At 43.6% G+C, this 144,179-nt stretch overlaps 1 protein-coding gene and 1 long non-coding RNA gene across 2 annotated transcripts; one reads left to right on the forward strand and one right to left on the reverse strand.

The window, feature by feature from the left end:
• Positions 1-5,459: 5,459 nt before the first annotated feature.
• On the forward strand, positions 5,460-103,430 carry LOC121555945 (2-oxoisovalerate dehydrogenase subunit beta, mitochondrial). The gene is made up of 11 exons (XM_041869788.2): positions 5,460-5,682; positions 14,871-14,948; positions 15,096-15,164; positions 17,809-17,942; positions 24,957-25,112; positions 28,026-28,134; positions 34,815-34,912; positions 36,530-36,640; positions 92,451-92,537; positions 102,023-102,184; positions 102,949-103,430. The coding sequence occupies exons 1-10, from the start codon at positions 5,487-5,489 to the stop codon at positions 102,161-102,163; spliced, it is 1,179 nt and encodes a 392-aa protein (XP_041725722.1). The 5' UTR covers positions 5,460-5,486; the 3' UTR covers positions 102,164-102,184; positions 102,949-103,430.
• LOC121555947 lies at positions 74,052-76,393 on the reverse strand. Its single transcript, XR_005998032.1, has 3 exons — positions 76,025-76,393; positions 74,890-75,038; positions 74,052-74,763 (listed from the first exon to the last, which is right to left on the reverse strand). It is a non-coding gene; the product is annotated as an uncharacterized LOC121555947 (long non-coding RNA).
• Positions 103,431-144,179: the final 40,749 nt, after the last annotated feature.

The following is a 144,179-nucleotide window of genomic DNA, read 5'->3' on the forward strand; positions in this document are numbered from 1 at the left end:
TCCTTCCTCTCCGGCAACTGAGTTAGGAACGATGACTGTATCTTTGCAGTAACTGGGTGTATTGATACACCATCCAAAGTGTAATTAATAACTTCACAATGCTGAAAGGGATACTCAATGTCTGCTTTTTTATTCCTACCCATTTTACCAATAGGTGCCCTTCTTTGCGAGGCATTGGAAAACCTCCCTGGTCTTTGAGGTTAAATCTGTGTTTGAAATTCACTGCTCGACTGAGGGACCTTACAGATAATTGTATGTGTGGAGTGCAGTGACTATTATTGCACACAGTGAGTCCATGGAACTTATTATGTGACTTGTTAAGCACATTTTTACTCCTGAACTTATTGAGGCTTGCCATTACAAAGGGGTTGAATAATTATTGACTCAAGACATTTCAGCTTTTTTATGTTTTAGTTTTTTCATAAAACTTTCATAAAACATATTTCCACTTTAACATTATGGGGTATTGTGTGTATGCCAGTGACACAAAATCTCAATTTAATCCATTTTAAATTCAGGCTGTAACACAACAAAATGTGAAAAAAGACAATGGGTGTGAATACTTTCTGAAGGCACTTTCTGAAGTCACTTTTTGGCACTCTTTCATTTCCCTGCCTCTGTGTCAATTCCAAGCTGTGTTGTTAATCAGATTCTTTATATACAATAAAAAACAATTGATCATATTCTCACCCATCAGACTATTGTCAAATTAATATTGTATTTAGGCTAACTCTATTATTATATATTTTTTAATTCGTTTTGGTGTAGTTTAGGTGTATCATCAGCTGTGATGGGCCATCATCAGCTGCACAGGCCTGACAGGCATGGGGGAAAGAATGACATGTCCCCTTAAAACTGCTTATAACACAAATTATGTTTGTGATATGAAGATTCTAACAATGATAGTGTGTTAGACTTATTTAGGAAAGGCCAAGGACGGGGGGAAATAACTTTAAAATGGCAGAGTAATTTAAAAAGTAAATTAGCTTTGAATCAATATAAAGCTCTCCTATTGTTAAATGGTTACATTTGTGGCCCCTGAGCCAGTGAGAGGTTACCAATCTCATTGTGATTATTACTGTTTTACCAGGGCACTATGTTCTAGTCTCAGTCTATTAATTATAGGCCTATGGTCAGGGTGTGAATTATGGGGGCATTAATGAGACATTAGTTCCTCTAAATAATGATAATTCTCCTATTTGTTTAAAATGCAGTGGTAGGGCGGCAGGTAGCTTAGTGGGTAAGAGCGTTGTGCCGGTAACCGAAAGGTCGCTGGTTGTAATCCCCGAGCCGACTAGGTGAAAAATCTGTTGATGTGCCCTTAAGCAAGGCACTTGACCCTAATTGCTCCTGTAAGTCGCTCTGGCGTCTGCTAAATGACTAAAATGTAAATATACATTACCATGGTAAATATGAAAATAAACGCTTCCAAATGAAACGAACACCCCCACCTCTCTGTCATGCTTTAACCATTTATTTCTACATGGCTACATGAACTCTACCTGTCCATGAATGTTACTGTAGAATTCTATAGCTGGTTAGACAGCAGCACTGTCCACTCACTTGTGCTGAATTTCAGCCTCAGCTGAGCTTCTTTAAATGCATAGATTTTCCTTTGTACTTCCTCATTTTCGTAATTTGTTCGCCATGCATCCTTGATAGAAAAGAACCTTTATTCCAATGCATTAGATTTATCCGTTGATTTATCATGGTTTGCTTTTGTCAGTCAGCTGTTTAGAGCACTCATTGCTTTGTTTTTCAGGTGCATGTGGGTATTGGTTCTCCACAGGGGCGCAACTTTGGTTTTAGAAGTGGGGGGACATACATTATTATTATTATTATTATTATTATTATTTATTTTTATCCAGTCAGATAAACACTCCAAACAGCCTACCCGACGGCTCTGAGGTGACTGCATGATCCTAAAGTACGACAAAAATGCAATTTCAGAATGTGGTCATCCGTGACCAGAAGAAGTAGACCATTTATTTAGCTTTATTTTTTTCTATCAATATTTCTTTTCTTTCCTGGATCAGATGATGATGGTCGACAATATCACTAGACAACTAGCCTACAGCTAGACACCAATGCACATCCAATCCATCCAACAAGTATACTTTAATGACAGTAGGCCTATAGTTGACTCTTTCGGTTAGAAGCATTTGATTTTCCAATGGCATAGGCCTACATTATATGGGATTTGTGTGCCCATGAGAACTGTTTTCACAGCGAAACACAATGAAATGTTACATAGGCATAGTTAAACTTACAGTGCACTTTCTGAGATCTCCAAGATCCAGGATTCATACAGGGTTTAAGTTCAATTTACTAATTAAAACGCAGCTTACCCACATTTTTCAGAAAAATGCATTGAAAGTATAGGGAGCATAACTTTTTCACCGTGACCGGCAATCATAGCTTACCCACCAATTTTTTTTAACCACTATATCACTGGCTTCGTGTAGGGCTATTTGAAGTTCATGGTAATACACATTGTAGCCTAGTCTATTAAATTGACCATGTGTGTTAGGGTGACCATCCCGTTTTCCCCAGGACAATTTCAGCCCCATTTCAGATGTCCTGACTTTTCAGGCTACAACAAAGGTCAATTTGTCAGCAAGAAGCGTCAATTAATGTAGGCCTAATTAATGGCAATCACAGAATGTCATTAGGCACACTTTTTGGTGTTTTGTAAACAAATGTCTATTTCCATTCATCAAATGGTGCGAGTGTACATACAGTGCATTTTTTGGATGCTGGAATTATTTTGGAGTGGATGAACATGCACAGGTAGCCTACTTTTTGAAGAGATTTGTTTGACAATCAAATGAAAACTTCACGACTGGTTGTGTTCATGCTACATTAAAAGGTAATTAGTTTTTACCTTTAAATTAAGTATTTATTATTAGGCCCTGCCTATAGTTTATTATGTGTAGGTCTATGTGAGTAGCATGTTAAATGCAAGAGTCATGGATTTACATAGGACTACAAGACTATTTGGTCTATAATGCGAAATCACGTTAGATGGTTTGTTGTTTGTGATCGATTATAGTAGGGTATATGCAGTGGCGGCTCCTGAAAAAATTCTCAGGGGGGGGCAATTTTTCTGATTTGTACAAATGAACATGAACAGATTTTTATTTTATTTTTTTACTTTAAAAAAAATGAAAAATAACTATTTTAAACAACATCAACTGTGAACTGATTTGGGTGTGTGTGTGTTAAAGAGACAGACAGGGAGGGACAAAGAGAGAGAGAGGCTACATTACTTGTACTGAAACTGTTCTAGCTTGCTGCATGATCAAATTCAGCTGATGCGCATAGCAATGCACGTAATGGTCATTCTTGAAATGCTCACGCACCTTTTGCTGCACACCAGCCTTCTCTCCCCTCATCACACTGGCTCCATCGTAAGCTTGCGCAATGAGTTTGACTTTCTCGTCGTCGGCAAAAGACCGTTCAGTCTCTCCAAAAGCACACTGGCGATTGAGACTGAGGTTGATTCCGAGATGGGAAGGAACTCAAAAAAGCGCTCCTGCACTTTGTGGTTGCTATCTATGTACCTTAGCACAAGCACCAGCTGTGTCTGTGTAGAAACGTCCGTGGTCTCGTCAGCTTGGATAGCTACGAAGTTCGCCGACTTCACCTCCTCCACAATATGTTCCCTCATGACCGCTAGCATACACTGAAGTAGCTCGTTTTGAATGGTATTTGATGTGCCCTTGAAAACTTTAGCATTTTTAAGATGGTCATCAAACACCTCATCTAATTGTGCCACAAAGTCCAAGAAAAATACCAGGGTTGGTGGAGCCCTCAGTTTCATCTTTGCCTCGCAAAGCTAGCCATCTTGACAGTTGTACGTGAATTGATTGACGCTGCTACCCGCTCTTTTCTTAGTTATGTTCATGGTTACTTATGTTACGTATGACGAAAGCGCGTAAGTGCAAGCCCTCCCGGAACCCATAGAGATTGTATTGAAAGCTCTGATATTTGTAAAAAAATATATTTTACATGATAGTCTATGAGAGACTCCTGGGCGATTTTCAACCTGACTGAAATCGCCCCAAAAGGGGCGGGGCCATTTGAAGAACGACTTTAGCCTGATTGGACATTTAGTGGCAGATCAGACGTCTAGATTAGAACACTGATAACTACTGTTGCCGTGATATAATTGATTAGAAAAAAAATCCCTTCCTTTTCCCGTTTGGCAGTGCGTCGCCCATATCGCCCTAATGAACACACCGCCCCTGGGTATATGGTAGGCTTTTATGAGAATTTAATGATGATTTGAGAGGCCAAATTTTGGCCCAACTAACTTTTTGCTGGACCTGCCGGCCGACAATGGATTTCTGCCTATGCCACTGGTTTAAAATTAAATTTTAAGTACATCAATTGTAGAAATGGGCGCGATTTATGACTTTGTGGCTGTGGTAACTAGTAAAGACCCAGTTTCATCATCCCACAATAAAAAGTCATTAGTTTTTTCATGTTTAGCACAACCAGAAAGAGGAAGAGAGAGGCCCGACTCGATGGAAAAGCTTTGAGATTGTTATGCATATTCATTAAATGAGGCGTCTCTCTCCATTGAATACAGGCGGTTGACGTCAACAACCCTCATCAAATATTCAATAAAAAGATTACAATAATGAGATGTATTCACCAATCCAAAGAAAGGGTGCTAGACAGCCCGCCGTGCCGCTTTGTGGACAACGATTCCCAGTGTTAGGGCGAAGAGACTATCTTGTTAGTATATCCATAATCTTTGACACAACTTCATTACCTGAGTCAAAGGCTGTGTTCGAGAGAATCAAAACCGTGACGTATCATGGGTCAATTGTGACTGACTGACTGATCAACAAATAATATTGAGTAGTTATTTAGGATGCAAGGTGATTTGTAGATCAGTCAGTCTCGACTCGCTTTTAATGTCGGCTCGCTGTCGAACATGTCAAGGAGGGAGTTCGATTAATCTCTCTCGGGCGCCCGTGTAGGCGTGTTTTGCACCGGCTGAAAGTTGATCGCATTCGATTTGCAACCGGGCTGCCTCCCGGGCTTGAGTCGGCTCAAAATAAAAGTGATGTAATAAGCACGTGTAGTAATGAGTTGGATTCTGGGTTTTCCCATGCAAAAGTGATTGATTTAGATAAAAACGCTTTATCTGCCTTCCCAATAAAAAAATTATAAAAAAATTATTTTATGGAAAATATATTTTGTATGTTTCTGGACGATGCCATGCTGCCTTGATTACTGTTCGATTTGAGAAGGGCGCTCCTCCCTACCCGCTTTCGCCAGATGACGTGACGGACATGTCAACGCGGGCCAGCGTAAAATAACTCCCTCAAGTATTCAGGGTCGATGGAGGGCGATTGGACAAGAGGCTGAAACCACCGACACCACCCACTGTTCCAACCAATCACAGCCCCTTTCGTCTAAAAAGGGACTATGTCATCTTTCTCTGCTTCCTGTTCAGTCCACTCACAACAGTAATGGCGGCTGCTGCACGGTTTCTGCTCAGAGGTGCAGGCTCGAAAGCCTCCATCGCGAATGTAAATAGCGGTGCTCAGAGCTCGTTTGGGATCACTCTGCTGAGGTTATCCCCGAATTGCTCATCCCAAACAAAGACACAAAGAAGGAATGCAGCGCACTTCACCTACCACCCTGACCCTGTCCCCACAGAGTATGGTAAGTGAAATGCCCTTGCATTCTCAAATAATTTGTCATACAGATAACTATCTTTGCTGAAAAGGTCTAATTTTTTTCTAAATGAGTTAGCTAACTAACATGCTAACATTAGCTAGCTAGTTAACGTTATTCTTTTTCTGTTGGCAAGTTGGCTGTGTTGCATGCCCGGACTTTTGTTTGGCAGATGTAGACGGCCGTCACATGGGTCTTTCTATTAACTAGGGTACCAGTGAGCATTTCGTTTTTTTCATGTGAATACATTAAGATATAATGTACATATTGTGCCACTAGAGATCCTGGTTCGAATCCAGGCTCTGTCGTAGCCGGCCGCGACCGGGAGACCCATGGGGCGGCGCACAATTGGCCCAGCGTTCTCCAGGGTAGGGGAGGGAATGGCCGGCAAGGATGTAGCTCAGTTGGTAGAGCATGGCGTTTGCAACGCCAGGGTTGTGCGTTCGATTCCCACGGGGGGCCAGTATGAAAAATGGGGGTCAATTATGGACTGTCGTTTCTCTTTGCTTATTTGAGGTGTTCTTGCCATAATATGGACTTGGTATTTTACCAAATAGGGCTATCTTCTGTATACCACCTCTTACTTGTCACAACACAACTGATATGCTCAAACTCATTAAGAAGGAAAGACTTTCCACAAATTAACAAGGCACACCTGTTAATTGAAATGCATTCCAGGTGACTACCTCATGAAGCTGGTTGAGAGAATGCCAAGAGTGTGCAAAGCTGTCAAGGCAAAGGGTGGCTACTTTGAAGAATGTCAAATATAAAATGTATTTTGATTTATTTAACACTTTCTTTGGTTACTACATGATTCCATATGTGTTATTTCATAGTTTTGATGTCTTCACTAATATTCTACAATGTAGAAAATGGTAAAAATAAATGAATGAATGAGTAGGTGTGTCCAAATTTTTCACTGGTACTGTACATCACAGAAGACAGAATTATAACAAAACTGTTTGACATAGAAACACCAGCTTTTCTGTGTAAAAAATTTAATAAAAATAATGAAAAATATTAACATTCCACCCATGAGGCCACTAGGTAATTTCACAGTAGGAAAGGGCTACAAACGGCCTTCTTCAAAGGGGCGACGCTTCACGCTGAGGAGTGAGTTTCACAAAATCCCCATCTGCTGCAAGTCTTCAAGATCCAGCAAGGTTACTCATCAAAAGAATGTGCTTTGGTGACCCATGCTAATGTGATGAGAACCTTGCCTGAGACCTGAAGACGTGTTAGTTTGACATGTTAAGGTGTCCGCATGCTTCCCATTCGAAACAGTTGGATGAGTTTGTGCATATAATGTATTATGACGACATTCTGTGTGGTTTTTGTTCGTTTTGGACTTCGGTGAGGGGTTTTTCGGCTGTTTGGGGGACACATTTTTTTTCTAGAGGCAAGCCGAAGTTCGGAGCTGAAGTCTACACCCCTTCATCGGTGATTGGTCAACAGTAGGGATTCTTCAATAAAGTCTTTGTTGTCATTCAACGAGGGACAACTTGTTTTCATGCAATTTTTTCATTGAGAAATACTGCACCAAACATCTTAGTTGTATGTAAAATTGTGCGACTAAGATCTAATTTGCAAAAACATAAAAATGAATGACAGATTTATTGGGTTAATTAATTTTTGACCATGTTGAGGACTGGCTACGGCATCTCAAAATGGACAAACGGTACTATTGCGCTTTTTTTCTCATTTTTTCAAGCAAATGTTTTTTTGTATTGTATTTTAAAATAAAATATTATCCTTTAAAAATATATATATTTCCCTTTATTACTTTCCAACCCCACCATCCCCTCCCTAATTGGAGTAAACTAGTGAACAACAATGCTTAGGCCTCTACTTCATGCCCATACATACTATATACATTTTATGGACACAGTCACTAATTATATTTTGTTTGTTGTTTCATGATGTCCATCTGGTATGCTTCTATATGCCATATCTTTCCAACTGTGCTCTTTCACAAAAGCTCACAATATATAACCTATATTATTATGGACACAGCATGTCTTACACTAGTTATCTTGTTGTTATTAGTTGTTGGAATTAGTCCCATCCTTCAGCTCCATTCAACACCTCCCATCTATCTCCCAACACCATCCACACTGGATTTCTACTTGCCACATATTTCTCAACTGTACTGTGATGTTTTACAAAAGCTCTGAACCTTTCTATTCTCATTGTTTCTACAGAATTGAAAATAAACATCTTTGCTAAAAGTATTATTATATTATTGAACAATTGACTATGACTTTTCAGATCACCCAGTAGTGCTATCTGCAGGGTCAGCTCCATGCAAATATTGCAATCCTTAGCCATTCCTGGACCTGTGTCCAGAAACAAGCTACAAATGGACAGTACCAAAACAAATGATCTAATGATTCTATCTCTTCACAGCCAAATCTGCAGAGCTGGGAAGATTGTATCCCCCATACAAATAACATTCTATTGGTAGCAAGAATTTTATATAATAATTAAAATTGAAAAATTCTAAGTTTTGAATCCGGCGTCATTTTGCGTATCAGTTCATAAACACTATGCCATGGAATCGGTACGTCAAAAATCTCTTCCCAACTATTTTGCAATCCATATGGGACGGCTGTCAATCTTTTGGTCCTTAAATGAAACTGGTATACTTTTTAAATATCACAATTTTCTTTAACCAATTATGTTATTTAATGCAAGGCCGACAGACAAGTTCCTTACTTTTTCCTTCTTCCACTTTCCTTTTCCATTTTTGCGGTAATGCTGCAATTATTTGGTTGTAATTTTGGGTAGAGCAGACATTTCCATATGTTTTTGTTAGCTGCGTGTGCGACAACTCCACCATTCCTACCGATAATATCATTTACGAAGATTATACTATTTCTTTTTTTTTTTTCTAAAAAAATAACGGTTTTTTATCAATTAGTATATTTGAGTTTAACCACAATATTTGTTGCAATATTTGTTCTGTCATTTTTTGGAGGATTAAATTGAAATTGCAACCAACTTTCTATGGCTTGTTTTAGAAATAGTGATATTTGGGAGATGATTTCCTTTTCAAATAACTGAAAGTGAGGGGTTGTAATCTGAATAAAGGGAAAAAGTCCCTTCTTGAACATTGGGTGAGACAATCTTACTAGTTTGCTAGAGAACCAGTTCGGATTTAAGTATAATTTTTGAATGATTGAAGCTTTTAGTGATGGGTCTAATGCTTTAATATTTAATAATTGCTGTCTTCCTAATTCATATTCATTATATAAATAGGCCCGTTTAATTTTGTCTGGCTTGCCGTTCCAAATAAAATGGAATATTTTTTTTCTCATATAATTTAAAAAACTGTTCGCTAGGCGTAGGCAAGACCATAAGCAAATAGGTAAACTGGGATAATACTAAAGAGTTAATCAATGTGATTTTTCCACAAATTGACAGGTATTTACCTTTCCATGGTGGCAAGATCTTATCTATTTTTGCTAACTTTCTATTACATTTTTTTGGAGTGAGATCATTTATTTCATTTGGGATATGTATTTTGAGTATATCCACATCACCATCAGACCATGTTATTGGTAAACTACATGGTAATGTAAAAATTGTATTTTTTAGTGATCCAATACGTAATATAAGTACATTTATAATAATTTGGTTGTAATCCAGAGAGGTTAGAAAATGTATCTAGATCCTCTGAGGCTGTGGAGGGATTCAAGTTGTGGATTTAAAAGAAAATATGAATCATCAGCGTACAATGACACCTTTTGTTTTTAAGCCCTGGATTTCTAATCCCTTGATATTATTGTTGGATCTGATTTTAATAGCTAACATCTCGATGGCAATAATAAATAGATATGCCGATAGTGGACAACCTTGTTTCACTCCTCTGGACAGTTTAAAACTTTCTGAGAAATAGCCATTATTTACTATTTTACACCTAGGGTTACTATACATGATTTGAACCCAATTTATAAGAGATTGTCCAAAATTTTAATGCTCCAGGCATTTATATATAAACCCCAGTCGTACTTTATCAAATGCTTTTTCGAAGTCTGCTATGAATAGTAGGCCTGGCTTCCCAGATTTTTCATAGTGTTCTATTGTTTCCAGTACTTGCCTTATATTATCTCCAATGTATCGCCCATGTAAAAAAACCTGTCTGATTAGAATGAATAATGTCCGACAATACCTTTTTTAATTCTATGCGCTATGCATTTTGCTAGAATTTTTGCATCACAACACTGAAGTGTAAGGGGGCTCCAATTTTTTTAATGGACTGGATCTTTATATTTTCCACTTGTATCCTGTTTCAGTAATAATGAAATCAGGCCTTCTTCTTGAGTGTCTGATAATCTACCATTTACATAGGAGTGGTATTGGTAGTTAGTCTTGTCTCTTCGCTGCAACGCCCCTACGGACTCGGGAGAGGCAAAGGTCGAGAGCCATGCGTCCTCCAAAACACGACCCTGCCAAGCATCACTGCTTCTTGACACACTGCTTGCTTAACCCAGAAGCCAGCTTCACCAATGTGTCGGAGGAAACACCGTCCAACTGACGACCGAAGTCCGCTAGCAGGCGCCCGGCCCATCACAAGGAGTCGCTAGAGCACGATGAGACAAGGAAATCCTGGCCGGCCAAACCTTCCCCTAACCTGGACGACACTGGGCCAATTGTGCGCCGCCTCATGGGTCTCCCGGTCGCGGCCGGCTGTGACACAGCCTGGGATCGAACCCAAGGCTGTAGTGACGCCTCAGCACTGCGATGCAGTGACTTAGACCGCTGCGCCACTCGGGAGTATGCGAGCACACTCGTTCGGTTTGGCTAGCCGCCAGCCGAACTGAAGCATGCTGACGTCTTTACTTTCAGGTCTCTGGCAAGGGTACTTATTATAAGGGTAATGTGAAGGACTGGGTTAAGACTTTGTTAGCCTGCGGAGCTAAGGCCTAGACATTGGTTCTGTGACTTGGGTGGGTCTCTTGAGGAGGTCAAAGGGGGGTGAAGTGTGTAACAGGTGGTTCGGGGACCACGCTTGCAGGATGAGTAACTTGTTAGAGACCTGTTACATTGTGTGGTGCACAGGAGACCTGGGTTAGAACCCCATCAGTCAAACTAACACGTCTTCAGGTCTCGGACAATAATGTTGCTCATCACATGCTTGGATCACCAAACCACCTCTGTTGCAGTCTCATTGGGGTCCACAGATCTTTCTGCTTCTGTTTGCCACAGGTTCTCAATGGGGTTCAAGTCTGGAGGCTAAATGTTGATTTTTGTGGCCAATTAACAATTTCGTTGTGGAATTTGGGTGGCTTGGGTTTATTATCTTGCTGGAAGATCCACCTCCGGCCAAGTTTCAGCCTCCTGACAGAGGCAACCAGGTTTTTGGCAAATATATCAGGGTACTGGGTAAAGTTCATGATGCCGTTGGGCTTAATAAGGGCCCCAGGACCAGTGGAAGCAAAATGGCCCCATAAAATCAAAGATCCACCCACCATACTTTACAGTAGGTATTGGGTTATTTTCTGGTTATGCATCCTTATTTTCATGCCAAACCGACCACTAGTGTGCGTGGCCAAAAAGCTAGATTTTCATGTCATCCAACAAATGTAAACGCCTAGAGTTTGCTAAACGGCATTGGCACTTGGATTGGAATCCGTGATATGGTCAGGCGACATGAAGAATTGTTATGGGGGCCAAATAGCATTTCTTGTCACACTCCCTTATAACGTGTCCTGCCCGTCCTGTGAGCATAGTAGCTTATAGCCCAAACGGTTCAAACGCTAGAGTCAAATTCATAGGAAGAAAATAAATTCAACATATTGATTTGATTTATTAGGATCCACATTAGCCGACGCCAATGGCAACAGCTAGTCTTACTGGTGTTCGACACATAACGAAAAATACATTACAGACAAAAGGTTTTACAATTTACATACATTTTAAAACATTAACGTGTGTGTGTGTGCGCATCTATCTGTTACACATACATGTCAGTACATACAGTGAGGGGAAAAAAGTATTTGATCCCCTGCTGATTTTGTACATTTGCCCACTGACAAAGACACGATCAGTCTATAATTTTAATGGTAGGTTTATTTGAACAGTGAGAGACAGAAAAACAACAAAATGTTCCAGAAAAACGCATGTCAAAAATGTTATAAATTGATTTGCATTTTAATGAGGGAAATAAGTATTTGACCCCTCTGCAAAACATGACTTAGTACTTGGTGGCAAAACCCTTGTTGGCAATCACTGAGGTCAGACGTTTCTTGTAGTTGGCCACCAGGTTTGCACACATCTCAGGAGGGATTTTGTCCCACTCCTCTTTGCAGATCTTCTCCAAGTCATTAAGGTTTTGAGGCTGACGTTTGGCAACGCGAACCTTCAGCTCCCTCCACAGATTTTCTATGGGATTAAGGTTTGGAGACTGGCTAGGCCACTCCAGGACCTTAATGTGCTTCTTCTTGAGCCACTCCTTTGTTGCCTTGGCTGTTTGTTTTGGGTCATTGTCATGCTGGAATACCCATCCATGACCCATTTTCAATGCCCTCCCTTTGATTCGGTGAAGTTGTTCTGTCCCCTTAGCAGAAAAACACCCCCAAAGCATAATTTTTCCACCTCCATGTTTGACGGTGGGGATGGTGTTCTTGGGGTCATAGGCAGCATTCCTCCTCCTCCTAACACGGCGAGTTGAGTTGATGCCAAAGAGCTCGATTTTGGTCTCATCTGACCACAACACTTTCACCCAGTTCTCCTCTGAATCATTCAGATGTTCAATGGCAAATTTCAGACGGGCCTGTATATGTGCTTTCTTGAGCAGGGGGACCTTACAGGCGCTGCAGGATTTCAGTCCTTCACGGCGTAGTGCGTTACCAATTGTTTTCTTGGTGACTATGGTCCCAGCTGCCTTGAGATCATTGACAAGATCCTCCCGTGTAGTTCTGGGATGATTCCTCATCGTTCTCATGATCATTGCAACTCCACGAGGTGAGATCTTGCATGGAGCCCCAGGCTGAGGGAGATTGACAGTTATTTTGTGTTTCTTCCATTTGCAAGTAATTGCACCAACTGTTGTCACCTTCTCACCAAGCTGCTTGGTGATGGTCTTGTACAAGCTGATGGTCTTGTAGCCCATTCCAGCCTTGTGTAGGTCTACAATCTTGTCCCTGACATCCTTGGAGAGCTCTTTGGTCTTGGCCATGGTGGAGAGTTTGGAATCTGATTGATTGCTTCTGTGGACAGGTGTCTTTTATACAGGTAACAAGCTGAGATTAGGAGCACTCCCTTTAAGAGTGTGCTCCTAATCTCAGCTCGTTACCTGTATAAAAGACACCTGGGAGCCAGAAATCTTTCTGATTGAGAGGGGGTCAAATACTTATTTCCGTCATTAAAATGCAAATCAATTTATAACATTTTTGACATGTGTTTTTCTGGATTTTTGTTGTTGTTGTTCTGTCTCTCACTGTTCAAATAAACCTACCATTAAAATTATAGACGGATCATTTCTTTGTCAGTGGGCAAACGTACAAAATCAGCAGGGGATCAAATACTTTTTTCCCTCACTGTACACATAACAAGTAGGTCACATGGGGAGCGGCGTTGTGCCGTGAGGTGTTGCTTTATTTGTTTTTTAAAACCAGGTTTGTGCTTCACTAAGATGGAATGGAGCTGGGGTTACTGATGCGTATATGGTTGAATCAGCAGCATACATGGACACACATGCTTTGTTTAATGCCAGTGGCAGGTCATTGGTAAAAATATAAAAGAGTAGAGGGCCTCGAGCACTGCTCTGCGGTACACCACACTTTACATGTTTGATATTAGAGAAGCTTCCATTAAAGAAAACCCTCTAAATTCTATTAGATTGCCATAACATGTATTCAGAGCTGAGGTTGAAAAGCCATAACACATACTTTTTCATAACAGGTTATTGTCAATCATATCAAAGGCTGCAATGAAGTCTAACTACAGCTCCCACAACCTCTTTATTGTTTATTTATTTCAACCAATCATCAGTCATTTGTCAGTGCAGCACATCTTCTCTATAAGCATGCTGAAAGTCTGTTGGTCATTTGTTTACAGAGAAATTGCATTGTATTTGGTCAAACTAAATGTTTTCCAACAGTTTGCTAAGAGCTGGTAGCAAGCTGATAGGTCTGCTGTTAGAACCAGTAAAGGCCGCTTTACCACTCTTGGGTAGCGGAATGACTTTGGCTTCCCTCCAGGCCTGAGGACAAAGACTTTCATCTAGGCTCAGATTAAAGATATGACAGATAGGATTGGCTGTAGAATGAGCTACCATCCTTAGCAGCTTTCCATCAAAGTTGTCAATGCCAGGAGATTTGTCATTATTGAACGATAACAATATTTTTCCACCTCTCCCACACTAACTTAACAAAATTCAAACTTACATTGCTTTTCTTTCAATATATGAGTATGATGGCTCACTGTTTGTTGTTGGCGTTTCCTGCCTAAGTTTGTCCACTTTGCCAATTTAAGTAATCATTAAAATAATTGGCAACATTGGCTTCAGAAACTACCAGAAACCTGTTTAACACAGAGCGTTTGATTCTATCTGTTCTCTTCTACCATTCCTTGCTGGCAAAGGACCAGGATGTTGTCTCTGCTTTTGAATATGAATTTAGAGAACTGAATTTGCAAACTGAATCTGAATGCTACGGTGTGACCGTTTTACTCGCATACGTGCCAAATATTTTGCTGTGCGACCTGAAGTTCAAATTTAGGGAGCAGCAGTTCGCGTAGAAAAATGAAGGATTCCATCTTTATTACCTCATATTTTTCATTGTTCTCCTAAATGCCTTTGTGTGCCTACATTTTTCAGCTTAGAACCCTGGAATGCATCTAAGAAGTTGAATATATATATATATAACTTTGGTAAAACTACAAATGATAGTTTGTAAACTTGATACACATACAATGAATGCGATTTTTACCATATTGAAACTGAATATATAAATATAGAATTTGAATATTAACTTACATTTAATTTATAGTCTGAATGCAATATTTACATTTACATTTACGTCATTTAGCAGACGCTCTTATCAAATTATGAAATACAAGTTAAATTGATGAATTAAATGATTCCATCTGTGCATTACAAATTCAATATCTATATACAAATAGTTTCTGTTGGCACTTTAATCGCTCCATAGAATTCTCCCAACTTCTTGTAGGCCCCACTACAAAGATGAACTTATTTCAGTCTGTGACCAGTGCCTTGGACAACACTCTCGCCAGCGACCCCACCGCAGGTAATAAAACTGGTCTGGATTGTCATTTTATGTGTTCATGTATTCATCCATATCTTAAAAGATGTAATGTGTAAATAAGATATGCAATTTAGAAATATTAGGCCTATGTATTAGTGTCAATCAATATGAGATGTATCTGTCCTTCAGTCATCTTTGGGGAAGACGTTGCCTTTGGTGGAGTATTTCGTTGCACCGTGGGTCTCCGAGACAAATATGGTAAGAGGCTGAATCCTTTCCCCTTACTATTTTAGTCAAATATATCAGTACGTTTGTGCTGACTAATGTCTGCACAAACATACTGTCCCACTGATGTCCTGGTTAATGACATTGTGAGACCACCAGATGGCAGCAGAGAACCATTTTCGTGCCCTTGTTGGTAAAAACTCAGTGTGTGTATTGGTCAAAACTGCAAAATTGTGTGTGTCAGTTTGCACGTGTGTGTGATAGTCCTAACATAGCTGTGCTTGCTTACAAAGGTTGATTGCAAGGATACAAATGTCTATAGAAACTTGATTCAAAAATAATCACATTGTTTTTTGTCAGCTATGCCCATGCGTACTGTTAGGCTATTCATTGTACAGTTGAATTCCTCTTATTATCCTAATATGAAATTATTTTTAGAGTGGATTAACTAGTGCGGGTGTACTGCTGCTACAAATGTGCAGGTTTTGAAATGGCCATTATATATTTTGTGTGCTGCCTCCTGATAATGTAGAATACTTTACCCTCATCTCCATAATGTGGACACCAGTCGTGATTCACCCCTGGCTAGGTGGAAATATATGATTAGGTTTTGGAAAAAACTATGCAAATCTCCCTCTTTGTGCTATCTTTTGTTGTCATTGACGTCAGAGATGTTGACCTTCTGCTAGGGATCATTATTTTTAATCTCATCTAGGTAGATTGATGGCAGAGAGGGATTATCTTTTTATATATCCCTCTCTCTTTACCATTATACTACATGCAGGTTTATGGGCAGTATGCTAATCGCTATTTGTGTGGCTGACGCATTCACCCCAGTGATGCATTACTCCGCCACTGAGTAGTGTGCGCACAGGCAGTGTCTCCTGTGCCGTTCACCTGGAAATGACTAGCCACTTCGACCTCAGTCTTTCTATTTCTCCTAAATGAAAATGAGTCAATCATGAATGACTAGCCCATAGATGCCTCAAACATGTGAAAGTGCAGGGCATATTCATCTAATGTGAGCTCCAAACGTATTGGGACAGTGACACAATATTTATGGTACCAAAAGGGATAAATTCACTTGTGTATTAAAGTAGTTGTATCTGGTACCATATTCCTAGCACGCAATGATTACATCAAGCTTGTGACTCTACAAACTTGTTGGATGCATTTGCTGTTTGTTTTGGTTGTGTTTCAGATTAGTTTGTGCCCAATCGAAATGAATGGTAAATAATGTATTGTGCCATTTTGGAGTCATGTTTCTAAACACTTCCACATTACCACCCATACACAAAAATGTATGCACGCATGACTGTAAGTCGCTTTGGATAAAAGCGTCTGCTAAATGCCACATTATTATTGAGTGAGAATCTTAGAGGCAAAAATATCATACCCCCCCAAAAATGCTAACCTCCCCTGTGATTGTAATGGTGAAAGGTTAGCATGTGTTGGTGGTTTGATATTTTGTGTCTTAACATTCTCACTCATCATTATTCACAATTCATTCAGGACTATCTGTAATCATGGTAGCATCCACATTAATGTAGAAGTGACTCCAAAATGACACACTACGTAGTCTGTAACAACCAAAAACAACCAGAAAATGCATCCAACAAGTTTGTAGAGTCACAAGCTTGATGTAATCATTGCGTGCTAGGAATATAGGATCAAATACGAAACTTTTGACTACTACTTTAATACACATATAAGTAAATTTGTGGTCCCCTAAAATAGGGGAACTGTAAAAAGTGCTGTAATTTCTAAATGGTTCACATGATATGGATGAAGATGCCCTCATATTAAAGCTAACAGTCTGCACTTTAACATCATAGTCATTGTATCATTTCAAATCCAAAGTTCTGGAGTACAGAGCCAAAACAACAACAACATGTGTCACTGTCCTAATAAGTTTGGAGCTCACTGTGTGTCACTCATTGACCACCAGATGTATTTGTTGTTTACTCTGGCTGTGTTTTACAAGTACACAGGATTCTGATTGGACTGTGACGGGTTGGCCTAATTATACATTTCTGAGGGCTTGTGGTGCTCTAATGGTGTCCGGTCTGTGGTGAGAGGAGGGCACTTGAGGTCAGGTCTCCCTGGACGGGACAGAAACGAGGTTTGGAGGGATCAAAGAAAGAAAATACTTGCTTCTTGGCAATTAAACAAAGCAAGAGAACCAAAATAACATTCCTCCCCAAATGTAGAGTCCCCAGTCCTGCGGCTCGCTGTCAAGATAATAGAGTGGCGGATGGAAAAATAGTTTTTGTGTTTATTATTCAGACTTGGGCTTTTTAGTGCATCACAGCCTACTTTGCTCCAGTTAAGGAGGAGTCCTCTCTCTCCGAATGTCACTTAACTTATTTTAAGTCCGGATGGTATTTTAAGGAGACACTGCAATGATTATGAAGCAAGTGTTGGGTAGGGAGGGGGGGGCGACTGACAAACCCTGTCATCCATCATGTGCCCTGGCCCTATTACACTGTATTTTGCTTGGATTTCATCCCTAATTGAAAATGAATGAGTGGATGTTTTTGAAGTCATTAGTCAGCAATGCACTGCATAAACTCTCTCCTTTTGGTTGAAATGGGTGTGCTCTTATTTGTCGTCATCAGCCCCCTTGGTAGATGATAACTGAGTAACCCTCTCCCATCCTCTCTCTCTCGCTCTCCAGGTAAAGACCGTGTCTTCAACACTCCTCTGTGTGAGCAAGGCATTGTGGGATTTGGAATCGGTGCGGCGGTTGCCGGTGCCACGGCCATCGCTGAGATCCAGTTTGCCGACTACATTTACCCTGCCTTCGACCAGGTGAGCCAGTCTGTCTGCGCTCTGTGCATAAAGAATTATGGCTATTTCTATAAACTGTGTAATTTCTCTGTCACTTGTTTGCCTGTTTGATTACGCAGATGGTTTTATTTGTTGTCATCATAGCCCAGCCTCTCATGTGACGGGAACAGATTTGATCAGGGACTACTGGGATCCATTTCCCATTTCTGCTTCACTCATGCATATATGTTTTAAACCACCAACAAACACCTGCCTCATTTGCATCAATGTCAATCTTGTGTAATTAGTGTAAATATAATATTTTCCCCAGTGAGTTCTCTGCTCATAAGTGATTAGGCTTCCACACAATCAAGTTGTAATTAAACGCTGTCAAAAAAAGTAAAACATTATAATTGAGGTGCAATTTGGCCAGATGCCAACCAGACACTAGCTTTTAACGCTATCTGCTGACGCTTTTCTGCTCTAAATAGCACGGGTGTTGTTTGAAAGACTGGAAATCTGCCCAAACTATGCCTCCCTCACTGTAAAAATTGGCTCAAAGAAAACACTAGCGTAGCGAGTCTACTTCAGAAGATAGCAATGGGGCTTTAATGTACTGACCTGGAAAGTGAGCGGCTTCGCTATCCGGCCTTGTCTGTTATGTTGGCACTCGTTTCCCGGCAGCATGTCCGCACCCTAAAGACGAATGAGTTTCCCTCCCATGTCAAGGCAACCGAAAACAGCTAAATGTTGATAATGGGGAAATATTTCAGACTGCTGCCATATTGCTACAGAGCACAATGGCATTGACATAGCCTGGCGCGTTGAGTCACTCTCTCACACACACACTCCTCTCCTCTCTCTCTCTGTACTCTCAATTAAAACGAGTCCAAAATGGCCCCCAGAGATGCTTAAAACCAGGAAAGAATTGTCTACCTGAATATTGGAGGAAATAGAGCCTTGGACACCACCAGTGGAAGGGTCAGGTTCTGTCAACCGTGAATACGTAGGGGGAAAATAGTTCTAAAATCAGGTTCCTAGGGACTTGGAGTTTTTCACCTGTTTTTATGATAGTCGGAATGTATTGGCAAGTATGAAGTATGCTTGAATATAGTAACCACAGACCTAAAAAAATACTCAAGCTGTGGTCTTTAATAGTTTTTCGTGGTGGGTAAGGTCAGTTGTAGTGTGGTAATATTTGATATAAGTATTTACAGTGCATTCCAGAGCTTGAGAGGATCTGATGAGAAGAATGGGAGAAACTCCCCAAATACAGGTGTGCCAAGCTTGAAGCGTCATACCCAAGAAGACTTGAGGCTGTAATCACTGCCAAAGGTGCTTCAACAAAGTACTGAGTAAAGGGTCTGAATACTTACGTAAATGTGGTATTTCATATATAATTTTTAAAAAAAATACATTTGCACTAAAAAACTTTAATTATGCGGTATTGTGTGTCAAATGGCCACCCGGACTATTGACATTGACACATTTACATTTAAGTCATTTAGCAGACGCTCTTATCCAGAGCGACTTACAAATTGGTGCATTCACCTTATGATAGCCAGTGGGACAACCACTTTACACATTTTTTTTTTTGGGGGGGGTGGGGTAAGGGGGGGTAGAAGGATTACTTTATCCTATCCCAGGTATTCCTTAAAGAGGTGGGGTTTCAAGTGTCTCCGGAAGGTGGTGAGTGACTCCGCTGTGCTGGCGTCGTGAGGGAGCTTGTTCCACCATTGGGGTGCCATGGCAGCGAACAGTTTTGACTGGGCTGAGCGGGAACTGTGCTTCCGCAGAGGTAGGGGAGCCAGCAGGCCAGAGGTGGATGAACGCAATGCCCTCGTTTGGGTGTAGGGACTGATCAGAACCTGAAGATACGGAGGTGCCATTCCCCTCACAGCTCCGTAGGCAAGCACCATGGTCTTGTAGCAGATGCGAGCTTCAACTGGAAGCCAGTGGAGTGTGCGGAGGAGCGGGGTGACGTGAGAGAACTTGGGAAGGTTGAACACCAGACGGACTGCAGCGTTCTGGATGAGTTGTAGGGGTTTAATGGCACAGGCAGGGAGCCCAGCCAACAGCGAGTTGCAGTAATCCAGACGGGAGATGACAAGTGCCTGGATTAGGACCTGTGCCACTTCCTGTGTAAGGCAGGGTCGTACTCTGCGAATGTTGTAGAGCATGAACGTACAGGATCGGGTCACCGCCTTGATGTTAGCGGAGAACGACAGGGTGTTGTCCAGGGTCACACCAAGGCTCTTTGCACTCTGGGAGGAGGACACAACAGAGTTGTCAACCGTGATGGCGAGATCATGGAACGGGCAGTCCTTCCCCGGGAGGAAGAGCAGCTCCGTCTTGCCGAGGTTCAGCTTGAGGTGGTGATCCGTCATCCACACTGATATGTATGCCAGACATGCAGAGATGCGATTCGCTACCTGGTTATCAGAAGGGGGAAAGGAGAAGATCAATTGTGTGTCGTCTGCGTAGCAATGATAGGAGAGGCCATGTGAGGATATGACAGAGCCAAGTGACTTGGTGTATAGCAAGAATAGGAGAGGGCCTAGAACTGAGCCCTGGGGGACACCAGTGGTGAGAGCACGTGGTGCGGAGACAGATTCTCGCCACGCCACCTGGTAGGAGCGACCTGTCAGGTAGGACGCAATCCAAGAGTGAGCCACGCCGGAGATGCCCAACTCGGAGAGGGTGGAGAGGAGGATCTGATGGTTCACAGTATCAAAGGCAGCAGATAGGTCTAGAAGGACGAGAGCAGAGGAGAGAGAGTTAACTTTAGCAGTGCGGAGAGCCTCCATGACACAGAGAAGAGCAGACTCAGTTGAATGACCAGTCTTGAAACCTGACTGGTTTGGATCAAGAAGGTCATTCTGAAAGAGATAGCAAGAGAGTTGGCTAAAGACGGCACGCTCAAGAGTTTTGGAGAGAAAAGAAAGAAGGGATACTGGTCTGTAGTTGTTGACATCGGAGGGATCGAGTGTAGGTTTTTTGAGAAGGGGTGCAACTCTCGCTCTCTTGAAGACGGAAGGGACATAGCCAGCGGTCAAGGATGAGTTGATGAGCGAGGTGAGGTAAGGGAGAAGGTCTCCGGAAATGGTCTGGAGAAGAGAGGAGGGGATAGGGTCAAGCGGGCAGGTTGTTGGTCGGCCGGCCGTCACAAGTCGCAAGATTTCATCTGGAGAGAGAGGGGAGAAAGAAGTCAAAGCATAGGGTAGGGCAGTGTGAGCAGGACCAGCGGTGTCATTTGACTTAACAAACGAGGATCGGATGTCGTCAACCTTCTTTTCAAAATGGTTGACGAAGTCATCCACAGAGAGGGAGGAGGGGGGAGGATTCAACAGGGAGGAGAAGGTGGCAAAGAGCTTCCTAGGGTTAGAGGCAGATGCTTGGAATTTAGAGTTGTAGAAAGTGGCTTTAGCAGCAGAAACGGAGGAAGAAAATGTAGAGAGGAGGGAGTGAAAAGTTGCCAGGTCCGCAGGGAGTCTAGTTTTCCTCCATTTCCGCTCGGCTGCCCGGAGCTCTGTTCTGTGAGCTCGCAATGAGTCGTCAAGCCACGGAGCAGGAGGGGAGGACCGAGCCGGCCGGGAGGATAGGGGACAACCCCACCCTTTGTTTTTTACACTGCTGCTAGTCGCTGTTTATTATCTATGCATAGTCACTTTACCCCTTCCCACATGCACAAATTACCTCAACTAACCTGTACCCTCGCACATTGACTCAGTACCGGTTCCCTCTGTATATAGCCTCATTATTGTTATTTTATTGTTTCTTTCTATTTTTTACTTTTGTTTATTTAGTAAATATTTTCTTAACTCTATTTCTTGAACTGCATTGTTGGTAAAGGGCTTGTAGGTAAACATTTCACAGTAAGGTCTACACCTGTTTGTATTCCGCGCATGTGACAAATAAAATGTGGTTTGAGATCGATGAGGGGAAAAAAACGAATGAATCAATTTTAGAATAATGCTGTAGCGTAACAAAATGTGGAGAAAGTCAAGGGGTCTGAATACATTCAGAATGCATTGTGTATATTCTCTGAGTGTACAAAACATTAAGAATACCTTCCTAATATTGAGTTGCTTCCCACAGTTGTCAAGTTGGCTGGATGACCTTTGGGTGGTGGACCATTCTTGATACACATGGGAAGCTGTTGAGCATGAAAAACCCAACAGTGTTGCAGTTCTTGACACAAACCAATGCACCTGGCAATTACTACCATACCCCGTTCAGAGGTACTTAAATATTTTGTCTTGCCCATTCACCCTCTGAATGGCACACATAAACAATCCATGTCTCAAGGCTTAAGAATCATTTAAAGGTGTCAATCATAGCTTTCACCTGGATTCACTTCGTCAGTCTGTCATGGAAAGAGCAGGTGTTATCAATATTTTGTACACTCAGTGTATATACCTCAACTGCGATCCGTAATAAGACTATGCAATTGGCCTATTAAAATGTTTATCTGACTCCATTTAACATTATAGTAAAACCAAGTGAAATCAAGTATTATGTGTTTAGCTGACTAAGATCAAGGAATGGTAATGAGAAGCAAACATCAAAGCAAGTATTATTTAATAACTTTGAAATGAATGGATTCACATACAATGCATAAAGCTTAAGTTACAAGGCAATACTGACATTAACAAAGCATAATTCTAGGCATATACACTACTGGTCAAAAGTTTTAGAACACCTACTCATTCAAGGGTTTTTCTTTATTTTTACTATTTTCTACATTGTAGAATAATAGTGAAGACATCACAACTATGAAATAACACATATGGAATCATGTAGTAACCAAAAAAGTGTTTAACAAATCAAAATATATTTGAGATTCTTCAAATAGCCAACCTTTGCCTTGATGACAGCTTTGCACACTCTTGGCATTCTCTCAACCAGCTTCATGAGGTAGTCACCTGGAACGCATTTCAATTAGGGGTCGGCAGGTAGCTTAGTGGGTAAGAGCGTTGTGCCAGTAACCGAAAGGTCGCTGGTTCTAATCCCGAGCCGACTAGGTGAAAAATCTGTCGATGTGCCCTTAAGCAAGGCACTTAACCCTAATTGCTCCTGTAAGTCGCTCTGGATAAGAGCGTCTGCTAAATGACTAAAATGTAAAATGTAAATGTAATTAAAAGGTGTGCCTTATTAATAGTTAATTTGTGGAATTTCTTTCCTTCTTAATGCGTTTGAGCCAATCAGTTGTGTTGTCACAAGGTATACAGAAGATGGCCCTATTTGGTAAAAGACCAAGTCCATATTATGGCAAGAACAGCTCAAATAAGAAAAGAGCAACGACAGTCATTACTTTAAGACATGAAGGTCAGTCAATGCGGAACATTTCAAGAACTTTGAACGTTTCTTCAAGTACAGTCGCAAAAACCATCAAGCGCTATGATGAAACTGGCTCTCATGAGGACCGCCACAGGAAAGGAAGATCCAGAGTTACCACTGCTGCAGAGGATAGGTTCATTAGAGTTACGAGCCTCAGAAATTGCAGCCCAAATAAATGCTTCAGCGTTCAAGTAACAGACACAACATCAACTGTTCAGAGGGGACTGTGTGAATCAGGCCTTCATGGTGGAATTGCTTCAAAGAAACCACTACTAAAGGACACCAATAAGAAGAAGAGACTTGCTTGGGCCAAGAAACACGAGCAATGGACATTAGACCGGTGGAAATTTGTCCTTTGGTCTGGAGTCGAAATTGGAGATTTTTGGTTCCAACCGCCATGTCTTTGTGAGACGCGGTTTGGGTGAACGGATGATCTCCGCATGTGTATTTCCCACCATAAAGCACTTAACCAGCATGGCTACCACAGCATTCTGCATCGATACGCCATCCCATCTGGTTTGGGCTTAGTCCCACTAGCATTTGTTTTTCAACAGGACAATGACCCCACACCTCCAGGCTGTGTAAGGGCTATTTGATTAAGAAGGAGAGTGATGGATTGCTGCATCAGATGACCTGGCCTCCACAATCCCCCGACCTCAACCAAATTGAGATGGTTTGGGATGAGTTGGACCGCAGAGTGAAGGTAAAGCGGCCAACAAATGCTAAGCATATGTGGGAACTCCTTCAAGACTGTTGGAAAAGCATTCCAGGTGAAGCTGGTTGAGAGAATGCCAAGAGTGTGCAAAGCTGTCATCAAGGCGAAGGGTGGCTATTTGAAGGATCTCAAATATAAAATATATTTTGATTTGTTTAACACTATTTTGGTTACTACATGATTCCATATGTGTTTTTTCATAGTTTTGATGTCTTCACTATTATTCTACAATGTAGAAAATAGTAAAAGTTAAGAAAAACCCTTGACTGAGTAGGTGTTCTAAAACATTTGACCAATAGTGTACATCCTAAGGTTAACTAACTTACAAGACAAAGCATGAACTAATCAGACCTACTCAGGGCATAGGCCTGGGTAGCTCACAAAAATAAAAATGTCCATACAACCTTATTCCATGGGCAGGATACAGGAGAAGAGCGAGAACAACAGACCTTCATCCCATTTTATACCAGATCTATTCAAAAATATATTGTTGACCAATCCACAGACTAAACCAAACGTAGTAAAACTAAGAAATCAGGTCAAACCAGCCATCATCCTCTAGGAAGCGGGTCACATCTACATGTGATGACCTGAGGGGGTGGGCTGGGTAGGACAATTTCATACAGTGTCGACAGAGTTCACTCTGAACAACTACAAGTAACCATGGAGATCATACATCCATTCTTCTGAGTTCTATTCAGAAGACACGTTTTTTTATATAGAATAACACTATTGCAGCCATTGTTGGTATCTAACACATATTTCTGTAGTCAATTCTCTGGTTTCTGTTGGAGAGGGATACAGTTTGGCCCCCTCGGAGGGGGGTAGGGTGTACTGGTCCTTGACAGAGAGCACGTAAATTAGGGCTGAGCCCACACAATCATGTGAGGTCGTAGTCTTTCTGTTGTGGGAGACAAAGGTATTGTTATGAATGTCTAGCTGTGACTGACCAACTTGATGAGTGGTGACGTTATTATTTATGTGTCCCTGTCTGTCCTCAGATTGTAAACGAAGCTGCCAAGTACCGCTATCGCTCCGGCAACCTGTTTGACTGCGGGAACCTCACCATCAGGGCGCCGTGGGGCTGCGTGGGCCACGGCTCTCTCTACCACTCCCAGAGTCCAGAGGCCTTCTTCGCCCACTGCCCAGGCATCAAGGTTTGACTCTCATCCCTATCGCCTTCCCCCTCTCCCTCCATCCCATCCTCCATTCACTTCTCCACCTCACCTGTACTCGGTACTCTTAAAGCACCTTATAACCTATTTACTTCTGCACTGCCCCTTCCTTAATGAGCCTGTCTTTATGGTGTAAGGCACACATATCTGTCTCCCTGTATCAGTTAGCCAACCTCTCTTCACTTCACTGCACTTATTACACATATTTTGGTATAGTCGATCTCAAAGTTTATGCACCTTGCTAAGTCTCCCGAGTGGCGCAGTGGTCTAAGGCACTGCATCGCAGTGCTAGCTGTGCCACTAGAGATTCTGGTTCGAATCCAGGCTCTGTCGTAGCCAGCCGCGACCGGGAGACCCTTGGGGCGGCGCACAATTGGCCCAGCGTCGTCCAAGGTAGGGGAGGGAATGGCCGGCAGGGATGTAGCTCAGTTGGTAGAGCATGGCATTTGCAACGCCAGGGTTGTGGGTTCAATTCCCACGGGGGGCCAGTATGAAAATAAAATTAAAATAAATAATGTATGCACTCAATAACTGTAAGTCGCTCTGGATAAGAGCGTCTGCTAAATGACTAAAATGTAAATGTAAAATTTAAAACACCTACTGGACTGTTTGGATTGATTTGATGGGTGTAGAAAGGTAGAAAAAGATCTACCTCAAATTGCTGTTGACCTATTCATGCACCCACTTCCTTCATTTCCAAACCCTGCTGGCTGCTGCATATTGCTTTACATCTATAGAAATGAAAGGGAAATTAAGCACACAGACTCTCAAATAAATACCTGACTCACTGTACTGTGGTCATCTGGGGTTCAACTGGCTGATCTGTGAGCGTGTGTGATTAAGCTGGCATTTAATGAACGTACGCTTGGAGGGAAAAGAGTGTGTGCTAAAAATGTCAAATATGATTCACCCCCCCCCCATCATGATAGGAATAAAAGTCTAAAGTTATCCTACGCAGCCAAGCACCACAGCACCAGTTAGCGCTTTACAGCCATAGTCAATACAGTAAACATCCTCTGTTGTCTTTTTCAAAGGTCAAGGTAATAAACACTGTATATTTGCTACGCCATGACCGATAACTACAGACAGAGCCAGGGGGTTAGAGAAGGCTCAAATGTCTAGCTGAGCTTTTCCAGATTTTGGATTGAAAAATAAAAATCCTCAGCAATCTATACACAATACCCCATAATGACATAGCAAAAACTGTTTTTTAGACGTTTTTGCAAATGTATTAAAAACAGAAATACCTTATTTACGTAAGTATTCAGACCCTTTGCTATGAGACTCGAAATTGAGCTCAGGTGCATCCTGTTTCCATTGATCATCCTTGAGATGTTTCTACAACTTGATTGGAGTCCACCTGTGGTCAATTCAATTGATTGGACATGATTTGGAAAGGCACACACCTGTCTATAGAAGGTCCCACAGTTGACAGTGCATGTCAGAGCAAAAACCAAGCCATGAGGTCGAAGGAATTGTCCGTAGAGCTCCAAGACTGGATTGTGTCGAGGCACAGATCTGGGGAAGGGTACCAAAATATTTCAGCAGCATTGAAGGTTCCCAAGAACACAGTGGCCTCCATCATTCTTAAATGGAAGAAGTTTGGAACCACCAAAACTCTTCCTAAAGCTGGCCGCCCAGCCAAACAGAGCAATCAGGGGAGAAGGGCCTTGGTCAGGGAGGTGACCAAGAACCCGATGGTCACTCTAAAAGAGCTGCAGAGTTCCTCTGTGGAGATGGGAGAACCTCCCAGAAGGTCAACCATCTCTGCAGCACTCCACCAATCAGGCCTTTATGGTAGAGTGGCCAGACGGAAGCCACTCCTCAGTAAAAGGTACATGACAGCCGGCTTGGAGACTCTCAGACCATGGGAAACAAGATTGTCTGGTCTGATGAGACCAATATTGAACTCTTTGGCCTGAATGCCAAGCGTCATGTCTTGAGGAAACCTGGACCATCCGTACGGTGAAGCATGGTGTTGGCAGCATCATGCTGTGGGGATGTTTTTCAGTGGCAGGGACTGGGAGACTAGCCAGGATCGAGGGAAAGATGAACGGAGCAAAGTACAGAGAGATCCTTGATGAAAACCTGCTCCAGAGCGCTCAGGACCTCACACTGGGGCGACGGTTCACCTTCCAACAGGACAACCACCCTAAGCACACAGCCAAGACAACGCAGGAGTGGCTTCGGGACAAGTCTCTGAATGTCCTTGAGTGGCCCAGCCAGAGCCCGGACTTGAACCCAAGCGAACATCTCTGGAGAGACCTGAAAATAGCTGTGCAGTGACACTCCCCATCCAACCTGACAGAGCTTGAGAGGATCTGCAGAGAAGAATGGGAGAAACTCCCCAAATACAGGTGTGCCAAACTTGTAGCGTCATACCCAAGAAGACCCAAGGCTGTAATCGCTGCCAAAGGTGCTTCAACAAAGTACTGAGTAAAGGGTCTGAATACTTATGTAAATGTAATATTTCCGTTTTTTTATTTAAGAAATTAGCAAAAATGTCTAAAGACCTGTTTTTGCTTAATCATTATGGGGTATTGTGTGTAGATTGACGAGGAAAAAATACTATTTAATACTTTCCGAAAGCACTGTAGAGGATGCCGGCGTCTGCTTTCCACCCAATTGCACATTGTTTGGATCTGGGTTGTTTGTGTGCGTACCAGTTGAATATTATGGTCTGTGTTGGTGCAGATACACCCTATTTGCACTACTAAGTCAAGGCAAGCTGTACTGTTGTCCTGGGTACACTGCCTTAATAGTTGCTGGAACCGTGCTGAAAAAGGACAACGTTATAAGAAAATGTCAGAGCAAGTACGGTTTAGGTTGGCACAATAGTGTGAATGGGTAATATTGTACTATCTATGCATTTACGATTTATTTATTTCACTCCAGGTTGTAATACCCAGAGGTCCGGTCCAGTGTAAGGGACTGCTGCTGTCGTGCATCGCAGATCAGAACCCCTGCATATTCTTCGAGCCCAAGATCCTCTACAGAGCAGCGGGTGAGTGATAGAGCCGATCTGACCCAGGTGATGTGATGTGTGTTTGTAGGCAAGGTGTGTGGTGGTGAAGTGTGTTTACAACAACAAGTCCATGCTCAGTTTCCTCAAGCATTCTCAATGGCCTTCTGTCAGCCTTTTCGTCTCCTTGGTGACAGATGGCAAACAAACTATGCCCTGGCCACTTGGCTCTGTACTGAGTGTGAATGAGTTCACCAGATTCAATCGCAAGTGTGAATCAGCTGGTCCAAATGGGCTGTAAACTGCTGACAGCCTCTGGCCTGCCCTGTGTCCTGTCGTCTGGCTGGCGGTCCTCTCTGGCCCTGGCAGGACTGGCTGCATGCTGCCTCGGGCACCTGCCTCAGGCCTACATCGTTTTTTAGGCCTTTAGAGCAGGGATAGACAGCCTTCACAACTGGACGGCCTCTTATTATCCCTCTCAACAAAGCCTATAATTTCCACACATTGCTAGCTTTGGGTGATGAGTCAAATAAATGAAGTTGTGAGATACTCAAGCTGACCATTGAGACTGTTTTGATTAAGGCATTAGAAAGTGATCGTGCCCAGAACATTATTTTTCTTCTCAGGTATTAAATCCACTCGGTCCAAACAAGTCTTTCCCTCCGTCTCTTCTGGGACTGCGTTAAACTGTGTTTAATCAAATCTCCCCTTACCATACAGGGCTCGACAAACAGGGCTGCCCGCTGGCCCGGGAAGGTTTTGGAGACCGTCCGGGCCAGTCAATCATCTATTGTAGTAATGCTATTTTCAATCTATATAATTGATGAAAAAAACAGACAAATTCCCGAAGCTGTTAGTTAATTATGTAGATTATTAATGAGACACACGCACACACAGCCTAGGGGAATAATCTGTCGGGTAGTAAGAGCATGCAGCTCTCAACTGGTAGACGCGTGGAGCAGCTCACAGAATTTAATACGGCAGGACAGCCTGTGTAACTGACACTTTTCTCCATCATGGCATGCGCCACAGACAGACAGACAGACAGACAGACAGACAGACAGACAGACAGACAGACAGACAGACAGACAGACAGACAGACAGACAGACAGACAGACAGACAGACAGACAGACAGACAGACAGACAGACAGACAGACGACAGACAGACAGACAGACAGACAGACAGACAGACAGACAGACAGACAGACAGACAGACAGACAGACAGACAGACAGACAGACAGACAGACAGACAGACAGACAGACAGACAGACAGACAGACAGACAGACAGACAGACAGACAGACAGACAGACAGACGGACAGACAGACGAGACAGACGAGACAGACAGACAGACAGACAGACAGACAGACAGACAGACAGACAGACAGACAGACAGACAGACAGACAGACAGACAGACAGACAGACAGACAGACAGACAGACAGAGCAGACAGACAGACAGACAGACAGACAGACAGACAGACAGACAGACAGACAGACAGACAGACAGACAGACAGACAGACAGACAGACAGACAGACAGACAGACAGACAGACAGACAGACAGACAGACAGACAGACAGACAGACAGACAGACAGACAGACAGACAGACAGACAGACAGACAGACAGACAGACAGACAGACAGACAGACAGACAGACAGACAGACAGACAGACAGACAGACAGACAGACAGACAGACAGACAGACAGACAGACAGACAGACAGACAGACAGACAGACAGACAGACAGACAGACAGACAGACAGACAGACAGACAGACAGACAGACAGACAGACAGACAGACAGACAGACAGACAGACAGACAGACAGACAGACAGACAGACAGACAGACAGACAGACAGACAGACAGACAGACAGACAGACAGACAGACAGACAGACAGACAGACAGACAGACAGACAGACAGACAGACAGACAGACAGACAGACAGACAGACAGACAGACAGACAGACAGACAACAGACAGACACAGACGACAGACAGCAGACACAGACACGACAGACACAGACAGACAGACACAGACACAGACACGACGACACAGACACAGACACAGACACAGACGACAGACAGACAGAGACAGACAGACAGACACAGACAGACAGACAGACACAGACAGACAGAGACAGACAGACAGACACAGACAGACACAGACAGACAGACACAGACAGACAGACACAGACAGACAGACACAGACAGACAGACGACAGACAGACAGACACAGACAGACAGACAGACGACAGACAGACAGACACAGACAGACAGACAGACACAGACAGACAGACACAGACAGACAGACGACAGACAGACAGACAGACACAGACAGACAGACAGACAGACAGACAGACAGACAGACAGACAGACCGGTTCCATGATGAAGCTCCACCAGAAATGAATATTATAAAAGATTTCCCTGCACTTAGCCTCTGCCCAGGCTTTCATCAATATTATCTTTCGTCATGATTCGTCTAGTTGTAGCATGTGATTTCGCGCTATAGCCCAACAGTGGTTTTAGCTGAGTTTTTGTTATCCATTAATAAAAACAAAATTTGGGGGGGGGGGGTGACAATAGGGGGCAATACCATCGTATATCATGTACATAGTCACGATAGGACAAAGGTTGACATCGCCCAACCCTAGATTACGTAACAAAGTAAACAGAGAGAGGCAACATACAATAGGCAGTAGTTATACTACTAACTATGAAGAACATTATAAACTGGGTGGTTCGAGCCCTGAATGCTGATTGGCTGAAAGCCTTGGTATATCAGACCGTATACCACGAGTTTGACAAAACATTGATTCTTACTGTTCTAATTACGTTGGTAACCAGTTTATAATAGCAATACGGCACCTCTGGGGATTGTGGTATATGGCCATAATACCACAGCTAAGGGCTGTATCCTAAGAACAACACTTAGCCGTGGTATATTGGCCATATACCACACCCCCTCGTGCCTTATTGCTTAAATATACACATGTCACACAACTCACTTGGTGCACGCACACCATCCCACAAGTCAACAGCAATATGGAGGGGACCAGTTGTGTTGGGCAGGGCAGAGGTGTAGGAGCTTGCTCCTCTCTCTGCAATTTCTTGAAGGAGACTGAGTAGTGTGAGACCTGGAGAGTCAGAAGGGTGTCCGGCCCCCTAGCATTCTGCTAAATGCGGAGAGGTATGCTGTCATCAATGTGCAGTTTACTTAGCGTGAGTGTATGCTTCCAAATTGTAGAATATAGGATATGTGGCAGTGTTGACTCATTTTGCACCTCTGCCATTTCTATGCAAGTCTGAAGTGTATTATTGGCTCTAGTGCAGGGGTTTTTCCTTGAGCGGATGGTCGGAGGGCGGGAACATAGTTGTAAATAATGTGTGCACTGCACATTGTCTGCAAGAATCCCAAACAGATATAGTATTTAACAAAAACAGAATCATTTCAAACCTTGATTACGTTGGGATACGATCACAAATGCCTCTCTATTTATGTGTGGGAATACTAGTGAACTTCCTAAATTAAAATAACTTTTTGCTGATTTCCTGGTGATTTTTACAGTCTTTATGTCCAAAGACAAATATTTTATTTTTGCTCAGAGTACTTGGGGGGCCAAATAAAATCACCCGCGTGCCGAATTTGGCCTGCGGGCAGCCTATTGGGGAACCCAGCTCTAGTCTGACAGTAATATGGTGAGGTGAACTGTTAGTCACAGTAATATGGTTTAACAAACAAGTTGAATTCCGCCTCTTTAGGACCTGCAAGGATATGATGTTTCAGTTTTGCTGTGTTCTTGGCACAGAAAAGCAGTTGCCATATTATTTTTCCACTCCTTATCTTTATTTTGGATGTCAAATTGTGTTTGATGCTTCTCAGGAAGTCAAGAGCAGCCTTTTGTTCCTACTGCAGAGTAAAAATTATATTAGTCATGACACTTACTTCTCTCAAAATGTGAATGAAATAACACCTCAGTTATATATCCCACAACAAAACCCTAAATCTTTCTTTCTGTGAGGTTTGTTGTTGCATTTTCAGATGGACTAAACCCAGTTACTTGGAAGTACAGTGGGGTTTGCTGGTCCAAATTGTGTACAGTGTCTATGACTCAGTGAGACTTAATGAAACCATGTCAGAGAGGCAGAGATTGTGTGTCTCTGTGGGGAGAAGGACACAGTCAGACACTTGTCTGACTAAAATAGTTCCATGGTATTACATTTACATTTTACATTTTTACATTTAGCAGACGCTCTTATCCAGAGCGACTTACAGTTAGTGAGTGCATAGATTATTATTTTTTCATACTGGCCCCCCGTGGGAATCGAACCCACAACCCTGGCGTTGCAAACGCCATGCTCTACCAATTGAGCTACATCCCTAATGGCTATTTCAAGTCTATCCTCTTCTCAAAATATCTCGTAGTTATGTTTCCCATAGCGAAATGACTAAATATTGTTCATTTTTTCCCCAACTCGGTGGCTACAATCGCTTGTCTGTCCCACAGGGCTCTCAGAACTGGCAGCAGTTAGGGAATTACTTTAATTTCTGAAAAGAGCAGAAAGCACTACCTCTCGTGCGGGGTCCTAATCCCTCTGAGCAATGCTTGTTTGGATGATGAGGTCATGTAATGTTTTTAATTGAAGCAGTCAATTTCGTTTCTTACCAGCCAGAGGGGATGGAACCACAAGCACTGGCTTCATCAGGACCGTAGTTAAATATAGGCTAGTTAATGACAGAGATTCCCCCTATTAAGATTATATTTTTTATGAAGACTGTTATACATCACCATTGTCACGTGAGCTTATGATCTCTAAGCTGGATGTTGAGTGTACTTCCTTTAAGTGAATTGGGGACTTGATTCTGAAAAAGGCAATCACCGCCTGACATGGGTCTTCTTGAGTAAGATCAGTCATTACTAAATGACTGCTGTGTCACGGTCTGAAACGGGAAAGCTCTGTACAGCAGAGAAGGTTGATTTAAATTCCACTAAATAAAGATCCCTGAAGCCAGTGACCAGCAGTTCACTGGTTTGTTCGTTAGTGGTAGGTGTGGGATTTTACTTGTTGCGGCTTTCTGTGTAAGGTTAACTTAGTAGATTTAGGAAAAACCTACGAATTTCAGTTTACTGTATGTTTACTTATTATAAGTATCTCAAGATGTTCCGAGAGAGAAATAATTTGAAATTCCATCATTGGAGTTGGTATTTTGAAAGAGTGCATTTTCTTTTCCCAATTCCACATCTTTCTGAATCACCCTGATGATTAGATTACTTGCTCTGAGAGATACTGATTAACCAAAATAAACACCCTCTCATCCCTGACATCACTTAAATCTGGAAGCCATTTAATTGTAAATAAATGTCCCATGTGGCCTATAGGTGATTCTATCACACCCCATTCAGTCCATGATTAATTTGAACCATGTACCAGCATACACTGTGACTTCAGGATTGGGTTGTAAAAAAAAGGCTTGCCAGAGGTAGCTCTTTCGACTCGTTTGAAATTGCTGAAGAAACTTGAAGTCGGCAGCCTGTTTCTTAACCTCTAGAGGGGGAATGTGTGGAAGTCATCCAGACTGTTCCGGGAAGCGTAGAGTGGAGTCGCAAACCGTAATGTCTCCCGTGAGTATCAATAGTACGTCCAATGACATTTGCAGTTCATGTGTTACCATGCAAGAGACCTTTAAAGAGCACAGGTCTCCCCAATAAACCCCCCCACACACCTTCTATTTTATCTTGCTCGTCAGGGTCAAAGCTGTGTATGATGAGCACCAAAGACATGTGTAATGTTGTTACCACATAACTACATGATAGGCTATGTTGGTTCCTTAGGTTTTTTGCTACCAAGTGTTTGTTATGAAGTCCAAGATTACTACAAATAGGGTGTCAAAGGGTTAGTCTCTTTGGAAAAGGATCCAAGAGAAAGTCTGATTAATTAATATAATGTCCCTTTGAACTATATCCCATCCCGCAAATGTTTTGTTGACCACATTGATCAGGGTAACTGGCCTATAGTTGGCACTAGATAATGTTAGTGCATAGATTTATCTTATTATTATTATTATTATTATAATAATATATGTCATTCAGCAGACGCTGTAATCGAAATTGACTTAGTCACGCGTGCATACATTTTACTTATTGGTGGTCCCGGGAATCAAACCCACTATCCTGGCGTCGCAAGCGTCATGCTCTACCAACTGAGCTACAGAGGCCCATAGAGAGGCGCACACAAGGCTCCACGTGATTGATGAGGTCTGGAAAAAGTATCTCAAATGGGCCAGAGACTTTGTTCCTGACTGGAAGCACAGATTGAAGGCTTTCATTTATGAGTGTGCCGGTCATTTCCGTGCTTGTCATCCTTACTTGACAGAGCAAACACAGTTTGCCATAACAGAATGATTAATGTGTGTTCGGGATTGACCCCCAATTATATTCCTGGTGTGTGTAGTACTGTAGTTGCATATGTGCACCGGGTCATGTTGGCCGTACTGATAAAATACTTGGGCTCTTTCTAAATTGTCCCCCCCAGAAACCTCTCCTTCACTGCACTGATCTGCAAGAACTGACCGGGTGAAAGCCAGCCTAATACCATAGGGTTTTCACCTGTCAAGTATTTTACAATCAGTGCAGATGAAGGGGAGGAGATGAGGAGAGGACAGGTTTTGAAACAATTGCGATAGAGGTCGTGTTTGCTTTTTCTTTGTGTGTTTTGCAGTGGAGCAGGTCCCTACAGAGGCCTACACCATCCCACTTTCGCAGGCCGAGATTATACAGGAAGGAAGTGACGTCACTCTGGTCGCGTGGGGAACACAGGTGAGACGTGAAAGAAGGAGCCATGGGTTGATCCTACATACTCGAGCCATAGAGGAGATGGAGCTATATATCCATCTATGACTGCATGAGTCATGACCTTAGCCGGAAGTCATTGTTTATGGCATGGTATGTAGGCGGGCAGAGTAGGGACATCCGCGTTACATCTTGGCTCTTTGACATTTAAGCCGGCAGGGACGAGCCATGGATTATCTCCTAGCTCCATCACAAGCCCACGCCTCTCAACAGGGGGTTTCCCACCAGGGGTTGGTGGTTTATCGTATCTACACTGACGTCTCCGTTGGACCGACGCTGCTCCACAGTGTTAACAGTCCACGTCAACACAAGGCCTTCCATTGTCTTCAACTCCTATCCCCCTGATTTATTTTCCTCAGGAGAGGATTATGGTCTATGTAGCTCTCTTGGTGTCGTCGCCCCTCACAAAGATTCTGCTAGCCCACTTAACAGGCTTAACCCACCCAGAGAAAGAGACTAATGTAGGTACAGCTGAAGAGCAGAAGGGGTCTAAGCCTGAGGGTGTGTGTGTAGTACGGAATGACGGGGAAATCAACTCTATCAAAGCCATCATTTTGTAAAGATGAAAAATCCACCCGTTGTCGAAATCGGGGCTTCTTTTTAAAATGCCACTCCTTTCCCCACCCCATTACTCCGGTAATCCATCAGCCCTCCATGGACGAGTGAATAGAAAACAACTCCCAGTGAGTGGAACGGTCGGAACCGCGCCTGGAACCTGCCGTGAAGGCCTGTTAATGAGCGAAACAGAGCGGTTCATTTTGCTTGTGCTGAAAATCCCTACTGTTATATTGTAAGGTTTTATTGCACACTCTAAACCTGTTTATACTGTCTCTTGACAGAAGTACTAGGCTATATCATTGCTTCAGCAATATTCAGTATTTTTATTTGATTTTTTATTATTTATTTATTTTGTCATTTAGCAGACGCTCTTATCCAGAGCGACTTACAGGAGCAATTAGGGTTAAGTGCCTTGCTCAAGGGCACATCGACAGATTTTACACCTAGTCGGCTCGGGGATTAGAACCAGCGACCTTTCGGTTACTGGCACAACGCTCTTACCCACTAAGCTACCTGCCGCAAGGTTGACTAACGCCAGAATAGTTATCTTTTTAAATGCCTTTTGTAGACTTGTCTAAATGGACTGGAAGCCTATAGATTGGTGTTCCTTATTTATCAATTGGCTATCTGATTATGACTCATGGCTATCACTCAAGACCCACACATTAATAGATTTTATTCATCAACCCTCACACACATTCATAGACACACTCAAAGCCTTGCTGCACAGCTTGGGGATAATAACAATGTAGCCAGTATGTCCTGCTGTTAGATTCCCGATTTATTCACAGGCACAGCAGTCATTTATCTGGAAACAGAAAGCTTTGTAATCTGCCAATTAACATGGAGTCTATCCAAGCAACTTTCTCCATTAGTCCAAACTGACTTGAACGTTAATAAGGGGTGCTGTGTATTGCTTTTCAGTGGATTCTAAAAGGGGTTCTTGATGTTATTATAAAGTGTTCTAATATCCATTGTGGATTAGAATGGAATACACTGTCTTGATCTCTGACTCCTGCCTTGCAGATCCATGTGCTGAGGGAAGTGGCCAACATGGCTCAGGAGAAACTGGGTGTGTCCTGTGAACTCATAGATCTGCAGACCATCTTGCCTTGGGACACTGAGACCGTTTGCAAGGTAAGACGCACACTAGGGTATATCATTTGTACACAGACACTCTCTCACACACACACAAACACACTTACTAGTTACCTGTCGAAAAAAATGTAATCAGTAATGTAACTTTTTGATTACCCAAACTCATCTGATTACTTTCAGTTACTTTTAGATTACTTTCCCCTTAAGGCATTAGAAGACAAAAATGAATTACCAATTGATCTATTGCAGGATAAATCAATGTTAGAGTTTACATAGTTGGCCATAAATGGATGTTGCATTTTACTTTATGGGTTGGTTCTGTAGGCTTCTTCTAACCCACTACTACAGATAATAATGTGATTATTTCCAGTCATTCCAATTAATGTAATACACCTTGATCTTCAAGAATAGGACTTGGAAATGTAGATCAGTCAAAATGTTTTACCCAAAAACTAACTGTTATTTGTGATTTTGTTGTCATGAAGGACTGATTTGGGCTCATTGCTTCGTGTTGAAAAAAAAATGCTGCTCTCATGGAATGGCATGCTTTGAGTACTACAGAAAAGTGCTATTTGCAAATGAAAAATCAATGCTGTATGCTGCATTTGCTATAGGCCTGTTTACGTTTTTGTTGGTGACACTTTGATATCTCAATAATTTGCAGCTGTTTAAGTCTATCAAAAGTGTGCGAGTTTGAGCATGTGTCTGTTAGGCCTATGCTAGCAGATACCCATAGACGTCCAGTCATTGCACTAACGCTAGTTAGCATTGGCTCGCGAAACTACCTCTAACTTCCTTAATACTGGACACAGAGACATACAAATAGTTTGTCTGACTCTGGGTAAGTAGATGCAGTGGCTTGCGAAAGTATTCACCCCCCTTGGCATTTGTCCTATTTTGTTGCCTTACAACCTGGAATTAAAATTGATTTTTTGGTGGGTTGTATCATTTGTTTTACACAGCATCCTTACCACTTTGAAGATGCAAAATATTTTTTATTGTGAAACAAACAAGAAATAAGACAAAAAAACAGAACCTTGAGCGTGCATAACTATTCACCCCCCCCAAAGTCAATACTTTGTAGAGCCACCTTTTGCAGCAATTACAGCTGCAAGTCTCTTGGGGTATGTGTCTATAAGCTTGGCACATCTAGCCACTGGGTTTTTTGCCCATTCTTCAAGGCAAAACTGCTCCAGCTCCTTCAAGTTGGATGGGTTCCGCTGGTGTACAGCTATCTTTTAGTCATACCACAGATTCTCAATTGGATTGAGGTCTGGGCTTTGACTAGGCCATTCCAATACATTTAAAGCAGTATGCTTAGTGTCATTGTCCCAGTCTCAAATCTCTGGAAGACTGATACAGGTTTCCATGTATTTAGCGCCATCCATCATTCCTTCAATTCTGACCAGTTTCACTGTCCCTGCCGATGGACATTCCCACAGCATGATGCTGCCACCACCATGCTTCACTGTGGGGATGGTGTTCTCGGGGTGATGAGAGGTGTTGGGTTTGTGCCAGACATAGTGTTTTCCTTGATGGCCAAAAAGCTCAATTTTAGTCTCATCTGACCAGAGTACCTTCTTCCATATGTTTGGGGAGTCTCCCACATGGCTTTTGGCGAACACCAAATGTGTTCGCTTATTTTTTTCTTTAAGCAATGGCTTTTTTCTGGCCACTCTTCCGTAAAGCCCAGCTCTGTGGAGTGTACGGCTTAAAGTGGTCCTATGGACAGGTACTCCATTCTCCGCAGTGGAGCTTTGCAGCTCCTTCAGGGTTATCTTTGGTATCTTTGTTGCCGCTCTGATTAATGCCCTCCTTGCCTGGTCCGTGAGTTTTGGTGGGCGGCCCTCTCTTGGCAGATTTGTTGTGGTGCCATATTCCTTCCATTTTTTAATAATGGATTTAATGGTGCTCCGTGGGATGTTCAAAGTTTGGATTTTTTTTTTATAACCAAACCCTGATCTGTACTTCTCCACAACTTTGTCCCTGACCTGTTTGGAGAGATCCTTGGTCTTCATGGTGCCGCTTGCATGGTGGTGCCCCTTGCTTAGTGGTGTTGCAGACTCTGAGACCTTTCAGAACATGTGTGTATATATACTGAGATCATGTGACAGATCATGTGACACTTAGATTTCACACAGGCGGACTTTATTTAACTAATTATGAGACTGAAGGTAATTTGTTGCACCAGATCTTATTTAGGGGCTTCATAGCAAAGGGGGTGAATACATGTGCACACACCACTTTTACGTTATTTATTTTTTAGAATTTTTTGAAACAAGTTATTTTTTTCATTTAATTTCACCAATTTGGACTATTTTGTGTGTCCATTACTTGAAATCCAAATAAAAATCCATTTGAAATTACAGGTTGTAATGCAACAAAATAAGAAAAACGCCAAAGGGGATGAATACTTTTGCAAGGCACTGTAAAGGGCATCATTGCCAAAATCCTGAGGTGTCCCTTTAAATTAAACTTGTTTTTGACAGTATGGAGCACAATACCACAGAGGAGTTTAGAAGGGAGGAACTCCCTCAAACGTCAAATCAAATGTTATTTGTCACATGGTTTGTAAACAACCTGTGTAGACTAACAGTGAAATGCTTTCTTACAGGCCCTTCCCAACAATGCAGAGAAAAATATAGGAACAATTATAACTCAAGGAATAAATACATAATGAGTAACAACTTGGCTATATAAACAGGGTACCAGTACCGAGTCGATGTGCAGGGGTAAATATGTACATATAGGTAGGGGTAAAGTGACTAGGCAATAGGATAGATAATAAATGCTGGTAGCATCAGCGTATGTGATGAGTCAAAAGAGTTAGTGCAAAGAGGGTCAATGCAGATAGTCTGTGCAGCTATTTGGTTAACTATTTATTAGTCTTATGGCTTGGGGTAGAAGCTGTTTAGGGTCCTGTTGGTTCCAGACTTGGTGCATCGGTACTGGCAACTGCTTGGCATCCGACCGCAAGTCGCTACAGAGGGTAGTGCGTATGACCCAGTACATCACTGGGGCCGAGCTCCCTGCCATCCAGGACCTCTATACCAAGCGGTGTCAGAGGAAGGCACCTGTGTCTTGGGTGGCTGGAGTCTTTGAAAATGTTTAGGGCCTTCTCTGACACCAAGCGGTAATGAAGCCAGTCAAGATGCTCTCAATGGTGCAGCTGTACAAAGTTTGTGGTTCTGAGGGCCCATGCCAAATCTTTTCAATTTTTATTCCATAGGCTGGGATCCGCACTATGCAGCTGTTGCAAGAGCGCATTTTTCACAGACTGCCCACTGGTCGCAAAAACAATGATTGATAGGCAGCTTAAACTTCTTCAATTCAACCATTATTGAGTTACACATATACATTTGTGAACAGCCATCCACAACAACCACAATTCGTAAGGCGCAAATGGCTAAATGATAGGGCAGCAGTGTGATTCACATCAATGCGCTATGTAGATATCAATAATACATAGCCCGTAGGCTACATCACTGCTGTCGTCCTTACCCTTAGGGTTTATTCAAATTGAATAATCTTTGGATGCCGACAGCGGTCGCACCATTGTAAGACATAGTTTGGACTGTAGGCTACAAAATCCTATTCCTGCTCTTTTCCACGATCCATCAAAAAGCATTTGGTGTGTCATCATAGTGGTCTCTGATATATGGTCAGACTTGCTCAGGCAGAACAAACTTCAACTTGAATTTTTGTTGTTTCAAACATCCTTTCGGAATTAAAAATGTATTCCAGAAACAATCATATAAACTCAGCAAAAAAAGAAAAGTCCCTTTTTCAGGACCCTGTCTTTCAAAGATAATTAGTGAAAATCCAAATAACTTCACAGATCTTCATTGTAAAGTGTTTAAACAGTGTTCCCATGCTTGTTCAATGAACCATAAACAATTAATGAACATGCACCTGTGGAACGGTCGTTAAGACACTAACAGCTTACAGACAGTAGGCAATTAAGGTCTCAGTTTAACTTAGGACACTAAAGAGGCCTTTCTACTGACTCTGGAAAATGCCAAAAGAAAGATGCCCAGGGTTCCTGCTCATCTGCGTGAACGTGCCTTAGGCATGCTGCAAGGAGGCATGAGGACTGCAGATGTGGCCAGGGCAATAAATTGCAATCTCCGTACTGTGAGACGCCTAAGACAGCGCTACAGGGAGACAAGACGGACAGCTGATCGTCCTCGCAGTGGCAGACCATGTGTAACAACACCAGCACAGGATCGGTACATCCGAACATCACACCTGCGGGACAGGTACAGGATGGCAACAACAACTGCCCGAGTTACACCAGGAACGCACAGTCCCTCCATCAGTGCTCAGACTGTCCGCAATAGGCTGAGAGAGGCTGGACTGAGGGCTTGTAGGCCTGTTGTAAGGCAGGTCCTCACCAGACATCACCGGCAACAACGTCACCTATGGGCGCAAACCCACCGTCGCTGGACTAGACAGGACTGGCAAAAAGTGCTCTTCAATGAAGAGTCACGGTTTTGTCTCACCAGGGGTGATGGTCGGATTCGCGTTTATCGTCGAAGGAATGAGCGTTACACCGAGGCCTGTACTCTGGAGCGGGATCGATTTGGAGGTGGAGGGTCCTTCATGGTCTGTCGCGGTGTGTCACAGCATCATCGGACTGAGTTTGTTGTCATTGCAGGCAATCTCAATGCTATGCGTTACAGGGAAGACATCCTCCTCCCTCATCTGGTACCCTTCCTGCAGGCTCATCCTGTCATGACCCTCCAGCATGACAATGCCAGCAGCCATGCTGCTCGTTTTGTGCGTGATTTCCTGCAAGACAGGAATGTCAGTGTTCTGCCATGGCCAGCGAAGAGCCCAGATCTTAATCCCATTGAGCACGTCTGGGACCTGTTGGATCGGAGGGTGAGGGCTAGGGCCATTCCCCCCAGAAATGTCTGGGAACTTGCAGGTGCCTTGGTGGAAGAGTGGGGTAACATCTCACAGCAAGAACTGGCAAATTTGGTGCAGTCCATGAGGAGGCGATGCACTGCAGTACTTAATGCAGCTGGTGGCCACACCAGATACTGACTGTTACTTTTGATTTTGACCCCCCCCCTTTGTTCAGGGACACATTATTCAATTTCTGTTAGTCACATGTCTGTGGAACTTGTTCAGTTATGTCTCAGTTGTTGAATCTTGTTATGTTCATACAAATATTTACACATGTTAAGTTTGAAAATAAACGCAGTTGATAGTGAGAGGATGTTTCTTTTTTTGCTGAGTTTAGTTTTTCAAAAGTATCTGTAATCTGATTACAATATTTGAACTGGTAATATTTACAGTTAGTTGTTTTTTTACTTCCCCAACCCTGCATACACTCTCTCTCTCACACACACACACAATACTACTAATCAGCTCCAAATGATTTTAATTTGGGAAATCTGTTCTTAAGTATTTCCACGCATAATCAAATGTAAGCAAGATTTGAAGTTATGTTTTAGTCAGGTATTATATCCGTTTGGACTTCTTGCGGTCAATTTGCAGTCTACAAATTATTTGTCATTATGTTCCGAACCCCCTACCATCCGCTCAAGAAAAAATTGTCCCGCAGCTGAATCTACACTGAACAAAAATATAAACGCAAAGTGTTGGTCCCATGTTTCATGAACTGAAATAAAAAATCCCAGACATGTTCGATACGCACAAAAAGCTTATTTCTCTAAAATGTTGTGCATCAATTTGTTTACATCCCTAATAGTGAGCATTTCTCCTTTGCCAAGATAATCCATCCACCTGACCGGTGTGGTATATCAAGAAGCTGATTAAACAGCATTATCATTACACAGGTGAACCTTGTGCTGGGGACAATAAAAGGTTGCTGAAGAGAATTTCTGTCTGTAATAAAGCCCTTTTGTGGGGAAGAACTCATGCTGATTGGCTGGGCCTGGCTCCCCAGTGGGTGGGTCTGACTGCTAAGTGGGTGGGCCTATGCCCACCCATGGCTGAACCCCTGCCCAGTCATGTGAAATCAATAGATTAGGGCCTAATTTATTTATTTCAATTGACTGATTTCCATACTAGAACTTTAACTCAGTGAATTTCAAACACAATTTCAACCACAAAGACCAGGGAGGTTTTCCAATGTCTCGCAGGCACCTATTGGTAGATAAAAATAAAAAAGCAGACATTGAATATCCCTTTGAGCATGGTGAAGTTGTTAATTACACTTTGGATGGTGTATCAATACACCCAGTCACTACAAAGATACAGGTGTCCTTCCTAACTCAGTTGCCGGAGAGGAAGGAAACCACTCAGGGATTTCACCATGAGGCCAATGGTGACTTTAAAACAGTTACAGAGTTTAATGGCTGTGATAGGAGAAAACTGAGGATAGATCAACAACATTGTAGTTACTCCACAATACTAACCTAATTGACAGAGTGAAAAAGAAGAATGCCTGTACGGAATAAAAATATTCCAGAACATGCATCCTGTTTGCAACAAGGCACTTAAGTAATACTGCAAAAAAAAGTGGCAACGCAATTCACTTTTTGTGCTGAATACAAAGTGTCATGTTTGGGGCAAATTCAATATAACACATTACTGAGTACCACTCCCCATATTTTCAAGCATAGTGGTGGCTGCATCATGTTATGGGTATGTTTAATCATTAAGGGGTGTTTTTCAGGCAAAAACATTTACGGAATAGAGCTAAGCACAGGCAAAATCATGGAGGAAAACCTGGTTCAGTCTGCTTTCCACCAGACACTGGGAGATGACTTTACCTTTCAGCAGGACAATAACCTAAAACACAAGGCCAAATCTACACTGGAGTTCCTTTCCACAAAGACAGTGAATGTTCCTAAATGACTTAAATCTACTTGAAAATCTATGGCAAGACCTGAAAATGGCTGTCTAGCAATGATCAACAACCAATAATGGACAGATATTGCACAATCCAGGTGTGAAAAGCTCTTAGAGACTTACCCAGAAAGACTTACTGCCTTAATCACTGCCAAAGGTGCTTCTACAAAGTATTGACTCAGGGGTGTGAATACTTATGTAAATGAGATATTTCTGTATTTCATTTGCAATAAATTTGCACTTCAAATGTGCCATATACTGTTTTGTTTGTGAACATGGCAAGCCGCTGGGGACATGGCGCTCTCTGGCAAAAGTGTCGGATGGATTTTTATATTGCCTGTTTTATCATGCAATTTTAAAGTCCCTCTGGTGCAGCACATGACACAGTCTGTAAGCTCTGCGAGGCCCGCCGCTGCCAAGTAAATCTTATAACTGACAGTTAAGGCACAAGATGAAAATTGTGGTCGCAGGCCTGTAATTTAATTGGGAGCCCAATTGGAATCGATGGCATATTATTATTGTCTTGGCACCGGGGCGCTTCAAATGAAGTGAGCAACAGTCTGTTATGGGCTGATTGTTCAGAGACAATTTTCTCAAATAAACGGGGTGATTTTCAGCAACGGCCGCCCCATTAAACCGTCTCTATGAAATTGAATAGTGTGTTTATACACCGCTTATGGTTCTCGGGGGCAAGGTCGCAGTCTCCACCTTGCCAACAACACTTGTCTTCCTCTCCACTGTTTTTTCTTCCCTCCTCTCCTTCACCTAAATGTGTTGTGGATTATCCATCCTCACACCTTTTAATTTCTCTTTTCCCTGCCAGTTTAGAGTCCCCTATCTCCTCATTCTCTTATTACATATTAGTCTGTTTTCTCTTGATAAGGCCATTATGTCCTCACTCAGTCCTATAGCCATAAAATTAAAATGCCGACAACACTGCCTGGTAATGTGGTGTTGTGCAGCAGTCTCTCAGCCTCAGTGTGTTGCCCTGTGTCATTATTTTGTGGTTGAGTAGAGAACCTTTTAATCATGCAATTAACTGGAGAGGATGAATTAACCACAGGCTAAATAATCACCATGTTCTTTGTACCCGATTGCCATGAATGCAATGTTAAAATATTTTGTTTTATCTTTTACTAAATCTGAAGCATAAAGAACTTCATGTCCAAATGTAAAATTAGGAACAAATGTGGGTCTCTGCTAAAAAAAAAAAACAGACCCACAATTCCTCTCAAAGTAAAAGCAGATAATCCCTTTTTTTATGTTTTCAGACAGTGGGGCCAACTAATGAAAACAACCCTGACATGAAATAGAATATTGGCTCCTTTTATGCCCAAAAGGTGGGTTAGTGGACAGGGAAATGGGGTTTGGTTACCCAGAAATGGCTATGCTGAAGTACTGTTTTTTTGTTGTTGTGTTTTGTCTGTCTAAGCATTGCCTGTTTTGGTCACAAAGCACAGAAAATCTAATCATCATTGCAAATGGTCTGCCCTGACTGAGTGTATACTTTATCTTCCCACCTGTGGCCAATGGTCTGCCTCTGCAATGATGAGGTGTGTGTGTGTTGTGAAGACTAGACAAGTATTCATCCACTGATTGCCTTAATGGAATTTTTTTGTGAAATACTCCTGTCGTCTTAGTTAGGAAGTGCTGGCTGCTGAGCGGTTGAATTACAGGTTTTGACCAGTGTAGGTCCCCTTAGGCGCTACAATGTATAGCACATGAAGGTCGCCTTTGAAACGAGTGTACTTTTCCATATCTGCATTTGAAGAGCTAAATTGATGCTACTCGCATTGCACAGCAATTTAGGCGGCATAGCTGCCTGACGATAGGGAAAATATTTCACTTTTATGGTTGGTTTCACTAACCCATATTGAATAAATCCAAGAGTAACAGAGAACTACAAATTTCATTTCATTAGCATTGACGTAACTGGGATTTCAGACACCAGGCCAGGACTATTGAATCTGAGTGGAACCTTTTAAATCAAATGAACTGCTGTCCAGGAAAATATGTAAATGAAACAAAATTATCATTCATCCTACCTAAAAGTGCAATCTAGTCCAGGTCCCTGCTTAATCTCTAATGTGAAACAGACCCATTATGTGTGCTTACTCTACTCTTTGTGCCTTTGTCACCCCTCCGCCTACCCATTTCCAATCCTAAAGTAGGCCTTATATTCAAAGGTTGAGTGGAGAGTGAGGTCAAACCCTGGTACCCCTGGTCACACTGACTGAGGGCTAGTCCTGGGTCCCCTACATGTGTTTGTTGGGGCACAATTGTCACAAACCTCTTCTGTCCTTCTCTTGACTCACCCTCCCGCCGAGCCCTCTGACTCACCAGCTATTTTGGATTTACAGAGGACGACTGTGGCCAGAATTACCCAAGTCACACAGCCCTCTCTGGTCTCAGAGCCTTAGATCTTTTGCTACTTAAGGGGCGATGTGACATTTCATCAAAGGATTGCTCAGAGGAATAACTCACAGAGCATTGTGACCTCAATTTGTATCCTGTTCCATCTGAGTTGGCTTTCTCAGACTCCATTGGGAATTCCTAGGATTCAGTATGTGCCAGTCTATATGCTGAGGTATGAAAAAAAAAAACGGGCATAATTGCCGCCATCAGAGGCTAGTAAATGGTATTATTCTCTGATCCATTGATTTCGATTGTCAGTGCTATTCTTGGCCTCAAGTACAAGAATTCAGTCGCTTTTTAATTCAATGGTTGTTCGCTTGATCTCCAGCGTTTCCAGGAATACCTACGTGCGCTAACATCGTCTTGCATGAAATGGGTTGATAGGCTCATGTACACACACGCACAGCTAGTTGTTCCATGGACACACATCCAAACACTGGAGGCCAATTAGGACTTCATATAAATCTATGAGTCACAGTCGGTCCTGCATATCTCAGCATCTTTCAACAGCGGACATCCATGCCCAGATTGACCATGATGTCCATATGAGTCAGTTAAATCAGTTCTTGTCTGTTTGAGCCTGGTGGGTCTTATAAATGAGTGTCCGTGTGTGTGTGTGTGTCTCAGTGCATGGGATCATTAACACAATAGCTCTGGGTTTCCTGTTCCCTCCATCCAGAGCCATCCTCCCTGGCGGTAACCAGCGGCGACACAGGGATCTAAATATACGAAGGGAATGGACAGAAATTGCTGTAGAAATGCAGGGAAAAACTGTATTTTGTCCCGCTGTCTGCGGCAGTCCAGTAAATGTAATAGTCGTTCATTTAAGGGATAAACAAAATGGCTGGTTTGGCCCTGCCAGACCCACAGGCTCAGATGATATAATGTGGAAAGTCTCCATCTCTCTTGCTCCTGGGTCAAAAGCCAGTGTGGCAATTTATATAAAACCCCATATCATCCTCTTTGACGGACCTTCAGTCTCTTGTTGTTTTGAGTGGCCTACAAGTGCTCTTGAGCTGGCTCTTGTACAATCTGAATTTGATCAGACATTTCTACCGCATTGTACAGCTCTTTGTCCATATTCAATAATAGTCCTGATTCAAATTAGTGCCTAGTCAGTGATTCAGAGCCATTTTCCAGTTCTGGTCAGACTCAGATCTGGCCAGTGTGAAACCGCTTGTTGAGGGAGTGCAGTCAGTAATAGAGCGGTGGCTCAGTTAACGGTGATTGGAGATGGCACTTCCCAAGCTGCACACACCAGACCCATCAGCCAAAAGGCCTGGGACCTGGAAGGCTTTGAGGAGCTCAGGCCCTCTCCCTACAATGAACCTCTTATTACTTTCCACCCATAGCTTCAGCTCTCTCTATTGAAAATAGCTATTTTGACTGCTTCGTCCTCCATGACACACAATACCCTTCCAGACTGGGCCTTTCCAAAGCAAAGAAACTGGCTAACGTGATCAAGATGTGGCTCTGGCTCTTGCGTTAAGGTTCCAAGCTCCATGCACGCGTGTCCCCTATAAAATGCATTTGAGAAAATTCACGGTAAATTATATATTTGTTTGATTTTACAGTGAGACACGGAAAGGCGTTTTGTACCCCGGCCCTATTCCTTGTGGTAGGCCTCTGTAGGGTTCATGCACTATTCTTTAGTATCTGGACGGCAGAGTTCACGTACTGTTTCATTTCGTTGTGTCTGTGGGTTTAAAGACATTTTAAAGACTTCTTCTCAGGCTCATTTTAAGGTCACCAAAGCACTGATGAAATAAGTTGTTCCACTATGAACTGTCAAGATTAGCTTATTTCATCTGGGATTGATCTCACAGCAGAGGGCCATGGAGCTGACATTATAATAAGATAGCATATCCCTTGGGTCGCGGCTGGGAAACACTATTTTAGAAATCTCCCTGTCTCCCATCTCTCCTCACACTTGGTCATCGATATCCCCTTTTACTTGACTTATTTTACCCCTCTTGACTTCTCTTGTATACTCTCCCCTCTCTCAACATCGCTATTGTCATTGCACACAATATTTATTCGCTTTGGCATTTGTCCTCCTCGCAGGCAGCAAGTCCATGCTGGTTTGTGAATCTGCAAGTCCTATCTGCTCCCATAAAACAGACCGTTCCCATTTCCCCAGCCCCAGCCTCGGCACACATTCCACATCATATGGTGTCCCTTAATGACCCCTGGAAATGTGTGTGTGTGTGTGTGTGTGTGTGTTCTCACTTCTCCTTCCTCCTCTCCAGAAATATGTACGACTTTGCCAAAGAAAAGCCAGAACACCCACTGTGTCAGAGCAAAAAGTAAAGGAGAGTGAAGACTTAACACAGACCACTCTGACTTTCAGCAGCATGGAGGAAACTCCTCTACTTCACCCTTCTGCTACATCAGATCACTGCTGCCACAGATGGAGATTGCTGCTGGTGTGTCCTATTTGACAAGTAGAAAGGGATGCGAAAACATGGAACAGCCAGTGATATGTTCTCCCTGTCTGCTCTGAGTGAGTGATGTGGGCATAGCGTGTTTGCTGAACTTGGTTACCCGAGGGGCTGGTATTCCCGGCAGTCGGCACTTGACACTGAAGGCTAACACTTGCCATGGTAACAGAGATGTGTTGGCAGGTGGCATAGCGTGGCAGGTGGGCAGGTGCTGGCTGGCTGTGCCCTTTCATTAGTTTATTCAAAGTTCACTGGGAGTGGAAAATGTTATTTTAAAAGCCCCAGGGTTGCATGGGTACTTTAAAAAATCCACTATGGATAATATACAGCTTCTGTAGTTACAACCACATATTTTACAGTGGGGAAAATTTTTATTTAGTCAGCCACCAATTGTGCAAGTTCTCCCACTTAAAAAGATGAGAGAGGCCTGTAATTTTCATCATAGGTACACGTCAACTATGACAGACAAAATGAGAAAAAAAATCCAGAAAATCACATTGTAGGATTTTTAATGAATTTATTTGCAAATTATGGTGGAAAATAAGTATTTGGTCATCTACAAACAAGCAAGATTTCTGGCTCTCACAGACCTGTAACTCAGGCTCCTCTGTCCTCCACTCGTTACCTGTATTAATGGCAGCTGTATATTATCCATAGTGGATTAGCGTCACTGTCGCTCCATCTGTCAGTTGATTTATTTGTAGCAGTGAATGGAAGACGTTACAGACTGTGTACGGTTTATGGCCATATCTTAACCAAGAAAATATCAGTTAAATCAGTATCGACCTGTGTTTCTGGGAAGTGGTGCTGCTGACTGTATCGGGAGCTCTGGAGCCTGTTCACTTGCTGTAGATAAGACTTACCACTTACCAACCTGGCCCACCTCTCACACTAAGTGCCTCGTCCACTAAGTGCTGTCTTACTCAAAGAAAGCTAGCAAATATACTGTACCGGCAGTGGAACGGTGTGTTCAGACTTTGTTTGTCATGAACTGGGATGGAAGCAATGCGAAATGCGAACACTTTTAGGATTGAGTTTTTTAGACACTATGTCACAAGTAACATGCTTTTCTCAGTCTATGGCTGTAGTGGTACTGTAGTTTTGTGGTAGTAAATATTTTGGACTTTTTATTATTTATTTTTTGGACTGTTTACTTGGATTGGCCTTCAAAATTAGCTTGGCCTTTCAAAATCAAGTTTTAATGTCACATGCACAAGTACAGTGAAATGCCTTTCTTGCAAACTCAAAACCCAACAATGCAATAATCAATAACAATGTATTACTAGAAAAAACACACGAGAAATAAGAATAGGAAATATGAAATGCACTAAGTAAGTATGTAAGGAAGCATACTATATACAGGAAATATTTAGAAAGTCAGATCCAATACCATATTTACATGTGCAGGGATACTGGAGGGATGGAGGTAGATATGTATAGGGGTAAGGGGACTAGGCAACAGGATATAAGATAAACAAACAGAGTAGCAGCAGATTGTATGTGAGTGGGTGTAAATAAAGGTAAATAAAGATACAAGGTAAACTCAGATAGTCCATGTAGCTATTTATCAGTCGAATTGCTTGGGGATAGAAGCCGTTCAAGAGCCTGTTGGTGTCAGACTTTATGCACCGATACCTAGTCTATGGCTTGGGTGGTTGGAGTCTTTCCGGTGCTTCTTTTAACACAGCCTGATATAGTGGTCCTGGATGGAAGGGAGCTCGGCCCTAGTGATGCACTCGGCTGTCCACACAACCCTCTGTAGTGCCATGCGATCGAGGGCGGTGATATTGCCATACGAAACAGTGATGCAGCCAGTCAATATGCTCTCAATGGTACAGCTGTATAACCTTTTCAGGATTTGAGGGACCATGCCAAACTTTTTCAACCTCCTGAGGGGAAAGAGGCACTGTCGCGCCTTCTTCACGACTGTGTGTGTGTGTGTGTTTTGGACCATTTTAAGTCTTTAGTGATTTGGACACCGAGGAACATGAAGCTGTCTACCTGCTCCACTGAAGCCCCGTTGATGTGGATGGGGTGTGCTCGCCCCCCCCCCTTTCCTGTACTCTATGATCAGCTCCTTGGTCTTGCAATGATGAATAGAAAATATTTAGCCTACTATATTAATTATTCACTGCATTCTGTTATGGAAACAAATATTTGAAATGAAGATTAATATGCTTATTTATAGTTATTGGATTAGATGCAAGCCATGTTATGATGGTGAGGTTAAACAAAAAGCCACAACGCTACTGTGGTTAGTTCCAAACTTCCAAACCATGACCTCGTCATTTTTTGCTTAATAAGTCCATCTTTCAGTAAAGACCCTACAATGAAACAAATCTACACTACATGACCAAAGGTATGTGGACACCTGCTCGTTGAACATCTCATTCCAAAATCATGGGCATTAATATGGATCTAGCAAGGCAGAAATTTGACGAATTGACTTGTTAGAAATGTGGCATCCTATGACTGCCACGTTGAATGTCACTGAGCTTATCAGCAAGGCCATTCTATTGCCAATGTTTGTCTATGGAGATTGCATGGCTGTGTGCTCGATTTTATACACCTGTCAGCAACGGTGTGGCTGAAATGGCCGAATCCACTAATTTGAATGGGTGTCTACATACTTTTGCAGATTTTCCCCTCAGGTTAGCAGCCTGCTTTCTAGAGGAGAAATTCAAAGAGAAGCCTTGTGGACGCTGGACCCGTAGAACCAGATGTTTTAGTAACCTACATTGTTGTTGATATTGGTCTGTGCTGCTTCTGTTTTTGAGTAATGATAAAGGTGCACGTTCGATTAAAGGGTATTGGCTTGTGCAGGCGAGTACTGGAGCAATGACGTTAGCTCCTTGAATACCGAACAAATATTTAGAACTGGAATCCTAAAAGCCATTTTGGATTTAGAATGTGAGTACCATTTTATTTTAAACAGGCTGTACTGCTGTCTGACTGCTTGCCCTGCTGTCTGACTGCTTGCTCTCTTCCACTGGGGCCTCAGGTACCGAACCATCTTTCTTCTGTGATTCTCTTCATTTATGAACATAACATGGACTGCATCCAAACACCAGGTCCTTGGGCGGCCACATGGACATGTGTCGAAACGAGTCAGTTGGCAAACAGCGTCGCATAACTTAATTAATTAATTAATTAATTAATTGAACTGTCGTAAGGTTGCGAGGTGACAGTGCGCGCAAGTGTGTATGTTCGAGGCTGAGACTGCATAGTGTGAGACTGGGACACAGCCGGCTTGAGTTAAGTTGTTGACCACTAAAGGAGGCTGACATGTCTAAGCATCTCTCCACTCACTGGCAGGAACCCATCTCACATTAGTTTAGATATGCATTGAAAAAGATTACTTCAAACAAGCAATAACAAACACAGAACATGGCCCCAGTATTGTGTCGGAGACATCACTTTCCAATTAAAGTGGATTTATGACGAGCCTGCTCCAACAGAACGCTATGCCTTCCAGGAAATGAAGTTCAATGATTTCATAAATTATTTTATTAATCCTTTATTTATGGGTCGTTCCACGAAAAGCGTGCATTTTGGGTAGTGTAATGCAGATTCTTTTTTGTGTGAATATTTTGTCATAAAGAGCACGTTCCCCTTCATAAAGAAATCATGTTTTCCCATCTCAAGAGCTCAAATTAAGAAGTGCCAATTTAAAGTAACAGGGTTGACCATCACATGGTTGACGATTTCATCTTAAATCAGCTTAGCTAAAAAGTGACTTGTTAAAACATTTCTAGCCCACCTATCTATCTATGTGGGTTACATGGTTGATGTGTCATATGCTACACTGTTTTCTACCACAAAACACCAGAAAATTGCCAAAAAGAGTCAAACCAGCTCACCTGCTTTTACACTATGATTTGACTTGGATGTATAATGTTTCTTCAGAAAAATTATTTTAAGAAGGAATAGTTTCACCATATTAAAACAAGTGTTCAGTTCACAGGGTTTAACCTAAAATGAGGGACAAATGTATCACTGATCACATGAAATTAATAATAATCTTCTGAAATGACTTTGTCAAAGCAACTAAATAACAATGATGGTAAATATCTGGACATTTTGGGGTTAAGTGGGTTAAAATGTTCCTCGAAGTGACGTGAGTGGGAGGCATTGGGAAGGGTGGGGGGGGGCGAGGGATCAATAGGGAATTTTCTGGAGGATTTGTTGTTGTAGTTTTATTGGTTTCTCAGTTATAGACTGAATTGTAAACCAATTTACAATCATAACATCATAATTATCAAATAGTAAAATCCTAAACTAGCAAAACACTTAATATAATACAATGTTAAAATATGCAATATATACAAAACAACAATACTACAACAACAATGTTTGGGGTGGCAGCCTGAGTACAATATATTTATATTCCGGACATTGCCCGTGAAATTGTTCGTTCTGAAATTTCTATTTTTATACGATTATGTGCAATGTTCCATCAATTTTTTTGCGGCACTGAACATATTTCAGGTCTACTGAGCGCAAACTTGAACGTAATAATTCTGTGCAACTTCCAGCGCACGTTTACTGTGAACACTGAGGCTGTACCCGCTTGAAGTCATAGTTTTAACAGTGGCCATGTAGGCCATAATGAAGGCCTACCAGAGTGGCCTACCATCAAAAACAATGGAGAGAATGCATCCCATAACATTTTAACATGTAAATAGCCATTCTATCATTCAGCCTACAGTAACAGCCAATGTAGGCCTACATTCCATGAGACTCGCTTTTCAAAGATGTCTAGAAATGTACACATTTTGTGCTCTTGTAGGAAGCAATCACATCCTTATTGCTGACTACAAATGATCTATAACTGGGCTAATAACTCACTAACTAGCAAAGGATATGAACAAAATGTGCACACGTGGCTACATGCAACTCTTGCTTTGATCTCAAAACAAGCGCATCTACTCACGAATGCTCATGCTGTAAACACAGTCCAGTTCAAAGTAAATGGCACAGATCCATATAGGGCAATGGTCTATTTGCATATAAGCCTACTGCAGCTCTGATTGTTTATGCCACACTGGTCTGTGTAAAGTACAGGCTGAGTAGTGCATGTCAATGCAATAGAATCCTACTCCGATGCGTTCTGCCTACAACAAAATCTCTTGCGTAGTTTGTTTTGTTTCGGTATGTTGTATTGAAAGTGGCTAATAATGCATTGATTTGATCACAATTGCCACAGTAAAGGGAAACATTCATAGTGTTAACAGGGAAAACTGTAGAACAGTGGTCACCAACCTTTTCTGAGTCTAGATCACTTTGAGTCAAAATTCAAGCCGAGATCTACCGGGCCATTTTTTAAAATTATATTTCCAAATTTGAGGTAGGCTATATGATCACAACGGTAATAGAACCGTTGTTGTATTACTTGTGAGGCACAGCTGAGTGAGCATACATTTTAAATAATTTGCTTTTTATTTTACTGGGCTGATGGTGCCTGCATCTGATGGTCAGTCTCAGCGGAGGTAGAGAGCGGCAGACTGAGGGTCCGCCTCTCAACATCACTCTGCTCTCCCTTTCCTCCACTGACACTGACCAAAAATGGACACAGTCTTCCAGCTGATGGCGAAACTCGAGTCGCACCGCATTATTTCTGCCTCCTGCACCAATTCATGTTACGCCTATGAACAGAGAAAGTTAAATATTCCTTGATATTAAAAAAGACCCAAGCTGCTAATAATAACAACAATGCAAGCCTATATATACACTTTCCTACTCATTCATTACTGCTGCAGTGCTTGTTGTAGTGCTGAGTGGAAATATGAAGAACATGTGTTTTATGGCTTATAAAAGTGTTGAATACAAAGTGTTGACAGTCCTGAGTAAGAACTTAAACATGAACTCACTCACAACTGTATTCGTTGACAGTCTCTCTCTAGTCATGGTTTTAAACGTTTTGAAATCTCACAGTATCAACTTTGCTGTAGCTTTCTTTTATGCACTTGATTTGCTCACTGGGCCCGCCGGGAAGGCAGAGTTTGTACCTTCAGACACATGAAATCGTTCAAAATGGCCACTGTTCGCCTACCCGGCGCACAGGGCAGCTGAATCGGGTACACTAGACGCCAACAGCCCGTGACAATTTTTTAAAAATAGGAACAAAAGGCTTTATAGTTTATTTTTATTTTACAGACATGTTTGGCGATCGTCTAGGAATGCCTTGCGGTCGACCGGTTGGTGACTACTGCTCTAGAAAGTTGAGTGAAGTTCAATCTCGTGCTTCTCTGTGGGCTGATATTTCAGCTTGGCTGTCCCTGGGAGCTGCGTGGAAGTCTCGGGGTTAGTGCGCGCACGCGCTCAGTTTAGAGGGAACAATGATTATGTGTGTGTTGTCTTTTTGGATTATGTGTGTATTGTTTCGTATTGCTAGGTATTACTGCACTATTGAAGCTAGAAACACAAGCTGCAAATCTTTGTACGCGACTAAACTTTGATTAGATTTTGGGTACAGGCTACAATTTGTTGCGTGTCCCCCACGCTACTGCGCGGTTATCACATCGACTGTTCTCGAGGATTCAGTGCCCGTTTTGAGGGAGGGAATATCCTCCTGTCTCCAGGCGTGGACAATCAGAGGGGTTTCTATGTCGGATCCAGGACGGCTGGTACAGCCGGTATTTCCTGGTTTCCAAAAGGGGTTGAGACTTTACGCCCCATTCTAGACTTACTGTACAGTGCGTTCAGAAAGTTTTCACACCCCTCAACTTTTTCCACATGTTGTTGTGTTATAGGTAGAATTTAAAATGGATTAAATTGCGATTTTTTAAATATATTTTTTTGTCACTGGCCTGCACACAATAACCCATCATGTAAAAGTGGAATTATGGTTTTGGAAATGTTTACTAATTAATAAAAAATGAAAAGCTGAAATGTCTTGAGTCAATAAGTATTCAATCCCATTGTTATGGCAAGCCTAAATATGTTCAGGGGTAAAAATGTGCTTAACAAGTCACATAATAAGTTGCATGGACTCTCTGTGCAATAATAGTGTTTAACATTGATTTTTTTTATGATTACATCTCTGAGCCCCACACACAAGGTCCCTCAGTCGAGCAGTGAATTTCAAACACAGATTCAACCACAAAGACCAGGGAGGTTTTCCAAGACTTGCAACGAAGGGCACCTATTGGTAGATGGGTAAAAATAAACAGACATTGAATATCCCTTTGAGCAAGGTGAGGTTATTAGACTTTGGATGGCATATCAATACACCCAGTCACTACAAAGATACAGGCGTCCTTCCTAACTCAGTTGCCGGAGAGGAAGGAAACTGCTCAGGGATTTCACCATGAGGCCAATGGTGACTTCAAAACAGTTAGTTTAATGACTGTGATAGGAGAAAACTGAGGATGGATCAACGACATTGTAGTTACTCCACAATAGTAATCTAATTGACAGAGTGAAATGAAGTAAGCATGCATCTTGTTTGCAACAAGGCACTTAAGTAATAATGCAAAAAATTGTGGTAAAGCAATTCACTTTTTTGTCCTGAATACAAATTGTTATGTTTGGGGTAAATCCAATACAACACATTACTGAAAACCACTCTCCATATTTTTAAGCATAGTGGTGGCTGCATCATGTTATGGGTATGCTTGTAATCGTTAAGGAGAAGAAAAAAAGCAGAATGGAGCTAAGCACAGGCAAAATCCTAGAGATAAACCTGGTTGTCTGCTTTCCACCAGACACTGGGAGATGAATTCACCTTTCAGTAGGACAATAACCTAAAATACAAGGTCAAATCTACACTAGAGATGCTTACCAAGAAGACAGTGAATGTTCCTGAGTGGCCGAGTTATGGTTTTGACTTAAATCTACTTGAAAATCTATGGCAAGACCTGAAAATGGTTGTCTAGCAATGATCTACAACCAATTTGACAGAGCTTGAAGAATTTTGAAAATAATAATGGGAAAATGTTGCACAATCCAGGTATGGAAAGCCCTTAGAGACTTACCCAGAAAGATTCACAGCTGTAATCACTGACTCAGGGGTGTGAATACTTATGTAAATGATATATCTGTATTTCATTTTCAATCAATTTGCAAACATTTCTAAAAACATGTTTTCACTTTGCTATTATGGCGTATTATGTGTAGATGGGTGAGAAAATATTTAATCTGTTTTTAATTCAGGCTGTAACACAACAAAATGTGGAATAAGTCAAGGGGTATGAATACTTTCTGAAGGCACTGCATGTGTCCTCAGCAAGCATCTCAGTCTATGAATTCAGAATACTCAGAAGCTGCCGGTTATTACAGTCGACTGGCTGGGGGCAAGCAAAGTTAAACACATACAGTGCATTCGGAAAGTATTCAGACCCCTTCATAAATGCCTTATAAGTATTCAGACCCTTTGCTATGAGAATCAAAATTGAGCTCAGGTGCATCCTGTTTCCATTGATCATCCTTGATGTTTCTATGACTTGATTGGAGTCCACCTGTGGTAAATTCAATTGATTGGACATGATTTGGAAAGGCACACACCTGTCTATAGAAGGTCCCACAGTTGACAGTGCATGTCAGAGCAAAAACCAAGCCATGAGGTCGAAGGACTTGTCCGTAGAGCTCCAAGACAGGATTGTGTGGAGGCACAGATCTGGGAAAGGGTACCAAAAAATGTCTGCAGCATTGAAGGTCCCCAAAAACTCAGTGGCCTCCATCATTCTTAAATGGAAGAAGTTTGGAGCCACCAAGACTCTTCCTAGAGCTGGCCGCCCGGCCAAACAGCAATCGGGGGAGAAGGTCCTTGGTCAGGGCGGTGACCATGAACCCGATGGTCAATCTGACAGAGCTCCAGAGTTCCTCTGTGGAGATGGGAGAAACTTCTAGAAGGACAACCATCTCTGCAGCACTCCACCAATCAGGCCTTTATGGTAGAGTGGCCAGACGGAAGCCACTCCTCAGTATACTGCATATGACAGCCCGCTTGGAGTTTGCCAAAAGGCACCTAAAGGACTCTCAGACCATGAGAAACAAGATTCTCTGGTCTGATGAAACCAAGATTGAACTCTTTGACCTGAATGTCAAGTGTTAAGTCTGGAGGAAACCTGGCACTATCTCTACGGTGAAGCATGGTGGTGGCAGCATCATGCTGTGGGGATGTTTTTCAGTGGCAGGGACTGGGAGACTAGTCAGGATCGAGGGAAAGATGAACGGAGCAAAGTACTGAGAGACCATTGATGAAAACCTGCTCCAGAGCGTTCAGGACCGCAGACTAGGGACAAAGGTTCACCTTCCAACAGGACAACGACCCTAAGCACACAGCCAAGACAAATGCAGGAGTGGCTTCAGGTCAAGTCTCTGAATGTCCTTAAGTGTCCCAGCCAGAGCCCAGACATGAACCTGATCGAACATCTCTGGAGAGACCTGAAAATAGCTGTGCAGCGACGCTCCTCATCCAACCTGACAGAGCTTGAGAGGATCTGCAGAGAAGAATGGGAGAAACTCCCCAAATACAGGTGTGCCAAGCTTGTAGCGTCATACCCAAGAAGACTCCAGGCTGTAATCGCTGCCAAAGGTGCTTCAACAAAGTACTGAGTAAAGGTCTGAATACTTACAGTGGGGAGAACAAGTATTTGATACACTGCCGATTTTGCAGGTTTTCCTACTTACAAAGCATGTAGAGGTCTGTCATTTTTATCATAGGTACACTTCAACTGTGAGAGACGGAATTTAAAACACAAATCCAGAAAATCACATTGTATGATTTTTAAGTAATTAATTTGCATTTTATTGCATGACATAAGTATTTGATCACCTACCAACCAGTAAGAATTCCGGCTCTCACAGACCTGTTAGTTTTTCTTTAAGAAGCCCTCCTGTTCTCCACTCATTACCTGTATTAACTGCACCTGTTTGAACTCGTTACCTGTATAAAAGACACCTGTCCACACACTCAATCAAACAGACTCCAACCTCTCCACAATGGCCAAGACCAGAGAGCTGTGTAAGGACATCAGGGATAAAATTGTAGACATGCACAAGGCTGGGATGGGCTACAGGACAATAGGCAAGCAGCTTGGTGAGAAGGCAACAACTGTTGCCGCAATTATTAGAACATTTAAGAAGTTCAAGATGACGGTCAATCACCCTCGGTCTGGGGCTCCATGCAAGATCTCACCTCGTGGGGCATCAATGATCATGAGGAAGGTGAGGGATCAGCCCAGAACTATACGGCAGGACCTGGTCAATGACCTGAAGAGAGCTGGGACCACAGTCTCAAAGAAAACCATTAGTAACACACTACGCCGTCATGGATTAAAATCCTGCAGCGCACGCAAGGTCCCCCTGCTCAAGCCAGCGCATGTCCAGGCCCGTCTGAAGTTTGCCAATGACCATCTGGATGATCCAGAGGAGGAATGGGAGAAGGTCATGTGGTCTGATGAGACAAAAATAGAGCTTTTTGGTCTAAACTCCACTCTCCGTGTTTGGAGGAAGAAGAAGGATGAGTAAAACCCCAAGAACACCATCCCAACCGTGAAGCATGGAGGTGGAAACATCATTCTTTGGGGATGCTTTTCTGCAAAGGGGACAGGACGACTGCACCGTATTGAGGGGAGGATGGATGGGGCCATGTATCACGAGATCTTGGCCAACAACCTCCTTCCCTCAGTAAGAGCATTGAAGATGGGTCGTGGCTGGGTCTTCCAGCATGACAACGACCCGAAACACACAGCCAGGGCAACTAAGGAGTGGCTCCGTAAGATGCATCTCAAGGTCCTGGAGTGGCCTAGCCAGTCTCCAGACCTGAACCCAATAGAAAATATTTGGAGGGAGCTGAATGTCCGTATTGCCCAGCGACAGCCCCGAAACCTGAAGGATCTGGAGGAGTGGGCCAAAATCCCTGCTGCAGTGTGTGCAAACCTGGTCAAGACCTACAGGAAACGTATGATCTCTGTAATTGTAAACAAAGGTTTCTGTACCAAATATTAAGTTCTGCTTTTCTGATGTATCAAATACTTATGTCATGCAATAAAATGCAAATTAATTACTTAAAAATCATACAATGTGATTTTCTGGATTTTTGTTTTAGATTCCGTCTTTCACAGTTGAAGTGTACCTATGATAAAAATTACAGACCTCTACATGCTTTGTAAGTAGGAAAACCTGCAAAATCGGCAGTGTATCAAATAGTTGTTCTCCCCACTGTATGTAAATGTGATATTTCAGTAATTTTTTTCAAATACATTTGCAAAAATGTCTAAACCTGTTTTTGCTTTGTCATTATGGGGTATTTTGTGTAGATTGACGAGGAAAAATAACAATTTTAATTAATTTTTGAATAACGCTGTAACGTAACAAAATTTGTCTGAATACTTTCCGAATGCACTGCACATGGTGGTGTCCCATACTCAGTGTCTAGGCTTGATAGGAAACCAGAAAAAAAGCTGTCTGACCTCATTAGCCCAATTTCAGCTGCGTCACGCAGTGCGTTTTTTGCCAGTGCCTACGCCTACTGGGGATGATGGCTTCTGTGATAGAAGCCCTTCCCCTAGGGCTGTTGTTGCATCCTTTCCTGTGCTGTGTGCTAGTCGCTCACCTAGACTCATCTCACAGCTTAAACCAATCTCTTCGGGTGTCCACGTTGGGCCTACAGGCCCTGGCCCAGTGGTGGGACCCCTGTTATTGTCAGTGGGCTCCAATGGGTTCAGTTGTACCCCGCAGGGTGATTATGACAAACACCACCACCACCCCCCCACCCTCCCCCGAGGGTGGGGTGCACTGTACGATGGCAACTCAATTCGGGGGGGGGGTATGGACAGTGGCGCGGAGTGCACTGCATATTAATTACCTAAATCTCCCAATATAGGCACTTCCTCCTGACTTTGTCGGGCCGGCTTTTGCTGGTCAGAACCGGCAATATTTATGGTGGTGGTGGCATACATCAACAGACGGTGAGGGACTCTGTCTCTCTCCCTCCTAAGCTTGGTGCTCCCCATTGTGTGCACATGCTCTCGCTTCGGGAGACGCAGGTCCCCGGTTGACTCAACTCTGGGGCCCTCTCTCTCCCTGGGTGGTCTCCCAGATATGTGGAATGTTCGGCAGGGCCAACGTAGATCTTTACACATTGCGAGGACGCACGCTTTGTCTGTTTCTCTCTAAGAGACCCGAGCGCTTCATTGGGAACGGACACACTGGAGCACCAGTGGCCTCGGACCCTCCTTTATGCATTTCCCGCCGTGGAGCTGGTTCAGCCCACATGTAGAGAGTGTGCATGGAGGGCTTGTTGTTGAATCTTATGGCTCCCCGTTGGCCAAGCAACCTTGGTGGGGACCTGTGGTAACTCCTGTTGCGCAGGGACCTGTGGTCCCAGGCGCATGGTCAGGGTTGTGTCACGAAACTGATGTGGATGCAGTGGTGGAGTCAAGCGCAGGACAAGGAGGCTACGTCCAAAATGACTTTACTGAATAAGCACAAAGTCAAAACAATAGGCCTCAAAACAAAGGAGGCGAACGATTACGCACACACGCGTAAAACACTAAACATTAAACGAGACACCAATTGGACAGGCGGACAATTACACACAACTGCAAACAAACCAAAAGGGAAACTTATAGGTGACATAATCAATACTCAATACGAAACAGGTGCACACACAAGACCAGACCAAACAACTATCGAAAACATCCAGCGGTGGCAGCTAGTACTCCGGGGACGACGAACGCCGAAGCCTGCCCGAGCCAGGAGGAGGAGCAGCCTCGGCAGAATCCGTGACAGTACCCCCCCCTTGACACGCGGCTCCAGCCGTGCGCCGACCCCGGCCTCGGGGACGACCAGGAGGACGCGGAGCAGGGCGAGTAGGATGACTACGGTGGAACTCAGTCAGGAGGGATGGATCTAGAATGTCCCTCCTAGGCACCCATCACCGTTCCTCCGGGCCGTACCCCTCCCACTCCACGAGATATTGTAGACCCCCCATCCGACGTCTCGAATCCACGATGGACCGAACTGAGTACGCTGGAGCCCCCTCGATGTCCAGTGGGGGCGGAGGAGTCTCTCTTATCTCACTGTCCTGGAGTGGACCAGCTACCAACGGCCTGAGGAGAGACACATGGAACGAGGGGTTAATGTGGTAATCAATAGGCAGTTGTAACTTGTAACAAACCTTGTTCAATCTCCTCAGGACTTTAAATGGCCCCACAAACCGCCGACCCAGCTTCCGGCAGAGCAGGCGAAGGGGCAGGTTTCGAGTCGAGAGCCAGACTCGATCTCCAGGTGCGTACACCGGACCCTCACTGCGGTGGAGATCGGCGCTCGCCTTCTGTCTACGGATGGCCCGCTGCAGATGGACGTGTGCAGCGTTCCACGTCTCCTCCGAGCGCCGAAACCACTCATCCACCGCAGGGGCCTCGATCTGGCTCTGATGCCATGGTGCCAGAACCGGCTGATACCCCAACACACACTGGAAAGGGGTTAGGTTAGTAGAGGAGTGGCGAAGCGAGTTCCGGGCCATCTCTGCCCAGGGGATATACCCCGACCACTCCTCCTGCCGGCCCTGGCAATAGGATCTCAGAAACCTACCCACATCTTGGTTCACTCTTTCCACCTGCCCATTACTCTCTGGGTGGTAACCCGAGGTAAGGCTCACCGAGACCCCCAAGCGTTCGATGAACGCTCTCCAGACTGTAGAGGTGAACTGGGGACCCCGATCAGACACTATATCCTCGGGCACCCCGTAGTGCCGGAAGACGTGGGTAAACAAAGCCTCAGCGGTCTGTAGGGCAGTAGGGAGGCCCGGCATTGGGATGAGACGACAGGCCTTAGAGAACCGATCCACAACGACCAGAATAGTGGTATTCCCCTGAGAGGGGGGAAGGTCCGTGACAAAGTCCACGGAGAGGTGAGACCACGGCCGTTGTGGAACGGGCAGGGGTTGTAACTTCCCCCTGGGCAGGTGTCTAGGTGCCTTACACTGAGCGCACACCGAGCAGGAGGAGACATAAACCCTCACATCCTTAGCTAAAGTTGGCCACCAGTACTTAGCGCTAAGGCAGTGCACTGTCCGGCCAATACCTGGATGTCCAGAGGAGGGTGACGTATGAGCCCAATAAATGAGGCGATCACGGACCTCGAGCGGCACGTACGTCCGACCCACTGGGCACTCTGGGGGAGTAGGGTCGGTACGTAACGCCCGCTCGATTTCCGCATCGACCTCCCACACCACCGGTGCCACCAGACAAGACTCCGGCAGTATGGGAGTGGGCTCAATGGACCTCTCCTCTGTGTCATACCGCCGGGACAGGGCGTCTGCCTTACCGTTCTGGGACCCTGGGATGTACGTTATCTTAAACACGAACCGGGTCAGAAACATGTTCCACCTAGCCTGACGAGGGTTCAATCTCCTAGCTGCCCGGATGTACTCCAGGTTACGGTGGTCAGTCAGAATGAGAAAAGGGTGTTGAGCCCCCTCAAGCCAATGCCTCCACACCTTTAGGGCTTGAACTACAGCTAACAGCTCCCTGTCCCCTACGTCATAATTTCGCTCCGCCGGGCTGAGCTTCTTAGAATAGAAAGCACAGGGGCGGAGTTTAGGTGGCGTGCCTGACCGTTGCGACAGCACTGCCCCAATACCGGCCTCTGACGCGTCCACCTCTACCTGGAACGGTAAAGCGGGGTCCGGGTGCGCCAGCACCGGAGTCGAAGTGAACAGGTCCTTCAGTTTACCAAACACCCTGTCCGCCTCAGCCGACCACTGCAAACGCACCGGGCCCCCCTTCAGCAGGGAAGTAATGGGAGCTGCCACCTGTCCAAAACCCCGGATAAACCTCCGGTAGTAATTGGCAAAACCCAAAAACTGCTGCACCTCTTTAACAGTGGTTGGGGTTTTCCAATTACGCACGGCTGACACACGGTCAACCTCCATCTTCACCCCTGACGCGGACAACCGATGACCCAAGAAGGAGATGGACTCCTGGAAAAACAGACATTTCTCTGCCTTCAATCAATTTCAATCAATTTTATTTTATATAGCCCTTCTTACATCAGCTAATATCTCGAAGTGCTGTACAGAAACCCAGCCTAAAACCCCAAACAGCTAGTAATGCAGGTGTAGAAGCACGGTGGCTAGGAAAAACTCCCTAGAAAGGCGAAAGCCTAGGAAGAAACCTAGAGAGGAACCAGGCTATGAGGGGTGGCCAGTCCTCTTCTGGCTGTGCCGGGTGGAGATTATAACAGAACCATGCCAAGATGTTCAAAAATGTTCATAAGTGACAAGCATGGTCAAATAATAATCAGGAATAAATCTCAGTTGGCTTTTCATAGCCGATCATTAAGAGTTGAAAACAGCAGGTCTGGGACAGGTAGGGGTTCCATAACCGCAGGCAGAACAGTTGAAACTGGAATAGCAGCAAGGCCAGGCGGACTGGGGACAGCAAGGAGTCACCACGGCCGGTAGTCCCGACGTATGGTCCTAGGGCTCAGGTCTCTCAGTTGGCTTTTCATAGCCGATCATTAAAGAGTTGAAAACAGCAGGTCTGGGACAGGTAGGGGTTTCGTAGCCGCAGGCAGAACAGTTGAAACTGGAATAGCAGCAAGGCCAGGCGGACTGGGGACAGCAAGGTGTCATCATGCCCGGTAGTCCTGACGTATGGTCCTAGGGCTCAGGTTCTCAGAGAGAAAGAGAGAACGAGAGAATTAGAGAGAGCATACTTAAATTCACACAGGACACTGGATAAGACAGGAGAAGTACTCCAGGTATAACCAACTAACCCCAGCCCCCGACACATAAACTACTGCAGCATAAATACTGGAGGCTGAGACAGGAGCGGTCCGGAGACACTGTGGCCCCATCCGAAGAAACCCCGGACAGGGCCAAACAGGAAGGATATAACCCCACCCACTCCGCCAAAGCACAGCCCCCGCACCACTAGAGGGATATCCCCAACCACCAACTTACAATCCTGAGACAAGGCCGAGTATAGCCCACAGAGGTCTCCACCACAGCACAAACCAAGGGGGGGCGCCAACCCAGACAGGAAGATCACGTCAGTAACTCAACCCACTCAAGTGACGCACCCCTCCCAGGGACGGCATGAAAGAGCACCAGCAAGCCAGTGACTCAGCCCCTGCAACAGGGTTAGAGGCAGAGAACCCCAGTGGAGAGGGGAACCGGCCCGGCAGAGACAGCAAGGGCTGTTCGTTGCTCCAGCCTTTCCGTTCACCTTCACACTCCTGGGCCAGACTACACTCAATCATATGACCTACTGAAGAGATAAGTCTTCAGTAAAGACTTAAAGGTTGAGACCGAGTCTGCGTCTCTCACATGGGTAGGCAGACTGTTCCATAAAAATGGAGATCTATAGGAGAAAGCCCTGCCTCCCGCTGTTTGCTTAGAAATTCTAGGGACAATTAGGAGGCCTGCGTCTTGTGACCGTAGCGTACGTATTGGTATGTACGGCAGGACCAACTCGGAAAGATAGGTAGGAGCAAGCCCATGTAACGCTTTATAGGTTAACAGTAAAACCTTGAAATCAGCCCTTGCCTTAACAGGAAGCCAGTGTAGGGAAGCTAGCACTGGAGTAATATGATCAAATTTCTTGGTTCTAGTCAGGATTCTAGCAGCCGTATTTAGCACTAACTGAAGTTTATTTAGTGCTTTATCCGGGTAGCCGGAAAATAGAGCATTGCAGTAGTCTAACCTAGAAGTAACAAATGCATGGATTAATTTTTCTGCATCATTTTTGGACAGAAAATTTCTGATTTTTGCAATGTTACGTAGATGGAAAAAAGCTGTCCTTGAAACAGTCTTGATATGTTCGTCAAAAGAGAGATCAGGGTCAAGAGTAACACCGAGGTCCTTCACAGTTTTATTTGAGACGACTTTACAACCATCTAGATGAATTGTCAGATTTAACAGAAGATCTCTTTGTTTCTTGGGACCTAGAACAAGCATCTCTGTTTTGTCCGAGTTTAAAAGTAAAAAGTTTTCAGCCATCCACTTCCTTATGTCTGAAACACAGGCTTCTAGCGAGGGCAATTTTGGGGCTTCACCATGTTTCATTGAAATGTACAGCTGTGTGTCATCCGCATAGCAGTGAAAGTTAACATTATGTTTTTCGAATAACATCCCCAAGAGGTAAAATATATAGTGAAAACAATAGTGGTCCTAAAACGGAACCTTGAGGAACACCGAAATGTACAGTTGATTTGTCGGAGGACAGACCATTCACAGAGACAAACTGATATCTTTCCGACAGGTAGGATCTAAACCAGGCCAGAACTTGTCCGTGTAGACCAATTTGGGTTTCCAGTCTCTCCAAAAGAATGTGGTGATCGATGGTGTCAAAGGCAGCACTAAGGTCTAGTAGCACGAGGACAGATGCAGAGCCTCGGTCTGACGCCATTAAAAGGTCATTTACCACCTTCACAAGTGCAGTCTCAGTGCTATGATGGGGTCTAAAACCAGACTGAAGCATTTCGTATACATTGTTTGTCTTCAGAAAGGCAGTGAGTTGCTGCGCAACAGCTTTTTCTAAAATTTTTGAGAGGAATGGAAGATTCGATATAGGCCGATAGTTTTTTATATTTTCGGGTCAAGGTTTGGCTTTTTCAAGAGAGGCTTTATCACTGCCACTTTTAGTGAGTTTGGTACACATCCGGTGGATAGAGAGCTGTTTATTATGTTCAACATAGGAGGGCCAAGCACAGGAAGCAGCTCCTTCAGCAGTTTAGTAGGAATAGGATCCAGTATGCAGCTTGAAGGTTTAGAGGCCATGATTATTTTCATCATTGTGTCAAGAGATATAGTACTAAAACACTTAAGTGTCTCTCCCGATCCCAGGCCCTCGCAGAAGCTGTGCAGATCCAGGACAGCTAAGCCCTGGAGGAATACGCAGATTCAAAGAGGAGTCCGTAATTTGCTTTCTAATGGTCATGATCTTTTCCTCAAAGAAGTTCATGAATTTATCACTGCTGAAGTGAAAGCCATCCTCTCTTGGGGAATGCTGCTTTTTAGTTAGCTTTGCAACAGTATCAAAAAGAAATTTTGGATTGTTCTTATTTTCCTCAATTAAGTTGGAAAAGTAGGATGATCGAGCAGCAGTGAGGGCTCTTCGGTACTGCACGGTACTGTCTTTCCAAGCTAGTCGGAAGACTTCCAGTTTGGTGTGGCGCCATTTCCGTTCCAATTTCCTGGAAGCTTGCTTCAAAGCTCGGGTATTTTCTGTATACCAGGGAGCTAGTTTCTTATGACAAATGTTTTTCGTTTTTAGGGGTGCAACTGCATCTAGGGTATTGCGCAAGGTTAAATTGAGTTCCTCAGTTAAGTGGTTAACTGATTTTTGTCCTCTGACGTCCTTGGGTAGGCAGAAGGAGTCTGGAAGGGCATCAATGAATTGTTGTGTTGTTTGAGAATTTATAGCACGACTTTTGATGCTCCTTGGTTGGGGTCTGAGCAGATTATTTGTTGCGATTGCAAATGTAATAAAATGGTGGTCCGATAGTCCAGGATTTTGTGGAAAAACATTAAGATCTACAACATTTATTCCATGGGACAAAACTAGGTCCAGAGTATGACTGTGGCAGTGAGTAGGTCCAGAGACATGTTGGACAAAACCCACTGAGTCGATAATGGCTCCGAAAGACTTTTGGAGTGGGTCTGTGGACTTCTCCATGTGAATATTAAAATCACCAAAAATTAGAATATGATCTGCTATGACTACAAGGTCTGATAGGAATTCAGGAAACTCAGAGAGGAACGCTGTATATGGCCCAGGAGGCCTGTAAACAGTAGCTATAAAAAGTGATTGAGTAGGCTGCATAGATTTCATGACTAGAAGCTCAAAAGATGAAAACGCCATTTTTTTTTGTAAATTGAAATTTGCTATCGTAAATGTTAGCAACACCTCCGCCTTTGCGGGATGCACGGGGAATATGGTCACTAGTGTAACCAGGAGGTGAGGCCTCATTTAACACAGCAAATTCATCAGGCTTAAGCCATGTTTCAGTCAGGCCAATCACATCGAGATTATGATCAGTGATTAGTTCATTGACTATGACTGCCTTTGAAGTGAGGGATCTAACATTAAGTAACCCTATTTTGAGATGTGAGGTATCACGATCTCTTTCAATAATGGCAGGAATGGAGGAGGTCTTTATCCTAATAAGATTGCTAGGGTGAACACCGCCATGTTTAGTTTTGCCCAACCTAGGTCGAGGCACAGACACAGTCTCAATGGGTATGGCTGAGCTGACTACACTGACTGTGCTATTGGCAGACTCCACTAAGCTGGCAGGTTGGCTAACAGCCTGCTGCCTGGCCTGCACCCTATTTCACTGTGGGGCTAGAGGAGTTAGAGCCCTATCTATGTTGGTAGATAAGAGGAGAGCACCCCTCCAGCTAGGATGGAGTCCGTCACTCCTCAGCAGGTCAGGCTTGGTCCTGTTTGTGGGTGAGTCCCAGAAAGAGGGCCAATTATCCACAAATGTTATCTTTTGGGAGGGGCAGAAAACAGTTTTCAACCAGCGATTAAGTGCTGAGACTCTGCTGTAGAGCTCGTCACTTCCCCTAACTGGGAGGGGGCCAGAGACAATTACTCGATGCCGACACATCTTTCTAGCTGATTTACAAGCTGAAGCTATGTTGCACTTGGTGACCTCTGCCTTGACATACAAGTCATGCTCCAACAGCCTACCCAACACTCGGCGCACCAGTGCTACATGCTCGGCCCGTGTAGCAGAGTACACTAGGATGTCGTCAATATACACTACTACACCCTGCCCATGCATGTCCCGGAAGATCTCGTCCACAAAGGATTGGAAGACCGAAGGAGCATTCATTAACCCGTATGGCATGATGAGATACTCATAATGACCCGAGGTGGTACTAAATGCTGTCTTCCATTCATCTCCCTCCCTAATGCGCACCAAGTTGTAGGCGCTCCTGAGATCCAGTTTTGTGAAGAAACGCGCTCCGCGTAATGATTCAGTCATACTCGCAATCAGAGGTAGAGGGTAACTGTATTTAACAGTGATCTGATTGAGACTACGGTAATCAATACACGGGCGCAACCCTCCATCTTTCTTCTTCACAAAAAAGAAACTTGAGGACGCAGGGGAAGTGGAGGTCCGTATGTATCCTTGTCTCAGGGACTCGGCTATGTATGTCTCCATAGCCGCCGTCTCCATAGCCGCCGTCTCCTCTTGAGACATACACATGGCTCCGCGGGAGTGCTGCCCCTGTCTGGAGGTCTATCGCACAATCTCCCTGTCTATGAGGTGGCAACCGCGTCGCCCTAGTCTTGCTGAACACGAGTGCCAAATCCTCATACTCAGGGGGAATGTGCATTGCGGGCACTTGGTTCGGACTCTCCACTGTGGTCGCCCCTACGGAAACACCTAGACATCGCCCAACACACTGGGCAGACCACTCCTTGAGAGCCCTCTGTTGCCACGAAATGGTGGGATCATGGGCGATTAACCAAGGAAGCCCCAGCACCACGGGATACGCAGGAGAGTCGATCAGATATAACTGAATGATCTCCTCATGACCCCCCTGCGCATTCATCTTTAGTGGTGCTGTGACCTCTCTAATCAACCCAGATCCCAACGGACGACTATCTAGGGCATGGACAGGGAAGGGAGCATCAACAGGCAGGAGGGGAATCCCTAACTTAACACAACATTTCCGATCAAAAAAATTCCCAGCTGCGCCTGAATCGACTAGCGCCTTGTGCTGGGAATGAGATGCAACCTGGGGAAATATTACAGGTATACATAAGTGAACAACAGAGAGCTCTGGGTAAGTGGGGCGCCTACTCACCTGGAATGACTCCCCAGTGTGTGACCTGTTGCCCCGACTCCCTGGAGACCCTCCCCAGCAAATAGCCGCAGTGTGTCCTCTACGACCACAGTTGGTGCAGGGGACGGCCTCCCTCGGGCTCTCTCTCCTCCTCCCTCTAGCGCCAGTACCCCCGAGCTCCATGGGGATCGGCTCGGAGGTGCTGGAGAATGGAATGGACGGCCCCAACTCGGGACGTCCGCAGGTGGCCAGCAGGGTATCTAGACGGATGGACATGTCCACCAACTGGTTGAAGGATAGATTGGTGTCCCTGCAGGCCAGCTCTCGACGAACGTCCTCACGCAGGCTACACCGATAGTGGTCGATGAGGGCCCTCTCATTCCACCCCGCATCTGCCGCTAGAGTCCGGAAATCCAGTGCGAACTCCTGTGCGCTCCTCTTCCCCTGTCGGAGGTGGAACAGACGCTCCCCCGCCGCTTTACCCTCAGGTGGATGATCGAAAACCGCCCTGAAGCGGCGGGAGAACTCTGCGTAGGTGATGGTGGCGGCGTCTATTCCCCTCCATTCGGTGTTGGCCCACTCCAACGCCTTGCCGGAGAGACAGGAGATGAGGGCGGAAACGCTCTCGTATCCCGAGGGCGCCGGGTGTATGGTAGCCAGGTAGAGTTCCACCTGCAGGAGGAACCCCTGACACCCGGCTGCGGTGCCATCATACGCCCTCGGGAGCGAGAGCCGAATCACACTGGATTCCGGTGCTGGTATGGGAGGACTGGCCGATGGTGGTGGTAAGGTAGGAGGAGGTGTGGGCACGCCTCCTCTCTCCCATCGGCGCAGGGTGTTCATCACCTCTTGCATGGCGGACCCGAGTTGCTGGATCCTGGCGTCCTGGCAGCTGACCCGATCCTCCAGCGACTCGGGCGCCGCCGCTGCTCCTGCTGACTCCATAGATGGTGTGTAATTCTGTCACGAAACTGATGTGGTTGCAGTGGTGGAGTCAAGCGCAGGACAAGGAGGCTAAGTCCAAAATGACTTTACTGAATAAGCACAAAGTCAAAACAATAGGCCTCAAAACAAAGGAGGCGAACGATTACGCACACGCGTAAAACACTAAACATTAAACGAGACACCAATTGGACAGGCGGACAATTACACACAACTGCAAACAAACCAAAAGGGAAACTTATAGGTGACATAATCAATACTCAATACGAAACAGGTGCACACACAAGACCAGACCAAACAACTATCGAAAACATCCAGCGGTGGCAGCTAGTACTCCGGGGACGACGAACGCCGAAGCCTGCCCGAGCCAGGAGGAGGAGCAGCCTCGGCAGAATCCGTGACAGGTTGGCATGCAAAGCCGGATATTTGGTTCCTAAGAGGGCCAATCTGATGGCTAGAGGGTTATCTATCGCTACTATTCAGTCCGCAAGGGTGCCCTCCACAAGGGGGCTGTATACGTGGGAAGCGTTTGAGCTTTGGTGCCAAAATAAAGGAATTGTTCCCTTTCAGAGTTCTCTGGGGGACATTTTAATGTTCCTACAGGAGCTTTTCGAGCAGGGTCATTCGTTTACATTTTACATTTGAGTAAATGGCGTATAGAAGCAGGGGTCAAGGGTTACCCAGCTGTGTACGCTCTTACTCCACCTGGCAGTTTCTTGGGCGTTATTTAAAGGGTTGACTGTAGGAGATATTTGTGCTGCGGCAAGTTGGGCATTACCAAACACTTTTGAGGTTTTATTGCTTGGATGTCACTGCTCCCAGTGTAGCCCACAGTGTGCTTACGACTGGGACAGGGGAAAGTCACTAGGCAGTGCGCCGTGGGCGCAATAACCAAACTGTCACATGTTGTGGGGTCAGGTCTGGGTGGTCTGCCATGGGCCGTTTCATTTAGTATCCGTTGGGGTAGGGTTCCATTTCACCATAGTATGTTGTACCGAAGTTGACTGACTGAAAGGGAACGTAACGTTATGACTATAACTACTGTTCCCTGAAGGATTGAAAAGAGGTACAACACCTGTTTGGCCCCGCAGCCAGTTCCTGGGCTCAGTGAAGAGCTGTATTAAATTGAAGGAACAAATCCAAGCCTCGCGCTTATCACCTGTGGAGGGCGGGGCTTCCAATGAGGCATGGATTTCATTGGCCTTGTAAGGCGTGATTTTAGTTCCTTCAATCGAAGTCTTGCGAGTGCGACTCCCCATAGTATGTTGTACCTTGTTTCCCTCCTTCAGGGAACAGTAGGTATAGTCATAACGTTACGTTTTGCAAGAGCAACCTGTTAAATCTTAAAGTTATATGAACTATAGGCTTCATAAAAGCAGGCGTGATATACAATATATTATTTCACAATTAGGAAAACAAATCTCGGGCATGTTAGCTTTATGGTATACTTAATCAACCAGCAGGTGGTCTCCAGATGATTTCTGGGGATCTGCATATTTTCTCTACATTTTATGGGACATTTTTCAGAAGTGAGTAAGTATTCCCCTCCAACACAAGAATAGGAATAGCTTATTTCCCAAAAGGCAAACTAGCATAACTGTAATGTCCATATGCCAACTAAGTTAAAGTATAGCTTGCATGGTATTTCTTCAAGATGTTTTGAAAAACATAAATACTTCATTTAGATGCCTAAAATAAGTGTTCAGCATCAGTTCCTACTGTATGTTATGTCATTTGACTGAACATCAGCCTTTGCATAGCTGGTCCAGTGTGAGGTGATGAGACTGGCAGCTAATGATTAGCAGACGCTCTCCCCTGGCAGGCCCAAGGTTAGAGCCTGTATCTGCTTACTGGGTCGCACTTATAATATCTTTGGCCCGTCATCGGCCAAAAGGCACTGGAAACAATCGCTAGAGGAAATGGCACACGAAGAAAGAGCCCAGTGGTTTTGGGGCTGGCTCCTACATATTTATTGTTATAGCCGATGTCTGTAATTACAATATTAACACAGTACTCTGGTCTGGCCCAGTGGGGTTGCGTGCCTATTGGCCAGTGTGTCATAACTTTGTCATGTGTCCTTAATGTGGTGACGTTTCGGCAGTTATATCAGTGGAAAATGACTCATGGTTGTTTTTCGGTGGCGGCTCCAGCTTTCCCCCCCTGCTGTGTCGCTTGCTGCCTAGTGAAAGTATGGCATAACCCGACACTGCCAGAGGCATAGGCCTGTGGTGGACTGGTGATTAGCTTTTCAGACTACAGGGACTTATTCAGGTGAATAAAGTTTTATCCATAGTGTTATATTAAGCACATTTGTTGGTTTGTTTTTACTGCCTCTGTTTAAAATGTATATCCTTCTTTCCTTCTCAACACTGTTTGTGAGATTAGTATGGTGTCTCTTGATCTCCAGCTCTTCATTCATTCTCTCTCTCATCACCTTTTCCTCCTCTCTCCCCCCCATCCCTCTACCCATCCATTGTCTCCCTCTCTGACTGCTTTCCCATTCATGCAGCCAGCATTCCACATTCCTCTCCTCGGCACTGGAGATTTATAGAATTCCTCTCTGTGTCACCAGCTAGCGGAAGCCAGGCTTACATTAGCTAAATCCAGGCATTAAAAAAAGGGTGAGAGGAACAAGGGGCTCTTTATCCTTTCTTTTGGAGGTGCTTTTTCCTGGAGGGATTCAGGGATGTGGTGCACATTGACTCCAAAGTGATCTAACTGGTCACTCTGATGAAGCTCACGGCCAGGGTTGACATACAGTCAGTGTGGGTGCCGTGAAGCAACCCTACTCTATACCAGTGAGTGATGCACACCAATTGGAACCTTACAGATATACACACATTGGCACAGATGCGCACACACACACACAGTGATGGAGAATAGGCCTAGTCAATAATGAGCCACCGATTCCCAATTACACATTCCCCATTGTTTTCCCAGTTTTTGGTTTCATAAGTTGGCACGACCAGCACTTACAGCAGGGGCTGATGGTGTTCTCTTAAGATTGAACCCGTGAAAGCAAAAGCCATTTAACATTTGATGCGCGGCTGGGTCGTCAGTTTTCCACTCAGCGGTAGGAGACTTTTGGATGGGGGTCTGGACAGATTGAGATCATTGAGGTCAGCGTGGAGCATGGACCGATAGCAGCAGGCCTGAGTGGAAAAAATAACGAGAGCGAGACAGGGCTGTTAGTCATGAGGATGGTACTGGGATCCAGCATGGCCTCAGAGAGGGAGGGAATGCTTTGTGTTGTTTAGGGGACCTTCTGGCCCATGCTAGGTTAACTCGTGTCATATGAGGTGAGCTCTCTGCCTAGCTATACCTGAAATTATGAACTGGCCTTCGGTTCACGTACAGAGCCGAAAGCCCTTCAGCTGCTTTTCTAGCTCTTTGTATTTGGCAGCTGCCTAAGCAGATGGTGAGGGTGCAGACTTTGACCTCTCACCCATCACTCATAGTGGAGGGAACTCACAGAAGGCTCAGAATGCCATCCCCGAAAACATTATCTCCTCACTGCCTCATCACACTAGAGGCAAAGTGGGAGAGTCTGTAGCAGCAATATTGAGCCCGAAGCTCACACTTTGCATGACATTCTCAGCTCTGATATCATAGTTGTCAGGACACATCAGGACCTTTTCATGAGACGTCCCTGACGTAGTACATTACAAGCTTTTAGTGTAGTCAAACACCATTGCCAGCCTTATAGGCAGCATAATTATGGGCTCTTATACTCAAATCAAATCCCATTTTATTGGTCACATGCCGAAAACAACAAGACTTTACAGTGAAATGCTTACCTACGAGCCCATTCCCAACAATGCAGAGTTAAAAAGTAAGACAAATATTTGCTTACTAAAAAAGGAAATAGTAACACAATAAAATCATAACGAGGTTATGTACAAGGAGTAACTTGCTGTACATTTACAGGGATGCTGTAATGTTTTACAGTAAGGAAAATAGTACTGTAAAGCAAAATTACAGTATTAAACTGGCAACTCTTTTGCCAGGATAATGCTGTAAATTTACAGTGAAATTCTACCGGAAATCTAAATGTAAGAAAAACATTACATTTGTACATAAAATACATTTATTCAAATTGGTAACAACATTAAAAACGAATTAACAACAGAATTGACAATAGAAGTAACAACAAGTTAACACACGTAACCAAATAAGAGAATCATTACAACACTAATGTAAAAACTATATTGTGTGCCTGTGCGTGTGGGCTGTGGGGGAGAGAGAGACAGAGAGAGGGAGACGGAGTTAAAATTGGGATTGGGTACAATTCTAGATCTTCAGATTCAGAGCTCCGAGCTCCAACATGCAGGACTAGTGAAATAAAACAATGAAAATGGTAATAAGAAAAATAGAAAAAGTACTATATACATAATAACTGTAGCAGTGATAAAACATTAATGGAAACTGGGAGAACAGGCCATGGCTGAGGTCCCTGATGATCTTCTTGGCCTTCCTGTGACACCTGGTGTTGTAGGTGTTCTGGAGGGCAGGCAGTGTGCACCCAATGGTGCATTCGGCTGCGTGTATCACCCTCTGAAGCGCCTTGCAGTCCGCAGCGGTGGAGTGTGATGCAGCCCGATCTAGGATCATGGGCAAATCTGTTTGGGGTAAGGGGGTCCGGTCCAGAGGTGGTGAAACGCACAACAGGACAGTTTGGGCCGGAGAGCATCCAGGAGAGAGAAGTCAGCGCACCATCAGCTGTTCCTCATGGGGCTCCGAATCAAACCTCCTCAATTCTGATTCGTCAGCTCTTCTCAACCCTAGGACAAGCATAGAAAAAGAAAGAATAGAATGAGAGACAGAGAGCACCAGGGCTGTTACTCTGTGGGTAAAATGTCAGGGGACAAGGGACATATCAATCTGGTGTCGTGTGTGTGTGTACTTACCTCACTAGAGGTCTTCATTCAAACTCAGTGAGCTCTTTAAAGAATGGGGCAAGGTAGGGATTGAGAACAAACAGCTGGCTTCCTCTGGGCCACCTTGTCATACACTTTGTCCCATCTTCAGGATTCATCATCTTGGTTTGATTTCGAACCTACAGCATATATCCAATATAGTTTATGAAATCAATTGAGGCATTGAACAAATACAAATAAGACTGCTAGATACACCTACTTCAAACCCTAGCAAACTAATACAACATTGCTATAGCCTACACAATATCACAGATTACTTGACCAGACTCAACATTTTCCTTTCTAGCTGTGCCACCAAATGTTTGCATACTACTGGTAAAGTGAACAGGTTTAGCTAATACTGTAACATTATGGAACAATGTTTTTTAAATTAAACAAATGGTTAGAGGGAGAGGCAAATGCTGGCCTACAAAACTGTGATTTATGCCGCGCAGATGAGAGCCAAGTGAACAGAGTCACACAGGGTTGTGACGGCTAAGGAAGACTCTGTCCCGGTGTTTTTGGCATTTATGCTTTCCCCATTGAGTAGAATATATCACGGTGACATCTAGATGGCCTACTTGAAATACTGTATAATCCTGGGTGTGGAAAAAATTGGCCACGTTATTAGTTTCCGCCGACACTGTGTCAGGCTACAGCTGACCAGTGGCACTGCACTTTAGGTCTGCAGGCACCTCGATACATCATGGTGCACTGGTCATTCGCATCAGCTTTAGCGGCTCTTGAATGGCCCACATAGTGGTTTATGTGTAAAATGCATCCCATCAATCCGGAAAAATATGGGTCATCTTTTGGACTGCTAGAAACAAGCCATTTTCTCTGTAGTAATGGTGGAAACATAAGTCATGAATCTGCGCTCAGTGTATTCTGTATGCACACAGAGGCTGCGATACAGCCTATAATCACAATATTCTCTGGGTGATGTTTTTCTAGGTCACATAGCTAGATATTTACGAGCAATTCAGAGCAGACCGAAATGGCTTTTGTCAATTTGAGCTAGCTAGCAAACGTTAGCCAGCTATCTCGCTAAGTTAGCTAAGGAAACATGCAGTAATTCAACGTTTGCTAGCAATAAATATACTTATTAACAAGGCAAGGTACCTACCCAGCAGCTGCTGAAAATACTCTTCCACTTCACAGCCGCTTCAAGAAGATATTTACTAAAATAGTCTGAGCTTCATGTGTCTCACCCTGAAACGGTCATTTGAATCTACAGTAGGCATAAACTATTACTGTAAAGAAATACAGTATGTTAAAGTAATTTTTACAGGAGGCTTCCGAATTACAGTTAATAACAGTATTTTCTGCATTTTACCCAAAATTCTATGCAATCTACAGCATGAATGCTGTAAAACACATGTATGGTATTAACCTGTTCATCATATAGTGTTTACCTGTTAAAATTGCAGAAAAGTCTTCTAGTGTAGTCATTTAGACAAGTTACCTTGGCATTCTTAGGCACAGGGACTATGGTGGCTTGCTTGAAATACGTAGGTATTACAGACTGGGTCCAAGAGAGGTTGAAAATGTCAGTGAAGACACTTGCCAGCTGGTCAGCGCATGCTCTGAGCATGAGTCCTGGTAATCCGTCTGGCCCTGCGGCCTTGAGAATGTTAACCTGTTTAAAGGTCTTACTCACATCGGCTACAGAGACCGTAATCATACAGTCGTCCGGAACAGCTGGTACTCAGGGAAACTCCCCTTTTTGTTACATTTCCCAACGTTTACAGGCCCTTAAAGAGAAAAGTTGATTGTTTTTAGTGCCTCTCCGTTCCACTGCTCATGCCCTAACAGAGCTGCTCGTCAGGTCCTGTGGTCTGTGCTCCGAGTTGTTGATGGCGGTATGGTTTAAGGGCAGAAAGGTAGTTTAGTTGACTTGAATTGGGTTTAATGGGCCGTTATGGGATGTCGGGAGTTATTTCTGTCTGAGGTCTCCCCTGGCGTCCTGGCTCCTCTCTCTGTAGGCAGGCTTGGCCAAGGGCCCAGTGCTGAGACTGTGTGTGTGTGTGTGTGTGTGTGCATGTGCATTTTCCATCCACACTGTACTTTAACGGGCCTCCCATTCACCGGGCACTCACCCCTCTCGCTAATCGTGCAGCGCCACTTAAAAGGACTGAGTAAAAAGTCAAGCTGCGCCGCGACTACCATTTGTCATTGAGATCATAAGGCGGCCATGTGAGTTAGGACCCGGCAGCAGCGATTACAGGGTGGGCGGGGCGACTCAAAGCCCAAACGGGCCACAATTCCTCGCTGGCGACAGGGTTCACCATCTTCACTTCCTGTCCTGGGGTTTTGACGGAGTGCCCTGTGGAAGAGGAGGGTTGGGGAAAACGCTTGGAGCTTCTTCCTGCCGGTGCTCTGGCGGCTCTCCCGGGATGGTTTTTTGTGTGTAGCATGTGTGCTGGATTTAGTTTTTGTTAACCATGCTATTTATTAGTTTTTTTCTTGGAAAGAGTTGTACCAACTTAGCTGTGTGAATTATAGGCTAGATCTCACATGTACATTTTATTCAATTTTTCTCCTAATATAAAACGTAATGTGTTGGACTTTTGGCAATACGAAACACATTAATTTATTCTGTACCACTCAACCGCAGTGTTTGTTCGCTTCTCTCAGACTGCACACAGTCCTACAGAGTGAGAGTCCATGATGAGTTTGTAGTTGTACTTTGTGGGAGTGTGTCTTTCATATTGCTTTCCCGCAGACATCAATATCGGCTTCTGAAGATTTTCAAAGCAGCCAGGAAAATCTATTGAACTGCCATCTGAAAAGATGTAGCGTGTGGCGGTGCAATATTGCCAGGTCTTGGGCGATAATAGAACTGTCAATCAGTCGAGGTTCAACTGCAACAATTGATTTCCTGGCAAGTTTCTGTTAGAAAGAGGGATTTTAGCCTACAACCGTGTCTATATGAGTGGACCCAGTGACCCTGAGGCAGAGTTGGACTGAGTGACTCTAGCCTGAGACTGTGCCACTGGGTTAGCTGGCTGGGCTAGCTGCATGTTGGTTGGTGGTAGTGTGGTTGGGACCGGAGCGTAGGCTGCATGGCCTGGGACTCCGAGGCAGAGTAGAGCGAAGCTGAGCGCTGCTCATTATGTTGGGTGTGTATGGGAACGCCTGTAAACATGACAGTCCCTCTCCGGCGAGCAGGCCCGGGTTAATGACAGCCCTGCAGCACAATGAGCAGTAAAGTGCAGCCACCACTGTCGCCACCCAACCGCCAGGACCTTCCTCCTCCCAGGCCGGGACTGCGACGCGACAGACCAAGAGTGGACATTAACCCCTCTGTCCCACCTATTGAAATAGAATGCCTACAATGGACATTCATTCAATTCCATTTTTATTTTCTCACGCTCTATCTTGCCGCCCTCTTTCTGCCTTCCCTTCCTTCCCCCTCTTCTCTCTCCCCGTTCATCCCTCTCTTTTAAGTCTTCCATATTTTCTAGAGAGGACGTTAACCTCTTTCCCACCATAGACCACTCTGACTCTCTCTGCTCTCCTCCTTTCTGCTCTCCCTCATCCACCCGACTGACTCTGGGTTGTCGCCATCCACCCAACTCTGCCTACCTGCTACACTCCTCCAACCACTTCTGCCTTTCATCCCTTCTCTCAGATTTCCCTTCCTTTTCCCTCTTTCACCCTTCCTTTCCCCTTATTTAAATTTCTCAAAATTTCCCCCTTTACCTTCTTGTCTTCCTCTTCTCTCTTTTCACTCTTTCATAGAGGAGGTGGAGGATAGATTTATCGTACAGTCTCCTAGCTCCGTACTCATCGTCTCAGAGGTTTTTGAAAGTTCTAATTGAGTCTTGATTACACGCATCACACACACATACACACACTCATCCACTCTTCCTCTCCTCCTCATCTCCTTCTCCTTCTGTCTGCTCTCTTTCTTACACACACACACACACACACACACACACACACACACACACTGACTCATCAGGCCACCGTCCAAGTAGTGAAATCGTAGCAATAAAAGCCTCCTTCCAGTATGCATATCTGTCTTTGTCTGCCTGGAGTGTACAGTGAGATTCATGGCCTGTTTGTGTGCTCTCATTGCTCCAAGCGTATAATTCTCATGTGGATAAAGCCTACTGCTCATATGTGGGCCCTCTGCTGTGGCTCCACCACTGTTTATAAGGCAAATTGACATTATGACATTGGGTCCAAGTTCACCAACATGAAAGACTGGTTTTGATGAGTGAAATAAATTGGTAGTGTGCTTCTGAAAAAGGGTCACTGGCTCCTCTGAAGAGGAAGAGTCAGGGTTAAAGGTCCGGCCACAATTACTATGTTTGAGTAAATGAGTACACTACTGTCAGATTGTGTGTGTGTGTGTGTTTGCCGATGTGTGTGTCTCCAAGAAAAGTGTCTGGCCCATCCCTGTCCCCTGGGTGAGGCAGTGATTTGAGATGAGTGAGTAGGACAGTGCCAGTGTTGAGGTCAGCAGTATAAGCTGAGGTCTGACAGCAGCCGCCATGGTATTTGCCCCTTTTAAAAGCGCTGTGTGCCAGACACTGAGAGAGCGAGAAAGACAGAACACTGATAATGGAACACTAAGAAAAGGGACAGAAGGAAGATATACAGACAGACACCGCCGGATGGACAGACACGGACGGACAGACACACGGATGGACAGACAGACCGACACACGGACAGACAGCCGGAGGAAAGACCGACACGGACAGACAGACAGAGGACAGAAAGACGGACGGAAGACACACAGACGGACAGATGGAAGACACAGACGGACAGATGGAAGACACAGACGGACAGATGGAAGACACAGACGGACAGATGGAAGACACAGACGGACAGATGGAAGACAGACAGACGTACAGACACGGACGGAAGACACAGACGTACAGACACGGACAGAAGATGCACAGACATACAGACGGAAGACACGGACAGATGGAAGACACGGACAGACGGAAGACACGGACGACACAGACACGCGGAAGACATGGACAGACGCAGACAGACGGAAGATGCAGACAGACGGACAGAATACCCAGACGGAAGACGCGGACAGACGCGGCCAGACAGAGGACAGAAGACGCAGACAGACGGACAGACGGAAGACGCAGACAGACGGAAGACGCAGACAGACGGAAGACGCAGACAGACGGAAGACACGGACAGACAGAAGACATGGACGACACAGACACGCGGAAGACATGGACAGACGCAGACAGACGGACAGAAGACCCAGACGGAAGACGCGGCCAGACGGAAGACGCGGCCAGACGCGGACGACACTGTCTGCGTGTCTGCGTCTTCCGTCTGGACAGAATGTAAACAGACTGACGGAAGACTGACGGAAGACTGACTGACGGAAGACTGACTGATGGAAGACTGACTGATGGAAGACTGACTGACTGAAGGCAGACAGACAGACAGACAGAAAACAGAAGGAAAATAGACAGACTGAAGGAAGACAGACAGACGTATTAGAGAGGTTGAGAGAAAAGTAGAGATCAGATGGACATAAGAGCCGTTTCTTCTCCATATTTTTTTGTCTGTCCCACAAAATCTTCTTCAAAAAGGATAAGCAGTGATTTATAGCTTTAAATCAGATTGCTGGGTATGATCTAGCATTTGAGGCAAGAGATCTGGGAGCTGGAATAATCCTCAGTTTGAATCTGATAGTGTTTATTTTATTACATTTTTGTGACTATTAATAAGAGTGTGATCTCACATAATCTTGGCCCAAGCCTCACCTGGCTCTCATATTCCTATTTAGCCCACATTGTCCATCATTTTGGGCACCCCTGCTTTACATTCACTAATACCCCTGTGGCGTGGTCCAGACGTGAATAGCTACATTTTCTCTTGTCTATTATTGTCACCGCGTGCACTGGAATCACAGTCAAAATCACACACCAGAATACCCGTTGGCCCCCGGGGGGCCAAGCATCTGAAGAATGTGCTTGTGTTGGAGTATGGTGTGCAGCTCCACTCCTGGAACGAGCTGAGGTAGAGGCAGGGGTGAAGTGAAACGCTTATTTAAACACAATCTCTGTGTGTGTGTGTGTGTGTGTGTGTGACAACAAGCAGGAGGAATGGGTTCAATTTAGCTGCAGGGTGTGGCAGGGAATTGGGCGGTAGCCTCACTTATTCACTCTACCTGTGAGTAATATTACGTAACATGTCACACCATGATATTGCTGCCCTCACTCACTCCTTGCCTGATTGGCTCTCTGCTTTACCTGTTAGCCAGGCACCATTACCCTCTTGTTCTCCCAATTTCCAGATCTTTATACCAAAATGATATAGCCTGCGGTGCTGTGTTTTGCATCTGAAAAAGGCATTTTTTTAAAAGGTATTTCACTTTTTCACCTGGTAGCTAGTTACTCAAGCACAGTAGACAAATCTAATGGCAATTATTATTTTAAAGGGATGGTACAAAAATCTATTCCCGATCACACAATATGAGTGATTGGACAGTCCTACTCCCAACCGGAGTGCTATACCTAGAAACGCCATGGCTGTCAAAGCAGGCATTCGTCCCATAGGTTGACTCTGGAGACTGTCATGGTGAGATCCCCATATTAGTATGTGGTCTCTGACCGAGTCAGTGTGTCACAACCAAACCAGGGACCTCAGCAACGTAAACAAACACTCAACCAACCTCTTTAACATCAGAGACACCCAGAACGCTTTTGGTTCTGATACTGTATCTGTGGTCCTTGGGTGTAAACAAATGTTTTTGGCTATGTTTTTGGCACTTTCTATATCCATGTGTTGCGTATTTCTAGGGAATGTTTTGAGTGAGGTCAGGAGTCCCCACACCAAACTAAAAATAACGCTGTACAGTGGGGAAAACAAGTATTTAGTCAGCCACCAATTGTGCAAGTTCTCCCACCTAAAAAGATGAGAGAGGCCTGTAATTTTCATCATAGGTACACGTCAACTATGACAGACAAAATGAGAAAAAAATATCCTGAAAATCACATTGTAAGATTTTTAATGAATTTATTTGCAAATTATGGTGGAAAATAAGTATTTGGTCAATAACAAAAGTTTCTCAATACTTTGTTATATACCCTTTGTTGGCAATGACACAGGTCAAACGTTTTCTGTAAGTCTTCACAAGGTTTTCACACACTGTTGCTGGTATTTTGGCCCATTCCTCCATGCAGATCTCCTCTAGAGCAGTGATGTTTTGGGGCTGTCGCTGGGCAACACGGACTTTCAACTCCCTCCAAAGATTTTCTATGGGGTTGAGATCTGGAGACTGGCTAGGCCACTCCAGGACCTTGAAATGCTTCTTACGAAGCCACTCCTTCGTTGCCCGGGCGGTGTGTTTGGGATCATTGTCATGCTGAAAGACCCAGCCACGTTTCATCTTCAATGCCCTTGCTGATGGAAGGAGGTTTTCACTCAAAATCTCACAATACATGGCCCCATTCATTCTTTCCTTTACACGGATCAGTCGTCCTGGTCCCTTTGCAGAAAAACAGCCCCAAAGCATGATGTTTCCACCCCCATGCTTCACAGTAGGTATGGTGTTCTTTGGATGCAACTCAGCATTCTTTGTCCTCCAAACACGACGAGTTGAGTTTTTACCAAAAAGTTATATTTTGGTTTCATCTGACCATATGACATTCTCCCAATCCTCTTCTGGATCATTCAAATGCACTCTAGCAAACTTCAGAGGGGCCTGGACATGTACTGGCTTAAGCAGGGGGACACGTCTGGCACTGCAGGATTTGAGTCCCTGGCGGCGTAGTGTGTTACTGATGGTAGGCTTTGTTACTTTGGTCCCAGCTCTCTGCAGGTCATTCACTAGGTCCCCCCGTGTGGTTCTGGGATTTTTGCTCACCGTTCTTGTGATCATTTTGACCCCACGGGGGTGAGATCTTGCGTGGAGCCCCAGATCGAGGGAGATTATCAGTGGTCTTGTATGTCTTCCATTTCCTAATAATTGCTCCCACAGTTGATTTCTTCAAACCAAGCTGCTTACCTATTGCAGATGCAGTCTTCCCAGCCTGGTGCAGGTCTACAATTTTGTTTCTGGTGTCCTTTGACAGCTCTTTGGTCTTGGCCATAGTGGAGTTTGGAGTGTGACTGTTTGAGGTTGTGGACAGGTGTCTTTTATACTGATAACAAGTTCAAACAGGTGCCATTAATACAGGTAACGAGTGGAGGACAGAGGAGCCTCTTAAAGAAGAAGTTACAGGTCTGTGAGAGCCAGAAATCTTGCTTGTTTGTAGGTGACCAAATACTTATTTTCCACCATAATTTGCAAATAAATTCATAAAAAATCCTACAATGTGATTTTCTGGATTTTTTTTCCTCAATTTGTCTCTCATAGTTGACGTGTACCTATGATGAAAATTACAGGCCTCTCTCATCTTTTTAAGTGGGAGAACTTGCACAATTGATGGCTGACTAAATACTTTTTTTCCCCACTGTACAGCGTTATTTTTAGTTTGGTGTGGGGACTCCTGACCTCACTCAAAACATTCCCTAGAAATACGCAACACATGGATATAGAAAGTGCCAAAAACATAGATTGATGGCTGACTAAATACTTTTTTTCCCCACTGTACTTCCAAAGTTGTGGCAAAATGGCTTAAGGACAACAAAGTCAAGGTATTGAAGTGGCCATCACAAAGCCCTGACCTCAATCCTATAGAAAATTTGTGGGCAGAACTGAAAAGGCGTGTGCGAGCAAGGAGGCCTACAAACCTGACTCGGTTACACCAGCTTTGTCAGCACGAATGGGCCGAAATTCACCCAACTTATTGTGGGAAGCTTGTGGAAGCCTTCCCGACATGTTTGACCCAAGTTAAACAATTTAAAGGCAATGCTACCGAATACTAATTGAGTGTATGTAAACTTCTGACCCACTGGGAATGTGATGTATATATATATAAGCTGCGGTGCTTACCCAAAAGGTATTGCAGATAGGGTATGTTTTGATAAATTGGGAGTTCAATTGCCAAGTGGTTTAGAAGGTGGAGGAGCCAGGTGATAATTTGCCTCCTGTCTGTTCTAGTTGCAGTGTGTCACATGCCTGCAGTAGACCCTCATGTATAGGGGAATGAGGGAATCACAGCTTTCGCTGTATAGTCCATTATCTCTGTGGAAAAAATATTCTCATTCCAAACCGGAGAAGGAATTTCACTCCACTCACAGCCATAGCTCAGGGCTGTACGTTCCAATAGAAACACTTCAGCTGAACCAGTCTAGCAGGTTTATACAGACTGGATTGATGGAGTTGCTAACTGTACTTCCGTCAAGTATAATTGCTATACCTGTATTTGTCTCCTAATCAAGAGTAGGGAAATAATATATTGAGGATAGAGCGATGTGATTAGGAGACGATGGAGCAGAGATGGAGTTAAGGAGAGACAGACGAGGTTTGGATGAGATCAGTCTATACGATAGTGTTAGTTATACGCTGTGGTCTGTTGCATCTTCCCCCTCCACCTCTTCCTCCTCCTCCACCTCTTCTTCCTGCTGCTGCTGTAATGTAGGGTTAGAGTAAAGCCATATGAGCAGCCTAGGAGATGTGATCTCCATGATCATCCTGCTCTCTCAGCATGTCATCTAGCTCATTGTCTACCAGCCTAAATCAAACCCCAGCAGCATTTCAAAAGAACACCTCCTACTGCTCTCCAACATCCATACCACACAAAGCCTGGCCATGCAAACATACTGTAACTGCTATCATGTGGAATCAAATAATGGCGTTATGTTCCTGAGGTATAGAAGATGTCAGTTATAACCCTTGCTCTGGTAAGGTCCTAGAGCAAAAATGCAATCCAAAATTGTCATATTGTCCAGCGGTTGGAACCGAAATTAAACTTTTTTCATTCCGTTCCACTGTTCCAACCAGCAAAATAAAGTTCTGAACCGCTTCGAACCACAAAAAAAAGTACTGGTTTATATTGTTCCTTTGTTCCTTTTTTAACCTGTGAAATATTTTTTTTTTACATTTAACTCAAGCTAGTTGTTTACATGTGTGATGGACAGCCAAGTGTATAGTATGGCACAAGATGCAACAGAAATGTTGTGGGTGGGGAAAGAGCGCGAGTGTTGAGGAGGAGGCTTGAAACACTGGGCATCTTGTTATGACATGCATTATTTGAATTAAGTCCACATAATTCTACCTAGGAGGAGCGGCTTCTATGGAGGAACTTTGAATGTCCTTTGAGCTAGCTAGCTAACAAGCTTGAGCTAGCTAGCTAAGAAGCTTGTGTGTGCAGAGTGGCACCAGAATTAAAAACTACTTTTTGTAGTTAATAAATCCAATGTGAAACGTGATAGCTAGGCCTATAGGATCCTTAACTAGCATTGAAAAAGCTCATCCTTACTCGAGCTAATTACAAATCTCGCTCCCTATCTTCTGAATAATGCTTGTACATCAGTACAGTAGCCTATGCTTCGGCGGGGGAGGGGCAGGTAGCCTAAACACGTGCGCACACACTGGCAAATATTTTCAGCTTGCAGGCAGACACTTGAATAAGGTTTGGAGTGATAGAGTGAGGGCTTTGCATAGGCGCTTTGTTGCATTTTTTTTGTGGGGCTAGAAACATTTTTGTGGCACGTAAAATAACATTATTAACCGGTTCCCAAGCTTTAAAAATAACAGTTCTGTTCCGGAACAGTTCTGTTCACTTTCAATTTAGGTTCCGTTTCTGTTCCTTTAAAAAAATATTTATTTTCAGTTTTTTGGTTCTGTTCCCTGAAAAGGTTCCAACTTCTGATATTGTCCTTTGTTGAGCTTTGTATGATTTGCACGAGACTTTGAACCGTGTGTTTTTGAAAGGTTGTATCTTATCTTGTCAATTAGAAAATGAAATTGTAATCCAAATATGGTCTGTCCCAGTTTCTGATGAGAAACAATTATTCGGTTGATGAATTTATGGAAATAATTGTCCAGAGTCCCTGAAAGAAAGCACAAGAAAGTCTTAAAATTAGGAGTATGAAAACGCTGCTTAGCTAGCCTGTATGTTTCCATAGCATAGAGTTTCACACTAGCCCACACAGTGATGTCACCCCACAATAACATAAGTAGCCCCCTGTCTAAGACCCCCGTCTCATTCCCCCTTGTGAACAGTGATATGGCAGTAAAGTGGTATGTGATGCGCCTTTATACGCCCACACCCCTTACAGAGCACCTTCATTTTTTTTTTGCAGTACGAGTTCTATTTTGGTGGCCTCTGGTACATTCTAATGCCTTGATTCCATCCGAAATACACAGCTAAATGATTGAATACTTTAACAACTTTATCTCCCAGATTCGTAAAATGAGTTGTGGTATTGAGTAGAAAGACGTGACTTTAAAATAAAAATGACTGAAAATGTATGAATTCAATGTGTTAGTTGTTTTGGATATTGCCTAGGCTTATATGATCATGACTATTTTCTAAATAAGATAACCTTTTTTAACATTAATTCTGTTTTCTCTTAAGATTAGTCATATTTACAGTTTTACTGCAATATATGAATTGCCACAATGATGTTTGTTCTTCAAATATGTATAGTATTGGCTCTACTGCTGTGGACACTCAGGGTAAGGAAATCAATATGTCTTTGTCATTTGGGTGAACTATCCCTTTAACAGTTTGGCCTATCAATCGATCACTGTGGGTGGGATTGTCAGTGGAGGGGGCAGGATGTTTGTGAGTCAGAGTTGGTAGGGTTTCAAACCTGTCAATCAATCACTGTGGGTGGGACTTTGAGGGAAGGTGGTAGATTAGTAATCTAGTCAGAAAAACTAGTCTAATCTTTCAAATTAATTTACTGTGGCAAATACTAAATCTGGTCTACTCTTTCAATTTAGTTTATTGTGGCAAAAACCTACGAATAAAGGTTGTGTTCTGTCAAGTAAATATGGATTCCCTGTTGAGAAACAATATACACTGCTCAAAAAAATAAAGGGAACACTAAAATAACACATCCTAGATCTGAATGAATAAAATAATCTTATTAAATACTTTTTTCTTTACATAGTTGAATGTGCTGACAACAAAATCACACAACAATTATCAATGGAAATCAAATTTATCAACCCATGGAGGTCTAGATTTGGAGTCACCCTCAAAATTAAAGTGGAAAACCACACTACAGGCTGATCCAACTTTGATTTAATGTCCTTAAAACAAGTCAAAATGAGGCTCAGTAGTGTGTGCTGCACTACCTGAGCCACTTGTGTGGGTTGTAGACTCCGTCTCATGCTACCACTAGAGTGAAAGCACCGCCAGCATTCAAAAGTGACCAAAACATCAGCCAGGAAGCATAGGAACTGAGAAGTGGTCTGTGGTCACCACCTGCAAAACCAGTCCTTTATTGGTTGTGTCTTGCTAATTGCCTATAATTTCCACCTGTTGTCTATTCCATTTGCACAACAGCTTGTGGAATTTATTGTCAATCAGTGTTGCTTCCTAAGTGGACAGTTTGATTTCACAGAAGTGTGATTGACTTGGAGTTACATTGTGTTGTTTTAAGTGTACCCTTTATTTTTTTGAGCAGTGCAGAATTGCAGAATAACATTTTTAAAAATTAAAAATGTCAGGGGGAGGACACCCAAACTCCCTGCCAGGTTGTGCACCCCCACTTTTATACAAAGTCAGGCGACCATGAATAGACCAGAGGAGGCTGGTGGGAGGAGCTATAGGAGGACAGACTCATTGTAATGGCTGGAATATAATTATTGGAACGCTATCCAACACATCATACCTTTTGGAAATCACATGTTTGACTCAGTTCCATTTATTCCATTACAGCCATTACAATGAGCCCATCCTCCTATAGCTACTCCCACCAGCCTCCACTGGAACAGACCTACAGGTATGAATGAAGCAGGTGCTAAAAATGGGCTTTGCTACACCGAATGCAACAGTTGACTACTCCAGTTTCGACACTTTAATCAAATCAGTAGGCCTATATCAATATATTTAATAATACCATATACAGTGCCTTCAAAGTATTCATACCCCTTGACTTTTTCCAGATTTTGTTGTGTTACAGCCTGAATTAAAAATGGATTAAATTGAGATTTTGTGTCACTGGTCTACACTCGGTAGTACCCCATAATGTCAAAGTGGAATTTTGGTTTTTGAAGTGTTTACAAATTAATAAAAAATGAAAGCTGTAATGTCTTGAGTCAATAATTATTCAAACCCTTTATGGCAAGCCTAAATACGTTCAGTAGTAAAAATGTGCTTCAAAAGTCACATACAAAATTGACTATGTGTGCAATAATAGTGTTTTACATGGTTTTTGAATGACTACCTCATCTCTGTACCCCACACATATAATTACCTGTATGGTCCCTCAGTCGAGCAGTGAATTTCAAACACAGATTCAACCACAAAGACCAGGGAGGTTTTCCAATGCCTTGCAAAGAAAGGCACCTATTGGTAGATGGGTAAGAATAATAAAAGCAGACATTGAATATCCCTTTGTGTCAAGGGTTCTGATGCGAATGTGGTGTGGAATCAAGTGCAGGACACAGGAGCTCAGTCAAACTTGACTTTACTGGAAAAGCACAAAATAAATGGGTCAAACTAACCCGGAGGCGAACAATACGCAACAGTGCGTAAAATACAAAAACCGACTACGCACGAACAAAAGTGCGACGGTAATAACTAGCGTCTGTCCAAACAACAGTAGAACACCAACAGACAGGAAAAACAATTACACACAACACATGACAGAAACAACGAGAACTTATAGGACACATAATCAACACTAAACATGAACAGGTGTACTAAACAGACCAAACCAATCAAACATCGAAAACAAAGAACGGTGGCAGCTAGTACTCCGGAGACGACGACCGCCGAAGCCTGCCCGAACAAGGAGGAGGAGCAGCCTCGGCCGAAACCGTGACACTTTGAGCATGGTGAAGTTATTAATTACACTTTGGATGGTATATCAATACATCCAGTCACTACAAAGATACAGGCGTCCATCCTAACTCAGTTGCCAGAAAGGAAGGAAACCGCTCAGGGATTTTCTCATGAGGCCAATGGTGACTTTAAAACAGTTACAGTGAGGGAAATAAGTATTTGATCCCCTGCTGATTTTGTACGTTTGCCCACTGACAAAGAAATGATCAGTCTATAATTGTAATGGTAGGTTTATTTGAACAGTGAGAGACAGAATAACAACAAAAAAAATCCAGAAAAACACGTCATAAATGTTATAAATTGATTTGCATTTTAATGAGGGAAATAAGAATTTGACCCCTCTGCTAAACATGACTTAGTACTTGGTGGCAATACCCTTGTTGGCAATCACAGAGGTCTTCTTCTTGAGCCACTCCTTTGTTGCCTTGGTCGTGTGTTTTGGGTCATTGTCATGCTGGAATACCCATCCACGACCCATTTTCAATGCCCTGGCTGAGGGAAGGAGGTTCTCACGTAAGATTTGACGGTACATGGCCCCGTCCATCGTCCCTTTGATGCGGTGAAGTTGTCCTATCCCCTTAGCAGAAAAACACCCCCAAAGCATAATGTTTCCACCTCCATGTTTGACGGTGGGGATGGTGTTCTTGGGGTCATAGGCAGCATTCCTCCTCCTCCAAACACGGCGAGTTGAGTTGATGCCAAAGAGCTCCATTTTGGTATCATCTGACCACAATACTTTCACCCAGTTCTCCTCTGAATCATTCAGATGTTCATTGGCAAACTTCAGACGGGCATGTATATGTGCTTTCTTGAGCAGGGGGACCTTGCGGGCGCTGCAGGATTTCAGTCCTTCACGGCGTAGTGTGTTACCAATTGTTTTCTTGGTGACTATGGTCCCAGCTGCCTTGAGATCATTGACAAGATCCTTCCATGTAGTTCTGGGCTGATTCCTCACCGTTCTCATGATCATTGCAACTCCACAGTTCTTTTGTGTTTCTTCCATTTGCGAATAATCGCACCAACTGTTGTCACCTTCTCACCAAGCTGCTTGGTGATGGTCTTGTAGCCCATTCCAGCCTTGTGTAGGTCTACAATCTTGTCCCTGACATCCTTGGAGAGCTCTTTGGTCATGGACATGGTGGAGAGTTTGGAATCTGATTGATTGATTGCTTCTGTGGACAGGTGTCTTTTATACAGGTAACAAGCTGAGATTAGGAGCACTCCCTTTAGGAGTGTGCTCCTAATCTCAGCTCGTTACCTGTATAAAAGACACCTGGGAGCCAGAAATCTTTCTGATTGAGAGGGGGTCAAATACTTATTTCCCTAATTAAAATGCAAATCAATTTATAACATTTTTGACATGCATTTTTCTGGATTTTTTGGTTGTTATTCTGTCTCTCACTGTTCAAATAAACCTACCATTAAAATTATAGACTGATAATTTCTTTGTCAGTGGGCAAACGTACAAAATCAGCAGGGGATCAAATACTTTTATCCCTCACTGTACATAGTTTAACGAGTGTGAGAGGGGAAAACTGAGGATGGATCACAACATTGTAGTTACTCCACAATACTAACCTAATTGACAGAGTGAAAAGAAGGCAGCCTGTACAGAATAAAAATATTCCAAAACATGCATCCTGCTTGCAACAAGACACTAAAATAATACTGCAACAAATGTGGCAAAGCAAATCACTTTTTGTCCTGAATACAAAGTGTCATATTTGGGGCAAATCCAATACAACACATTACTTAGTACCACTCTCCATATTGTACAATAGAGACTTACCCATAAAAAATCCCTTTAATCCATATTCAATTCAGGCTGTAATACAACCAAATGTGGAATAAGTCGAGGTATGTATACTTTCTGATGGCATTGTAAATGTCATAACATTAGCTTTTATAACTCTCAATCTTTTCTTTTATCATATTTTGGAACAGAATCAGGCTCTCTCTCTCCACTACCTATTGTTCATACAGTGAGGATTCAACATCTTCATCTGTTTTCTAATTTATATGCAGATAATCGCCGAAAAGCAGTAGTAGCCTACCAGTATGCAAATGAGGGAGCCCAATGAACGGCTCTCTCAACGATTCAGTTCCGTTCACCTAAAAGATCCGGTCAAAAAGAGCCAATTGTTCGTTCGCGAACAACCCATCAGTAGGCTACACCGACGAGTCACTGGCAGTGGCAAATCTCGACATGGGCTTTGAATCTTAGGAAAATACAAACATGATCTTTGGTTTACTTTTCCGGATGCGATACTATTGACATACAGCATAACTACGTTGTATGATTTATGAATAACGAAGGGAAATAGGAGGTTTACTTTATTCAGTCATTGCGCACCTTTTATAAACTAGGCAACACTTGCAGTTCGGTCGTCAATCAAACCACAGGCCTTTGTGCCCAATTCTGTGGCTGGCTATAGTAGGCCTATGAAACAGGCAAAATAAAATAAATGAATGTGCCACAGTACAATAATTACGTGGATTTCAACTCATAATTACCACTTACATTACATGGGACGTGTAAATTCACTCACAGGAGATGATGCTCGTGTTCTCCCTCCTCCGTGAAATCAAATTCAACTGCAGCCAATCAGAGCGCACAACAATAACACGGATACCGAGAGGCGGGACAGACAGCAGACTGACAAACCAGCAGTGTCCCTGTCATCGCTCGCTTTGTGGCTGACAGGCGCCTGTCCTATCACTAGAAGATGCATATTGTTCATTCTATTGGGAGAAGTCTATACAGACTTTTCTGGCTAGCGAATTTAACCTCCCGAGTGGCGCAGTGGTCTAAGGCACTCCAGGCTCTGTCGTAGCCGGCCATGACCGGGAGACCCATGGGGCGGCGCACAATTGGCCCAGCGTCGTCTAGGGTAGGGGAGGGAATGGCCGGCAGGGATGTAGCTCAGTTGGTAGAGCATGGCGTTTGCAACGCCAGGGTTGTGGGTTCGATTCCCACGGGGGTATGAAAAAAATAAAAATAAAATAATAATAATAATGTATGCACTAACTGTAAGTCGCTCTGGATAAGAGCGTCTGCTAAATGACTAAAATGTAATGTAAATGTAAATGAAAAGAAGCCTAGTTAATCAATTAAGTAGAAAAAGTAGCTGGCTAACAATGAGTCTGAGGCTATTTAGCCAAAAGCCAGCGCTTATGGAAAATACTGCACTCATTTGTGCGCGCACACACACACGCTACACAAATGCTTTTAGAATGGGATTTGCTTGTGCGTGCTAGTGCGTGTTTGTGAATGTTTGAGTATTTATTATCTCCGGGGGGCTATTCATTGTGTGATGAATTGTTACTCATGGGCTGACTGCACTAACTGTACTAAAATGTATCAAATGTGAAATAGGGGTCCCTCCGGGAAAAAGGTTGGGAACCCCTGTGTTAGAACATGCTACAAACTGTATTTGCATACTCAAATCATGTTCACCCTCTACCTCATTGTACATTTGTCATGGTACCATAATACGATGCTTGTCTCGTTGCCTGCCACATGCTTGCCTTAGACACCAAAGGCAGGCTCTTCAGTCCCAGCTGGGGAGAGACATTATGTGTACAGTAACCACAGATTTTGTCTATGGGTGATGTGTCACACTGTATTGATCAGACTGTGTGTGTTGTGTTTTTCAGTCGGTGGCCAAGACCGGACGGCTGCTTATCAGTCACGAGGCTCCAATCACCGGAGGCTTTGCTGCCGAGATCAGCTCCACAGTGCAAGTAAGTGTGTTTGTGTGTGGTCATGCATGCAGAGGGTTCTATTGGAATCCGAGGGGGCCTTCAGAGGTGAGATGTGGGACGAATTGCACATGGACAGTAGGGTATCTATGTCTGTGTGGATGGTGGTTTGGGTTGAGCTTTCTCGGTTTGAAATGCGAAATGAAATTCAAATGTCTGTCAGTAGGTGTCCTCGGGGTCAGGCAATAAATCTGAGCTTAAGAGGCACTGACATGTCATACTGAAACTCGCTAGACTTTGTCCGTTGAAATTAGTAATATATATTAGATCAAGCCAGTTGAAACTAATACTCAACCTTGTCTGTGGATGAATTTTTGCTCATGGACTGTACTGACTGTGCTGGAGGTGTATCCCCTCTCCCTCCCTCCATTTTTCCCGTCCCTCCCTCCCTCCCTCACTCTGTCTAATGAAGACTCTGCTCTGGCCTGGTCAGGGCATGATCAAAGTATGTGCTGTGTTCCCTTCAGGGAGAAAGTGAGAGGGCAGTATTTTTCACCTCCATGAGTTATTCCTGAGTTATGATTATGACCCTTGTCGGCAGGCGAGTATTCACTCTTTTTTTCCTACACCACACTCAAAGGTGTCCGGATAATGGCATGCTATGCAGTGTAGGCATTACCTCAAGTAGATGCCCTGTGTGTCTGCATCAGCACTGGTGTAGCGCTGAGATGAGGGCCCTGGAATTGGTCCTTCTCATCTCCCTTGCTGTCACTCATGTTGTTGTTGTTATCCGCAGACCTGCTTATTGGTAGGGTTAATGGTCTATGAGTCATACCAATGTTTTCACATGTTTTGTGTCCCGAGGTAACCAGCCGTATTTTTTGTCATGAACCAAAGTGTATGGTGAATATAACTATTTATAGCATTTAATACTTCGTTTTTTTATGTGTAGAGCCATTAGCTTTATGAGCTTTGTGTATGGTAAGGTATTGTTGAGACTGCTTTCATCTCGCGCTAAATGAATCCTCAACCACTACTGAGAATAAATGATCACAAACACTTGCACCTCATGTCTAAGTGTATCCAGGTGTTTGTCGTCCCCCCCCCCCCCAAGAGCAGGGAAAACACACACTCTCATGGCCTAGTTCCCTTGGCAACTTGACAGTTCTAGCTCTGGAGGGCCCACTTGCCTCCTGTCCAGATGGCCCAAGGGTGGCGGTCAGTACTGCGACTCGCCGGACTGTGGTGACTCACCCGGTAATAACTGGGATGTGGCGTGGGTTCCGTGCTGATAATGCGATGAAACAGAAAAGGCGCTAAAAATAGGGCTTTTAGTAGGAAGGTGCTGAGCTGTCGGACCTGGATCAAGCCTCTGGGAACTACAATAACAACGACAACAACAACATATCAAGTGCTCTCAAGGGAACGACCAGAAAGGGAAACCTAAACCACCCCTTAGCAAGAGTCAAGAGCAGAGATGAAGACCTGCAGCACCAGAGCTTAGAGCAGAGAGGGAGACCTGCACCACACTTCACCACCAGTCAAAAGCAGAGAGGGAGACCTGCATCACACCTCGCCACCAGTCAAAAGCAGAGAGGGAGACCTGCACCACACCTCACCACCAAAGTCAAAAGCAGAGGGCGAGACCTGCACCACACCTCATCACCAGAGTCAAAAGCAGAGAGGGAGACCTGCAACATTCAGGGGCACAGGGCGGGAATTAAGGCCTGTGATACAAATGGGTTACTACATTTTACATTTTAGTCATTTAGCAGACGCTTTTATCCAGAGCGACTTACAGGTAGTGAGTGCATACATTTTTTTTTTTCATACTGGCCCCCCGTGGGAATCGAACCCACAACCCTGGCGTTGCATGCTCAGCTGTCAGAGTCCAGGGCTCCTTTGTGTGAAATATACATTGAACAATGTGCAAATAGATTTTCTTAGAACTGACAGGGCTTAGAGTATGCCTTGATTTACCCACCCTGGAGCTTGTTGTTTAATTTGGACTGTTGAAGAATAAATAATTTAAATCAGGCCATCACTAGGCTTATCCCAAAGTTCAGCTGTTTTGTTATCTGGCTTTGAGCCGTGTGCAAAACTCTTTCCACCCCTTTCCATGTTTTAAAGTGACTCCAGGAGTGGTTGTACATAATGGTTCTGTAAATGTATTATGTCTGGACAGGAGGGCGAAACTAAAGGATAATCAGGTCAAAACCAACTGCCTCAGGGCAGTGTGAGCACGGTCCAATTATGGATTAGTTTGACTTTCTTTCAAATTTGGAACAGCAGTTAAGGGTTTGAAAGTTTCCATTCGGTGGATTGGCTGCACCTCACAAACGATGCCGTGTCATTGTTTGCCTTGAAATAAGGTGTTGTCATTGACTGACCTCATATCAGAGCTTCTCTGCTGACTTACAATGGATCTCATGGATACAAAGAGTGCCATGGTGAAGTTGAGCAGCCTCTCCCATATTACTGTGCATACAGCTTTGTTACAATTAACAAATAGACCTCGCTGTGCTACATATAGTATTTATAGGCTAGACCCCTGGGATTGGACCATACAGTAGAGGCTGTGCTTACAAGCAACACTGTGACTTTAAGTCTCTGTTTCACACTATAGACGGAAGTACACTTAGGGATGAAGCGTTACTTGAGATACACAAGCAAAACTAGAGTTTCCATATTATTATTTATTTATTTATTTATTGAGTAACAGTTCATGCTGCATCTCCCCAGTCACTGCAAACACCAAACCCGGATTATACACTACCTTTGGTCCTGTAACCTTTGCTGTAGACCTACCACAGCTTTCAGACACGTTGGAATCATCCACTCTTTTTGCTCTGCCGAGTTCTTTCCGTTATTTGTGTGTAATGGGAATGGAGTGGAGTCCAGCATCGAACTCCAACCCAACGCTGACCGCTGAGCTGTGGTAGTACAGGTCCGGGCCTCACATCAAAGATGGCCGTCTTCCATTCCGGCCCAGTTGGTCGAAGATGAAGGCCTGCGTTTTTCTGCCATAAATGCCTTCCGAATCAGAACCAGAACCCTTGTTTGGCTGTCAGGCCGTTTAAAGAAGGCTGGTTTGTTTCCTCAGGCGCTGTTTTTTCTGTGCCTTCCACTGTAAAACCATGGCTGGATGCCCCTTGTCTCTCTCCCTCACAGGATACACTGATCCCCTTCAAAAGGGATGTGTTTACGGAAGAGACCTGTTAGGCTACACACACTGAGGAAAGTGAAAATAGATGTCCATATTCTGCCACAGCCTGTAGGCTATGATGTATCGCTCCAAGTTCCATGTTCTCTTGTTTGCCAGTTGATGGGTTGAATGGCCACAGCCTAGCATGAAACCCTCTTTGGCCGGTATGGGTATTAATTCATCCATACTGGTCTATCCTTTACCTGTAGAGGTAGATTTGAATCTAAATTGCAAGGAATTTCCCCAAATTTGACCTTCAACAGGATGATCAGAGAATGTGCGATTCATTTTTCCTTCCAGGAAGTTGCTGAGTAAGTAACACAGGAAGTCTATAATGAACTCCTCCAATCAGTCTCTAAAAGCTTCCAGTGTTGATGAACCCACTATCTACAGCGGTCTTTGAACCCTCTGAAACCATTGTTCAGATGGAAGCAAACAAACAAATACTTTTAAGATCAAAATCTAGATGGATTTTCCAAGATGTCTTAAAAAAATAAATATATATACACTCCCAGTCAAGTTTGGACACACCTACTCATTCAAGGGTTTTTCTTTATTTTTAATATTTTTTACATTGTAGAATAATAGTGAAGACATCAAAACTATGAAAGAACACGTATGGAATCATGTAGTAACCAAAGAAGTGTTAAACAAATCAAAATATGTTTTATATTTGAGATTCTTCAAATAGCCACCCTTTGACTTCTCTCAACCAGCTTCATGAGGTAGTCACCTGGAATGCATTTCAATTAACAGGTGTGCCTTCTTAAAAGTTAATTTGTGGAATTTATTTCCTTCTTAATGCGTTTGAGCTAATCAGTTGTGTTGTGACAAGGTAGAGGGGGTATACAGAAGATAGCCCTATTTGGTAAAAGACCAAGTCTATATTATGGCAAGAACAGCTCAAATAAGCAAAGAGAAACGACAGTCCAACATTACTTTAAGACATGAAGGTCAGTCAATACGGAACATTTCAAGAACTTTGAAAGTTTCTTCAAGTGCAGTCGCAAAAACCATCAAGCGCTATGATGAAACTGGCTCTCATGAGGACCGCCACAGGACTGGAAGACCCAGAGTTACCTCTGCTGCAGAGGATAAGTTCATTAGAGTTACCAGCCTCAGAAATTGCAACCCAAATAAATTCTTACATTTACATTTTACATTTTAGTCATTTAGGAACTATTGTCATTTTCAGTGGATGTAAAAACAGACTTTGTTTACTTGCTGTTTGAGGTGAAGAAAAAAATACTTTGAGAAGCTCCGCAGTGGGGGTGATTTAAGACAATCGGAAATAGTATCAGATCCCCAGATGGGCACATTTATAGGCCTACATTTGCTCGCAGGCCAGGTAGCAAAGGCCTACTTCTATATGTAATCAGGTGCGTGTCCTTTCTCAAGATTGATAGGAGTGCTCCAAACAAAAGACAATGAATAAATTGACAACTTGTAAATGGAATGAAATAAACCAAAACCTGTTTCTCACAAGTGTAGCCTTGGTTGTGCGCTCTGCAAACAACGTGTCAACTCCTATAATGAGAACAGTAAGACTGTCATAATAATATATTGAATGCATTAACAAAAATTACTGTAACCAAACAAACATTGTAGATTAGAAATTATGGGAATTAACAGTAAATGTAGGCCTACTACTGGTGTGCCATCCCCGCAGTGTGCCATAAAAAAGAATATATATTTGTGACTGCTCGACTAAAAAAATCTTGGTCGACCAACAGCCTATCGACCAAACAATCAACCAGTTGACTAAATGGGGTCAGCCCTAAAAATGTCCAAAGGAAATATGAAATTCAGCATTATTTCAACCACCCAATTTAATATAGGATTAAAAATATTTCAAATATTTCTACCTGGAACTTTCAACGCAATTTCAACATATACAGTTGAAGTCGGAAGTTTACATACACCTTAGCCAAAAACATTTAAACTCTCTTCACAATTCCTGACATTTAATCCTAGTAAAAATTCCCTGTCTTAGGTTAGTTAGGATCACCACTTTATTTTAACAATGTGAAATGTCAGAATAATTATTTATTTCAGTTTTTATTTCTTTCATCACATTCCCAGTGGGTCAGAAGTTTACATACACTCAATTAGTATTTGGTAACATTGCCTTTAAATTGTTTAACTTGGGTCAAACGTTTCGGGTAGCCTTCCATAACCTTCCCACAATAAGTTGGGTGAATTTTGGCCCATTCCTCCTGACAGAGCTGGTGTAACTGATTCAGGTTTGTAGGCCTCCTTGCTCGCACACTCTTTTTCAGTTCTGCCCACAACTTTTCTATAGGATTGAGGTCAGGGCTTTGTGATGGCCACTTCAATACCTTGACTTTGTTGTCCTTAAGCCATTTTGCCACAACTTTGGAAGTATGCTTGTCCATTTGGAAGACCCATTTGCGACCAAGCTTTAACTTCCTGACTGATATCTTGAGATGTTGCTTCAATATATCCACATAATTTTCCTTCCTCGTGATGACATCTATTTTGTGAAGTGCACCAGTCCCTCCTGTAGCAAAGCACCCCCACAGCATGATGCTGCCACCCCTGTGCTTCACAGTTGGGATGGTGTTCTTCGGCTTGCAAGCTACCGCCTTTTTCCTCCAAACATAACGATGGTCATTACGGCCAAACAGTTCTATTTTTGTTTCATCAGACCAGAGGACATTTCTCCAAAGTAGCAGTGGCTACTTCCTTGCTGAGCGACCTTTCAGGTTATGTCGATATAGGACTCGTTTTACTGTGGATATTGATACTTTTGTGCCTGTTTCCTCCAGCATCTTCACAAGGTCCTTTGCTATTGTTCTGGGATTGATTTGCACTTTTCACACCAAAGTACGTTAATCTCTAGGAGACAGAACGCGTCTCCTTCCTGAGCTGTATGACGGCTGCGTGATCCCATGGTGTTTATACTTGCGTAATATTGTTTGTACAGATGAATGTGGTACCTTCAGGCGTTTGGAAGTTACTCCTAAGGATGAACCAGACTTGTGGAGGTCTACCATTTTTTTCCCTGAGGTCTTGGCTGATTTATTTTGATTTTCCCATGATGTCAAGCAAAGAGGCACTGAGTTTGAAGGTAGGCCTTGAAATACATCCACAGGTACACCTCCAATTGACTCAAATGATGTCAATTAGCCTATCAAAAGCTTCTAAAGCCATGACATCATTTTCTGGAATTTTCCAAGCTGTTTAAAGGCACAGTCAACTTAGTGTATGTAAACTTCTGACCCTCTGGAATTGTGATACAGTGAATAATAAGTGAAATAATCTGTCTGTAAACAGTTGTTGGAAAAATTACTTGTGTCATGATCAAAGTAGATGTCCTAACCGACTTGCCAAAACTATAGTTTGTTAACAAGAAATTTGTGGAGTGGTTGAAAAACAAGTTTTAATGACTCCAACCTAATTGTATGTAAACTTTCGACTTCAACTGTACATAGTTCTGATGATTATGTTGAAATTGGATTGATGTAAAAACCTGTTTAGTCAGGTTAAGTCAATGTTTACAACGCTGGTTCAAATTAGATCAAAACAGAACTGGTTGATTTCTTTTTTCAAATCCAATGTATTTTCCACGTTGATTCCACACACAATACAATTACAAATGATGTTGAAACAACGTTGATTCAACTAGTGTGTGCCCAGAGGGCAGTGTGTGATTTGTCATTGTTGGTAGTCCCATTTGGTAATATTGGAATTACCATGTCACCCTGGAGTGACATTCCCCAATCTGTGGCTGCCGCTGACAAACTCTGTTTCCGTGTGACAGACAGGAGGCAAAACACGCAACTACAAATCTAAACCCCCGCCGGTTGGTATTTTTCAATCTTGCCTCCTCAAGAGATGCAGTCCGTAGTTTGTCCTGCCATTTTGTCATATTTATATGCAGACATTTATGTCAGATTGCATATAATGATGTGTTTTCTCCAAAGATAAACAGCGATTTGAGTGAAATCTGAGTTCTGTGGCACTTCACTATTTAGCTGTGGTGACAAGCAACCAGACTGTTCTTTCCTCCTGCTTCCAGTAAGTGTATTTAGAGGAGATTACAGTTTGGAATCTGACAGGAAAAAGCCTTTAGTACTGTCTATGTCTGCCTGTGGATCGTAGACTGTCTCATGAGCCGTTCTCCGTTAATGCTCTGCATTCTAGACACACAGATGGTCCTCTATCATGACTCTGAAATGACAGTAAATTGGGAGAGATGGATTCTTTCAAAAAGTCTTAAAGTATTTATCACACTTCTGATCTAACTCTACAAAAATGCAGGCCTGACCAGACTCATCTTATTTGTTTTAAGCTTCATCTTCATGATTAAGTGTGATGTCAATCTGTCACTGAAGTCCACTGCAGGCCCCCTCCAGCCGCCACACAAGTGTCTGCCTGTTACACTGTTAAACCCCTAGCCCCCAGGACCAGGAATAGCTCTCCACTGAGCAACATGGCAAGGAAACCTGTTCAGAGAATGCAATTAGTCATCGCAGCTCAAATGTTTTATTTTCCTTAGTAACGTATATGCCACTGCCAGACATTGTGAGCGTCCTTTCTGAGCATTTTATATCAAGAAAATCATCCACCCAAGTGTTGAAGCGCTATTAAAGTTATTTAAGGCTGAGAAAAACTCTAATTATGGGCTTATAAGATGTTGACCTTACAGAGGCTAAATTAATTAACGTTCTTGCCCCAACTAGGTGCAATGGGTGAATAGAGATATTTGAATATAGAATATGGGAACTTATGGTCTTATACATACAATGCATCATGCCCAGTCTCCCAGCTCTGCCCTAGACTGTTGGAGGGGACAGAAGGAAATCTCCACAGAAACCGTTTAGCCCACTTGGCCAAGGAGAGGCAGGCTGGATGGGGAGGGGATGCTGGCTGGCACTAGCTGCAGGCATCCATAAAGGCTAATCACCACTAATTAGCTAGGCGGAGCAGGGCTGCCTGTTGTGGGCTGAGCCATACACACTACAGTGGACCATGAGCCATACACATGAGCACACATCACTTTCCCTGCATACTGTAAACCTCTAAAAAACAATTGCTTGTAACACTGATTTATGACATCTGTTATACCACAGTGGTAATAGTGTGTACTGCATATGTATTCCTGTCTTGTGGTACAGTAAACCCTTATGACCCAGAGGACCATTTTGTCTGTCTGCTAATTCCCTTTAATTAAATCAAAGCATCCTGAGACCTGCCGCTGCTGGCGATGCTATAGCTGTGAATTAGACCCGGCGGGCCTGGCATGGTACTGGGGACGCGGAGCCGACACGCATCTGCAGGCTCTCTGTTGTGTTTTTACAGCTAGTGAAATAAGGCGATGCACAAAGGCTTTCTCATGGAGCCTGACGTTCTCCTGAACCCTGCCAGATGTTTTGGAGGAGATGAAAAACATATTACTGCAGAAACATGCAAATACAACACAATGTCCACAGAGTATGGCTTGCCTTCGTTTAGCTAGGGGTCTGCAGAATATGTGATAAAAGCTAAATGACTAACATTCCCTACTCGTTTTTGTCTCAGTTTTCAAGTTTGTGACTGATTTCTCTTGTGTAGGTTTGATTGGGTGGGCTGTGAGCACACATCACATTAAAACTGAAAGAGGGTATTGTGTGTGTGTCTATGAATGCTAGTTACTAAGACCTTATGGTTCATTTGGCTCAGTGATGGCTATTCTCCCCTGTGGAGGCTATTGGCCTCTCCATCGCATTCAGATGCTGTGGGAGGAGGTCAAAAGCCAATAGAGACATGAGTGATTGCTAGTTTTCCAGCGCTGCTTAAACACAAGCTGTGCGTTGGCCAGCTCTGAGCTGGGATTTTAAATAAGCCATTTGTCTCCAACTCTTAAGGGTGGTGGTTGTGAATCCACTGAAGCTGTTAGCAATGTTCCAGTTAAGCATTTCTAGTGTTACTGTGGCTACAGGCATGACAGTGAAACTGATTCCACTCCACTGTCTCTCTGTCAAGCACAGAACAGGGGCCTAGAGTTTTTCCTGGTCAGGTTATGTGGTCAAGAAAAACTCTGGCCATATGTGTGTACCGCAAAGTCAGATAAACAGTTGCATTAACTGGGTCATGTTTAGGCACAAGAAGGATGGAAACCTAGCAAAACGGGGAGGGACTATTTGAACTTGTCTGACTAGAAATACTTTCCAACGGTATGCCCTAATAAATACGAATTGTTGCGAATACCCAAACACCTGCGGAGCCTGTCGTCCATGTCAAAAGGGATGTGATGTGTGACTACTGAGATGCAGAGTGAGACTGACCACGTACCTGTTGTGTCTCTGCATGTCCACAGGAGGAGTGCTTCCTCAACCTAGAGGCGCCCATCGCTAGAGTCTGCGGCTACGACACTCCCTTTCCTCACATCTTCGAACCCTTCTACATCCCAGACAAGTGGAAGTGCTTTGATGCCGTCAAGAAGTTGATCAGCTACTGATCTCCAACTACTGATCCCCAGGTGAGTACCACATTGGAAATTGATGTGTTGTCTGTCCTCTGGGGTTTGTAGTTTTTAACTGTGCAACTTTGTGAACCCTCCAAAATAAATAAATCAAGACCATATGTTCACCTCCAACCACTTTTTAACATGGATTCATAAAGAACAATGAAGATTATATCAGAAGCCTTATATCAGGTCTGCGTTCAGGAGTTGCAATGTTCGGGAACGTTGCCAATATAAATGTATTTTGTAGAGCTGACATGATTCCCTATTTGACTGAGGAACACGCCTGTTCTGCATGATATATTTCTATCTGAAAAATATAACATTACACCCCACTGAACGCAATCCTGATGTCTGTGCTACTTGCAATTGTCCTCAAACATCTCACTATGGCTGACTGACAACCCATCTAGATTTAATGATTATGGTTCGTGTCTCCAATTGAACTTGTGTAGCTCAATGCTGTTATTTTATAGTTTGTGTATTGCAAATGATTATCTTTATTTGTGGCAGAATTGATGAGTAATTCACCGTGAAATGGAGAGCACTGTCGTCATTCGCCTCGATCGGCTGTGTTTAATCCCCTTTTTAATTGCCTGTGTCGTTTTGAGCACCAGGTTGTAAAAACGAGCCTGGGAAGAAGTCAATAAAGGGATGGTAAATTGAATTCTACAGGAGTCAACCCCCACCTTTCTCTCGCTCTCTCTCTCCCTCTGCTATGTCAAGTAAGATATCTGGACTGACGTACTGAACCTTTCTCTTCTTATTATTCTTCCCAGAGCCACCTCTCAGAGGACCTAGTCCCAGAGTTCTCTCTCGCCATTGTTCTCACCAATGGACATCATCCAGAAAAATACACTTTGTCGGCCATCCAATCAGGAAGCAGCATCCAGACGGGGCTCTTGGCCATCTGTGTGCAAGCACAGACTGTTACTTCTGGTTTAGTGAACCTTTTCTGTAAATGGGAGATAGGTGTCCTCTTGGTCGACTCTCTTACTACTGTACGCTTTCTAGCTTCCATGGTCAATCAGACCCACACAGACAGTGTCACAAACACTAATGTGAGTATCAGTGAGTGTTATTCTATAGGAACTCTGACTGTTAGAATAGTTGAATGTCTCTCTGCCCCAGTCTTCCCCGTTTGATTTTACTCTTTGAATGACTCTTTGCCTTTCTAATCTTAGTTTTGTTTGTTGACTGTACTAAAAATAATGGACCTGTGGTTTTTTATGAAAATAAAGTATTTGACCTTGCAGTGGTACATTGGCCTCATTATGTTTGACTGTTTTTTTTAAAGGGCCAATCTGAAGTAGCTACATCAATTTTTTTTACTTAGAAATGAATTATATGTACCCATTGATTCTTGAAGAATATAACTTATAAATGTCTCATCAGTTCAACAGTCGTAACCCATCAAAACCCACAATATAAGCTTGTTTTACTACAATGTTTGTAAACACAGTCAATGTAAACAAACACTGTATAGCCTCAAAACATGGTTACTATAATTTTATATCATGGATGGTCAGCATCCATAGCTGTCTATGAATTTGAGTGGTTACATTTCTCCAGCCCCATCCCTCAGCTTTTTGGCGAAACAGTGGTGGGGAGGGTGCTTTGTTATTGTTTCAACTGCTGATTGCCACTTTAATGTCTTGATGGTTTTCATAGCTGAGATGGTAAAGTTTATACTGGTTAATACAACTTTATGATGAAGCTATGGAGGTGACCTTTGAGAATAGTTGAGTAAAGTCTACTGAATCTGTTGTGGAATACCTAATCTGGGTTGTGCTCATTAGGGCACTAAAAGGGAAAAGTCCAGATAGTTTCAGTCCACTTTCTTACACTTGGTGTAACTAATGAACACGACCCTGGTAAATGATAGTAAACATGAGTGCGGCGGATTGAACACAGAAAAGGATGACTGAATCGGGTCTCGTGACAAAGTGTGTGTGTGTCACCACGTCCTCTCCAATGCCTTCAAGTATCCTATCAATCACCCTCTGATGTCCCAACCCTCAGCCAGATGCACACATGAAAAGAGACCTTAAAAAGACTCCTAAGGCCCGTAGACAGCCTGACCCACTATAATTAACATATCTAACCACAGCTCAGACCCTGAGACTAGAGATTAGCTTTATTGGGGCTTCAAGGAGGCGTATGGGATTTTCAAGGTGGAAGACTCACAGATAGAGCTAGGCATCGTTATTAGCATATCTAGATTAAACACTACAGAATCCCATGACTTTTAGGTGTTCCTACAAAGTACCCTGAGAATCTGTAACTGCACACATGGGTGTTCAGTCAGACACTTCAACACACACACACAGAGAGAGAGAGAGAGACTAGTGCACAGTTAACTCCCATGCAGTCCGAGTATTCAGCCTTTCTATATATTTTCCCTTATCAGTGGTGCATGTTGCAACAGCACCTCACCTTGCAGCATATTTCACTTTAGGCCTCCAGTGCTCCTCTGTCTCACCCACAGAGTAATACGATGTGAACGATTTGAGGAGAAAGAGCTGAGGCCTCATTCATGAAACTACACTGAACAAAAATATAAACGCAACATGTAAACTGTTGGTGACATGTTTCATGAGCTGAAATAAAAGATCCCAGAAATGTTCCATAAGCACAACATTTTTTATTTCTCTCAAATTGTGTGCAGAAATGTGTTTACATCCCTGTTGGTGAGCATTTCTCCTTTGCCAAGATAATCCATCCACCTGACAGGTGTGGCATATCAAGAAGCTGATTAAACAGCATGATCATTACACAGGTGCTTGTCACACAACACAATGCCACAGATGTCTCAAGTTTTGAGGGAGTGTGCAATTGGCATGCTGACTGCAGGAATGTCCACCATAGCTGTTGCCAGATAATTTAATGTGAATTACTCTACCATAAGCCCCCTCCAATGTTGTTTTAGAGAATTTGGCAGTACTTCCAACCGGCCTCACCACCGCAGACCATGTGTATGGTGTCGTGTGGGTGAGCGATTTGCTGACGTCAACGATGTGAACAGAGTGCCCCATGGTGGCGGTGGGGTTATGGTATGGGCGGGCATAAACTACCGACAACGAACACAATTGCATTTTATCAATGGTAATTTGAATGCACAGAGATACCATGACAAGATCCTTAGGCCCATTGTCGTGCCATTCATCCGACACTATCACCTCCTGTTTCAGCATGATCATGCACGGCCCCATGTCGCAAGGATCTGTACACAATTCCTGGAAGCTGAAAATATCCCAGTTCTTCCATGGTCTGCATACTCACCAGACGTCACTCATTGAGCATGTTTGGGATGCTCTGGATAGACGTGTGCAACAGCGTGTTCCAGCCATTGAAGAGGAGTGGGACAACATTCCACAGGCCACAATCAACAGCCTGATCAACTCTATGTGAAGGAGATGTCACGTTGCATGAGGCAAATGGTGGTCACACAAGATACTGACTGTTTTTCTCATCCACCCCTACCATTTTTTAAGGTATCTGTGACCAACAGATGCATATCTGTAGTCCCAGTCATGTGAAATCCATAGATTAGGGCTTAAAGAATGTATTTAAATTGACTGATTTCCTTATATGAACTGTAACTCAGTAAAATCTTTGAAAGTGTTGCTTGTTGTGTTTACTTCTGTTCAGTATAATAATATGCACAGATTGTATCTTAAATTGTACGTACAATAAAGTCCATGCCAAAACTTGACATGAAAATACTTGATTTATAATATGTACATACACAATATTATTTGTATATTTCTACTGTGATTTTTACTCCTAGGTTTATATTGTTTCAAATATTCAGTAAAAAATTGCAATTTAGTGTGCCGTAGACACTATGTTAACAAATTGCATAGCAATGGTTGTATATGTTTAGTTGAGAGCAGTGAAGTGTACTATCGGTCAGTGATCACAGTTCTTATACATGTGCCACTGTTAGATGTTTGCTAGGCTCAGGGCTGGAGTTATGGGCGGGCCTTAGGAGGCCTGGCCCAACCTACTGTACCTCCTTGCCAATCCAAATAAAATATTTTAATATTGATTTGACCAAGATGCACACCAACAGAAAGACTCATCAATCTCAGATAAAGTATTAGAGCGAGCGAAACAGCACCGTTCTGGCTCAGTATGTGTAGCCCATGTAGCTGATGCTGTCTGGAGAAAAAGAGTATGGCATGTCATACATTTTTTGGCCAAACATAATAAGATTACATGGGCTACGTATAGTAAGGCAGAGGGGCGCTGTTTCGCTTGCTCAGATGCTTTCTCCAGTGAGATTCGTTTCAGCCACAGTTGGCGGGTGCACAGTGCGTTGTTCAGATGCTAGAATTATTTTGGACGATGTGCAAAAGTAACCTACTATTTTAAGTGATTTGTTTGACAGTGAGATGAAAACATCATGACTGGTTGTGTTCATGCGACTTTGAAAGGTAAAACATTTTTACAGTTAAATTACATGTCTTTACTATAAAACCCATTTATAAAATGTAGGAGGTCCGTGAAAAAAAAACATGCCCTATGGAAATCAAATGCCCGTCCAACTGATTTGTTCTGGCCGGCCCTGAATAGGTTTAAAGGGATATTTCGGCAATGAGGCACTCTATCTACTTTCCCAGAGTCCGATGAACTCGTGGATACCATTTTTATGTCTCTGGGTGTAGTTTGAAGGAACTTGCTTTCTAGCGATTGCACAATTGCTAGCTGTACCTGTAGACTTCCAGTCATTGTGCTAACGGCAGTTAGTATTGGGTTGCGGAACTACCCCTTACTTCCTTCATACTGGATGCAGATACAAATGGGGAAGTAGATGAAGAGCCTCATTGCCAAAATCCCGAACTATCCCTTTAACGTACAGTATGAAACATATGGCCCCAATAACAGGGCCAGCTTCCCCCTACACGTAAAGTATGAGCCTTCGGAAAGATTAGGGATAGAATGCGTGAAACATCCTGAGATTATGTAAGATTGATGTTTTTGGGGGTGGAAAAGTATGTGTTGTTTGTTAAGATTAATAATCTCAAACACTTTGCAACGTTGAAACCGCTACACACAGTGACTAAGTGCATGAAAGGAGTGGCCAGCTGTGGCCGTGGCCAAATATACAGTACGAGGCTTCATCCCCAAAGATTAATTTGCTCTCCAAGTGTAAAACTCAAACCATCGGCACGCTTTGGAGGAGAAAGGTGAATCGTACATCAAAGCAGCACTAACAAACACTGAGCGTACAGTAATTCTTTCCTCATGGCCAGTGCCATATGAGATCAAACGAAGCGGACGGTGCTGGGTCTGCCTTGTTCAGATGATACCCTGGACATCTGGGCTGAGGAGATCTGGACACCGGGGAAGTGTCTCGTGAGCCTAATCAGAAACACAACATGTGTTGGACTTTGTTCTGAGAGGACTGTGACTGCTAGTCAACATGCACTTCTGGCTTTTTCTGTGTTCTTTGGATGTCATTTTGACTGCGATGTAGGCCACACATTGGAGTGACGTGTTGTTGAGAGCAATTGTTTTAAACATGTTGCTTTCTTTGCATGCTGTGATGTCCTGTTGTTCTGTTCCCTAAAAAAATTATGAAGAATTCTAGAAGACATCGAACAAAAGCAGGTCGAACTCTAAACTCTGAAGGACATTAGTTGAGGTATTACAGTGCCTTGGACTGATCACTATAAAGTAAGATGGATGCCTTGACCTCTTCTGCAACCGTTCAACACCTCCTATCATTAAGTTCTTGTGGTTCACATCAACAGGAAGCTGCGGCTTTGACCTTCAAAGGCGGCCAAATAAACAGAGAAAGTAACAAATGTTGAACCATTAAGACAATGACACTAATCACCCAGTGTCTGCCAACCTCATGTTCGCTTCGCCGAGAATTCTCAGCACTCCCCGACTGCGAAACCCCAGAGAAAATGTAAAGATAAAATAATGTCTGTGATTTTGGTTAGGGCAAAAGCTGGGCCTGTAACCGCTGTGGTGAGATGGCCCCACCCTAGGGCGTGGCAGGCAGCAGAGATGACCTCTTGTTGGGATTGTATAATAGCATCGATGCTCTGACACTGTGTCATTAGGCACTATATTTACATGAAACACGAAACCACCCGGTGGGCAGGCTGGTCACCGTTCAGTGTATCCCTCCACTGCAAGGGGGAAAGGATCCACTGTGGTCCCTTTTCAACTCTAACTGGTGTTTACTGAGGGGGGAAAGCATCAAGCTATTCATGTTATTGTTATATGACCGCTGTGTCATTGAAAATAAAAATATTGCTTATGACAAACCTCAGCGAAATTTTTACTGTCACATATTTCCTCCCTGCCTTCCCTGCTATTCAAAGTCAAAGAACCACTGTAATATTGTATTATTAGTATCATTATTCACATAATAAACAATCAAATGTTTTGGTGAGTGTTTCAAATGCATAGAAAAGTTGAATTCACTAAGAAAGTCAATAAAATAGTGCATTTATTGACATATGTGATGCAACAGATTCTAATGAAAAAGCACTAAGACATGCTATCAGTGGCCTTGTGAGTCGTGAGGTCAGTCTTGCATTACAACTTTAATTGAATTTGGTGAACTCATCCTCAAGAAACATGTTCACATCTGTGGGCTTGATATAACAAAATGTCATTATATTCCCTCCTGTGTATTATTTATAATGAACTAGAATCCAATTTGTCACAATTGTGACTGGTTAATAATAAATGTTACAGAGCTTGATACTCTTTCCCAATATTGAAAGTATTCTCAAGATACAATGTGAGGATCACGTCATGTAACATTGAAATCTTTGTGATGTTGATTGATTCCCCATTTCTCTGCCTTAGTAAGATGCCTCTGTGACTGGGGGCAGGTAGCCTAGCAGCGGTTAAGAGCATTGGGCCAGTAACCGAAAGGTTGATGGTTAGAATCTCTGAGCCAGCAAGGTGGAAAAATCTGCCGTTCTGCCCTTGAGCAAGGCAGTTAACACAACAACAACTGCTCCCCGGGCACCGATGACGTTGATTATGGCAGCCCCCTGCACCTCTCTGATTCAGAGGGGTTGGGTTAAATGCGGAAGACACATTTCAGTTGAATGCATTCAATAGTGACTAGATATCCCCTTTACCCGTTCCTGTTAGTGCATTCAGACAGACTACAGCTGAACAGTGAGGAAACTGACAGACGCCAGTCCTTTCCTGTTCTGATTGGTCAAAGCTCTGACGTTCACACCGCATACTCTTCCAATACATTTTGCTGTTTTCTTCAGCTTCCTCATTCCCATCCATCCCATGATTCCTTAAATCTTCCCAATTAATTTCAGATGCTGTTGCAGAGCTTCAGGGAACATTGTGATGCGGGAAGAATAATGGAAAACAGGTTAAAAAAGTTTTTTATTGCTTCCTTAGGATCAAGCAAGGAATGTGGTGGACATAGATAAGATATAATACTAAGGAATTGGAACACTAAGATATTTTCTTGAGGTCAACCATTTAAACTCCAGTGTTAAATCCACACGCCGGTCTCCAATGTACATGGAAGGAATTACATCCCCTAAGGAAAGACCAATAGGCTAATGATGTTAATCAAAGACTGAAACCTCTTGGTGTTGAAGGTTTTACAAATACATTTCAACTCAAGGAAATGAGCATTGACAGGAGAAAACCCACTAACCAGCTGTTCATCTGTTCCCCTCCAGACACAGACATAGACACACACACACACTCATTCTCCGTTTGTTGACTGGAGTCACAGGGGACTTCTAGAAAATACTGTCCTCATCTCGATCATTTAAACTTCCATTACTTCATCAAACATTCACCTGAAATCTGACACACACACACATACACTTTGTGCTCTCAGCCCATTAGGGCACTGATGGCAGAGCATGAAGAGCAACAGAAGAGGTTCAGTGGGCACACAGGTATCCTAGCAGCAGCGTACTGCTATCATCAAACCCCAACTAAATACTGTCTGTCTGTCTTTCTCTCTCGGTCTTTCTCTCTTTACTGTGTTCTTCCTTTCTTGAGCTTTAGTCCGTTTGCGTGTCATGCTGTGATGCCGGCTGACGGGGCTAACGAATGGTTGCTAGAGGGACACAAAAACATTGGTCAGCGGAGGTCATTTGGCTTGGCCGACCGTTTGACGGGGTGATTGTTTTTCTACCGATGACATCCTGTTTGAGACAGAGGGCAGCTCAGTCTTGTGACGTAAGTGGCACTGATTTGTGTGGCAATTAAATAATTTCCAAACTCTAATTGAGGGACCCTTGCATGTCGTGCTCCACACTTGCCCACTTAAGCCCCATGGCAAACAAGAAATGTGAGGTTTTCACCAGTTGCTCTGTAACATCTTTCTACACCAAGGACAAGCTTTTAAATGTTTAGCATTGTGTATGAAAGCTGATACAATAGAAATGCCTACCATCTGTGCAGAACTGTCTGAGAAGGCAACATAGCGTTTGAAAAGTTTTAACCAGAAGCACTAGCACTGGGTTGACCGTGTAAACACAAACTCATGCTTTTAGTGAGTAAACAAACTTTTCAAGAAGTTTTGGAAACTGGTTATAATAACATCAGACTGAGCAGCATTACTCTCTGTGGCCTAAGATAATAAATACACCTCACACCATAGACCTAGGACTAGGAGTGAGGCATACAGTGTACATTTTAGGACATCCCTGGGTAGTGTGGTCATAGCTGGTGTGTGCAGTTTGTGTTCAGACTAGCGGTGTTTACTTACTTACTTAATCCTCTTCATTCCCGGAGGAACATAAGGCCTGTACTAAAGCTTTCTAACGTTGCCGGTCTTGGTCTGTTTTCTTTGCCTCAGGCCATGACAAGCGGATCTTCTTAAGTTCTGAGTCTACACCTGCGCCAGGTCATTGTTGGACGTCCTCTTTTTCGCTATCCTTGTGGATTCCGTGTGACCAACCCATCTCTACTTCCGCTGTTGTATGGTGCTCGAAGCATGCTTCTTCCACAGGTCTATAATAGAGATCCACTGAGGCCACCATATGCGCAGGAGTTGACGAAGACTTGTAGCTTGTATTCTAGGCTCTTGATCGGAGCGGTATGTTTAGTGTACAGTCCCTCTCCAACAGTGTATGCTCAGAACAAGCCTTGCAAAGTGTGTGTAGTGTGTGTATTGTGTAGCGAGAGCATCAGTGTCCAGCATATGGTCAGTGTTGATGCACTCTAGCAGTCTGAGTCAGAGGTTTAAAGGGTGGCCAAGTGGAGGTTAGAGGTCAAGTGAAGCAGTCGGATGTTGTGAGATGTTGACAATGAAACGGAGGAGGAAGACTATCTCATCTCCTTCCAAGCTTTGATGTCCATCTGTGGCCATGCTCACTGGGTTTGTTTTAATTTAAACCCAAAGTAATCTGAGTATGATTTATATGCACAAATGTACACTGAACAAAAATATAAAAGCAACATGTAAAGTGTTAGTTCCATGTTTCATGACCTGAAATAAAAGATCCCAGAAATGTACCATATACACAAAAAGCTTATTTCTCTAAAATGTTGTGCACAAATGTGTTTACATCCCTGTTAGTGAGCATTTCTCCTTTGCCAAGACAATCCATCCACCTGACAGGTGTGGCATATCAAGAAGCTGATTAAACAGCATGATCATTACACAGGTGCACCTTGTGCTGGGGACAATAAAAGGCCACTCTAAAATGGGCAGTTTTGTCACACAACACAATGCCACAGTGGTCTCAAGTTTTGAGTGAGCTTGCAATTGGAATGCTGACTGCAGGAATGTCCACCAGAGCTGTTGCCAGAGAATTGAATATTCATTTATCCACCATAAGCCGCCTCCAACGTTGTTTTAGAGAATTCGGCAGTACGTCCAACCGGCCTCACAACCACAGACAACGTGTATGGTGTTGTGTGAGCTAGTGGTTTGCTGATGTCAACGTTGTGAACAGAGTGCCCTATGGTGGTGGTGGGGTTATGGTATGGGCACAATTGCATTATAGATGGAAATTTGAATTCACAGAGACACCGTGATGAGATCCTGAGGCCCATTGTCGTGCCATTGATCCGACGCCATCACGTCATGTTTCAGCATGATAATGCACAGCCCCATGTCGCAAGGATCTGTACACAATTCCTGGTAGCTTAAAATATCCCAGTTCATCCATGGCCTGCATACTCACCAGACATGTCACCCATTGTGCATGTTTGGGATGCTCTGGATCGACGTGTACGACAGCGTGTTCCAGTTCCCGCCAATATCCAGCAACTTCGCAAAGCCATTGAAAAGTGGGACAACATCTCATAGGCCATAATCAACAGCCTGATCAACTCTATGTGAAGGAGATGTGTCGCACTGCATGAGGCAAACGGTGGTCACACCGGATACTGATTGGTTTTCTCATCCACGCCCCTACCTTTAAAAAAAAAGTATCTGTGACCAACAGATGCCTATCTGTATTCCCAGTCATGTGAAATCCATAGATTAGGGCCTAATGAATGTATTTCAATTGACTGATTTTCTTATACAGTGGCTTGCGAAAGTATTCACCCCCTTGGCATTTTCCCTATTTTGTTGTCATACAACCTGGAATTAAAATAGATTTTTGGGGGGTTTGTATCATCATACACAACATGCCTACTACTTTGAAGATGCAAAATATTTTTATTGTGAAACAAACAAGAAATAAGACAAAAAAAACTGAAAACTTGAGCGTGCATAACTATTCACCCCCCCCCAAAGTCAATACTTTGTAGAGCCACCTTTTGCAGCAATTACAGCTGCAAGTCTCTTGGGGTATGTCTCTATAAGCTTGGCACATCTAGCCACTGGGATTTATGCCCATTCTTCAAGGCAAAACTGCTCCAGCAATCTTTAAGTCATACCACAGATTCTCAATTGGATTGAGGTCTGGGCTTTGACTAGGCCATTCCAAGACATTTAAATGTTTCCCCTTAAACCACTCAAGTGTTGCTTTAGCAGTATGCTTAGGGTCATTGTCCTGCTGGAAGGTGAACCTCCGTCCCAGTCTCAAATCTCTGGAAGACTGAAACAGGTTTCCCTCAAGAATTTCCATGTATTTAGCGCCATCCATCATTCCTTCAATTCTGACCAGTTTCCCAGTCCCTGCCAATGAAAACATCCCACCATGCTTCACTGTGGGGATGGTGTTTTCGGGGTGATGAGAGGTGTTGGGTTTGTGCCAGACATAGTGTTTTCCTTGATGGCCAAAAAGCTCAATTTTAGTCTCATCTGACCAGAGTACCTTCTTCCATATGTTTGGGGAGTCTCCCACATGGCTTTTGGCGAACACCAAACGTGTTTGCTTATTTTTTACTTTAAGCAATGGCTTTTTTCTGGCCACTCTTCCGTAAAGCCCAGCTCTGTGGGAGTGTACGGCTTAAAGTGGTCCTATGGACAGATAGTCCAATCTCCGCAGTGGAGCTTTGCAGCTCCTTCAGGGTTATCTTTGGTATCTTTGTTGCCTCTCTGATTGATGCCCTCCTTGCCTGGTCCGTGATATTTGGTGGGCGGCCCTCTCTTGGCAGGTTTGTTGTGGTGCCATATTCTTTCCATTTTTTAATAATAGATTTAATGGTGCTCCGTGGGATGTTCAAAGTTTCGGATATTTCTTTATAACCCAACCCTGATCTGTACTTCTTCACAACTTTGTCCCTGACCTGTTTGGAGAGCTCCTTGGTCTTCATGGTGTCGCTTGCTTGGTGGTGCCGCTTGCTTAGTGGTGTTGCAGACACTGGGGCCTTTCAGAACAGGTGTATATATACTGAGATCAAGTGACAGATCATGTGACACTTAGATTGCACACAGGTGGACTTTATTTAACTAATTATGTGACTTCTGAAGGTAATTGGTTGCACCACATCTTATTTAGGGGCTTCATAGCAAAGGGGGTGAATACATGTGCACACACCACTTTTCCGTTATTTATTTTTTAGAATTTTTTTAAACAAGTTATTTTTTTCATTTCACTTCACCAATTTGGACTATTTTGTGTATGTCCATTACATGAAATACAAATACAAATCCATTTGAAATTACAGGTTGTAATGCAACAAAATAGGAAAAACGGCAAGTGGGATGAATACTTTTTCAAGGCACTGTATGAACTGTAACTCAGTAAAATATTTAAAATTGTTGCATGTTGCGTTTATATTGTTGGTCGGTATAAATATTATTTCCACTATAGAGTGACGTCCAAGAGACAAAAATAACTTCCTTCAGGAAACTGGCAAAGTTCACATATTTCACATTTAAATATAAAACAATTACCTGGTTAAAAACATCAGATATGTATAGATTTGTAGTTTAATCTTCATTACCTTCATTTAAAAAAATGAAAGTTAAACATTTCACATGTTTTTTGTCTCGTTTAACCCTATACCAAATCACACTACATATGCATTCTACTGCATTCAAAAGTATGTCTCTGTTCTCAATCTGCTTCTACGCTTTTGTCCACCGCTGCAGAACATTGCCAGTCTAGGCTTGTGGCATGAGGCTTGTATTCTCCTGCTACTGGCTTATGTACTTTGACTTTTCAAACACCCTTGTAGACACAGACCACTTGATCCACTCCCGATCTACAGATCTGTCAGACGTAACTTACTGATCATGGTGCTGAAGGATCTAAAGGAACACGATTTCTGCGAGGAGAACAGAGAGGGATGAGTTATCTGAGGTCAGCGAAGGAGAGAAATGTTTGAACAGTAAAAACATTCCACCTTCCTGGGGACTGAGTCACAGACACTTGAATCAGAACCTGGCAGTTACCAAATACAGCTGGGAATGATGGGAACTGATTGACCCGAGGAAAGTGGAGATTTGTGCTGGAGAGAATAATTCGATTATTACCCCCTGCCAATATCCACACAGGGAACTTCGTAAGAATACAAACTCTTTTAGAAAAACGTTAGATGCTTATGTCAACTCTGAGAAGGCAAAGATAGTGAGTAAATATGAAATATTTTCAAGGGGACAAATACAGCTGTTGTTTGGATGATAAGATATACGCATGTTTGTTGCCCTAAGTAAGGGATCATCCTAGATTTGACAAAGTCATCAAATCAAGGTCAGGGAGAGGTCTGTCAGTAGACTGTGTGGAAATCAGTTTAAGAAATCAATGCCAGCTGGAAAACCCTCAAAATACAGATCCATCTGTATGAGAGTATAATATTACAACGCACTGAATGGTCAGAATACTGTCAACACGTTTTCTTTGACAAAGATTCTCATAGTAATGACTGGTTTATACAGAGATCAAGATCCAATGCATTGCAAAGATCTTTCACATACAAATGGAAAGTAAGACACAATGCATGTGTGCATGGGGTTACCGTCTTACTAAAGAACTCAGTGACAGAATGAGACAGGAATGTAACACACTAGTACAGTATGTGTAGCATATTACGTCAGTGACATTGTCTTTGCACATGTTAACAAGATGACCAGAGGCTGCCTTGTGTAAAATAAGTGGATAATAGTTTTTTATTATTTTGTCATTTTTATTATAGGACAAAAATATTGTTTTTTTACAGCTTTTTATTTTTTGTTACATGGACATTCTACACACATTTTACATACATGGCACTTTTTTTACACAGTAGTTACATAGAAAAATATAGTTATTTGATATATATTACATCTGAATAGATAGTACTTAAACACATCCGGTATACATTATACGTATATAGTATTTTCAGTCATAACTATTATAGATCATGGGCTTTTAAAAACCAATCCCTCAGCTGCTCTCAGCCCATCCCACCTATCTCTGTAAAACACCCTCTTTTGATTTCCATGGGTCATATATTTTTCAACTGTGCTGTGATGTTTCACATAAATTCTGAACCTTTCTAATCGCATACTATCTACAGATTGTAAATTAAAGATGAATATTTTTTACTAAGAGTGTTATTAAATTGTTGATTGATTGACTATGGCTTTCCAAATCTCCCAACAGTGTTATTTGTAGGGTTAGTTTCAGGTAAATGTTGTGATTTTTCAGTGTCCCTGAACCTGTGACCAGAAACAAGCTACATTGAGGCAACACCAGAATAAGTGATCTAATGATTCTGTATCTTCACAGCAAAATCTGCAGATCTGAGATGGTTGTATGCCCCATATACAGTGGTGTGAAAAAGTGTTTGTCCCCTTCCTGATTTGGTATTTGTTTGCATGTTTGTCACACTTAAATGTTTCAGATCATCAAACAAATTTAAATATTAGTCAAAGATAACACAAGTAAACACAAAATGCAGTTTTGAAATGAAGGTTGTTATTATTAAGGGAAAACACAATCTAAACCTACATTGCCCTGTGTGAAAAAGTGTTTGCCCCCCCCTGTTATAACAGAACTCAACTGTGGTTTATCACACCTGAGTTCAATTCCTCTAGCCACACCCAGGCCTGATTACTGCCACACCTGTTCTCAATCAAGGAATCACTTAAATAGGACCTGCCTGACAAAGTGAAGTAGACCAAAGGTTCCTCAAAAGCTAGAAATCATGCCGAGATCCAAAGAAATTCAGGAACAAATGAGAAAGAAAGTAATTGAGATCCATCAGTCTGAAAAAGCCATTTCTAAAGCTTTGGGACTCCAGCGAACCACAGTGAGAGCCATTATCCACAGATGGCGAAAACATGGAACAGTGGTGAACCTTCCCAGGAGTGGCCGGCCGACCAAAATTACCCCAAGAGCGCAGCGACGACTCATCCAAGAGATCATAAAAGACCCCACAACAACATCCAAAGAGCTGCAGGCCTCACTTGCCTCAGTTAAGGTCAGTGTTCATGACTCCACCATAAGAAAGAGACTGGGCAAAAATGGCCTGCATGGCAGAGTTCCAAGACGAAAACCACTGCTGAGCAAAAAGAACATTAAGGCTCGTCTCATTTTTTCCAGAAAACATCTTGATGATCCCCAAGACCTTTGGGAAAATACTCTGTGGACTGACGAGACAAAAGTTGAACTTTTTGGAAGATGTGTGTCCCATTACATCTGGCGTAAAAGTAACACCGCATTTCAGAAAAAGAACATCATACCAACAGTAAAATATGGTGGTGGTAGTGTGATGGTCTGGGCCTGTTTTGCTGCTTCAGGACCTGGAAGACTTGCTGTGATAAATGGAACCATGAATTCTGCTGTCTACCAAAAAATCCTGAAGGAGAATGTCCGGCCATTTGTTCGTGACCTCAAGCTGAAGCGAACTTGGGTTCTGCAGCAGGACAATGATCCAAAACACACCAGCAAGTCCTCATCTGAATGGCTGAAGAAAAACAAAATGAAGACTTTGGAGTGGCCTAGTCAAAGTCCTGACCTGAATCCTATTGAGATGCTGTGGCATGACCATAAAAAGGCAGTTCATGCTCGAAAACCCTCCAATGTGGCTGAATTACAACAATTCTGCAAAGATGAGTGGGCCAAAATTCCTACACAGCGCTGTAAAAGACTCATTGCAAGTTATCGCAAACGCTTGATTGCAGTTGTTGCTGCTAAGGGTGGCCCAACCAGTTATTAGGTTGTAGGGGGCAAACACTTTTTCACACAGGGCCATGTGGGTTTGGATTTTGTTTTCCCTAAATAATAACAACCTTAATTTCAAAACTGTATTTTGTGTTTACTTGTGTTATCTTTGACTAATATTTACATTTGTTTGATGATCTGAAACATTTAAGTGTGACAAACATGCAAACATAAGAAATCAGGAAGGGGGCAAACACTTTTTCACACCACTGTACATAACATTCTGTTGGTGGCAATAATTTAGTTGAAGAACGTATTGAATGAAGCGTTGTTTTGTGTATCAGTTCATGTGCAATGGAATTGGAATATCGAAAAACTCTTCCCAGCTATTTTGCAACCTGTATGGCGCCGCTGTCAACATTTTGGTCCTGAAACTGGTATATTTTTGTCAATTTTGGTCTTTAATAAAGGGCAGACTGTCAGTGGGTGCTGTAGGTGGGTGTGGTGCAGGAATCAGGCGCAGGACGCAGAAACTTAGTCCAAAATACTTTAGTGAACAATCACTTAGAACACGAGCCAAAAAGCCCGGAGGCAAGTAAATACGCACACAGGCGTAAAACAAAATGTGCACTAACATGTGCGAGAACCCTCTCCAAACAGAGGAGGAAACAACGAAGCACAGACAACCAACAGTAGCGCAATCACACACAACACCTGACAAACACAATGAGAACTTATAGGACAATAATGAACGCTAAACGATAACAGGTGTACAACATCAAGACAAAACCAAACGAACATCGAAACATACAACGGTGGCAGCTAGTACATACAACGGTGGCAGCTAGTACGACGACCGCCGAAGCCTGCCCGAGCAAGGAAGAGAGGCAGCCTCGGCCGAAACCGTGACAGTACCCCCCCCTTGACGCGCGGCTCCAGCCGTGCGCCGACCCCGGCCTCGGGGACGACCAGGAGGACGCGGAGCAGGGCGCGTCGGATGAATACGGTGGAATTCTGTCAGGAGAGACGGGTCCAAAATGTCTCTCCTCGGCACCCAGCACCGTTCCTCCGGGCCGTACCTCCCACTCCACGAGATATTGGAGACCCCCATCCGACGTCCTCGAATCCAAGATGGACCGCACGGTGTACGCCGGTGCCCCCTCGATGTCCAATGGGGGCGGAGGAGTCTCTCTGATCTCATCTTCCTGGAGTGGACCAGCTTCCACCGGCCTGAGAAGAGACACATGGAACGAGGGGGTTAATACGATAGTCACTAGGCAGTTGTAATCTGTAACACACCTCGTTCAATCTTCTCAGGACTTTAAACGGCCCCACAAACCGCCGACCCAGTTTCCGGCAGGGCAGGCGGAGGGGCAGGTTTCTGGTAGAGAGCCAGACTCGATCACCAGGTGCGTACACCGGCCCCTCACTGCGGTGGAGATCGGGCGCTCGCCTTCTGACGATGGATGGCCCGCTGCAGATGGACGTGTGCAGCGTTCCACGTCTCCTCCGAGCGCCGCACCCACTCATCCACCGCAGGAGCCTCGATCTGGCTCTGCTGCCATGGTGCCAGAACCGGCTGGTAACCTAACACACATTGGAAAGGGGGTTAGGTTAGTTGAGGAGTGGCGTAGGGAATTCTGGGCCATTTCTGCCCAGGGAACATACCGTGCCCACTCCTCCGGCCGGCCCTGGCAGTATGATCTAAGAAACCTACCCACATCCTGGTTCACGCGCTCCACCTGCCCATTACTCTCTGGATGGTAACCCGAGGTAAGGCTCACCGAGACCCCAAACGCTCCATAAATGCTCTCCAGACTCTGGAGGTGAACTGGGGACATCGATCAGACACAATATCCTCGGGTACCCGTGAGTGCCGGAAAACGTGGGTGAATAGAGCTTCGGCGGTCTGTAGGGCAGTAGGAAGGCCCGGCATAGGGAGCAAACGACAGGCCTTAGAGAACCGGCCCACAACGACCAGTATAGTAGTATTCCCCTGCGAGGGGGGAAGGTCAGTGATGAAGTCCACCGAGAGGTGAGACCATGGTCGTTGTGGAACGGGCAGGGGTTGTAACTTACCCCTAGGCAGATGTCTAGGCGCCTTACACTGGGCGCACACCGAGCAGGAGGAGACATAAACCCTCACATCCCTGGCTAACGTGGGCCACCAGTACTTAGCACTAAGGCAGTGCACTGTCCGGCCAATACCAGGATGTCCAGAGGAGGGTGACGTGTGAGCCCAATATATCAATCGATCCCGAACCTCGAGCGGGACGTACGTCCGACCCTCCGGGCATTGAGGAGGACTAGGGTCGGTGCGCAACGCCCGCTCGATTTCAGCATCGAACTCCCACACTACCGGTGCCACCAGACAATACTCCGGCAGTATGGGAGTGGGCTCCACGGACCTCTCCTCCGTGTCATACCGCCGAGACAGTGCGTCTGCCTTACCGTTCTGTGACCCAGGGATGTACGTGATCTTAAATACGAACCGGGCCAAAAACATGTTCCACCGCGCCTGGCGAGGGTTCAGTCTCCTAGCTGCCCGGATGTACTCCAGGTTACGGTGGTCAGTCAAAATGAGAAAAGGGTGTTGAGCCCCCTCAAGCCAATGCCTCCACACCTTTAGGGCCTGTACCACGGCTAACAGCTCCCTGTCCCCTACGTCATAATTTCGCTCCGCCGGACTGAGCTTTTTAGAATAAAAAGCACAGGGGCGGAGTTTAGGTGGCGTGCCGGACCGATGCGAAAGCACGGCCCCTATACCGACCTCTGACGCGTCCACCTCTACCTGAAATGGTAAAGCGGGATCCGGATGCGCCAGCACCGGAGCCGAAGTAAACAGGTCCTTCAGTCTCCCAAAAGCCCTGTCTGCCTCGGCTGACCACTGCAAACGCACCGGACCCCCCTTCAAAAGAGGCGTTATGGGAGCTGCCACCTGTCCAAAACCCCGGATAAACCTCCGGTAGTAATTTGCAAACCCCAAAAACTGCTGCACCTCTTTAACAGTGGTTGGAGTCTGCCAATTACGCACGGCTGACACCCGGTCAACTTCCATCTTCACCCCTGACGCAGACAACTGATAACCCAAAAAGGAGATAGACTCCTGGAAGAACAGACATTTCTCTGCCTTGGCATACAGGTCGTGCTCCAACAGCCTCCTCAACACTCGGCGCACCAGGGCCACATGCTCGACTCGGGTAGACGAGTACACAAGAATGTCATCTATGTACACGACCACCCCCTGCCCCTGCATGTCCCTGAAGATCTCATCCACGAATGCTTGGAAAACTGAAGGAGCGTTCATCAACCCGTATGGCATGACAAGATACTCGTAATGACCCGAGGTGGTACTAAACGCTGTCTTCCATTCATCGCCCTCTCTAATGCGTACCAAGTTGTAAGCGCTCCTGAGATCTAATTTTGTGAAGAAACGCGCCCCGTGCAATGACTCCGTCATGGTCGCAATCAGAGGAAGTGGATAACTGTACTTCACCGTGATCTGATTGAGACTACGGTAATCAATGCACGGGCGTAACCCTCCATCCTTCTTCTTCACAAAAAAGAAACTCGAGGACGCAGGGGAAGTGGATGGCCGTATGTATCCTTGTCTCAGAGATTCGTCTATGTAAGTCTCCATAGCTCTCTTCTCCTCTTGAGACAGAGGATACACATGGCTCCATGGGAGCGCAGCTCCTGCCTGGAGGTCTATCGCACAATCTCCCTGCCTATGAGGAGGTAACTGCGTCGCCCTCGACTTACTGAACACAATAGCCAAATCCTCATACTCGGGGGAATGTGCAATGCGGGCACCTGGTTTGGACTCTCCACCGAGGTAGCCCCCACGGAAACACCTAAACATCGCCCCACACACTGGGCAGACCACTCCATCAGAGCCCTCTCCTGCCACGAAATAGATGGATTATGGATACTCAACCAGGGCATTCCCAGCACCACCGGATACGCAGGAGAGTCGATCAGATATAGTTGGATAATCTCCTCATGACCCCCCTGCGTACACATCCTAAGTGGTGCTGTGACTTCCCTGATCAAGCCCGATCCCTACGGACGGCTATCTAGGGCATGAACGGGGAATGGGACGTCAACAGGAAGAAGGGGAATCCCTAATTCTGAACAAAATGTTCTATCAACAAAATTCCCAGCCGCGCCTGAATCTACTAGCGCCTTATGCTGGGAATGAGGTGCAACCTGTGGAAATAGCACAGGTATACAGAAGTGCGCAACAGAGAGCTCTGGGTAAGTGGGGCGCCTACTCACCTGGAAGGACTCCCCAGTGCGGAGCCTGCCGTCTTCTCCCCTAGGAGACCCTCCCCAGCACCTAGCCGCGGTGTGTCCTCCACGGCCACAGTTGGTGCAGGGGACGGCCCCCCTCGTGCTCCGACCCCTCCTCTCTCTAGCGCCAGCACCCCGAGCTCCATAGGGCTCGGAGGTGCTGGAGGATGGAATCGACGGACCCCCCTCGGAACGTCCGCGGGTAGCCAGCAGGGTGTCCAGCCTGATGAACATGTCCACTAACTGATCGAAAGTGAGGCTGGTATCCCTGCAGGCCAGCTCCCGACGGACGTCCTCTCGTAGACTACAGCGGTAGTGATCGATGAGGGCCCGCTCATTCCACCCTGCATCCGCCGCTAGAGTTCGGAATTCTAAAGCGAACTCCTGGGCGCTCCTCCTCCCCTGCCGGAGGTAGAATAGACGCTCTCCCGCCGCTTTCCCCTCAGGTGGATGGTCAAACCCAGCCCTGAAGCGGCGGGAGAACTCTGAGTAGGTGATAGTGGAGGCGTCTATTCTCCTCCACTCGGCGTTGGCCCATTCCAACGCCTTGCCGGTGAGACAGGAGATGAGGGCGGACACGCTCTCGTGTCCCGAGGGCGCCGGGTGTACGGTGGCCAGGTATAGCTCCACCTGTAGAAGGAAGCCCTGACACCCGGCAGCGGTCCCATCATATGCCCTCGGGAGCGAGAGCCGAATTCCCCTGGGTTCCGGAGCTTGTATGGGCTGACTGGCCGATGGTGATGGCACGGAAGGTGGAGGGGTGGGTGTCCCTCTGGGCTCCCAGCGTTGAAGCGTGTTGATCATGTCCTGAAGGGAGGTCCCGATACGTAGGATCTGGTCGTTCTGCTCGCGGACCCGCTCCTCCAGAGACTCAGGTGCTGCTGCGGCTCCTGCTGATTCCATCTTTGGTGTGTGATTCTGTCAGTGGGTGCTGTAGGTGGGTGTGGTGCAGGAATCAGGCGCAGGACGCAGAAACTTAGTCCAAAAGACTTTAGTGAACAATCACTTAGAACACGAGCCAAAAAGCCCGGAGGCGAGTAAATACGCACACAGGCGTAAAACAAAATGCGCACTAACATGTGCGAGAACCCTCTCCAAACAGAGGAGGAAACAACGAAGCACAGACAACCAACAGTAGCGCAATCACACACAACACCTGACAAACACAACGAGAACTTATAGGACAATAATGAACGCTAAACGATAACAGGTGTACAACATCAAGACAAAACCAAACGAACATCGAAACATACAACGGTGGCAGCTAGTACTCCGGAGACGACGACCGCCGAAGCCTGCCCGAGCAAGGAAGAGAGGCAGCCTCGGCCGAAACCGTGACACAGACAAACAAGTTTCCTACTTTCTCCCCCTTCCACTTGCCTCCTCCATTTTTGTGGTAATGCTGTAATCAGTTGGCTGTAATTTTGGATATAGCAAACATTTTCATATGTTTTTGTTAACTGCACGTGTGGCATACAAGTGCCTTCAGAAAGTAAATAATAATATAATAATATGCCATTTAGCAGACGCTTTTATCCAAAGCGACTTACAGTCATGTGTGCATACATTTTTACATATGTACGTTAAGTATTCATACGTTAAGTATTCATACCCCTTGATTTATTCCACATTTTGTGTGTCAGCCTGAATTCAAAATTGATTAAATAGATTTTTAATGACAAAGTGAAAACATGTTTTTAGAAATGTTTGCAAATGTATTGAAAATGAAAGGCAGAAATATCTTATTTACATAAGTATTCACACCCCGGAGTGAATACTTTGTAAAAGCACCTTTGGCAGCTATTACAGCTCGAGTTTTTCTGGGTGAGTCTCTAAAAGCTTTCCACACCTGGATTGTGCAATATTTGCCCATTATTCTATGTCAAATTGGTTGTTGATCATTGCTGAAAAAACATTTTCAGGTCTTGCCATATATTTTCAAAACTGTAGCTCGGCCACTAAGGAACATTCACTGTCTTCTTCATAAGCAACTCCAGTGTAGATTTGGCCTTGTTGTATTGTATTGTCCTGCTGAAAGGTGAATTCATCTCCAAGTGTCTGGTGGAAAGCAGACTGAACCAGGTTTTCCTCTAGGATTTTGCCTGTGCTTGGCATCATTCTGTTTCTTTTTTATCCTGAAAAACTCCCCAGTCCTTAACGATTACAAGCATACCCATAACATGATGCAGCCACCACTATGTTTGCAATATGGAGAGTGGTACCCAGTAATGTGTTGTATTGGATTTGCCCCAAACATAACACTTTGTATTCAGGACAAAAAGTTAATTGCTTTGCCACATTTTGTGCAGTATTACTTTAGGACCTTGTTGCAAACAGGATGCATGTTTTGGAATATTTTTATTCTGTACCGGCTGCCTTCTTTTCCCTCTGTCAATTAGGTTAGTATTGTGGAGTAACTAAAATGTTGTTGATTCATCCTCAGTTTTCTCCTCTCACTGTTTTAAAGTCACCATTGGCCTCATGGTGAAATCCCTGAGTGGTTTCCTTCCTCTCCAGCAACTGAGTTAGGAAGGACGCCTGTATCTTTGTAGTGAATGGATGTATTGATACACCATCCAAAGTGTTATTATTGACTTATTTTTACGCATTTTCCAATAGGTGCCCTTCTTTGCGAGGCATTGGAAAACCTCCCTGGTCTTTGTGGTTGAATCTGTGTTTGAAATTCATTGCTCGACTGAGGGATCTTACAGATAATTGTATGTGTGGGGTACAGAGATGAGGTAGTCATTCAGAAATCATGTTAAACAGTATTGCACACAGAGTGAGTCCATGCAACAATGATACAGGTGTCCTTTCTAACTCAGTTGCCGTAGAGTAATGAAACCACTCAGGGATTCCACCATGAAGTCAATGGTGACTTTAAAACAGTTACAGAGTTTTAACGGCTGTGATAGCAGAAAACTGAGGATGGATCAAAAACATTATAGTTACTCCACAATACTAACCTAAATGTCAGAGTGAAAAGAATGAAGCATGTACAGAATAATAATATTACAAAACATGCATCCTGTTTGCAATAAGGCACTAAAGTAACATTTCAAAAAATGTGGCAAGGAAATGAACTTCATGTCTGGAATACAAAGCATTATATTTTGGGCAAATCCAACACAACACAGTACCACTCTTAATATTTTCAAGTATGGTGGTGGGGGTATGTTAGGGGTATGCTTGTCATCGGCATGGACTAGGGAGTTTTTTGGGATAAAAATAAACAGAATAGAGCTAAGCACAAGCTAAATCCTAGAGTCAAACCAGGTTCAGCCTGCTTTCCAACAGACACTGGGAAACAAATGTACCTTTCATCAGGACAATAACCTAAAACACAAGCCAAATATACACTGGAGTTGCTTACCAAGATGACATTGAATGTTCCTGGGTGGCCTAAATCAGCTTGAAAATCTATGCCAAGACTTGAAAATGTCTGTCTAACAATGATCAACAACCATCTTGACAGAGTTTGAAGAATCTTTCAAATATTTTTTTATGCACTTTCCTCTATATGAGTATTCTGACCTTGAATTTAAGCATGAGAATAGCATGTTATTCTCCCACTATTCATTCGTGGTGGAGATCTAAGAAATGAAGGTGTGGCGGAGGTGTGTCTACATATAAGCCATATTCTGACCTTGACTTAACTCCACCACCTTCATGCAGCCAAGACAGAAAGATAAACGCGGTCAGAGACCCACTAAAGCAACACTGCCCCCTCAAGAGTCTGAGCCTGTCTGGCAGGGTTGGTCCAACAAAGCCAAAGCCCCCGGATGGGTGAGCATAATATACAAGGAATTTCTCAAAGCTGCTAAGGAGAACCTTGATGACCTTATAGCTAGCCGTTGGGAATTTCGGTGGGGTGGTGGCAGTGCTGGCAACACTAGCTGCAGTAACCCATGGGGAGGGGGTCACACTCGGACAATCAGAGAGGGGGCAAATTATTGTGGCCCTGTTGGCACAAAATGATCAAAACGTCTGACCGCACAGAGATGCTTGGGAAAATGGTCACAACGGGGGACCAGCGTGTGTGTGTTTCAGGGTAGGGGGGTGTATCTGAGCTCCATCAGCTAGGACTTGACATTGGTTAATCCTATCTCTCCATTCTTGCTAAATTTTGCATGCCTTCTCAAACAGCTACAACTGTATATGCCACAGGAGGTTGGTGACACCTTAATTGGGGAGGACGGGCTCATGGTAATGGCTGGGGCGGAATGAGTGGGGCTCAGGGATGCCACATCAAGTCTTCTCTTGAGTTGGGCAACTGTTGAACATCTGAGCTTGTGGTTGTTTGTGGAGGAAGGGTGTGTGTGTGTGTGTGTGTGTGTGTGTGTGTATCCCACATCTGTTGTATGGGGTAATGATGTTAGGGACAATACAGGATGAATCACAATAATTGTTTGCCAAAATCATATTTGCTTGCCAAAAATAGAAAATGTGTAGTGCCAATCCTGGTTATTGGTAAAAGTCCTTCGTATGAACTGCCTACATTATTACGCATATTATTTGTTAATTGTGGAAATAAATTAAGATATGCACGATTTTTTTTATCTCTTTAAATAACTGTATACAATACAATCGAGGTGAGGGCGTTGGAAATGCTTTTGGCAGTTAATCTGCTTCTGTTCTGTGGGTGGCACTGTGTGCTCTTTTTAAAGGTTGGGTCCACATCTCTCAAAGGCCCTAGGATGGACAGGGGTGGTCTGCCAGTCACTGGGACGACATTCCAACTTGGGATGGGGGGAGGTTTTAGCAGGTGGAATAGTGGAGAACAATTGGAGGTTTACTCAGTAGCAGTGCAAATACAAATGCCTCTCACTTTCGGTTATTTGAAAATGAAATAATCTCCAAAATATTGCTATTTTAAAAACAAGCCATAGAAAGTTGGTTGCAATTTCAGTTTCATCCACCAGAAAAGACAGAACAAATATTACAACAAATATTATGGTGCAGCTAAGAAAAATGTATGGAAAAGTCTGCTCTACTCAAAATTACAACCAACTAATTGCAGCATTACCGCAAAAATGGAAGAGGCAAGTGGATGAAACAAAATGTGGAAAAAGTCAAGGGGTCTGAATACTTTCCGAATGCACTGTAGTAATTGTTTTAGAATGTTTTTTCCTTATGATCCCTGGAGACGAATGTGAGACCAGCCATATGGAAGCAAATTGAAAATCATGTCAACATGACATGTATTGTGGCTCCTTTTCACAATTAAAAATGCTATAAATAGCTGTGCCGTTATTCAGAATTGCAATTTTGTGCCCTCATAATTTGCGTGGATGAAATTTGGACACCCAAGCTATAGGTGTAAGGTTCTGTATTTGTTTTCTTAGTTCACCTTTTGTTCTTGTACGTAGCCCTGTTTCTTTGTGTTCTTGAACATAGCCCTTTCTTTAATTTTTGTTCATTGATTTCACCTGTGTAAGTTACTCACCTGGTCTCATCAGCTCCTTATTTAGTTCAGTTCTTTCTGTTTGTGCCTTGTGAGGTGTTGTTTGTTTTGACTCTACTAAGCCTTTTTATAGCTTGTTTGTGAGAACCAGTTATAGCCTTCAGTCCTAGTTTTTGATTCTCCTACCTGTTTGCCTACCTGTGTATGACCATTGCCTGCCTGTGACCACGATTCCTGCTTTTTGCGAAGGCGAAATAAACACCTGCCGCGCTCTGTGCGTGAATCTACACCTTTTTCTCCCTGAGTATTTATTACAATAGGCTTCTGTAGGGCTTAACCTGCCAAGTTGATGTATGCACTTTAGAATGTTTTAATTATAGCCTTTGCCCGGGATTTTTGTATCATGTTAAATATTAGCCATTATTGGGAGCCACCGTCAATAATACCCACATACATTTATAACTGTCACTTTAGTGCTCATTCTCTTTAATTTGTAGTTTACATTTTGAATCATTCTATTCCGTTAACCTTTCTTTCCTCTGTTACCTCCGTGTAAGTTGTTCCCGAGAACGCTAGCATTAGTGGATCATAGGCTAATGTTGTGCAATAATTTGGGACATGTAACCTATTTGAATCATTATGGAACTCAGACCACATGTAGCAGGTTAAACCTGGAGCCTGGCGTAAGGCTCACAACAACTGGACCGTTGTCATACAGTTCCATGATTAGTGAGAATTAGGGTAGATTTATGACTACTGTTTAACCCCTATTGTGCACCTTTTTTTTCTCCACCTTCCAATATTTCATGGATTGAACTTGAATATGACAACTTTCAGGATGAATCAAACCACTGTATTTTTTATTCATCAGTATATTTTGTGCGTAAAGGCTCTCCAAACCTGTTTTTTTTATGATTCATACATACTTTCCTAAACCTAAACTTTGCCAAAATAATCTACAAGATCAGAGTATTTTTTTATTTGCCAGTTGGTGCTGAAACAGAGACAAAGATGCATAGATGGCATTCTTTCATTGATCCCTATTTTCTGAACCCGTTCTCTCTATGTATTTTAGTCTGTTGACAAAATAAAGATACACCGTATTTAAAGGGATGGCTTAAGATAATTGTACTGAAAACCCTATTGAATTAAAACTTAATGAGAAAATCTGTGGGAGGGTTTTCAGCGGTTGAATTGCATTTATTCAGCGCGCGGAAGGGAACCACGCCTGCAAAGCCCATTACGCGACTGAATAAGGTAAGTCTGAATACCAAATACTGAGAAGTGTGTAGGAAAGGGTAAATTCCTAAGTCAGAATCGGCCCCTTTGTCATTATAGGGTATTTTGTGTAGATGAGTGAGAAAATAAAATATATTTAATCCATTTTTAATTGAGGCTGTAACACAACAAAATGTGGAATAACTCCAGGGGTATGAATACATTCTGAAGAAACTGTACTTTGAACAAGGTTTCATTTTCAATTAACTGAAAGTTAGAGGCTGTAATCTGGATAAAGGCAAAAAGGCAATTTTTGAACAAGGAGTGAGACATTCTTATTAATCTACTGGAGAAGCTTTTTGTGAGAGGTTTGATGCTTTAATAGTTAATAATTGTAGCCCCCCCTCCCCCAAACTCGTATTCATTATATAAATATGCACGTTTAATTGTGTCTGGCTTACCTTTCCAAATAAAGTGAAATATTATTTGCTCATATGATTTAAAAACAATTTGTCTGGAGTAGGCAATGCCATAAGTAAATAAGTAAACTGTGATATGACTAAAGAGTTAATCAGTGTGATTTTCCATAAATAGACAGGTATTTACCTCTCAATGGTTGCAAGGTCTTGTCTATTTTTGCTAACTTTCTATAGGAATTTGTTGTAGTGAGTTCATTCGTTTTTTTTGGGATATGAATACCAATTATGTCTACTTCACCATCAGACCATTTTATTGGTCAACTACAGGGTAGTGTAAATGTTGTGTATTTTAATGATCCAATATGTAATATAGTACACTAATCATAATTAGGTTTTGGTCCAGAGAAGCTAGAGAAATTATCTAGATCCTCAATGAGACTGTGCAGTGATCCAGATTGCGGACTTAAAAGAGAAGTTGAGTCATCAGCATACATTGACACTTTTGTTTTTAACCCCTTGACATTATTGTTGGATCTGATTTTAATAGCTAACATTTCGATGGCCAAAACAAATTGATATGGAGACAATGGGCAACCTTGTTTAACTCCTCTTGACAGTTTAATACTTTATGAGAAGTAAGCATTTTTACTATTTTACATTTGGGGTTGCTATACATAACTTTTACCCATTGTATAATAGATTCTCCAAAATTAAAATAGTCCAGGCATTTATATAAATATAAATTATAAATTAATATTATATATTATATTATATAAATTGTTGTTATACTTTATCAAAGGCTTTTTCAAAATTTGCCATGAAGACCAGGCCTGGTTTCTTCGATGTTTCATAGTATTCTATTGTTTCAAGTAATTATCTTATATTATCTCCAATGTATCGTCCATATAAAAAATCTGTCTGATCAGGATGAATAATATCAGATAAAACCTTTTTCATTTTGCATCACAATATTGAAGTGTGAGGGGCCTCTAGTTTTTTTAAAATGGAATGGATCTTTATACTTACAACCTGGGTGCAGTTTCAGTCATAATGAAGAAAAGAAAAGGTTTGATATAACTCAACTGGTATGCCATCAAGCCCTGGAGTTTTTCCCAGACTGAATGGAATTCATTGCATCAAGAATTTCCTCGTGTAATTTGGCTTTCACACCAGTCTTTCTATACAGTTGTTAATTTTACATTATTATTAGGAAAAAAATTATTACTGTTAACATCATTCAGTGGAGATGGAGGACACTGAAAAGAGAACATATGCTTAAAATATTTTGTTTCCGCTTTCAAAATGGTTGACATGAATAATTTGGTGCATTTTTCAACATTTTCCATCTAGTTTGCTTTATTTTCTAAATATATTACACTTGATCATTCTTGAATAAGTTCCTCAAGTTCTTTTTGTTTTTCCTCTAACTTATTCTGTGCCTCTATGGTACAGTTTTTATTGCCATTCAACTATGCATCCAGATGCTGTTAGTTCCTCTATTTCCTTTGTTAGTCTAATCTCTTTTGACCAAAATTGTTTTTGTGTTAAAGAGGAGTATTGAATGGCCTCTGAAGACACATTTGAAAGTATCCCATACAATAAGGGGCTCTGCTGTATCAGTGTTATGCAGGAAGAAGTCAGGGATGAGTCGGATGGCAGAGTGAAGGAAAAGCAGCCAACAAGTGCTCAGCATATGTGGGAACTCCTTCAAGACTGTTGGAAAAGCTTTCCAGGTGAAGCTGGTTGAGAGAATGCCAAGAGTGTGCAAAGCTGTCATCAAGGCAAAGGGTGGCTATTTGAAGAATCTCAAATGTAAAATATATTTTGATTTGTTTAACACTTTTTTGGTTACTGTGTGAGTCAGGCCTTCATGGTCGAATTGCTGCAAAGAAAAACACTACTAAAGGACACCAATAAGAAGAAGAGACCTGCTTGGGCCAAGAAACACGAGCAATGGACATTTGACCGGTTGAAATGTGTCATTTGGTCTGGAGTCCAAATTGGAGATTTTTGGTTCCAACTGCCGTGTCTTTGTGAGACGAGGTGTGGCTGAACGGATGATCTCCACATGTGTATTTCCCACCGTAAAGCATGGAGGAGGAGGTGTTATGGTGTGGGGGTGCTTTGCTGGTGACACTGTCTGTGATTTATTTAGAATTCAAGGCATACTTAACCAGCATGGCTACCACAGCATTCTGCAGTGATACGCCATCCCATCTGGTTTGGGCTTAGTGGGACTATCATTTGTTTTTCAACAGGACAATGACCCATCACACCTCCAGGCTGTGTAAGGGCTATTTTAAGAAGGAAAGTGATGGAGTGCTGCATCAGATGACCTGGCCTCCACAATCCCCCGACCTCAACCCAATTGAGATGGTTTGGGATGAGTCAGACCGCAGAGTGAAGGAAAAGCAGCCAACAAGTGCTCAGCATATGTGGGAACTCCTTCAAGACTGTTGGAAAAGCATTCCAGGTGAAGCTGGTTAAGAGAATGCCAAGAGTGTGCAAAGCTGTCATCAAGGCAAAGGGTGGCTATTTGAAGAATCTAAAATATATCATATATTTTGATTTGTTTAACACTTTTTTGGTTACTACATGATTCCATGTGTGTTATTTAATAGTTTTGATGTCTTCACTATTATTCTACAATGTAAAAAAAATAAAGAAAAACCCTTGAATGAGTAGGTGTGTCCAAACTTTTGACTGGTAGTGTATATCTCACTAATTCTAATGTGTCTATGATAGTCATGATCTCCATAAGTGCATGACGGTGAGAGTTCCTTTACAGTCCATTGAAAGTACTTAAACATTTGTTATAATCTCCCACCATAATAATACGATTGCTGTTGCTTGTGAGCTCAATAGATTGTTATAAATATTTTTGAAGAAGTGTGGATCATCATTATTTTGACCGTATAGATTAATGAGCCAGATGTGTTCATCGTCCAATAGCATATTTAAAAGGATCCACCTTCCTTGCGGATCTGTTTGGACAGTTTACACATTCGGATCGAAATTATTGTTAATTAATATCATCACCCCTTTTGAGTTTCTTTGCCCATGACAGAAATACAGTATACAGTGGGGGAAAAAAGTATTTAGTCAGCCACCAATTGTGCAAGTTCTCCCACTTAAAAAGATGAGAGAGGCCTGTAATTTTCATCATAGGTACACGTCAACTATGACAGACAAAATGAGAAAAAATAATCCAGAAAATCACATTGTATGATTTTTAATGAATTTATTTGCAAATTATGGTGGAAAATAAGTATTTGGTCACCTACAAACAAGCAAGATTTCTGGCTCTCACAGACCTGTAACTTCTTCTTTAAGAGGCTCCTCTGTCCTCCACTCGTTACCTGTATTAATGGCACCTGTTTGAACTTGTTATCAGTATAAAAGACACCTGTCCACAACCTCAAACAGTCACACTCCAAACTCCACTACGGCCAAGACCAAAGAGCTGTCAAAGGACACCAGAAACAAAATTGTAGACCTCCCTCCCAGTTATTTTCCCACACAACCTCATCTGTAATTGTAGAATGAGTTTCCTGTAAACAATGGATATTATATTCCTTATCTTTTAGCCAGTTAAAGAATGATCGTCTGTCACGCCCTTACCTTGAGAGCCTGGTTTTCTCTAGTTTGTTTGGTCAGGGTGTGAATTCTATGTTATGTATTTCTATGTTGGCCGGGTGTGGTTCCCAATCAGAGGCAGCTGTTGATCGTTGTCTCTGATTGGGGATCATACTTAGGTAGCCATTTTGCCTACCATTAGTTGTGGGATCTTGTTTCTGTGTGTTTGGCTTGTTTGACGTATAGCCTTTAGAACTTCACGTTCAGTTGCTTTGTTATTTTGTCAAGTGTTTATTATTAACATTAAACATGTACGCATACCACGCTGCACCTTGGTCCAATCCTGTACACAACGAATGTGACAGAAGATCCCACCACCAACGGACCAAGCAGACAACATGGACATGGGAGGATATTTTGGACGGTAAGGGATCCTGGACTTGGGAAGAGATCCAGGCAGGTATGGATCGCCTTCCTTGGGAGCAGACGGAGACAGCGAGGGAGAATCAACAGCGACGCCGAAGGTGCCGACGACGAATGAGGCCCGAGAGACAACCCCAAGCACATTTTTTGGGGGGGCACACGGGGTGGTCGACGAGGCAGCAGGAGGCCGTGAGGGAGAAGGAGTCAGTGGATTCACTGAGAGAGGAGTTGGCCAGGCAGAGAGCTCAGTACTTAGAGCAGAGGCTGGCGAAGCCAGGTTGCAGAGCAGAGCCTACTCCGCTTTGAGGAGCATGTGACCGTGCAGGCACCAGGCTATGCGCCGGCGTTGCGCACTGTGCCGCCAGGGCGCCTTCACAGACCCGTGGTGCGTGTCCCCAGTGCGGTAAGGCCCGTGCCTGCTCCTCGCACCAAACCAGTGGTGCGTGTCTCCAGTCCGGTACGGCCCGTGCCTGTTCCTCGCACCAAACCAGTGGTGCGTGTCTCCAGTCCGGCACGGCCCGTGCCTGCTCCTCACACCAAACCAGTGGTGCGTGTCTCCAGTCCAGTACGGCCCGTGCCTGCTCCTCGCACCAAACCAGTGGTGCGTGTCACCAGCCCGGTACGCCTCGTACCTGCTTCCCGCACCAAACCAGTGGTGTGTGTCTCCAGTCCTGTACGGTCCGTACCTGCTCCTCGCACCAAACCAGTGGTGCGTGTCTCCAGTCCTGTACGGTCCGTACCTGCTCCTCGCACCAAACCAGTGGTGCGTGTCGCCAGCCCGGTACGGCCTGTACCTGCTCCTCGTACCAAACCAGTGGTGCGTGTCTCCAGTCCGGCACGGCCCGAGCCTGCTCCTCGCACCAGACCAGTGGTGCGTGTCTCCAGCCCAGTACTGCTGGTGCCAGAGCAGTCCGCTCCACCGGTGCCTAGTCTAGCTCCGGTCAGCTGCTCCACTCCAGTGCCAGAGCAGTCCGCTCTACCAGTGCCTAGTCCAGCTCCGGTCAGCTGCTCCACTCCAGTGCCAGAGCAGTCTGCTCCACCAGTGCCCAGTCCAAATCCGGTCAGCTGCTCCACTCCAGTGCCAGAGAAGTCTGCTCCACCTGTGCCCAGTCCGGGTCCGGTCGTCTACTCTCCCACACCAGGGTCCAGACAGGACTTGGTGCATCGCTGGAGGACTGCAGAGCCAGAACCAGACGTCAACCCCTCTCCAGGGTCGGGGCCTCCCACACCAGGGTCCAGACAGGGCTTGGTGCATCGTGGGAGGATTGCCGGTCCAGGCCCAGATGTCAGCCCCTCTCCGGGGTCGGGGCCTCCCACACCAGGGTCCAGACAGGGCTTGGTGCATTGTGGGAGGATTGAGAGGGGAAGCATCGCGCCGAGGTCCAGACCGGACCAGGTGTGCAACGGAGAGCCAGAAAAGAAGAGGTTAATACCTACGTTGCGCCGGAGCCGCCACCGAGGCTGGATGCCCACCCGGACGCTCCCCTAATGAGTCAGGTTGGTGCGGCCGGAGTACGCACCTTTGGGGGGGGGGGTACTGTCACACCCTGACCTTGAGAGCCCGGCTTTCTCTAGATGGTTTGGTCAGGGTGTGAATTCTATGTTATGTATTTCTATGTTGGCCGGGTGTGGTTCCCAATCAGAGGCAGCTGTCGATCGTTGTCTCTGATTGGGGATCATACTTAGGTAGCCATTTTGCCTACCTTTAGTTGTGGGATCTTGTTTCTGTGTGTTTGGCTTGTTTGACGTATAGCCTTTAGAACTTCACGTTCAGTTGCTTTGTTATTTTGTAGAGTGTTTATTGTTAACATTATACATGTACGCATACCACGCTGCACCTTGGTCCAATCTCAACGAACGTGACATCGTCTTTATTTATAATCTGCTAAGCCATTAAAATTATAACTATCTATACTTATTTCACCACTTCCCATAATGAGATACAAGTTTCAATTATGCTTACCATAATATACTGTATAGTGTGCCTGTAAACTTACTACCAAACAGTACCATGATGATCAAGCTGCTAGACACCCTGAATTTATTCATACTTACCAATACTACCAGAATCAATGCCTGACATCTAGCCATGTAGCTGTGCCATAATATATGCACTGCTAACCATGCTGTAGCAACTGACTCTAAGTAGACCTCCAATAGAACTCCAATAACCCTATAAGCCTAGGGCATGACCATGAGAGGTGCATCCTCTTTTGGAATTAGCCACAAAAAAATAAATTAAAAGGGAAATAAAAAAAGGACATAGAAAGAGAGAAATAGAGAATAATAAATGAGATAGTGCTGAGGACAATAAGACCGAAAAACAGATACCCAGATAATAGCAAAACCTGGAACATAATACCAATGATAATAATCACTAATTATATCAATAGTAATAATAATCATACTAAAAATATTGTCAATAAAAAAATTCCAAACAACAATCTAACAGTACTCATCTTCCCAATATTCTACTGTATTCACTTGTGGTCTTCACCATTAACAGCATTGACAATAATAGTAATAATAATAGCAATAATGATAATAATACAAATATCACCATTACTGCTGGTTACACCATTACTATGATCAATACCAATACTGACAATGGCAATAACCATCAACACCTTTATCACAACCAAGATCCTAACAATTATTACCTTGTGATCTTCACCAATTAGTAATAATAATATTAATACTAATACTAATATTGGTATTAATCATAAACACGATCATATTAATAGATATAATGATAGTAATAACATACAGTGCCTTCAGAAAGTATTCAGACCCCTTGACATTTTCCACATTTTGTTACGTTACAGCCTTATTCTAAAATGGATTAAATAGTTTTTTCCCCTCATCAATCTACACACAATACCCCATAATGGTTTTTAGACATTTTTGCTAATTTATTACAAATAAAAAACGGAAATATCACATTTCCATAAGTATTCAGACCCTTTACTCAGTACTTTGTTGAAGCACCTTTGGCAGCGATTACAGCATCAAGTATTCTTGGGTATGACGCTACAAGCTTGGCACACCTGTATTTGGGGAGTTTCTCCCATTCTTCTCTGCAGATCCTCTCAAACTGTGTCAGGTTGGATGGGGAGCGTTGCTGCACAGCTATTTCCAGGTCTCTCCAGAGATGTTCGATCGGGTCTGGGATCTGGCTGGGCCACTCATGGACATTCAGAGACTTGTCCCGAAGCCACTCCTGCGTTGTCTTGGCTGTGTGCTTAGGGTCGTTGTCCTGTTGGAAGGTGAACCTTTGCCCCAGTCTGAGGTCCTGAGCACTCTGGAGCAGGTTTTCATCAAAGATCTCTCTGTACTTTGCTCTGTTCATCTTTGCCTCAATGAATCCTGACTAGTCTCCCAGTCCCTGCCGCTGAAAAACATCCCCACAGCATGATGCTGCCACCACCATGCTTCACCGTAGGGGTGGTGCCAGGTTTCCACCAGACGCGACGCTTGGCATTCAGGCCAAAGAGTTCAATCTTGGTTTCATCAGACCAGAGTATCTTGTTTCTCATGGTCTGAGAGTCCTTTAGGTGCCTTTTGGCAAACTCCAAGCGGGTTGTCATGTGCCTTCCGTCTGGCAACTCTACCATAAAGGCCTGATAGGTGGAGCGCTGCAGAGATGGTTGTCCTTCTGGAGCTCTGGGACTAAACACCTCCCTCTGCAACTGGATCCTGGACTTCCTGACGGGCCACCCCCAGGTGGTAAGGGTAGGTAACAACACATCTGCCACGCAGATCCTCAACACGGGGGCCCCTCAGGGGTGCGTGCTCAGTCCCCTCCTGTACTTCCTGTTCACCCATGACTGCATGGCCAGGCACGACTCCAACACCATCATTAAGTTTGGCGACGACACAACAGTGGTAAGCCTAATCACCAATAACGATGAGACAGCCTATAGGGAGGAGGTAGGAGACCTGGCCGTGTGGTGCCAGGATAACAACCTCTCCCTCAACGTGATCAAGACAAAGGAGATGATTGTGGACTACAGGAAAAAAAAGTGGACTGAGCACGCCCCCATTCTCATCGACAGGGCTTAGTGGAACAGGTTGAAAGCTTCAAGTTCCTTGGTGTCCACATCACCAACAAACTATCATGGTCCAAACACACCAAGACAGTCGTGAAGAGGGCACGACAAAGCCTATTCCCCCTCAGGAGACTGAAAAGATTTGGCATGGGTCCTCAGATCCTCAAAAGGTTCTACAGCTGCACCACGAGAGCATCCTGACTGGTTGCATCACCGCCTGGAATGGCAACTGCTCGGCCTCCGACCGCAAGGCACTACAGAGGGTAGTGCGTACGGCCCAGTACATCACTGGGGCCAAGCTTCCTGCCATCTAGGACCCCTATACCAGGCGGTGTCAGAGGAAGGCCCTAAAAATTGTCAAAGACTCCAGCCACCCTAGTCATAGACTGTTCTCTCTGCTACCGCACTGCAAGCTTAACCGGAGCGCCAAGTCTAGGTCCAAAAGGCTTCTTAACAGCTTCTACCCCCAAGCCATAAGACTCCTGAACAGCTAATCATGGCTACCGGGACTATTTGCACTGCCCCCCACACCCCACCCCATCCCCCTCTTTTACGCTGCTGCTACTCTTTTTATTATTTATGCATAGTCACTTTAACTTTACCCACATGCACATATTACCTCAATTACCTCGACTAACCAGTGCCCCCGCACATTGACTCTGTACCGGTACCCCCTGTATATAGCCTCCCTACTGTTATTTTACTGCTGCTCTTGAATTATTTGCTTTTATTTTTTTACTTATCTATAATTTTTTTGTATGTACAGTGTGTTGTTGGTTAAGGGCTTGTAAGTAAGCATTTCACTGTAATGTCTACACCTGTTGTATTCGGCGCATGTGGCAAATACATTTTGATTTGATTTGAGATTGACCATCGGGTTCTTGGTCACCTCCCTGACCAAGGCCCTTCACCACCGATTACTCAGCTCTAGGAAGAGTCTTGGTGGTTCCAAACTTCTTCCATATAAGAATGATGGAGGCCACTGTGTTCTTGGGGACCTTCAATGCTGCAGAAATGTTTTGGTACCCTTCCCCAGATCTGTGCCTAGACACAATTCAGTCTTGGAGCTCTACGGACAATTCCTTGGACCTCATGGCTTGGTTTTTGCTCTGACATGCACTGTCAACTGTGGGACCTTATATAGACAGGTGTGTGCCTTTCCAAATCATGTCCAATCAATTGAATTTACCACGTGTGGACTCCAATCAAGTTGTAGAAACATCTCAGGGATGATAAATGGAAAAAGGATGCACCAGAGCTCAATTTCGAGTCTCATAGCAAAGGGTCTGAATACTTATGTAAATAAGGTATTTCTGTTTTTGTTTTTTTATTAATTGGCCAACATTTTGAAAAACCTGTTCGCTTTGTCATTATAGGGTATTGTGTGTAGATTGCTGAGAAAAAAAATTATATGTGAAAAATGTCAAGGGGTCTGAATACTTTCCGAAGGCACTATAATAATAATAATAATAAAATACTAACATCAACAACAATGCAATCATCATCCTCATCATCCTCATCACTGTCATCATGGAAAAACTGTACTAGCCACACGCAAAAACCGGAATGCCCAGATATTCATATACAGCGGCTCATTATCGGCTCACTTTGCAAGTTGAAGTCGTTGATCACAACAAAAGAAAGGCATATCAGACCATTTTGTTCAGTTCATTAGATCCGTTTGTCAATAAAAATTTAAGAAAAATTCAGTAAAAACACTATAGGCTCACTTATTCGCATTCCGACAATCACAATAGAGGAAAGGCATATCAGCCCAGTTCGTTCAGTTCATTCGATCCGAATGTCAGTAAAACAAGAGAAAGAAATTGAAGACAACTGGATACATTGTTGGTGGCTCCAATGGATTGTAGAAAGAGTAGTGTGGTTTTTAGAACCTATAGATCATTTGAGGACATAGAACAGGACACCCCCATCGCCCTAAGTCCAACTATATGTACTGCTTCCTCAAACTAATTCAGTAGAAAAAATGCAACTCACTCTTCTTGCAGACACACATATTCAAAAGAATCCCCATCTTGTTTTATTTGGGGTTTTGCATGTGATTTCTTTTGTCAAAATGTTTCTAATTTTCATTTGTTTTGTTTTCATTTGGGTGTATTTAGCTCTTCCTGATGCTGGGCCCGTTGCCCGGCTGAGAGACACAGCCTTTAATTAGAACAGCAGAAATACATGCTTAGAGCCATGTGGCTTTTGGGAGACTCTTTATTTAAGTCTGAGGGGAGAACAATGGAGGAAACAATGCCTGTAGAAGAGATTTTTTAATTTAGCCTACAGAGTCGACACATTCAGACCTGCTCAGCAGACTAGATCTGAGGTGTAATGTAGGCTATCAACCTCTCCTTGGAGACAGAAACTGATTGCTGTTTTATGTTTATTGTTAATTATCTATCAGCTGCCAGACTTGATACCACACACTTTCATATCTAGACCCCTGAATCAGATCAGTCAAATCCTCTCAAAATTAAATCCATTGAACATTACTTGATGAATATTGTCTGTTTGTAATCAAGACTCTTCATTTACCAAGTGAAACTCCCTCTCCCTCGTTTGTAACATGATCATGGTGATTTACAGTGTAACAATAGCAGCTCTGGAACAGAAACAGGCAATAAGAATCCCTCTATAGTGGTGTTGAAGTGAGAAAGCCGTGTCTTCATCCTGATAGCGGTTTGGTTATAGCGTTAGCTCTGTCAAGGCAGGCTTGCACCGGAAGTGTGGGTGAGACCGGCAGACATTTCCCTTGGCTCACTTGGCAGACTCCTTAGAAATCAAAAGCCCTGATGGAGATAGATGTCTCCACTCTCAGACTGCGGTGGTTCTATATCCAGATAATAAAGCAGCTGCAGTATGGATGTGACTCGCCTACACTTCGTTTTAATTTCCTAAAAGAAGCTGAGAGACAGTTAAATGATACCTTAGCTGAGACACGTTCTTCAATTTCCCTTTTTAATGCAGCGACGTATGCAATTAAAACATTGTTTGGTCTGATCACGTTCACCCACTGACATTTTAATGTGAAGGGGGGCCCTTGCCATACAGCTTGGTAGCATTTGTTTCCCCCCTGCTTTGGTGGTGACAGTTTCCATAATAAAAGTTTAATGTAAGCCATCGCTCAGTGGGGCAGCCCAGATGTTTAGGGACAAACATGCTGGTAATTAGGGCTCTGATCTCACCCTGCTATTTATACTAGGTATAGACACTGGATGGTCACGCCCCTTGCACCCTCTACAAGCAGCCTCCCACACCCTGGTCCAACATCCCCTGACCCCAGGACCCTGGAACAGCCCATCTCCCAGCAGGGTAAATATTTAGGGGAATGGCTTGTTTCCCCTTTTCCCTGAGGAGTTATTCAAAGAATGCTGTGCTTCTAGGAAGCAATGTGGCATTCTGGAGCATGCGGCTGTGAGTGGTGTTAGCTAACCACTTAGTTCCTAGTAACACTCCATTACTGGACATTACCCCCTCCCTCCCTAACCAGCAATGCCAGCTCAGAAGTCAGAGTGGCTGTTAGGAGGTTGTAAGAAAGGTGAGGAATGGTGAAATCCTGGATAGGGGGAAACAGCTGTTGGTACGTTCCAGGTATTGAGGGAGCAGACAGACTTTCCACGCCTCTGTCATCTCCTCTCTCACACATGTATGTATGCAGTTTCTCTCTCTCTCTCTCTCTCACACACATGCAAGCACGCACGCACACACACGTACACACACACTTCGGGCCAGTTTGTCAAAGTGTGTGCGTGCGTGTGTGTGCCTGTGCCACTATAAAAGTACAGTATCAGACTACAATTACATATATCACCTTCCTCCTCCTTCCTTCTCTCTCTCTCTCTCTCTCTCTCTCTCTCTCTCTCTCTCTCTCTCTCTCTCTCTCTCTCTCTCTCTCTCTCTCTCTCTCTCTCTCTCTCTCTCTCTCTCTCTCAGATTGCTTTATTGGCATGAAATACAATTATATTGCCAAAGCAGTACAGTGGTACAGCATTTCAGTAAATACACTACAATGCAATGAGGATAATGAAATACAGTTAATTCAGGAGTAGTAATAATAGTACATATACACTATATATACAAAAGTATGTGGACACCTCTTAAAATTAGTGTATTCGGGTATTTCAGCCACACCCATTGCTGACAGGTGTATAAAATCGAGCACACAGCCATGCAATCACCATAGACAAACATTGGCAGTAGATTGGCCTTACTGAAGAGCTCAGTGACTTTCAACGTGGCACCGTCATAGGATGCCACCTTTCCAACAAGTCCATTCGTCAAATTTCTGCCCTGCTAGAGCTGCCCCGGTCAACTGTACGTGCTGTTATTGTGAAGTGGAAACATCTAGGAGCAACAACGGCTCAGCCGCAAGTGTTAGGCCACAGAAGCTCACAGAACGGGACCGCCGAGTGCTAAAACACGTACCCAGTAAAAATCGTCTGTCCTCGGTTGCAACACTCACTACCGAGTTCCAAACTGCCTCTGGAAGCAATGGCATCACAATAACTGTTCGTCGGGAGCTTCATGAAATGGGTTTCCATGGCCGAGCAGCCGCACACAAGCCTAAGATAACCATGTGCAATGCCAAGCATCGGCTGGAATGGTGTAAAGCTTGCTGCCATTGTACTCTGGAGCAGTGGAAACGCGTTCTCTGGAGTGATGAATCACGCTTCACCATCTGGCAGTCCGATGGACGAATCTGGGTTTGGCGGATGCCAGGAGAACACTACCTGCTCGAATGCAAAGTGCCAACTGTAAAGTTTGGTGGTGGAGGAGGAATAATGATCTGGGACTGTTTTTCATGGTTCAGTCTAGTTCCAGTGAAGGGAAATCTTAACGCTACATCATTCAATGACATTCTAGACGGTTCTGTGCTTCCAACTTTGTGACAACAGTTTGGGGAAGCCCCTTTCCTGTTTCAGCATGACAATGCCCCCGTGCACAAAGCGAGGTCAATACAGAAATGGTTTGTTGAGATCGGTGTGGAAGAACTTGACTGGCCTGCACAGAGCCCTGACCTCAACTCCATCAAACAGCTTTGGGATGAGGCCTAATCGCCCAACATCAGTGCCCGACCTCACTAATGCTCTTGTGGCTGAATGGAAGCAAGTCCCCGCAACAATGTTCCAACATCTAGTGGAAAGCCTTCCCAGAAGAGTGAAGGCTGTTATAGCAGCAAAGGGGGGACCAACTCCATATTAATTCCCTGATTTTGCAATGAGATGTTCGATGAGCAGTTGTCCACATGCTTTTGATAATGTAGTGTAATCATTTATACATGTACAACACTACTGCTGTTGTATTGTGTGATCTTCAGTCGATACATTTAATTAAATAAAAATAAGATTATAAAAAGAAAAAAGAAAGAATGGCTAATAAATAAACAACAAAATGTACATTGGTGATGGTTACTCTATGTATTACTTGGAAGTTGTATACAATGTAAATACTTCAGGGAATTAATGTTCATGGGATGTCCTTCAGGCTATGGCAATCATATACATAACTGGCAGTTATATTTGTGGTTTCTCCCTCACCCAGAATAATTCCCAGCATTATGTCATTAGTAAATATATTTTCTTATTTGGGAGTATTTCTCACAATAGAGGAAAAAGTGCATCTCTGTCTCTACCTCCTTTACATTTTTACATTTTAGTAATTTAGCAGACGCTCTTATCCAGAGCGACTTACAGGAGTGAGTGCTATTCTGTCATGCAATGACCAGTTAGACGCTCCTCTTTGGGTAGCCATGCCTTTTTGTGTCTCCCTTTTTCTATAGCCAATTGGTGGTCGCTGAGCATGTATTTGGTCAGGATCTGTCTCTGTTGTGTATCTCTGACAGAGTAGAGATATTCTGCCAATTTGTATTCTCTTTTGAGGGCCAAATAACAATTTAGTTTATTCTGTGTTTTTGTTTAGTTTTCCCAATTTGTCAAATATGAGGTTTTAATTTCTGTAACAATCTGATTGATTTCCCTGTGTGTTTGGATAATAGTTTTTTTTTTTTTTTTTTTACAGCTGACATAGGGGACTCTTTTCAGGGTTTATCTCTTGGGTTTCCAGTGCTTTGAATTGTAAGGATGTTTTGGGGCTTCATTTCAAATGGTGCCAAATTCTTTGCGTCCTTTTCTTTATATTTACAATTAAAGGGAATCTTCCGGGTTCTGCTCTGCATGCATAATTTGGCACATTCTTTTAGATATTTAGGGTAATTCTGCAGAATTCTGTATGTGCTTATAATCTTAATTACAGGTTGTACCCGAAACCTCGCTTCCATATAGTTTAATTGATAAAATATTGAATATTTTGCACCAGATTTGGATAGGAATATTAATTTTTTAGAATTGTATTTTTCCTAGTGCTTTGCGCCTTTTTCTTTTAGTGCATTCACTGTCAGGCCAAATCCACCAGAGGCACAATTTTCTTGTCCCAGGTACCATTGGGCATGTTCAACCATTGTATTTCCTAATTTAAAGAAGTGTCTGCTGCTCTGATTCCTGGCCTTTTTCTGTAAAATCCCAACTTCGGTTTTCTGAAAGTTGATGTTGATTGCCCAGTTGATGCTGTATTTCCAAAGAATGTTAAGTTGTTCCTGTAGACCTTGCTCTGTTGGTGACAGTAGGACAAGGTCATCTGAGTAGAGCAGGAATCTGACATACTCATCTTTGAGGGTGAGTCCAGGGGCTGCAGATCGATCCAACAACCCTGCTACTTGGTTGATGTAGACGTTGAACAGGGTTGGACTTAAACTGCACCCTTGTCTCAACCCTCACCGTTGTGCAGTCTCTCGAGTAAATAGATTTTATGATGTCGTATACTTTACCCGCAATGCCGCTTTGGAGGGTTTTATAATATAATCCATCATGCCATATGGAATCAAAAGCATTCTTAAAATCAACAAAACATGCAAATACTTTTCCTCTGCTTTTCTGATGAACATGCTAGTTTATTAGTGTGTGTATGTGTGGTCTGTTCTGTGTTTGGGTAGAAAGACAATTTGTTTTTTGCTGAGAGCGTTATGTTGTGTGAGGAAGGTCTGTATTCGGTCACTGAGAATACATTTTTACATTTTAGTCATTTAGCAGACTCTCTTATCCAGAGCGACTTACAGTTAGTGAGTGCATAACTTATTTTTTTTCATACAGCAGAACAGTTTCACCATGTTAC

Source organism: Coregonus clupeaformis, unplaced genomic scaffold, assembly GCF_020615455.1.
Source record: "Coregonus clupeaformis isolate EN_2021a unplaced genomic scaffold, ASM2061545v1 scaf0109, whole genome shotgun sequence".
In the NCBI taxonomy this organism is placed as follows: domain Eukaryota; kingdom Metazoa; phylum Chordata; class Actinopteri; order Salmoniformes; family Salmonidae; genus Coregonus; species Coregonus clupeaformis.

What these genes read in the sequence shown, in the direction of transcription:
- LOC121555945 (XM_041869788.2), top strand. Translation starts at nt 5,487, where the DNA reads ATGGCGGCTGCTGCACGGTTTCTGCTCAGAGGTGCAGGCTCGAAAGCC. An exon ending in CGCCAGCGACCCCACCGCAG is followed by an intron (nt 14,949 to 15,095) that starts GTAATAAAACTG and finishes TCTGTCCTTCAG; the next exon opens with TCATCTTTGGGGAAGACGTT. An exon ending in CCCACTGCCCAGGCATCAAG is followed by an intron (nt 25,113 to 28,025) that starts GTTTGACTCTCA and finishes ATTTCACTCCAG; the next exon opens with GTTGTAATACCCAGAGGTCC.